This window comes from Larimichthys crocea, chromosome VIII, assembly GCF_000972845.2.
Source record: "Larimichthys crocea isolate SSNF chromosome VIII, L_crocea_2.0, whole genome shotgun sequence".
NCBI classification, from domain to species: Eukaryota; Metazoa; Chordata; class Actinopteri; family Sciaenidae; genus Larimichthys; species Larimichthys crocea.
In genome coordinates, this window is record NC_040018.1 from 22,128,772 (window position 1) to 22,272,950 (window position 144,179).

The window sequence follows — 144,179 nt, forward strand, 5'->3', positions numbered from 1 at the left end:
CCAGATTCTCTATCCAATGACCCCAGTAAAGAAGCACAAATTATTTAGCAAGCTGCCACATCAGTGCTTGGTGTGAGGACATGAAGCATGGGCTCTCACTGAGGTATCATAGGAGGCATGTGACCCTCCGCTCAGGATGCATGCCATATGACACATGGCCTTGTGGGTATTGATGGCTGTATCAGGGTACAAGGGTACGGTTTCTCTCACCAGTCACCCATCCAGGGTGAACGTATCGGCCGGGCCTGATAAGACGGGTAAAATTTATGCTCTTGTTATCAACAATGAATGATTCAGATAGAACAAAATGTGTGTCCTTATAAAGAACACACATTTTGGACAGATGGCCTGCCATGTTTGAAGCGACAGCAACTCCTGAATGACTGACTGCACAAGATCAGATCCTCGATAATGTTTAATGTTAAATAGCACTTCATAAGCAAGTGTGGCTAAAACTAAGCCCCGCATTGAACTGTTATCTAAATATATACGTTTTATGTATAATAATGGAACATGTTGATGTATTTCTGCAACAGTGTCACCAAGACAAAGTCCTGAACTTGGTGACATACAGTAAAATGAGACAGCCACGTCTGACAGCATGATTGTCACCCTGTTATTTTTGCTGCTCTTAAAAAAGCTATATACTTTCCACAGCCACTCAAAATGTGTTATGATTTCAGAGCGTGCCAAAGAGAGAGAGAGAGAGAGAGAGAGAGAGAGAGAGAGAGCACAAGGGAGAGGGGACAGACTGTTTGCATGCACATATGCAGGTGTATGTGTGTTTGTAGACTATGCATGTGATAGAGAGTTAGCCTTGATCTTGTTAGTGGTGATTGGGGTCTCTGTGAGACCTCACACACTGGGCTGTGGGTGTAATTGCCCCTGGCAGGCCGTCCTGTAACCATGTGGAGACTTAGGGAAGAGGAATGGGGAGGAGAGTGCGGGGCCTTTGTTTGTGGCAGCCGCCACATGTCTGCCTGTGTGGCAGTGCCGAGCTCCTGGGTGTGGAGGCTTGGCTTCAGGGAGATGATTGTTATAGCACTGGTGTTGGCTTTAAAAATGCCTTTTTAATGGGAATGCATTTCACAGGCAAGAGCAACGAGGTCTGGGAAGCCGACATCACAGTGGCAGGGTACAGAAGTTCAGCATGTGCTTGCGTCTGGAAACAGTTCATCAGTGGAAACAGCCTGCCATCTGCTGCTGGACTCCAGAATAACAGAAAGTCTTTCCAGACCTGTGTTTATCAGAGGTTTGCGCTTCTGAAGTAAATATTTTATGATAGACATATGCAATTTCTGCTTCTGAAAGAGTTTTTTATAATAAAAAAAACTTTAAATGACAACATGTAAAATTATCCTAAACTCAAACTTACATTATACACACACACAGGACCACCTTTCATAATTATTTTGTTTTGTGGATTTTTATATCTGAACTTCAAATAACTGGGTCAAATCAACCTTGCTTTGCTCTTTTCCATCATTTCTCCCTGACACTGTCTTTCCACACACTAATTCTGCATGTAAACAAACATGATGCATATGTCATCGGTCGTGTAACTGTGGTTGTAAAGTAGCTTAATTAAAGATCCATTCAATACATGACCTTTTCCACTTACCTCAAGCACTTTCAGCGCTTTTCCTTAATGAACAAATGAATTATGCAGTAACCTAGGCTCAGCCAACAAAAGGCATTTGCTGCCTAATGTGTTTGCCTAAATAGCAGTGAAGAGCAGGCCTACCTTTTAAGTGGATAAGGTACCTCTGTTCAGCTTGCGGTAAGTGTCTAGTTTAATTTAATTCAATAATCCTGATAAATGAAATAAATCCCTTTTGGGACATCCATTCCTTGAGTAGTGAGATAATATAAAATGAGGTTCACAGAGAAAAAATTAGAACATTATGGTTGATTGAGCTTTAACAAAAAAGCAGAAATATTAATACAGAGATCTTCTTTATGTTTATAATTTTGCAATAATGAATGAAGGCATCCATGTGGAAAACAATCAGAGCTCGAAATGGATGACAGTGATTGTGAGGCTTAGTGAATGAATGCATTAGCATTTTCACACACTCCCAATGCAAATTGTTTCACTTAAACTTTTTAAATACCATTTTGTGTTCTGACTTAATTTTAATAAGTTTGCTGATAAGGAAGCATAAGCATGGACTTGAAAGGCAGATCGTGAGTCTCTGCAACACATTTATTCACTATTTGATTCATGAGAGGAAAGGGGAAAATTGAAAAGAATGAAAGAACATGATCTTCTCTGAGAAATAATACATTTTGTGCTGAATTGAGATTATTTAAATATAATAAAAATATCCATATCAAACATTAATTTGAATTCAATATAGATGCTTGTATAATTGAATGCACTACTTTGCACAAATTAAAACAGGCCTTTCTGGAGGCTGGCGCTTCTTATATTGAAAATGTTTTGCAATTTTGCTTGGGCAGAAATCCATTTAATAAACATGTTTTGTGCTATACGCATTTATTATATTAATTATATTATATTATAACTGTTTGTGTATAACTCAGCAAAACGATTGGGTGGTGGGGGGGTTAGCATAGACCCAAGCACATAAATATGATACATACTTTTTACTTTTTACTTTAATAAGAAACAATTACCTGTATTTGTATATAACAAATGCAGGGGAATTTAAGTAATAGCTTAAATGGATTTAAAGCTGCAGCATCACCAAATGTTTTGATCATTTTGTAAATGTCAAGAAGATTTTAATTATTATTTTGTGTTCTAGTCTCAGAGAACCTGTCAGTGATCTCACTCTAAATAATGGACCTACTGTAAGTCTGATTCTGCTGTATTTCTGCTGTACCTGTGTATTACCACAGTGAACTGTTTTTATTTAACCCCTCTTCCCCCTCCCATCCCTGACTTATCACTTGTTTCCGGCAACTGCAGCCTCTTGTAAGTCAAATTGATTGAGTCGTCCTTGAACATCTGTTGTTCAGCCAAGCCTCAAAGGTAATCCCGCTAATGGCCCTCTAAGCTATCCACATAAACACACACATAAATAAAAATGTTTCCAAAGAGATTTGGTCATTGACTTGCTGCTAATCAATTCTGCAGCTGCATCTGTTGATGAAGGTTTGCGAAGTACAGAGCAAGATATATGTAGCGATCAATGCCTGGCACTACACTGGCTGGGCAATGAGTGACAGTCACAGCTCCACCGGGAGTCAACATTTACACACAGATGGACCGGGCCCGTCGGATGTCTTGGCAAAAAGGCTGCTGGGTACACACATACACACACACAACAGTTAAACACTGACCAGCAGAATGTTGTCCATCAACGATACAAGAGGGAAAATTATGGAGTCAGTAAAGTAAAGAAGTGGCATTCCATAATTTGAGCTGCTCTGGCACAGACTGATATGACCGCTGTTGGATGAATGCCACTTCAGAAACCCAGTGTTTCAAGGTTTTGGGGGGAAAAAAAGGAAAAAGGAGCTTTTCAAATAGCTGGCCAGGTATATTTTTTATATTTTGACTTAAAATCTTTGTGTTATTGGAGCTTTCTTACTGTATCCACACAATGTACACCATTAGTTTAACAAGGGGAGTAATGATAATTACCAAAACGGAGGCTGAGGTCACACATACAGTACAATTAGGGCATCAAAATGCTGCACTGTTAATTATCACAGCCCCATACTGCATTTGGCTTATTATTCTTATACTGTGTTGTCATTTGAAGTATGATAATTACACCATTGCTGTTTTATTTGATCACAATTCTTCTGTCCATTTAGATTAAAGTAGCCCACATGGCATGCCATTCTACTTTTGAGTGATGACAAACACAAAAGGACCGAGACATACCTGCTGTTTCCTCAACATGATACTCGTGGGGAGACAGTCGGAAATTTCTTCCAACACCTGGGCATACAGCAAAAAAAAATATCTGCATATGACAGACCAGGCTGGGCTTTTTTTGGATCATTCCTGCTTGCCAAGCAATATTCATAAATTTAATTTCCAATCTGCTCTCCTTTTATTAGTTTGGGTGTTATTAAATGAGATTGCTTCATCTTATTATATTTCCAGGGCCTGCGAATGTGGCTACGAGCTGATATTCAAATTCAATAACATGGCCTGTACTTAGTGCATGGCACTAATAAATGCCAGTGTATGATGCATATGAAGACAGGGCTCAGCATGGAAGTCGCAGCAGGCAATAATAATGCTGTGAATGTCCTTCAGAGGTGAGACATGCCTCTCTGCACCCCTGTACTCTGCTGTTCATATGCCTGAAGAAGCCCAGGTGACCTACATACAGAGATAGGCAGGATGGGAGTGCTGAAGAGAGGAGAGGCGACTGTTTATATTTTCATGTATTTTATTAACCAAACTAGACAAATCCCTGAAGAATGTAGACACTAGCTTTGAAACTGTACGTCAGAGAGAGAGAGTATGTAAATCCCAACAATGTGACTGACCTTTAACCTCTCCATTGGGTGCTGTTGGATCCATGTTTGAACTGACACCTGTACTATTTGGTGTTGGAGAAGGTAAACAAATGACCAAGGAGCTATAGTGTGTGGCGGAGGCTTGGTTGCAGTGTCTCACCTCTTGGCCTCTGCAGGGTTAAAACTTGACGCCTCTCCTTTTTTCCTATTTTATCGCTGTAACCTGACAACTGCTCTTTCAAAGATCGCAGCTTAGGAAGCTTAGCTGCAGGAGCGAGTGACCTTTACTTTTATTATGAATATTTCCATTTCATTGTTATTATAGAATGAAATCTATGCATATGATCAGCACACTGGATTTCTTTTTCATTAGTTGTGTAAAATGCCACTCAGTGAATGGAGGGGCAGCCGGGGCTGCCTGCCAGATTACCCCAACCTCCCCTCCCCTCCCCCACTGGAGGGATCTGACAATTGGAATTAATATGCGTGGAGCTTTCCCTCTCCATTTGTTGGCTGAGGTTTTCCAGGCAACTTTATCAGGGGTAACATTATCGAGAGCTTTGCCGAGAGCTTCTTCATCATGCTCACATCCGAGTCTGCCCAACACTTGTCACTGTCAATCACAAGGTGATAATACACAGATGATTCTCTCATTTGGTTTAATAAAATCTCCAGGCTTATTTGAACTGCAGTCATTACAGCAAATAATTGCTGCATTGAGGTTTTAGCCAGGCCATAGCCTCAGGGATAAGGAAATACTATTGCTATATGAAGGATCTGGCTGTGTTTTTTTTTTCTTCTTTACCTTTACTCCCCAGTTGTTCATATTTCTACAATGAATATTACATTTGAATCTAGATTTGGCTTTCTTTATTCAAACTAACATTATTATTACATATTATCTGGACATGGAGTCATCTTTTTTCACTTTTTTATGTCTGCGCTGTCAAGACAGGTTTCACTAGGGACTGCCAATTGTAATTCTTTACTGTCATTTAAACCAAATTGTGGATCTGAATCAGTGGACCTAAAATTCTCTGAAGAAATGGACTGACAGAAGGGAACATATTTCATCTTAGATTTGAATTTGGATGCCAGCTAAAGTGTGTAGCTGGAAAATGCTGCCTGAAACCACAATATAAATCTTTCAGACGGGAACAATCGGGCAATAAAATATCTAATTACATCATTGATATACATGAGAAATATAAAAAGCATCTAATGTGGATATGATGCTTCCAATTCAAATGCATGCACTAGTTTTCCTGTAGTGTAGGTCACTGCAATATGTGTCTTAGAGTGAGATTTTTCCATTTTTAGTAATATTTTAATTTAAATAAAAGTGAATGCTCCAAAAGGGTAAAAAAACACACATTAAAATGTAAAGTTTAACTTCAATTGTAATACATTTTCCAGTATAAAAAGGAAATCCACCTCCAACGGGTCACATATTCAATTAGTTAATCCAATCTCCACACTTTAATTACATTCATTAGTATATTTGTTTGACCAAACAAGGTCACAATAGTTGATTAGATAAAGAATCAATGGCAAGACAAAAAACTCATTACGAAAGCAGCGGTGTGGATATTTGCACCCTTGTTTGTGTCAGACAGTTTATCTCAATGTCGATGAAGGCAAAGCAGGCATAAACTTATTTGTTTTGAGGTGCTCTTTGATTTGTATGTGTCAAAAGAGTGATGGTGACCTTGCATTGTTGGCTGCCCCAATAAAGAAGCAGGACACTAATTACCTTTGTCAGTGAAGTGTACTTGGGACAATATACAATCAGATAATAATAATGGAGTCAATAATTTGTATTTACTCTGAAACTTGGACAATGTAATTTCTCCCAATTAATGCAACCACCCATGCATTAAATTAGTTTTTTTTTTCTCTCCCAGAAAAATAATTAGGGGTAATTGTTAGGAAATCAATCAATCAGCAGAATGAACTGCCAATGAAGCGTGCTCAAAACTAAAGAAACGTGTGACACAGATGGCTTGGATGAGTTTTACCCTCAGGGGACTTTTGCTGTGCAGTACACTGAAACATTAGAATTAAGGCCATAATAAAGTATGTTTATCAATGTGCTCTGGAGCACTTTCTTGAGACTCTTTGTTAACGTCTGTGAAAACTGAACGGACAATGTTCAAAGTCACAGAAAAACACATTGAACAGAGTAGACTGACTTTGCAGTCCTCCATGTAAGAAAGCTCTTTTCAACCTTTGGAGAGCACACGATCGGAAAGAAAAATGCTACATTATTCATATTACTGTACAATGATATTAATATTTATGTCGAATAAAATTAATTGATTTGTTCAATATAATTTTTAAATTCATAAAGTTTCTCTCTATAAAGTTCCATACAAGAACGTTAACATTTCATAATACGTGTGACAGGTTTAACGTTATACATTTTAATCTGTGGCCCTACTAACAATATTCAACATTCAACGAAGCCTATACAAATTATAAAAAAAAGGTGAAATATTAACATTAACCATCATGACGAAACAGCTGGGTAGAGATTTTTTTTATATATAACTTTTTGCATGGGAGTTAATTAAACATGGCAATGTGACCATTTTCACAGCAGATATCTTTACATGTTATGGTAGGAACAGCACAACAAGTGCATTCAATTTAGATAGATAGATAGATAGATAGATAGATAGATAGATAGATAGATAGATAGATAGATAGATAGATAGATAGATATACTTTATTTATCCCAAGTTGGGAAATTACAGTCTAGCCAATCTCAGTCAATAATGACAATTACTGGATGTCGATATGTTGTATGTGTGAATAAAGAAAAAAAGAAAGAAAGAAAGAAAGAAAGAAAGAAAGAAAGAAAGAAAGAAAGTCCTCCTCTACTTTCCATACTGTCATAGTTTAAGCAACAACTAAATTAAACCCGACCATCGTTAATGAGATTAACTTCACCGGTTATAAGTCAAAACGTATGCTGTATTTCTTGTATAATTATCTTTCAGCCATGTTCCTGTTCACAACTTTTCTTTCCTAAACAGAAACAGAGCGAGCAGCTGTATTTACCGTGTGACTGACAACAAGCGATGATGCCATGATCAGCTGTTTTTTGTTTTTTTCCCACTCAGTCCGGTACGCTTTCCTTTCCACGTGACGGCGAAGAGCCAGCAAATGAACTACGAGGACCTTTAATCCTGTGGACCAATGGGAACCCGTGCTCATTCACAAAAAACGCCTCCCCCTCATTAAGTTAGATTGAACTCCGGTTTCGGTGTCTGTCAAATTATTTAGCTGGCTAACGTTAGCCAGTTAGCTGGGATGACACCCAAAGCGATGGCGAGCAGCTGAGCCGTCTCTGCAAAATAAAAAAATAAAATAACAGACGACCCACGTTATAAGAGCTGTGTTAACAGGGACGTGTACAGCTCTCAGCAAACACGGTGAGTCACGGCACCGAGCTCTCCGACACGGACAGCTGAAACTAAAGAAATACTTCTGGAGCAACGCCAAAGGTAGCCTTTAAATGCTAATGCTATCGATAATCCTACTTGACTTAAAGTGTGCCAAGGGAAGCGGGTGAGACCGCGTCAGTGTGTGGACATTAACATAACCCAGTCTAGGAGTGTTTAGTCAGAGTTGTAGCTGTCAGGTAATCACAGTTTTTACTGTGCTAAACGTTTGCTAACGCAGCGTTAGCACTGTAACCCTCAGGTAGTGGCTCTAACCTGATCTCCTCTCAGAAATGCCACTTTATTAATAGCGGATTGCATCAAAGTTGAAACCTGGTCTCTGAGGTGCTGTTGCCGTCCTGCAGCAGCCTGCGTTAGTAACACAACAGCCTCATTATTGTACGTCAACAATAATACAACTGTTAGCAGTCAGCTTAGCGCGAAGCTAAGCCAAACAATCCCTCATTTTAGCTCACTCCACTCACCTTTTTTCACTCCACACTTTAATTATTGTCAAGTTGCAACCATATAAAGCTATCAGAGTTAGCTAGACGCTGTTTGTGTGTGCAAACATTTGTTCATCATGTGTGTTTTTTCTCTTTTAACGACAGCGGCGGATGGACCCAACAACATTTGTCGTGGGACCTACATAAAAAAGGAAAAAAATAAATAAAGAAAGAAAGAAAGAGGGACACAAATCTGAACCTCTGAATGAGTAATGAACCTAAACCCCTTTTGGAGCATGTCTGCCAATACAAGTCGTAAGGTAAAGTCAAACACAAAGTGAAATGTGCTCAGCAGAACTAAAACACCACATACAACATCAAACTTTATATAGATCGTACAATGACTGAACACTTGCATTGGATGATAGTTTGTGAATATGTGGAAGTCCTCCTCTGAATTCTGCACGACACAGTAGTCACAGTGTGTCTCTTACAGAGTTGAACATTAGACTCTCCTCTTTACAACCCAGTAATGGTGCATGTGATAAACCTACACATCAGGCGGAATATATATATATAGATATATATATATATATATATATATATATATATATATAACACAGCACACACACATACACACATACTTTAAAAACATGAAAGTTCTGCGTCATACCTTATGTGACACAAGTTATTTTATGTCCATATGTTGATATTAAGTTGGCTTTATTGTCAGACCTTCAAAGGATCAAAATGTTATGGCATCGTATGTAAAGGAGTGCTGATAAAAGATGGGAGAATAAACCGACTCGTCTCTTGGAGTTGTGACTTTATCTCCCAGTGAATCAGAATACAGTGTTGGTGTCACAACACTGTGTAAACGTGAAGGTGACGTGTCAATGCTTAGCCACAGCTTTGTCAAGTTTTAGACAACAATAATGGGATATTTGAGAAAGCTTACTAATTTGTCTGCTCTGTTTTGTTCTCTTCTGTCCAGCCTTTATTTGTTAGAGGGCTTAAATCCTGCATGTATTCCCACCTGTATTCATTTTCCAAGGAATCTTGGTAAACTGGAATTGCTAATACTCCAGGGTGTGGTCTCCTACTAAATCCACTTCTTAAACTGGCTACTTTCTTTAAATCAACTTAAACTCTGTAACTCATTGCACAGTGTAAATGTTGTTGACTAGAATGAACAAAGTCTTTGTTTACAAAAGTTGTAAATGTGTCAGTGTTTTAGTACATATGGCCCGGAAGGTGAGGTAAGTTGTAGCATGCTGGTGCAACCTTGGTGAGGTAGAGAGGAAGCAAACAGTGTACCTTGAGAATGGGTGTGAGTTCATTTTGTCCTGCTTAGTCAGAGGAATGTTCCAAAAACATCATTCTTCAGTCAAATCTGACTTCAATGAATGTTCAGGCTAGATGTGTGTTGCATTTCCACACTACTCACTGCGAGCATTTCTAGCATACTTGAATTAGTCATCATTCCTGCTGCTGTGTGCTTGACGTGCACAGTCACACTGTACTGTGACGACTCTTCTGAACAACATCAGTAAGTTGGGATGATAGCTGATAGCTGAAAGTACTTGCTCTTGTCTAGGTTCTGCTTCTTGATAAAGCTGCAAACCAGACAGGCAGTGTAACCTGAGTGGTCTACTCTTGGCTTTGCATAGTGGCTCAAACAGTAGCCTTCTCCCATCTGGCTCTCAAGGCTTTCAGTCCACCTGCTTTTTCACATTGAGATTTGTTATGTTTCTCATACTAAACAGCAGAGATCTGACGAGGAACAGAGTGGGCACGGGGATCAGAGATCCAGCCCTGCCCGGCTGCCCTTTGGCAAAAAGCAGCTTCCACCCATTCCGAAGAATGCAACCCCCATTACCAAGCCTGCATCAACGGGCACCCCAGTCCAATCAGCCAATGGCACGCATGCCTCCTATGGCCCCTTTTATTTGGAGTACTCTCTGCTGGCTGAATTGTGAGTATTGGTTTAGTATCAGAATTAAAAGGTTTGTCTTTATTCCCTTGGCACTTGTTGCATTACATTTTTCTATATTTATACTTGTTACTTTTTAAATGTTACACCTGCTTTTAAATACACAGGCATAGTTTGTATTAAATCAGGTTCAAAGTATCCCTTTTTGATTTGCTACCTAAAATGAGTTTTTTCCCATTTGTATTGATCTAACTTCTCACCATGTGATCTGCAGCACTCTCGTGATTAAGCAGAAACTCCCTGGAATTTATGTCCAACCATCCTACAAATCGGCACTAAGTAAGGAACCCCTTTTTGAAGTTCATGCATGTTTCATACACTACACATCTTCTTTAATGCTCAACATCTGCTTTGCAAAAAGAAAGATGTAGAACTAAAACAAATACTTACTTTATGTAGGATGTTTTGTACTGTTTTATCATTATGTCCTGCAGAAAATATAACTCTGCTGTGTAGCCTCTGCAGTATAAAACATAACTCCGTGCATTTACACTGCTTGGTTCATCATGGCTCTTTCCTGTGTTGATGGAAGCAAGACTCTAAAATGCCACATGTCTCCCATCTTTAGTGTGGTTTGGCGTCATATTCATCAGACATGGCTTGTACCAGGATGGAGTCTTCAAATTCACGGTGTATATTCCAGATAACTATCCAGATGGAGAGTGTCCTGTAAGTGTAGTGTCCTGGTTTTTATTTTGTGCTCTTTACAAAAAACAAATGTTGGAGTGTATTTTTTGTGTGCATCCATTAACATTCTATTTCTGCCTATAGTCAGTTTTTTCCCAGGTCAGCAAAGGTTTAAAAAAACAAAAGCATATCATGAAATACCTTTCTTTTGGAAATGTGTCTATAATCATATTAAAACAGTTAAACTACACTTTTTCTTCAAGATAAGTTCACTATTATGGATAATATAAAATTAGGATTCTTAAGACTAACAATTGATCTTGAAACAACAGAACAGTAATTAAATTAAATTTAGTGGCGCAAATTGTTGAAACAACCCATCAACCAACTCTTCCCTATGCTTCATTTCAGAAATTAGTATTTGACATCCCAGTCTTCCATCCTCTTGTTGACCCTGTGTCTGGAGAGCTTGATGTCAGAAGAGCTTTCACCAAATGGAGGTATGCAGTCTGCTTTTTTTGCTGATGTAATTTACATTTTCTTTTTAGACTTGAAGGAAATAAAATATATTTTAAAACTTGAGTCTTCGTAGTTTTGTACACGATCTGGTGATTTCATTCACCAATGTTCTTGAAAATGGTTAAATGATTTTGTCAACTCTTGTGCTGTTGTAGACGGAATCACAACCATATCTGGCAAGTCCTGATGTACGCTCGTACAATTTTCTACAAGATCAATACCACGGAACCACTCAATCCAGAGGCTGCTGTGCTGTAAGTGTCTGAATTGGTTTTATTCTAAAGGAAGAGATGAACCATAAAACGGTGACACTCTCTAATGCTGTGTGATATTGCCATTAAATATCACCTCTTTTTGTGTACAGTATGATTGCATTTTTAAATGCCTCTTCAAAGTTGTTTGTTTTTTACAATTGATACATAAACATAAAAACCCATACTTGATTTTTCTCAAATCTAAGACATCTATGCAGACCAAGGGTTTTTTTTATCCTTTCATCATTTTTGGGCAAATTCCCTGATAACCTTTGTCAAGATAATCCATCCTGATCATGTTAAAATTTACGGTTTTAACTTCGAAAAAACGAGGCAGTGAGTTATGGCTATTTGACATCAGGCTACAGATACCAATCTCTTTTTTTCTTTTGCAGTAGGGCAAAGTCTTGACCCACCCTGCTGTGCCTCTGATTGCCTGACCCTGATTTCCAACAAGTACTAGCCAATCAGAGGCAGAGAAGGGTGGGTTATGACTTTCCCCCCTGGTGGATAAATTTTTGTATCTATAGATGAGCGTGCTGTGTTGTATAGATTGTTTTTTCTTTTTTATATTGCAGAGCCATATGCATATGTGTCTCTGGCTTTAGTCATAACCCATGTGTCATAACGCAAACTGTCTTTCAGATATGAAAAGGACGTGCATTTGTTCAAAAGCAAAGTGGTGGATAGTGTAAAGCTATGCAACAGTCATCTTTTTGACCAGCCCAAGATAGATGATCCCTACGCAATAAGGTTGGTGGACTGTCCCCACTTTCAACATTCCTCAGCCCTCACCGCTACAAGAGAACACCCTGTAATCCTATGTGTGAGCTGAAAGGGAAAAACAGTTGATGCTTTCTTTTACACTCTTTCCTCTCATTCATTTGATAGTTTTTCTCCATGGAATCCAGCTGTTCATGAAGAGGCAAAAGAGCGAATGTTCACATACAAAGTAAGTACATAAACACTCAAATACAAATTTTGCATCTTCTTATTAACATGAATTATATGCGAGCAGCAGAGTGCAGTCTGTAGTAATTCTCCTCCTAGACTTAAACCCCAAAGCACTTTGGGCGACCTGTTCCTGTTATGCAACTGGTAATTCGCCTTTGTTGCTTTAGAGACGACCTGAGGATCACCATAAGGGAACGCATGTGTCAGGGTTGTCTTGGGTGAAGCCTGGATCAACACAGCCCTTCAGTAAAGAAGACGGTCCTCCCCAGAGCTGAACCTGCAGTGTCGCTGCAGGAGCCACTAGAGGGAGGCACATGCATCTAATGCCACACCACTGGCTTGCCTCAGCTGTTTATGTGAACTGGATCCTTGAAACAGTTGGGAGAACTTTATATTCAATCTCCATGTAATTGCTCAGCTTTAAAAGCTTTGTAGGCATCTCCACAAATGGCTTTAGAATAAGGAGAGTTTGTATCATATGTAAGTTGACAATGACAAATGGATGTCTCTGCAACATCATTTAGGCTGTGTTGCAATCAAAGAGCTTTCTCATTTAGATTTTTCGGGTCCATGCACATGTTGGGCTAGGTGATAGAACAATCTGTCCCAAAAGGAGCTGAAAAGTGTGAGCAAAGCAGTTTGCATTCATACAGTAAGTATAGTCGGCTACATGATCTATACCACTTGTTGAAATTGGCTCAGGACTGTTCATTTGTCAAGACTTGGAATGTTGTTAGTCACAGCTGTGTGATCAAAATGTCATAATTTCCACCCCTATCATCACCCAATTTGATTGACATGATATGTTTTATATTTGTTTGTTATTGGATAATGATTTCTTTTTAATTCCACTGTAGAAACAATTGTCTTACATAGTTCCTATAAATATATAAAGCAGAGCAGACAAGTGTGGTTTTAAACGAGATGCTAAATAAGTAAGCTCATGTATTTTATTCTGTCTGATTTTAAATAATTTTGGATGTTTTATGTAAAATTGGTTATTAAAGTTTGATGTGTAAATATTGGATGCTGTGCTAAGCTTTGACTTTAGCAGAGAGTGGTCTGCTTGGATTTTATAAGTGATTGTTTTGGTTTTATTAGCTTTTCTTTTGCAAATGTTACTTCACAAGTCAAAGAAGTTGGTGCAGGATTCCTACATAGGTCTGATGGAAAGTCAGAAATTTATTTTGATAAGGTTTAGTTCTTAAATAGTTATGGAGGAGCACAAAATTTCATTAATTTAGCTACAAGAACACTTTTTTTCTGTCTTGCCAGACAAATGTCACTTTGTTTGTGACGTCTTCATCTGTAGAGGGCTCTGGCTTAATTTAGAGAAATATTGCCTAGCAGCTTTCAATATGCAAATATCCTCAAAAGGTTTAGTTTTTTTTTTTGTTTGTTTATTTGTTTTTCAATGTGTGGAAACTCCAGAATGAAGTGACTATATTAGAATAGCAGTGGTGCTGAAACATTACAGCTGCTGTAAAAGGCAATGACAACAAAATCTCACTGTACTTCACGCTGCCATTTTGGCTGCTGGTGTCTTCAAACTTGAGTTTTAATGTGTTCTATATCAACCCATTTCTGCTCCAGTTTACGAGAGACATTGCTGCGTATATGACATGAGATACACATGCTTTTGTCTGAAATCAATAAAATGATCAAAAACTAAGTTGAAAATGTATTTTTGCACTTGGGGAGGGGGGTTTACTTGGTGCAAAGATTTTATATAGACCCTTTTCAGTGAAAATGATTTACTTTAGGTTTGTACCAAGTCAGATGCTGCTTATTTACAATCGACTTGGGCTTGTTCTGATCATTATAAGGGACCAAAAAGAAGTAACTTATTTTCAAGGTACAAATAATAGTATAGGACATAGCGTCTAGTTTTACTCATCATTTATAAACTAGTAGTTGTTACTACTGTCGCATACAATTATGATTAGACAGACTTTAATGATCCTACACTGGGGAAATTCACTTTTCCACAAGGTGGATAAGAAATGACTCATAAATGAAGTACATATGGAATAAATGAAGTACATATGGAATAAAGCTCCTTCTTACATGGTGGGAGTAGCAGTCTATTGCTAAAGGAGCTGCTTAAGGCCTCCACAGTTGTTTATGTTAGCTTTACTAACATCCAACACTATATATATTCAACATTTACCTATACTAAGGACAAGTGTGCATATCCTACAATAAACTAATTAATCTGTCTGTTGAGGAGTCATTGCAAAAATCTGGCCAAAACATAACATTAAAATGTAGTTTTAATATCTATTATACACGTGCATTAGGAGACTAGAATAAATTGTATACATTAAAGATGAACATACTATTAACGTCGCATTATGCCTCGTCCAAATTGGAATACCTTCATTTAAAGCAATATGTCTCCCAGTCAGCCACCAGAGGTCGATATGTACCCACGGTGGAGAGAGCAGCTCTCCCACTCCTGTCATGTTTGCATTGAGGGGAGACTCCGGTGCATGTGCGAAAGTAAAACCTCTCCGGATTGGCTCTGGCTTGTACGCGGCCATCTTATGCACTCTGTCAACATAAGGACTTTACACATTAATTAATGATTTCTTCTGGCGCTTTCTGGTGATAGCTGGTGGCGCCGGCGCACCAAAAGCGCTCATACTGGGGGAACCGGATTTTAATGTTTTACGGGAAAGTGAAACTGTGGCAAATTGTCGGTGGTCCAATCAGAGAGCAGATGACTAATATGCAAATCAGGTGTTATCGCAGTCACGTCAGCAGCAGCGGTAGAGCCGCTGCGCCGTGGTCGCCAGCAGGAGTACAACTAACAACACAGTCACAACTTCGCCGATAACACTCTCCCTACGTTGACGCCTGGAGTTGCACTTTTTTGGTTCGTTTCAGGTAAGAAATAAGACTTATTTTGAAGGTGTTTCGAGAGGTGTTTCGGACTCGAGGCGTTCTGTTTCATTCAGGCAAGGAGCTGTCAAATATCTGACAGTCAGTCAGTGGGGCTCGCCTCAGCTGTCTGATGACACACCGCCTTGCTGAGTGTGTGTCTTCCCCGGCAGATATAAGACTGGTGACTTGCCAAACTTGTCCGCGCTAGTTTCCCGTAAGTTCGCGTATATATAAAAAAAAACAAAAGCAAGTGTCGCCGCACTTTCCTCGCAGTTTGCACAGGTTAATGATAATGCGCTTGGCTTTTTAAAAAAGTAGTCTTCCGCGGGGTTGTTGGACATGGTGGTCCTGAACTGACAGCGACCAGTCGGGCTCAGTCAGCACCGGACCTGTATGTGGACGCGGTAAATGTAAGCAGTACTGATATGTTAAAAAAAAAAAAAGAAAAAGAAAAGAAAACTCGTTCGAGAATAAGAAACTAGTTGTATTATCATGGACACCATCACTGTGTCGACCTCTCCATCCATCTCTGGCCTCCTCCTCCTCCTCTTCCTCAGTGAGGAAGCGTCACGACACCTCCTTGAAACCCTGTGGCTCCCAAAGTGGAGGCTTGGCTAGGAGCACGTGCTAACCCGTCTCAACAACGCGGCTAACATTTAAAAAAATATAAAGTCCTTACGCGCGTGCATTTATTTATTTATTTATTTGATATCTCCACTTGGCGAGCAGTTTGCGTTTAAAGTAGCGCAACACATTGCAGCCTCGTTGGCTTATCAAACACCGAGCTCAGACTGAAGCCATTGCTGTGTGTTGGAGATGAAGAGGATGCTGCCTGACTTTAGAGGTGAGCCCGACGGCTATTCAAAGAAAAACACGACTCCTTGTCACAGAAAAGAAAAACATCGAAAAGTGCTTCGTGGTATTATTTGTTAGAATTAAAACATTTAAACTTCGGTCACAGCAACATTTTTTTTATATATATATATTTTTTTAATTCACTTTACGCATCTAATATTGTCTCAGTTCATAGTTTGATGCCGCTTGATTTTGAGGTGCGTATGACATCAGTCACAGGACTCCATGGCCACCTCAGGACAAGTTAGGTACACACTTCTTGTTGATATTTGGCACGAGCTGCACGTGTCTGGATGGTGCGCACGACGTCACGGTTATGAAGGAAACAGCTGGAAGACGTCAGAGGCTTGGGTGCTGGTCTGAGCCTCAGGGACAGATTTGGAGGGGGGGTTGGGGTGTTAAAAGGTTAGCAGTGACTTGTCGAGCAGGCTCAGGACTGTGCTGCGTTGACTCATGGAACAAGGGAAAGATGATACAAACACGTGTTGTTTTGATGTTGTCATCTACTTCAGTTTCCTTATGGTACATACTGCTTTACATCCAGTTCACTGTAAATCCAGCTTGTATGGAATGCTTACTCTACCTCAGCTTCCAACATGGGTGCGGCTGTATCTCAGGCCTGCTTTGATTGTCACCATCGTGAGGATACGATTCTTTAAAATAATATATAATAGATATAAATTAGTTGAATCACATACATGTTTGTGTCCATACATTGTCTTTAACCCAATAGTGTCAAACCAAATGATTAGTGTGCATTGAATCTCTGTCATCTGGAACGAACCTTACCTAAAAATCCCTTTACGATGTTTAAAGATGTTGTTAGTATTACTTGAATATGACTAGAAAAAGTTGCAGTTAAGTAATATTACTTAAATTGTTGAGTTGTGGCACATCCTCCTTCCTTATTATTATCAAGTAGTGTTGTCTCTTCTTTTTTTTTAGGCAGTGATTTAAATGCCTTCTGTTTTGGTTGTTGACAGAGTGTGTAATAAATCTGCCATCAGTATATTGCCTACAAATATAGGCATCCAAAGAAGCTTAAAACATTTACAAGTAGTGTCATTTCAAGACGGTCACATGATTCCCCAATAAACTGGATAGTAAGGTAAGCACTGGAGTGAACCTGTAGTTGGAAGCACACCCCAAACTGAAAACAGGAATAACTTCTTGAACATGAACAGATTTTTATTGATACCTGTTGCTCGGTTGGTGGAGAGAGAGATATTTTCCACCTCTGTTTGCAGCCCTTCTTACCGCATGTCATCCTCTTCTGTCCCTGCTTTCCTGTCTGTCTTTGACTGTCCTGTCAAAGACATAAAATGCCCAAAGAAATAATTAAAATAAATGAATACACTGAATTACTTAACCAAATTATGAATGCAGTGCTGGAAATAAAACTTGAGTATGAACTGCACTCCGAACCATATGTTTAATAGCATGGCCTCTGTCCTCAACAGAATTTCTGGTGTAAAGAAAATACACTCTATTATGTCTCAAATATCTAATAACACCCTGGCTTACCCAGGTGCTTATCAGATAAACGATATGATACTTGAACAACCACAGGGGTGACAAATTATGAGTACTCCAATTATTGACTAAAGATCATGAATTTTTTCTCATAGACTTCATAAACAACAGGACTAACAAGCTGCGTATCAGCCACAGAACAGATGGCACAGTGATGCAGTGGTTATCAGAAGATTGTGACCTGCTGGCCGGCTCTGGCTTCTTTGTGTGCAGTTTGAATGTTCTCCTTGGGCCTGCGTGGGTTTTCTTCAGGTGCTTCAGTTTCCTCTCACAGTCCAAGCACATGCAGGTTAGGTTTATTGGTGACTCAAGAATTGCACGTAGGCGTGAATGCAAGCACGAATTATTGTTGGCAGCCTGTCCAGGGTTTACCCCGCCTCTCACTCATTGACATCTGGGAAAAGCTCCAGCCCCATGAACCAATAGATACAGATATATTCACGTAGGTGTCTTAGTTTATTACGGGTCAAACAGGCCACCTAGGCAAATTTACCTTTTAACACCTCAGTGCAAATGTCGAGAAGTTGACAAATGACATTTTAGTGTAACAACTTATCTTATGTTTGTCAAATAAGAGAATCCTGTATTTATGTGCATTTTCAAATTCACAAATAAGTTGTGCCTGGTGATGTCTATTGGGATTTAAGGATATTTAGCCACTGAAACACCCTTTGAACTCAAATTCTCTTCAGCCGTAGTTCTGAACAGAAAGCCAGTGACCAATATCCAGTGGATTTAAAAGAATGGCATACAGAAAACAGTAAAATATTGTATGTCTGTGCTTATTTGTGCTTTTGTGTGACTGTCTGCATAACAAGTCAGCATATAATGATTGACCTGGGTAAGCTACTGTGATCTTCCGCTGGTCTGTGGTTGCAGACTCTCTCTCTCTCTCTCTCTCTCTCTCTCTCTCTCTCTCTCTGTGTGTCAAAGGACCTCATCTGCCTGTGTCCCTAGCTGTTGAAATTCTATCAGCTGTCTGCACCTCCCACACATTCTGCAGTAGCAGGGCAGGCAGCTTCATTGGTTGTGGAGGTGGGGGGTTGAGGTGTCAGAGTGTGTGTGTGTGTGTGTGAAAGGGGAAGGGGTACAGGAAGAGGCACCTGCTGATGGCTGGCGGTTGGTTTGCACCAGCTGGTTGTGCTGCACACATGAAAGGCAGTGCTGATAGCTAATTGACAGTACCAAATTCCTCCCAGATCCTTCCGACCTTGCACTACCTGCCTTTAAAAGCTTTTTTTAATGCTGCGTGCGTATTCATGTAATTCTACTAGCCTACAAGCATATACCACTGATGAGGACATGGATGATAGAAACAGATGCAGTATGAAATATATACTTGATAAGTTGTCATGCCATATCAGAAAGAAAATTACTTGTGTGTGCTCAAGTTCTGATTATTTTAATGAAAATCTTTGTTGATTGTTTGCAGACTGTGATCTGATGTTTATCCAAACCATAGATTTATACAAACACACACTTTTCATCTTTTCATATTAAGGCTGTATTTTAATATTTCTCTCCCTTTGTGTTTTCGACAGGGATATAATGGACATGCTGTAGGTCTGTAGACCTTGAGGCTCATTGGGATCTGCCTGGATCCACTGGATTTCAGTTCCAGTTACCCTCCGGGATCTGCCATGGACTTCTTTAATGACCCCAACCTCTTTGTTGGAGGTTTGGAAGGGCTGGATGATGATGGCTTCCCTCCAGCACCATCACTTGTGGATGAGCTAAACCTCAGTGCTGACTTTGAGCCCCTTCAAGTGGAGCCTATAGGCCCAGGCAAGCACCAAGACATGATACTGTCGGTTTCTACCCAACAAACAATGCCTACTTACAGTGAGCAGATGGGTCACTACATTGGCATTAAGGCACAGAATCCTGTCGGGCAGGCATTTTCTGGTCCTGGGGGCACAGGTAGTGGAAGTGGTGGCATGATTGCAGAGCAACATGGTCAGTACCACAACGCTGCCCTGAGCCAAGTACCTCAATCCAATGGGCTGTTTTGTAACAGTAGCAGTCCAATGTGGGGTAACCAAGACCAAAATGGTAGTATGTACCACCCCTTAACTCAACAGCAACAACAGCTTTGTCATCAGCAGCCACAACTGCACAACCAGCAACTTCATGTCAGACAACAACAAACACAACAGCAACAACACCACCCATGTCATCAACAACAACAGGAGCAGCAGCAGCACAGAATGCGGCAGCAGCTGCAACAGCAGCAAAGTCATCAGCAGCAGCTGTTAAACCAGTGCCAGCACCAACAAATTAACACACAGACTATGTCCCTGCAGCAACAGCAGCATCACAACTTTTCCTTTCACCAGGGTGGTCAGTCTCAGAGCCAGCAGCAGGTTCACCATACTCAGCAGCAGGTGCAGCACCAACTAACTGTTGGAGGGCCAAGGTTCCTTTCAAGGGCTCTGCCGAGTAAGTCTTATTTGGATCAAAATGCCTCTCTGAGTGGGACTTGCTTACAACCGCAGCAGCAGCAGGGTAGCTACCAGTTGACCAGAGGAGGTCAAGCCTTCTCTGGATCAGGACCAGAAGACCCTAACCTGTCTTTCTCCATACATTCGTCATCTATGGTTCACTCCCTGCCCACGTGCTCAGTCAATTCTGGCACCACTTACCAACCGGCTCAGTACCCTGCTTACCCTGGAGAGCCAGAAATACCCAGTCTCAGTCAGCAGTCTTTGTCCACGGTCTCAGTGTCTAGGCCCAACACCACCCCTGCACCCCTCTCTTCTACAGTGCCTGAGCTCTCAGGGACAGTATGTCAGTTTCCATCCACAGCTGTTATGAATCAGCAGCACAGTAGGGCCCCGGTTAGCCAGGCAGAGCAATGTGCTTTCCGGACTCTACGTTGTTCTGGAGAAACCCAGGGAAACTGCAAGTCATCTGAGATGTTTGGCGACTCAATGAGCTGCTACACCAGCATGGCCAGCCAACTGCCCTCTGAGCAGCCTCAAAGCTGCGGGGCTATAAACACTAATGGATATCAAGCATTGGGAGACAATCTCCTGGCATCAGAAGTTCAGGATGGAGACCTGGATGGCCTGGGGCCCCCGGACCTCCTTCCTGACCTGTTGCCCCAGCTGGAGGCGGCTCTCAGCCAACAGGATGAATCCAACCGTTCCTGGACTGATTCCAACCCGGAGAGGGGACATGAGCAAAGGAAACAACCACCTGTTGTATACAAGGAAGAGAAGGTAATGTAATGTAATGTAAACTTTTCATTTTTGCTTCTTAAAAAATATAATGTGAAAGATATTTTAGCTGCACTGTAGCAGAATTCAATATTCTCTTTGTCCTAGTCTGATTTATATCCATAGAGCCTATGCACTGTCTTTGCAATGTAGGTTAATGAGGGGATTTGGAGGAGGGTGAAGGTTGATAAATTGAAATGATTTGAAGAAATTAGATTTTATATTTGCATTATTTTAATGGAGCACATTTCTTTGCTGACATTAAGTATTTTCATGTGCTCTTCCCGGTGTAGCATGGTACAGAATCTAGCCACTGGTGTAATGTTTAACCAACTATCCCAGACAGAACATGTGCTTGTCTAGTAGGAAACCTGCAATCAGTGGTGGAGTGGGGGAAGGTGGAGAGGCGGTACCTAGGGCCATCTGAAACCTTCTGAAAATGATAATGGTCTGTCCAGGCTGTCCTGTCTATCTGCCTTGTGCACCGACAGCAGGTCAGGCCTGATTAGGCTAAGAGTGGCAGGAGTGTCTTCAGGACTTAGCTGTAAGCATACTTAGGGCTATATCAAGATGTGGGTCAGGGCAAGCCAGAGGCACTTGCACACTGCCTAGCTGGAGTGTGGGGGAGGTTGCACGCTGTTGTGGTAGCTGCCACAGTTTCTGTGTGTCTGTCTGTGTGTGAGTGCGAGTGCATGTGCACATGTGAGAGAGCGGCGGGAAGAAAAGAGTGTGGCGGAGGAGAGTGGTTAGCACTTGAAGGAGGGGGAGGGGGTTTAGGAGATGGAGAGAGCAATAGCTCATGGAAAAAGGAGAGCTTAGGAAAGAGACAGAGAGGAAGAGCACGAGAGAGAGAGAGAGAGGGAGAGAAAGAGAGAGACAGAGAGAGAGAGAAGCGGAGGGGGAGGTTGGGAGAATGCATTAGCTGGCTGTAACAGGCTTCAGGCGGTTCCTGGACCTCAGTTGGCTAGTAACTTAGCAGCATCCACACAGCCTCCTGGCCCACAAGTGACACATGACCAGCAGCAAAAACAACAGATGTTTGATCATGGTCTGCCCACGTAAAAAAAAAAAAGGACATTTGAACAACACATCTCTGTGTTTCTTTTTTGATATTATTTGTTAGATTTAAGCATTTCTGTTATTACAGAAACAACATATGCTGTTCCAAAAATTAAACGTGTTTTGTTGAGAGCAGATTTTACATAAGAGCACTTCTGTTTTTTTTATGGCCCACGTACCGACACGGCTGACGGTCTTTCTTAAGGCCACAGACAACACAGAAGTGTTATTTGATGTTATCTTACCAACCCCACCTTTTCACACTACACACACACTAGTGTAGTAAACGCATGAATGATAACCCTTTTACAGTAACAGTTATTTTAAAATCAAATGACTCATTTATATCTCTCTGAACAAGGTCCTCTTAGTAGCAGCATATCCATTGTGTCCCCTCACTCCTGAAACCAAACCTGTACCTATGCGCCAAAACACAACCTGTGTGTTGAGTACTGCCTCGACTGTCCCCCGACAGGCAGCAGGCGACAACTAAACTGGTGGTCTGCCTTACCAGAGCTCATCCACAGAGGCCATTTGGCCATCTGCAAAGGTCCTTGATTGAAACGGGGCCATGAACCACAGCCATACGAGCGAGCCTCTCCCTGTCTGTGTCAACATTCAGACCCATGTTGATGCTTACAGGCTGACTGTGCTATTCATGTGCACTGATGTGTGAAGAGCCTGCTGATAGTGTATTTGCTGAACAGGCAAGGCATCAGTGGATAGCTGTCCACTCTTCACTCCCCTGCAGTGAATGTGGCTAATTAGGATTTCCAATGGTTGTAATGGTCAGCTGCAGCTATGATGAGCACACAGGGTTCAGGATTGGAAAGTTGTCCCAGGTTGCCATATTCAAAGGTTCTCATGAGTAAACATAATGTCTCAGACCCTTTTGCAATGGATGAAAAATCAAATGAACAGTGTGTGTAGAACTCTAGACTGCCCCGTGAATCAACTCAGCTGCATTTATGGACGGATAGGGTCTTTCTCTGAGGAGGTAGTTCAAGCTTACAGGCAACAAGCACTCCAGTGAGATCTGTCTGTGCTGGATGCCAGTTTGTAACATGTACTCATGTGAGTAAGCAGCGAGTCTAAGGCAGCGTGTAGTCAGGAACTCAAGACTGACGTCTTTGCGTGTGAAAGTGGCAAAGTGACAAAATAATTGTGAGGATGTAATCACCAACAGTGCGGGCAATGTCGTAAATCAGTGATTGGCAATGTTATTTCCTTAACGCAATCAGTTCAATCAGAAAATCAGTCTAGCAGCAACCTTTTTTTCTGTGACGACGAGGCGACAATGACAAGTTAAAAATTCATCGATAATAAAAACTGTGAAAAAATGTATGCTTTGTTTTGGTTGACGAGACTAAGTGGTGGGCTATCTTATGTTGAAAAAATACATGAGATTTTCCCCCAGTAAGTAAGAAAAAGGGTGTTTTCAAGAGTCACCCATCCCATTTCAAGAACAAATTGCTGCGTATCCGTTAATGAACCCCTCCTGACCAGCAAACTATCAACTTTATGCATTATAGTAGCACAATTGTCAGGATTGAGTGCCACAGCACTCTCTGATCGTGCTGCTGGGAGCAACTTGGGAGCTGTCCTGAGCGCTCTGTTTTCTTTTCTCCCCTGCCCGGAGAACTGCAGTAGTGGGAAGATTTAGGCTAAATGAATAGACAAATTGTTCCAAATGTGTGTCTTCATTAAAGATGTCTTTATTTCTCTCTTTCACACACAGACACACGCACACAAACACTTGAAGAGAAAACAGTCTATGTGTTGCTGTTGACTAGAATAAAATTATGAAGAACCATGAACTATGAAAATGACTAAAATATAACTCGGAGGTTTGTCTTAGCACTAAATCTAAAATAGCTGTCAAAACCAATACAGATGAGTGAGACTGTTTTGTGGCACTATAATTGATTGATTGGTAAACGGCTAATTTGTAATTTTTTTTTCAACTTTAGACATCCAGTTGTAGTTGTATTTTTAATTTGTGTCCTTCTCATTCCTTATTTTGTATTCTTGATCACAATCCTGATACGTCTTATTTTTATTTGATAGAGCTTTACTGTATATGGGTACAAATTAAACTAAGCCCCAAAGGCAAAAGGGAAACTGGTTTTGGAGGTTTGCGGGGAAACAGCAGCATATTTAATAGGCTTCTTCCCAGCATGAGCATGAGTCATACTCTTTGGTACCAAAGGAGACATCATTTCAACTCAAAACTACGTTTCTGTGCACAGAAGTTCCTGGGAGGACTAAATTAAGAGCTATATATCAGATAAAGTGGACACTTCTTTTTGTGCAGCTGCTCTACAGTTACATTTCTTAATCACCTCCTACTATATTTTTGAAAGAAAATTGGCAGACTGACAGTTTTGGTGATTTGATGCTGCAGATAAATTAATATATTGTAACAGAGACCATACCTGGAAAAATGAACAATTGCATGAAATTAGCACATGCCATCTGCCAAATAAAGGGTAAATGTTAGCTCTGGCAGGTAAAAAAATTTCAGGCCACCTGCTGGTGGCAGGCTTTTCTTACATCAATAAATATAATTTTTAAAAAAGCAATTCTTAGCAGTTGTCGGGGATTAATGACATATTCCACATTTCTATTGTCAGGTATTACTGACTCGAGTTTGTACAATTCTGAAGTGACAAAAATTTGTGGCTAGTAGAAAAATTCAGCAAGAGAAAAACTTAATTTCAGACTCTGGTTGTCAGTTTTTTTTAAATTTCACTTTCTCTTGTAGAGTAATTCTTTTCTGATCTGATATTATTAATCTGTAATCTAAATATGCCTATATTACAATAATTATATTATAACTGAGTCAGCTTCTCAGATGTAAATATTTTCCAGTTTCTTTAGTCCTCTATGACTGTAAGCAAAATATCCTCGGGTTGCTGACCAAAAGAAAATATCACTTTGGGCTTTTGGACACTGTGATCAACATTTTTCACCATTTTCTGACAAAATAACTAATGTGTTCTTCATGATTTTCATCAGATCACATTCAGATATAAGGGTGCAAAGGCTCCCTTGCTGAACAGAACAGAAACAGAGATGGAGGTGGAGACTGATGGATAATGAAGGTCTGGGCTGCTATACCCACTACAGTGACACTGAGCAGGTGCCTCCTCCCTGCCTGCCTGCCTTGCTGGTTTAGATTTATTATCTGTCTGGGTATCACAGCTCACTCCTCTCTCCCCTTTCCTTGGCCTCCGAGCTGTGTTGTGAGCAAGCAATGTAGGATATGTGCGTGCGCTTGCAAGCGGTGTTGGCGCGCACATGTGTGATATGCTAGCTTTGTTGCTTGTGACCTCTCTGACGCTTATATAACTCGCTAGCCGTCCAGCAGACTGGGCAGGCAATGCCATAATCAGCCCTGAAACCTGACACCATGCATCACCCCGGCCCTCACCCCACCACCCACATGCGCCACACGCACAATTTTGCACACTCACGCATACACCCCTGGGAAACCTGCTGCTTCAATAGCCACATGGTGATAGGCTGTCTCATTCACGTACTTTCTCTGATCACCACCCCCAACATCCATGCACAACCCACCCTCTCTCCCTCTCCCTCCCTCTCTCTCTCTCTCTCTCTCTCTCTCTCCCCCCCAGCTTGCTCGCTCTGTCAAGTGTTTTGACTGTTTGCATCCGGCCTCAGCCTGTTTGGAGGCCTGCCAGATAAGGGCGGGGGCGGGGGATAGCTAGGGGTCAGAGGTAAACAGGAAGTCAGGCGGTCCTTGCTGTGGGCGGAAGGGGAGGGCTCATTGGGGGAGTCAGGGGGGAGGAGCTGGGAGAGAAGAGGGAGGAGGGAGTTGTACTTGGACTGAGTGTGTCAGGAGCATGTGGGAACGCTGCCAGCCCAAAGTGCACAGTAGGTCTGAATTTAAAGTATGCTCTTTTATTCCGCTTTTCTTTCTTTCCTTCTCTCTTCGCCTCTTTCTGCAGGGATTAAATGGCTTTGAATATTTTTCAGGGGTTGATGGGTGGGTGAATGTTTGCTCAGCGGTCAAATGTGGAGGGGTGTGTGTCTGTGTGTCTCTGTGCATGCGTGTGTGTGTGTGTGTGTGTGTGTGTAATTCAATTTTAGGTTGTGACGTGAGGCATCCTACGTGAACTTGTGATTAACCTTTGACTGGAGGCGAGTGGAAAGGAAGCTGAAAGGGTAGACTATCTGTGTCTCTGGGTATAGAAAGACTGAAAACTGTCTAGAGGAAGACAGCATGAAAACCACTTGTAAGTCTGCCTCTGTTGCAACAGAGGAAATTAGAAAAGGCATGAATGGGTGATGACCTCTTTGCCCTTGTGTTTACAGCTGAAACAATGATTGCCGACTTGTGGTAGGAGGAAGAGTTTTACTTGACATCTTAATGTTAAGCAAAGCTTGAAAAAAGCCAGAGTAAAGCTAGTAAAAGTTAGCAACTGCAAAAAGTATGTCCCTCTGTTCCACTTGAAACTGTACATGGTTTTTCTTTACCATAGTTTGACTTTGACAAAACTTAATGTCAGTCACATTGTCCACAGAGGCGGCAGTTGGCTCACTAGTTACTGATTTGTAAGTTCACCAGCAAACAGGTTTGTGTCAGTAGGAAGTTATTCGCTAGTTGCCATGGCTAGTCGCCTGTGTTGGAAGTTGGGACTTTGTTTATTGAGTGATATGCTTGTATTTTCTGTTGACAGGGCAATTGACTAACTTACTTCTCTGTTATCTTAACTTGAAGAAAATAAATTGTTTAAACTGGAATGTCATCACACTCATCTGTCACTCACTGTTAAGTGAGTCAAGCTGCAGTACCATCAGACAAAGCTACATTTAAGTAAATAAAGGCAAAAAAAATATTGGTTGTCAGGGTTCATGACAATCCTGAGAATCCATGACACGGGCGTCATACTGCTTTCATTTGAATGCATAGCCTGTCTTGGTATTCCTGTTAACGTGCAGGTTTCCAGTGTAGTCTCTGTTACCTCGAACAGGTTCAGTGTGCTTCCACTTTGCTGAATGCTACATGTTTAAGTCTTGGACGATTGTTTGTAATGTCAAATTTATCGAGTTACTTTACAGTTGCACACAACCACACTTTGCAATGTCAATATGGTGCAGTATCTGAATCACAGAAGCAGGTAAAATGTGTGACAAAATAGCATTATAATAAAATACTGTACTGTGCACAAAGAGATGCCTTGGCCTACAAACTTGTTCTCCAGATGTAAGAAAACATGTTTGTAGGCCAAGGCATCTCTCAGTGGTCACCAAATGCTTGTATTTTAGCCAACGTTTTCTATGAAAAATATGTATTTTATTGAACTTTCCAGTCCAGTAGCTTTTGTTTTTGTTTTTTCTGTAGGAAAAGTTTCTAAAATGTCACTTAAAACAAATAGCTGCACTTTGTTGCAGTTTTGCATAAAACAAGCCGTTCTCTTCTCCTTCTCTTGCAGTTAATCACATGATCTGTTAATGACTTAAGTGCTTATTTACTCAAATTAAGTAATGATTTCTCATTGTGAGAAACTGACTGTTTATTTCTGCTCCTGTTTTGAAAAATAAAGAAAAGTTAATGTTTATGAAAGCAAAGTTGCTTTTCTAAACAAGGTTAACTTTTCTTTATTTTTAATCGAGATGTCACTTGCTGATCTCTGCCTGCTCTGTCTCACAGCCTGGCAGTCACAATGATTGTTGAGCTGATTTGAATTATGAATATTTACGGTCAAAACTGGATGAAATGCAGCAACTAAACAATCCAGTTCACCTCTGACAGCTTGTTCTCTCAGTTCTCTGCAGTTGTAGACTACGGTGTTCATATCTCTTTATTTGTGTACATAAGCAAACTTCCACTTGATGTTGTAACTCGTGGCACAGACTTATGTTTCATCAGTACATGTTTGTTCATTCTGTGCATATATTTGGCACAAGTGTTCTATACATGCAGCACTCGACAATCTCGGCTCCATTCCATTGTGTTCATGTGGATTTTTGATACACGGTAGCCACAAAAATGCAGGGAAAAATACAAAAGGTCTCATCTCGAGCCAGTGTTAAGTTATATATTAAGCTACATGGTATCAAGTGTGATACCACTGCCGTATAATGCTTGCAATGTACCACACCAACGTCGTGTGATCAAGTTAATACATACATTTAAATAACAGGATACTTTACAGCTCACCTGCAAAAACTGGGGAAGTGGAAAAATTGTTAATCCTGCTATTGATTTCAATATTTGAAATTAAAAACTCATTTAGATTTTTGATATAAAATCCATCTTGTGACACCCCTATTAACTATGAATATTTTTCTTATTATTTCATAAAATTCAGTTCCATTTGTGTAAATGGGGTAGAAGTAGCGATCTCGTTCATTATGATCTCTGGTGGAAAAAGGCCTGGTGTGCCTGGTCTCTACAAAGAGTCACTGCATGGACACCTGCCTCACACTGAGCAGGAGGTGGAAATCATAGCAGGGGGAAAAAAAAAATCCTTACTTCATCATATCCTGAAGGCTGCAGGTCGGCTATGCACCCACTCTCTCACTTGTGTGCAGATACGTAGTTGCCTCTGTGTGTGTTCCTTTTTACGCAGGCCTTGCCTTGGCCCTGCTCTCGCTTTGCACTGCTTCAATAATGAAGGAGTTGTAAAGGTCTGGCAGTAAGCCCCTTGCTGAATTCCCTTCCACTTCATCCCTCCCTCTTTCCTCCCCTCGCTCCCTGTCTCTGTCTGGCTCCCTCTCTTTCGCATCCTAAGGGACCTCCTCTCAGCTCCACTCTTCAGTTTGCACCAGTGTTCCTATTAATGAATGGCATCAACTGGCTTGCTCGTTTTGCACAGTTCAGCTTCACTTTACTGCCCGTCGGCTGACCTGCTGTGCCGTCTCATCTCTTCAAAGAGCTCTGGGTAGTTACTCAGAATAACCACAGTTTAAAAACCATCATTTTGTTTTGCGACACTGCTGTGAAGTACACCAAAACCTTGAGCTGTTCAATATGTGAAACACATTTCATTTCTCTGGAGTACATTAATCATAGCGCACCTGTGGAACTGTCACTTCTTTGGAGGCCACCTGTGCATCTCTTAAGTCCATGTTACTGGGAGAACGGTTTCATGAAATTGGTAGTGTTTAAATATGTTATTTTTTACATTAGTTGTATTTCTAAACAAGGGGTAGTTTAATATGTAATTCAGTTTTATGTGCAACATTGATCTGTTGTTTCTCCTGGTTATGATAACACTTCAATAAAATAGTTTCTGAGATGTGAGTTCCTGGTTCATCTTTGACCGACTGTATGCGCTGTCGTTTTGTGCTCACGGTTTCACAGTTTGCCTGTGCAATGGTGCTGTGCTAGTCTGGTCACTTCTGGTTTGACATCCAAATTTGGTGGTTTAGATAATATGGCTAAACTTAGAACCTGTTTGATCATCTGGTCTGTAAGGTTTTCAAGACTTTTTGAAAAATGTCGCTGATGTTCTGTAGCAATTTATCAAATGTGTTTGAGGACAGTATGTGATGGCTAAACAGATTACCTTGCCACTATCTTGACTACCCCTGAACAGATTCACATGTACTGTAATATTTTGGTTAACATGAAAATGACCTGCATTCAGAGTGGTGGACTGTGTTCGAGTTGTAAATTATCCCCAATGGCACTGCTTGTATGTAAAAACTGGGAGTCAGCTACTAATGATGTAGGATGTGCTCTCCATGCTTTCATTTTGGCTCACACTCACTTGTGCTTGCACACGTTCCTCGCCCTTAAAATATCATCTCAGATCTTGCTGAGCGACTGCCCTCTAAGCTGACACTTAAAGATGCAAGAAGGGCAGATGCCCTAGTTAGAATCACCGCCGGCTCTTCTCAGTCATTGGGCCTGATTGACACAGAGCCAGGCTTGGGCTTTACTCTGTATTCTGCACAACCGTCAAACCCAGGTCACAGCTGTTTTTTGATGGGGGTAAGTGTGAAAATGAGCATCAAAAGGAAGCCAAATTAAACCCAAGCAACAAAGCAGAGACTAAGATAGATTAATAATGATATCAGTATCACAGCTTGTCATATAATATTGTGGACTAACTTTCCTACTTGTCTTTTTTGTATTTTTCCGGTGTCACTCAAATGCACAAGAACATTCTGGTATTTTCACTTGACTGATACAGACAGTCACCTCACATAAAGGTGGTGGCAGATGTCCACTCTCTTTACCATTTGTTCCTACGCTCTCTCTCTTTCTCTCTCTCCCCTCACTGTCACCCCCTAGTGTTCAATTCTGTCCTGGCCAGTTGACAAGGTACAACATACTGTACCTTCACATAGATCTGTCTGTGCCCATGAACCTTTTCATTAGCCTTTTTTTAGCACTGGGAATGGTTGTCCATGTTGAACTTGATTACATAAGAGAGTCAATTATCTGACTGCACAATAGCCAACTAATAGGCTGTCTTTGTTAATGCGTGTTGGATTGGAGTTGCTCGGGATTGCAGCAGGGCTGTAGTGCCGAGACCTGTCCCTGCTATAACTGAACCATTTAGTTAATTGTATCCAGTTTGCTAATGAGTGTGTTTGAATGGAAGGAGGGATCTAAACAAGGTGTTTGCATGTGTACATGTTTACTGTATGTCTTTGTGATCGTGGTCCTTTGACTGTTAGGTGTGTGTGTTTACTAAAAAACTTTCAGACAGACGTGCACAACCACTCGCACTGCTACAAGTGTCGTATTTTCTGAGGTCAATAAAGTTCTCAGACTTGAACTACTTCTTACATTTTGGGTTTACGACATGTTTAATCTTGACAATGAAGCAACATCGTTGCTTGTCTACAGCTGTGCAACAAAACATGTTTTTTATGTTTTTATATCTTTTATTTTCATCGGCATGTGTAGTATTTTACATATATGTCCATCACCTTCCATCTTTGTGATTCCAAGCCTCGTGCAGATTTGAGAACTCTGTACGCTGTACTTTTGGGGCTCTTATCCTTATACTCTCTCAGTACTGTTGGGCATGAATCTTGCATAGGTGAGTTGAGTTTATGTTGTGGACAACAGTCCGTAGCATAACTTGCTACGCTATGGTTTTCTGGTCTGTATCAGACTTTTCATACCCAAACCATATCCATGTGACAGAAGTTGCCCCTCTTTTAGGTAGGCGCTCCTCGTTTTGTTTTGGCTGGTCGCTGTCCTCCATGTTTGCTTGTTTTTGCACCCTGCATCCGAGTCATCAGATTGCACAGCCCTACTTGTATTATACAGCAAGTTTTGAGCTTATAAATTCAAATAAGCTGAAATTGGAAGCCATCTTATTGATAATTATTTTGTTTGAACTGTAGCCAGAAAAACACATGTGTTCCTTGATCAGTCGGAAAGTCTGTGTGAGAGGGTGAAGGTGAACCTCAAAAATTGCTGACCAGGTGCATTTGAGCATGGCAACAGGGCAGTCGACTTCCAGCTGCCTCTCATTGTTCCACAAGAGGATGGTGGGGAGCAGTCAGGTGCAGTGGTTTGTTGTGTGAATTTAAAGCCACACATTTCTCAGAATCCAACACATCCTCAGGTAACTGACCACAATAAATACATTTTAACTTTGTACATTTTGAGCTTGTATTATTCTGTTTCTTCCTGGGCAGTTCTTTTAACAGGCTCAGTAAGGCTGTTGGTCACAGCGGAGGAGGCTTGACTGAAGTAATAATGCTCTGTTAGACTTTTAGCAGCTTCTCTAGAGGGCAACATGCTCGGCACAGCTACCGTTACTCTTGGCACTGGATAAAGGATCATTAATGCATGGTGCTGTATTTAATTGGTTGAGGAAGCATTGCTGTGCATCATGTCTCCTTTCATTTATCAACGCTGCCACTTTTTCACACTCCAATGTGGCTGCAAACTGGCCTGTGGCCGTAGGCCTAATTAGTTGGGTATAATCTTTTTTTTTTCCCCACACCTAGACTTAAACAGTGCAAACTATGTTTCATTAACAAAGTCATAGATATGAAATCTGGTAATGGTAATGAGGCATCTGTGATATTTTATTTTGTTTCTGTGAGAAACACTAAAGGCCAAGCCTATTCTTAGTAAACAACACTGAGAATTGAAGTGTGAAAAGTAAGGGAAGGGTTCAGCCAACATTGGAGGTGAAGGTGATGATTGTTTCAACACACATTGTTTCTTGTTTTGTTTTTTGTTGTTTATATCATCTACAGTATGTTGTTTAAAGGTAAAGTTTCAGGAGAGAGCAGCTTCATTCAAAAGGAATCACTTACCTGTTGATCACAGATGTTTCGCAGAGGACTGCAGGGACTGCATGCATGCAAACTGATCCCAGAATGCAGCATTTACAGTATGTGCAGTCTTACAGATAGAGAACAATGACTTTGCCAGTCTGCTGTTAATTTGTGAGTGCTACGCTGTGTTGCCCTGAGTTGGATGTCACACCACCACAAATCAGTTTTGAACCCGTGGGAAGCACTGTTATCTGATGGAAGTACACTCAGTTTTAATAAAAATCCAATAGTGCTGCATTATTGTGTTAGCTAGGGCTGTTTTTATTTTCCCATTATATATATATTGATCCCTCAGAGGAAATTGAGTCATTGTAGGACATCTAAGTCTATTAATTTATTAGTTAAATGACAGAAAATCAATTGTTGACATTTTAATTATTACTTTTGCAAACATCTATTTCATAAAACCTTTTGGATCATTGGCAATTGACCTTCTGCAGAAAAGTGAGAGGTGTTTGAATTTGAACAAAAATGTTATCAGCTAAAAAGCAAAATTATTAAATAGAAGTTTTGACACAAAATTAAAAGTCAACGATGCTTTCAATAGCGAACAGTAAAGCTGAGGGTCAGCTATTGAAGAGTGTATCCATGATCTTCTTTGAATGTGATGGCTGCTTGCTCAAGGACACTACAGAATGGTTATTCACCGGTACCGGTAGGAAATGAGAGTGGCGGCACAGTAATACAGTCCCTTTTGTAATGAGAAAGTAATGGAGTGTTCAGAGACAAACACCTGTGCCCCCACAGCCACTCTACCTCTCTACCTCTCTGTCTCTGTCCAAACACACACGCACGCACACACACACACACACACACACACACACACACACACACACACACGCACACGCGCTTCTTTTCACCAGCTCTGCTTCTCCCCTCCCCTTCCTCTTCCTCTTCTCTCCCTCATCGGTCCTTAAAGGAAGCCACTCCCCCTTCATACAGAGCTGCCAGCCTTGTTTGCATATTAACCGTTTAGTTGCCAAGGAGCTGTGGCTTTGAGCCATGTGACCGTTGAAGCATGTATGTGTTTGCTGACTGTTATTCTCTTTTGCTCTTTCTTTATTTAACATGTATGTGTGACGCTCAGAAACTTTCCCGTGAAGGAATTTTTTTTTTTTTTCACAGCCGTGTATACAAATTAGGTGCTATTCTGACTCTCTCTGTGTCACTTCTTGCCTTTTTTATCCATCAAGTAGTCTGTTAGCTATTGCAATTTGTTATGAGTATAGATAGCACTTTGGTAAATGGTGTTTCATTAAGCACAGCTCATATTTTCATGGTCAACACAGTAATGACTGACGCAGTCAAAATGAAAACAAAACTATTTTTTAACTCATTTGAAATTGGGCCACAGCCCTGCAATAATTTCAACACCCATTGCACCGAGTGTGTGTGTGTGTGTGCGTGTGTGTGTGGTAGTCAAAGCACAGGCTCTGTACCCCAGTGGGCAGTGGATTTGTTTAGCTTAGGGAGGACACTGTTGCTCAGCTCTCAGTAAGCATGTGGCGCACTATAAAGTCCAAACTCCAAGGCCTGGCCTGGAAGGTGGATCCTGCACACATTTGGAAAGGACAGTTATTGTAAAGCACACGTAGCAGTCATCTCTCATCTCTGTAGGAGATATGACACTGTAAAATGTAAAACTACATAAACCACAGAGATGAAGTGAGAGAATTCCACTGTCATGCCTGTGTGTTGGCAGCAGTCATCCCATTGATCCTATAACCTTCTCTACTTAAGCACATTTTGAATAAGGCTGTCCACACCATTCAAGTTGGTAAGTTGCACATAACTTTATTAAGTACATCTGTTCAACATGCAATGTAAAGCCATATTGCGTTGTAGCCTCCACATGCTCGCCCACATATTTCACACCATATTTGAATAAACTTGCAAGTAATGTCGTTTGCTTTGAGCTAAGAGGGGTCAGAAAGAAACAATATGATAAAACACAAAAAATAACGGCGTTCCTTGGAGATATTTGCTTATTAAGATTTGTCTTTTTTTAGAAGTTGTGGAAGACCCTGGGTGACGTCTTGTATTTGTATTACTGATCTCTTTAAGGCAACAGTCTGTAGTCAGCTTCACCTACCAGGAGATATGTATTGACATATTGCATTAGTGTAATATTTTGGATCTCAAATTCATCCCAAATGAACTCACATATGCCAATATTTGCAGCTGTATGAAAAGTGAACAGGGTGTTGGCAGGGAATGAAGCCTGTGCAGCATATTTTACACAGTAAATAAAGATTTAAAAGCTGATCGGCTATCTGTCAGTAACTCAGGCCTGACCTGGTAGTGCTGTTCACTGTACCTGGCTTCAGGCCAACTGTGTGTCTCCACATAATTCCCAATACCATGTGCCAGCCAGTGCACATGGCCCCCTGCATCATGCTGTTAGGAGTCCCCTGAAAGGCCGGCTCGCTCCTCCAAAATCTCTTCTGGCACACAGGAAGAGCTGCATATCTTGGACACAGCCCAGTTTCCCTTGTTGGAATTTTTTTTTTCCAAAAGTCATTGCAGGGTCACCAGGCCTCAACCTTACAAGTGCTTGAATTCACCCCTAGAGACTGAACACTGTGTCTGATATATAATGAGGGGGTAGAGAGTCTGCTATTCATTGCTGCAAGTTTGTGTATCATTTGTGACATTTTGGGAATTAGTTTTTGTTTGTCCATCTGGATGCTCTGGATGATGTTGTTGATGCTGTATGATGAGCTGTTCCTTGAATAAATCAGCACGTCATTTGCAGTAACCGACACGGGGATAAAAAAAGCTACGATGTTGACGGTCTGTGGTGTGGGTGAAATCCAGTACTTTGGGGGTTAAGTTGTGAAAGTTAATGTAATAACTGCTAGCACCATCTGCTGGCCTACTTCCTTACAAAGAGAGAGAGAGGGAGAGAGCGAGTGAGTGAGGGAGAGAGAGGGGGGGAAGGAGAGAGAGAGAGAAAAACGAGTCTGGGTTTTAACGACATCTCTAATATTCATGCTGATGCATTTTGCTGCTTTGTGCTTTCATTTTCCGCCGCTCTGCCTGCCAGAGTCTCGAGCTCACCACACACGCCCCAGCCAGGGAGAGGGGAGGGCAGCGAGGGAGAACGAGGAAAAAGACAAGTGGTGGAAAGGAGGAAAAAACAACTGGCCAAACAAGCAAACTAACACAAAAGCCTTTTTTTGTGTGGTAATAAAAGGAATAACCTACCTTATCCTGGCTGGTGAAGAAGACAAGGAGAGGCGCAAAGGGAGAAACAGCAGAACGGAAAGAGCCAGAAAGAGCAAGAAAGAGAGAGAAATAAGAGGGAAAAGGCTCACAGAGGTACAGAGAGCGCACACGAAAGGCAGGCGGAAAGAGGAATCAATGAGAGGGGAGGAGAGAGGAGGCAGGGGAAGGCAACTCTGACACACACATACAGAGAGAGTGAGGGAGACTTGGGTGAAGCCGGACGACGGCGAAGCAGCACGCAGCAGCAGAATGAGAGCTTCCTGGACTGCCACGCACCTCCTCTACCGCCCACAGTGCTGCTCCCTCATCACCCTGTGAAGAGACAAACGAGGGTGAGAGAGAGAGCAAGAGAGAGAGAGTGAGAGAGTGAGAGAGAGAGAGAGACTCCCATGCGCTCCTCTTGAGCCCTGCCCGCTGGGGGAGGAGGAGACGAACGGCTCCAGCGCTCTCATACTGCCTGAAGAGAAGAGCTGACCGGGGAGGAGGAGGGGAGGCAAACGAGGAGAGGGAGAGAGAGAGAGAGAGAGAGAGAGAGAGAGAGGGAGGGGAGGGGGGGGACGCACACGGCTCTAGGAAGAGTGAGAGAAAACGACTGTTGAAAGGGGAAAGAGTGAGTGTGTTTGTAAGAGAAAGCGTGAGCGGGCAACGGAGAGAGAAAAACCCGGCGAAAGGGCAAGGCTTTTGTTAGCCGGTTTGGAGAGGGGGAGGAAAGAGGAAGAAAAAAAAAAACACACCATGTCTACAGTGAAGAGGCCAAGAGGAAGGGTAAGTGAGCTGCTCTGAGAGCTGGGAGGCAGGAGGGACGGGGGGTGGGGGGGAGGAGGAGGAGGAGGAGGAGGGGCCGGCAGGAACTGAACAACCTCCTCTGCTACTGGCTCATGCTGCACTGCCGCCATCTTGAACTCATTGCTGCTTTATTTTCCTCCCCTCCATACTCATTTGCTTTACTGTGCTAGACCTTATCAAGGCACGCTGCTTTTACAGTCTTTCTGTTCCCCACCCCCACTGCCTGTTCATTCCCTATGTAACCCTTTTCTCTTTTGAATTCCTCTCTCCAGGCTGCCCCGTGCTGTACTTTATGTACAGCGTATGATGTGTGTGTGTGTGCGTGTGTGTGTGCGTGCGTGTCTTCCATGTGTTGAACCTGTCAGTCACCAGAGAGCTCACTACATGTGGAAATGAGGGGGTGAGAGCGAGGGAAAGCTGGCCGGCCCAATTGGAGCTTACTCTACCTTTTCATGGGCTGTAATGATCCTCACCGTTTTTGTGGGACTACGTGCTGTTAGAGAGATTGAAATCACTGCAGTGCTGGCAGGCTGTAATTTCAGTTATTTATAGATGTATTACACAGCTGCAGCGCTCTCAGTTTTGGTGCATTTTATCTTTTCTCTTCCTCTCGCTCCCTCTCTGATAGAAACCTGTTTTCATATATTTTTTTTTTCTTCCTCTTGCTGCTTCTTTCATGTTCTTCCGCTCTTAGGCATTACTTTCAACCCCTCCCCCTCTTTCTTTCTTTCTTTCTTTCTTTCTTTCTTTTTTTTTTTTTTTTTTTTTACCATTAACTTGAATGAGAACATTCCAGCATGATCCAGTAAATTTCTTGCTAATAGCCTCAGCAGTGTTGCACACGTGAAAATCATAATGCAGCTCTTGTGTGTGTATGTGTGTGTGAGAGAGTGTGTGTGTGTGTGTGTGTGTGTTTGTTTTTTTTCCCCCCCTACCTACCAAATGAATCGCTAGTTATTCAACTCCCTCCCCCCACTTTGTTGGCGAGGTTGAAGCTAATTCTCTTTATTTAGCTGGCAGTGTGGAAAAAAAAGTAACGAGCCGCGCCTGGGCCATATAGGCATACGCAACACATTTTTAGATTAGGTCATCCATTTATGGGTTCCCTCTCTACTGGGCTCAAGGCCCACCACAAGGCGCTTGTGTAGGCATAACCGCAGTCACACCATCTATTATTCACATATTATCATGTATCAGCCACGCTGGATTATTTATGTCTGCGTGGCTCACTGTAACCTGCTACACAGAGCCAGTGTTTACCTTACCTTTTGCGTAGCTTAGAAATAAAATAATTTAATTTGTATCAGGCTCAAAGAGTTTTCATGTCACATGGTTTCAGAGTCCTCTCTCCACCTGATCTAAATAAATTCCTCAGGGGAAACACCGGCCTTTCTCATGCTAAAGGTTTCTTGGTAGAGTTACATAGGAGGCTGAGAGTGAAAGTGAGCATCATGCAGAGTGAAACAGGTCCAGCCCCCACCCTCAGCATCTGAGCTGGGGACAGCAACAAGCTCTGCTGTCTGAGAGATTTACACAGCCTTCAGAAGGTCCTGTTTTTCTGAATGAGTGATAGTTGTAGTGGTTTTATCGTAGTGTCAGAGTTGTAACTCTGTATATTGTAACTGCATAAAGCGGTTGTAGTGTATTTGTTTTTCTTCCATGCCACTGTTTAATATTTGATTGTCACATTCACCCTTGGCTTATTGTACAGCGAAATGCCATTTCAGTGTGCTGGCACCATGTTCTGCAAAGGAAAACCTTGCCTGTATTAGTCACCTATTATTGGAGCTGCACGGCTCTGTAATGGCCTCATATGTTCATAGCAGCCATAATAACAGCCTTGTTATGTATGGATTTTTATTCTGATACCAATGCTTTATACACAGAAAAAGACCCACCTTAAAGGTTGGATGCATAATGCCAAAATAGCTTATTTTTATGCCACAACATATGTGCAGAAATTCATAAATATTTGGCAAAATCTATACTCAAATGCTCAAATAAACTGAATGTAGCCCGACCTTTTGGTTTTGTTTGTCGTATTTTGTGAGAGACTCTGCTAAAGCTCGTCTTTATACAACACTCAGCTCTGTTTTAAATGTCAAGGGTCAACTTTATAGGTCTTTGTCTCACTCGTTCTTTCATTGACGTATTGGTATTTCATTATTTCATTCACTGAGTTTGGGTTTGTGTCATCGCTGTCTGTTTACAAGACATAGCATTCTTATTCTAATTACCAATTATCTGTCCCTATATATTTTTTTTCCCTCTTTCCTCAGCCTCGAAAGAACGCTAATGGTCCTGGAAGCCAGGTACGGGTCCTCAGTCCCCCAATGAAGAGCAGCTCATCATCCTCCTCCTCTTCCTCGTCGTCTTCATCCTCATCCAGCTCCTCATCAGAGAAGAGGACGCCGCGGAGAACGCACCATCAGATGGAGTCAATTATACAGGATAAGCAGGAGAAGGCCAATAGGATAATATCAGAGGCTATTGCTAAGGCCCGGCAGCGCGGAGAGAAGAATATCCCCAGAGTTATGAGCCCTGAGAGCTTCCCCAGCTCCTCTTCGCAGCACAAGACCCACCGTGACCGCGAGCACAAAGGAAACGGCAAGGCCCGGCTCAAAGACAAGAGCTGTAGGAAGGCCTGTATCATACCCTCCTCCAAGCCCAAGCAGAAGTCCAAAATCGGGTATGTAGCCACAGCTGTTAATACTGCTATGTAAACCATTGAAATGCACGTTGCTGAAATAATAAAGTAAATGAGTAAGTAGAACTTTGATCAGGACCTTTTTATCCAAAGCAATGTGTTTATTTTAACAAGCCTAAACCACTGCAGCATTTAATGAGCCAAACAAACAAATGATATATGCTGCTGCAGTAAACCCCCTGTCATTGTACGACCATGCCAAGATTTATGCATGTTCGACCCAGAGATAGGGCTGCAACAAACAATTATATTCATAACCAATAAAACTATTGATCATTTTCTTTCACTCTTTTTATATTTTATTTAATAGCATGGCAATAGAAGGTAATAGCGTAGAACGAGCAGATGGACACAAAATGCAAGTATTAAATTTACAATGCTATTCATATGAGTGTGAATGGGGGGAAAGCAGTTCATTTATTTTCTGAATATCAAATAATCAACAATTTCACAAGTATTCTGCAGATTTCCCCTTGTATAAGGGAAAGGCAAATTCTCTTAGAGTCTCTTCACTTCATCCTGCATCAATGCTTTTTCTAGTTAATATGCATATCCTAGGGCAACCTGATAAATGTAGTACTGGCAGAATCAGATACGAAGATGTGCAATGTTAACACAGTGATTTCTTTCATTTGGGGGGGATTTAGAGGGCAAAAACCAATAAAACAAATAATACCCTGATCCCATTAAGCCAGAGGGATTTAAAAGAGAAAAGATTTTTTTTTGCATATGATGTGTGATGTTGGTGTTTTTAAATGTTTATTTTATGAGGCCATGTATGCAGCTTTTCTTTTATTTCTGAAGCTACCGAATCACAACTTGCACGTCATCTCTTTCCACATGATGGTAGTGCTATTAAAAAAAATCTGTCTTGTTGAGAGTCAACGTTGGACTCTGTTGGGTTTCAGCTGCTAATCAAAACTCTGTTACCTGGTAATTAAAACACTATTGTTTAGGAGATGCTCATATTAAACACTGCACACATTTCAGGTTTTTTTTGGTTTGGATTTTTGCCTTTGCCTCCGCTGACTTAACCTTGAGTCCTGGTTGATATTGCTGGTACGTTGTTTTCCTAGTGTGCATTTTCTGCCTGCAGTTGCCAAGATGGAGGCTCAAAGTTCAACAGAATTTACTGCATGCCATAACAATAAACCAGGCTCAGTCATCAGCATAGTCATGGGAGGAGCAAACAAATGCTGCATTTACATGTGAGACAGTGCTGCTGAGTATGTTCAGGCAAGTAGTGCTGATGTATAGATACCACGATTCGCCTCCCATCCCCCTGTTTAACTGCTATAAGCAGCAGTGTATAAGCCACACCCAACACAAGCTATTGAAATATCAGCTGGCGCAGATGTGAGGGCCGAGGCAGGGAGCTGAAGGAAAAAGGGGGAATGTTTAGACTCGGTAATGTCAGATTGTGCTGCTAAATAAAAACAAGCGTTGTTAGTTTAAACCATGATTGAGAAGGCCTGTGTTTTTTAGACTTAGCGTGAGTGACTGACAATGGTCAATAATAATATCTGGCTGGCAGCTGTGTTGATTAATAACGAGATGAGCTAGACAGAGGGAGAAAAGCTTTAGGAGATAATGGATTTCCCTTGGTGTGTGTGTGTGTGTGTGTGTGTGATGATGAGAAAGTTGTGGTAGTGCTGATGTTTGGGAGAATATTGAGATGATGATGATGATGATGATGATGATGATGATGATGATGATGATGATGAACCAGTCTTTGCGTTACAGTCCCACTAAGTTTAGTTGAATGTACTCGCCTGGTGATGCTGAGCTAGTCGATTAACTAAAAGATTGTTGATCCGGTGACATCACTGAACATGCTCCGTTTTGATCATTAAAAAAAAAACTGTTTGATCATATTAACTTTGAGATGAAACAGGCAGATCAGGAAGCTTAATGCTATCACGGTTAGTCAAATCTTTTTTTTCCTTTCTTAACCACCTTGCAGTCATCGAGATGCAGCTGATTAAAGAGCATTTTAACAAGTGCAAATACTTAGTTAGTCTTGAAAGAAACAAGGAATTGGTCGACATTGTCATGGTCATTCAAATGTGTCACTGATTAGACTGATCCTTGTTGTTACAAGTTAATGAGCTGTGTAACCTATTTTTATTCAGTGTAACCATACTTGGCCTACATGCAGAAAAGAGCATCAGATAAGGCTATGTGCAACACTGCCAGTTATGGAGCCTCAGTCAACCTTTTTAGAGCATTCATTACTTCATACATTCCAGCCATTTTGAAACGTCAGACTCATACAGTCTGGTCAGATGACAAACTGGCACAATCTTTTACAAAATGTTGTAAAGGCAATAGCTTTGTGTTTTATTATCTAAATCAGTTGTAGTTTAAGTTTCACAACAAAGCCACATCCTTTCAGGATGTGGAGTTAGTAGTAATACTACGATGCTGCGTTTCTTTATATCTCTTACAGGCATAGTGTAAAATCTAAAGAATTAATTTAAACTTGTAGCACATTGTGTGATTTATGCTGTACTGCATTGTATTGTTGTTGGTGTATATAGTACATACACATGCACAGTTGTAGATACTCCTTCTTAAAGTGATGTAAATTTAGAATAGGTCTTGCATGTAGTGAGATTGGTAAAGATCACTTAGCAAGGCTTTTAAAGCTCAATTACTACTGCTCATAAAGCTGCACTAGTCTACAGAAAACAGGGCAGGTCACCATTATCTTGGCTGAGCCCCAGACCTGTCAGAAATGTGACAATTAAATATGCTTGAAAAAGAATCAGGATAAATCTGAATGTGACCCTGTAGTCTGTCTTTCCCAATGAAATCTGAATGTTGTGATGCTGCAACCTGTGGTTACATATGTTTAATGCAGAGTCCGTTGGGATGTGGCCAGTCGTAGGGCCCACACCAAGTCCCTCTCCGTTTTTTGTTTTAATTGAGAAAAGAAGTTCAGATGTACGGGCCCTTGGTGCAAATGTGGCAATTATGTATAGCTCTGTCTGTACATGTGACGAGGCTTGTAGGAGTGTGTGAATATTTCATCTGAGGTGTGAAGATTCATATCTGGCAAATGCTCATGCTAATGGAGCTTCCACTTCTCTACTAATTGAAGTGGCACAATAAAGATCTGAAAACATGGAGCAGAGTCGTCTAAAGAGCTGTACTTAATGATCAAGATTGAGGCCTCCGTAATCATCGTAAACATAAACATAAATTTGACTCTTTGACCACGTTGATGCAGAAAACCAGGAGTTTAATATTTACTGCTCCTTTCATCATAAATGATTAAACATAAAAGCAGTGCGATGATAAACCTTCTTAAACTGTGTTTCTTAAAGGACAGTTTACAGAGGAATGCAGGTCTAGGCCTTGTATCATAAGTCAGAGAATGATCAGTCACACACTCATGGCATTGTCATGTAAACATGAGAACTAAAACATAAATACTACTGTGTTGGCCTGAACACCAGATGACCTGGTTTTTCAACGGCTGCTTTTAGATGGATTTAAGGCAAACTTTAAATAAAACAAAGTAGGCAGATATGCTGTTTTTTAACATCATTCTTACTTTTTAAATAAGATTACACCTAATGCATACAAAGCAAATAACTCCTGTAGGTGAAACTGTGCTCACTAGACACCTTTGAGGCACACAGACCATACATTATTATGGCATCTTACACTGGTAGAGACTGCTTGTGAACACGACAGACAGTTTCTTCTAGCTGTAATATAACACTGAGTTGTAACAGGTATAACAAGTACCAGTGCTGCGGCAGCTCACTCCAGTCAAGAGGGCAAATCTGCCGTTGTGAATTTGTAAAGATTATAAGCCTGTCAAGCTGAATGTCCAAAAAGATTTGAACCAATGTACATCCATTAAGGCTGTGAGTGAGCTGCAGCGTTTTATGTTTCAAACTCTACCTCGGACTGCGCCTCCATGTTCCCTCTCATCATTAACTGACGTATTGGGCTGAAACCACCAGATTACAGTGAGGACTGGCGTGTTTGCTCGTCTGCTTCGATGCTGTTGGAATGTGTTTCTGTACAGCTACAGTGAGAGATAGTTGTTCTGTTGCTAATGTGAAGTGATGGAGACAGCCTGCGTACATGATGACGGGAAGCTCTGGGGAGAGATTCATACCGGAGGAGAGTCCTGTTCATATGCATGCACCACCCAGGATCTCCCCATAAAATATTAATGCATCTCGGCTGCAGAGGTACTAACCTTCCGCTAAAGTCATTACTTCAGCCTCCGCTCTGCTCGTCGTGTGTGCAGGCCTGTGTTGAAAATGCTGGAGGTTGAGTGCGTCTGTTTGGTGTTCATTGTATGCTCACTCTTCCATTGCATCAGGCCCTTCTTTAAGCAGGGAATGGGGCCTGTGATAAGACTATTATCCTAATTGTCTGTGTACTTAAGGGTCTGTTTCCCTGAGACCACTGTGCTGTCATTACTACCTTGGTTTCTACTAGAATCATCAGTTCAGTTTAATCGCTAGTACGTGCTTTTCGGATTACTTTGTTAGTTTACTCTGTCAAGCACTTGGCAAGCAAGGTAAGGGTCATATCATCATATGGACATCATCAGACTGTCTGACTGATGAGAAACATAAATGAAAGCAGCTGATTTAAAATATGGATGCACCAGCCGCTGTGACAGGTGGAGTAACAACATGACACGTATTCAAGAAAAGACGTGTTGTGTATTTGTCAGTGATATTTTTCTTGGCTATTAAAGTGCTCCAATATCAAAAAGTCCTCCACATAAGATATTTCACTAAAGTCCCAACTCACATTTAAGTTAAACTGCTTTTAAATGTGAATTTAATGGCTCATAATATTCTTCATCATTAAATTGACTTTAATCTGTATTGAACCTTTATCAAAGCTTAAACATAAGATTGTAAGATCCAGTAGCCTTCAGACAAATCAAAACATATGAACAAGGAAGCTTCTGCTCATTGTTGCCAAAAGGGGAAATAACCCTGGGGAATAGCTCAACATCTGTTAAGAAAATAATGCAGGTGCCTCTCCTGCAACTTGTGATTCACTCGTTTATAGTATTTTGTCTCCAAAATGCCTTTATATATCCTCTCATGCATAAAAAAAGTTATAATTATATGTGAAATTCATTATATAGTAGATTATTGTACTGTTTGGAAGCTGTTTGAGATCCACACTAAACCACAGGCCTTGTTCACAGCAGACATTTTAACTTGACATAGCAGGAGAGACACAGGTGTTACTCATAACATTAATGATGGCTCCGGTCTATTCCAGCTTAAGAGTTAAGCTTTTTCATACCACAATGACTTTTCCATTTTCCATTTAAAGGCCTCTTTTTATCGAAAGAGAGTCTGAAGTTTAATCATGTTGGTTATGTGTCATTTTTTGTGATTTAAAGCATATACGGGGAGGACAAATTAGTTTTCAGTTGAGATGGCCTTGAAAAATGTTAGTGTTCTTCTCATTTATTATAACAACTGAAACAAAAACATTGGTAGATTTGAAACCTGCTTTATAGATACACACTGTGTATCAAACAGAAATCTACCCCTGAGTTAGGCAAGGGTTATTTAACAGATCAGGCTTGACTGATCACAGCTCTCTCTGAGGGTTTTTTAGGCAGCGTACCTGCTGAAAAATAACCTCATATAATCACGAGATGAAAGCGCTGTGCCGCCCATTCCCTTTTTTGTTTTACCATCCCCCCCTCCTCCTTTACATTTTTTTCCCCCCTAATATAAATTTGGTTCTCCAGCATGCTCAAAGCCGTGCATCCAATGTTTCCCTTTTAGCAGGCATGCTCTAAATATGCTGATACTACAAAGCAGGAGGGTAGCAGGAAAATATCAAACAAAATGGTGCTCATGAGATCAATTACATGATAGAAAATGGAGGTTTAAGTCTAGCATATATGCAGCAGCGTATAGCTGTTCATATTTCAGCGTTTGCCTGCTAGCCGTCTAATCCCTTTTCCCCTCACTTTTTCATTAGGAAGAGCTAAAGCTGTTTTTTAATTGAGCGTTTTCCTAGTTAATCCCTTGCAGGGCGCGCATGTGTGTATGTTCACATATTTTTTTTTTGTGGGCTTGTGTGATATATATAGATATTATATATATATATATATATTTATAATATATATATATATATATTATATATATATAAAAATGTTTATGGGTTAGGGTGTTGCATGTTTTGTGTACTGTGTGTTCTTTTTGTTCATGCAAATGTACACGTTCTTGTGAGTGTGTGTGTCCAAGTGTTTGTCTGTGTGTGTCCATCTTTATTTGTTAATAAAGCAGATATCCCCTGTGTAGCCATGTGCACTATGCTGATACAGTATTTGTCCTTGAGAGGGGGGCTTGATGGTGCTGTTACTACTGTTTCCGGTTTTGTGCTGTGTGGCACTGAGATTATAGCCCTCCATTCATAAGAAGGGGGATTTCCTAACAAGAACCAGCACTACTGTCTCAGTAAACCCCTCAGGATGAGAAACACACACGCGCGCACACACACACACAGACACACACTCTCTCTCACAGCAGTTTTGTCGATGACTCAGTCACACACAATCAGAATTTCTGAGGTAGATGCACTTAAACGCGATGAAGGTCTCTCTGAATTGCTGAAGCACCACATTGCAGTCTTGGCCTGCAAAGCGCTATCATATCTTGATTCTATTAAAATCAAACCCTCACACACACACACACACACACACACACACACACACACCCCAGTGGCAGCATGCCAAGTAGGGCAGGACAACACTGGGGGGACAAGGGATGGAGGTTATTTGGCACAATAGGAGGATGGGAGCCAAGCAAGCCTTGAACAGCAAGTAGGCTATCACTCTTAGGAAAAAGCTAGTGGTAGCCTATCATCAGGGATCACTCTATAATGTCAGATCTAATCTGTAGTCTAATTAGAGATGCAAGATTATGTCTGTAGGATGGCCTCTTTTAATCCTGGTGGGGAGGCAAATAAATCACTTTCCTTTCCATCAGCAGTAAACATTGCCAGGACAATCCAGGTGGATGTGCATATGAAGGCACAACTGTGAAACAAGGTGGTCTGGAAGTGGTCAGCTCCTCATGGGATAAAGACATCAGAAGCAGTGAGAACTGAAATCTGATATTTATTGCGTTATCTATTACTATGGAAATTATATTAATGCAGTAAGATATTAATTTTGTGTCTGCATCATGACAATTTTACAGAGCAAATAATGAAAATAATCACATCTAAAATATTTAACTAACAATGATTGCATTAGTCTCTTCTATTATCGGCTATACTAATTTACAAATGTTAATGATAACGACTCACAATAGCATTTCATTTTCAAAAGAGCGTGATTACGACGTGTATCGTGCGTTTATCATACGTTATCCACACCAACCATGCAGCCACTGTTCATGTAAACACCACAAAGCAGGAGAATCATTTTTAGCTGCCACTTCTCCTATAACATCACCTGCCTGCCCTTCATCCTCCACCCCATCAATCTCTTTAAAAAAATAAAAAAAAATTATCGGCCACATCACAATTATTGGGCATTCTCTAGAAAGTTCAGACACTAGCTGCTGTGACATTTTGCGAGGCAATGTAGCGGTATAGCCTACCAGTGTGATGACTAAAGCCAGCTAGACAACGAGGTCAACCATGTGAAATCAAAGACAAGACTACGAGACAAGCTAATTATTATGCACAGTTCACCTCTAACTTGACCAGGGGTCTACCACAGGTGGTCTACATGTGGTTATTGATAGTGTTGTGTATGAATTACTTGATGTGTTGCGGTAGATTGCCTTTAACAACGGATGGCCTTTCCAATATTTCCATCATTGTTAAAAAAAAATTCAATTCATGATGGAGAATATTAAGTTAACCTGATTGAAATGCTTGCTTTATTTCTGGTATCTAAATAATCAAACAGAAATCTAGTGCAGCTTCCATCTCATACTCATAATGTTATTTACTTTACCTTTATTTACTGTTTTATCATAGAAAAGCAAACATTTCACTTTGATGATGATTTTTCTTTTTCTTTTCTTTTTTTTGTTTAAGACACATAATAATATAATCCAAGCAAGAGTCAACACGAAGTCACACTCAGCCTATATAAATATCTAAATGACACCTACACACAATGGCACGAAGTAGGGCTGTGCTTTCACTATTACTAGTGTAAGAGCGCCTTGATTCCTAATTCCTAATAGTTCATTAATCAGATCACCGACACACATCTGGAGGATAGTGCCAATAATTCAGCTGAATAACCTAAACTGTGTATTTTACACGTTTACATTCTTTAAATGAGAAAAAGATCCGTATGCAGCGTTTCTTTTTCTAACAGTGTCTCTGCATTGCTTTCTCGAATGAAAACGGATTAACTGATTACATTTCTATTCTTTTTGTATTCTTTTAATTCAACAAAAATTACACTGGCAATTACATTGGCAGTTGTTAAAAAGCTGCCTGCCAAATGCTTTGGCATTTACTAATGCCTTGGTGTACCCAAGAACAATTTTTTTTTTTATTGTGTTAAAGCAGACTTGCATGAAATATCCAGCCTGTTGAGTGTACTGGGTAAATGAAATGTTCAGTCACATTAAAATGCCCACTTGTGTATTTCTATGTTTATTTCTGAATGTGTTGCAGTAAGTCCAGGATCAGCCCTGAGTATATTGTACTAAAGTCAACATAGTTTTTAGCTGACCAGCAGGTCTGTCTTGTCTGCGTGGTTTGACAGGCTTTCTACTATTTTGCCAGAGGATAGGAAATAAAAGAGGAGAGACCTTCTGTAAGTGAACTGTTTTCAAATAAATGAAGCCGACCTGTTGACATCAGACTCAAGCCTGTTTTGTTTCATTTTCAGTTTATCATTCTGCAGCATAGAAAATGCTGTGAAGCAAACCTGTGCAGTTATTTTGTCAATTTCTCAGTTTTCTCTCTCGTGTTTGTTGGTGTGTTTGACACCTTCAGAAGCTTGTATGGCAAACCCCTAAGCCATCCGTCTTTCATAATTCATGGTCAGCAGATGTGGTTTCTATGGAATTTTGTCCAATTCTTCACATCGGAGAGACTGTAGCCCTTAAGAATAGATCAGGCTGTTTTCAGACTTTTTTTTTTTCAGTAAGTGGGTGATTTCAAAGCCTGTGTTTCCTCTGTGTCATTTGAGTTAATATAGTTCAGCTTATGGGGAGGCTGTCCAGTCGAAGGGAGCATGAGCATTAGCACTGGTGTTAATAAACCCCTGGGTGGTCTTGTGTATCTGCCAGAGCAGGGTGGAACAGCCTATAACCCTCACTAAGATGTGGCTTATGCTTTGTGTGTGTGTGTCTCCCTCTTTCTGTCTGTATGTATGCACAATATATACTTATCATATTGAGTTCTGACTATGCCATGTTGCTCTTGTAAATGCTATGCTTACATACAGTATATGGCAGCACCGAGGAAGAGCTTCACCGTCAGTGTTCTTTGTCTGTAGTGGCTCAACTGATGATTTCACAGCCCTCAAGTATCTTATTTCACAGTTCAGGTTTTCCCATATGGGGATCAGAGAGATGCTTTAGCCCTGTTATATGCTGTTAGCTGCTGAGCTGCTGCCTGGTAATATGACACTGTTATTCCGCAAGGCTCGTATCCCAGCCAGCTTTTTTTATTTGGTAGAGGAACAACATTGTGTTTTGTCCCGTTCGGCTGCTTTATAATTGTTTTTCCATTCTTCTGAGAGTCACAGCTGGTTAATTTTTCTTTTATTGTGTCACTCTGACTTGGCACATTTTTCTTAGCCATTTAGTGTCAGTGGGCATGCATTGGTGTTGTTTTTCACAGGAAGTGACGTCACCATGAACATTGCCGCCCAGATTGCCAAATACACTCCAAAGGGCGCGTTGCATGGCAACCATAAAGTGTCATTGTCAAGAGGATTTGTGAAATGTAATATCATCCAGAGGGGGCAGGGAAAGAATGGACAGTGCTGTCTTCCACTCTCTGTTATTTCAATAGGTGTGTGTTTGTCTTTTTGCTTTTTATGGAAGTTGCGATGCAGTGAAGCACCTGTTGCCCAGGTGTTGCTGTAAACATAGTAACTGGTCAAGTTAGTTTTGTTTAACAGGTTCAACTGCCTGAACTATTTTTTAAGGAAATTTATCACCAAACTTGTGTATTTATGTTCAACCACAGAATCCTGTAGAAAATAAATACAAACATACAGGCCTGTCCAGCTTTTTATATTCTGTACTATATACATATGACATTTTTCACATGGATTAGGGTTTAGGCCATTGACACAGGCTAAGAAATTGTCAGTCTCTATTGCTGAATTGAATAGGAAGCCAGTCAAAAGAAGTTGGATTAAAGCTAAAACCAGGATGCTGCACCTGAGCGCACTTTATATGAAATCACTTAGACCTACATCTAATACATGAACTGTTTTATTTAAAAAAAAAAAAAAAAAAAAAAGATAAAACAGGCAGCATTTCCTTCGAAGCAGTTGACTTGTTGAAGAAGCTAATGCTGTCTGAACAGGTTGTCCTGCTGTCCCTTGCATGACTTACACGTTGGCCTGCAGGCTGACCTTCTGTCCCGCGGGCCCTGTTGGTGTCCAAAGAACTGACTTGCTGTCTAACGGAATGACTTGTTGACTAACAGGAGAGGATGTTGGCTAGCATGGGAATTTTAGCTCATACTCACTATGAGTGTCTGATATAATTTCATATGAATACGCCCCACCGGGACAGCCTTCTCACCTGAGACATACCTGCTCATGCAGCTGTCTGAGTAGGTGTGTGTGTGTGTGTGTGTGTGTGTGTGTGTGTGTGTGTGTGGGGTACCGAGGATGTTTGCCTTTGTGGGAAGGCTGTGTGGATTTGCTATGTACGTATGCAAGGGCATTGTAGGGTGAGAGAGGGAAGACGCTGTCTTGTGTCAGTATGATGGCGGTTTTATTTTATTTTTCCCATTAACATCACACCAAGCTAGAGATTTGGCGCCTGTGGCTTCCAAGAGATAATACATGTGGAGAGGCGCAAGATAGGAAGTGTCTGCATATGTGCTGAGAGAATATATGGGGAAAGGTCAGAGAAATAATATGTGACTGTGTGTGAAAGAGAGAGGAGCGAGTTAGAAGATGAAGTGCTGGCGAAAAGTATCACGTCTATTCACTGTGCAGTCTGCTCCTATCTGGGCTCCTGATATGATCACATACCAGCAGTCTGTCTTGGTACTGCAGTTGTACATTAGGCCATGGTGAGAATTTCAACACTTGCAAAGTAGCGATGGGAGCTGAAAGTGAAACTATTTGCCAAATTATGATTAAACGATGCTCGTCTGAAAGACATGGCAAAATAATTCCTTTCTCAATGAATCATGGCTGTCATCTTGCATTGTAGGCATGTTAGTACACGTAAGCATTTCCTGCTATACGTCAGCGGGTCCCCAAACTGCTGTTTTTATGTATGTATGTATGTTGGAGTTAAAAAATTGCACGCTGACAGCTGATAGATTTTTATAGCATACATGCTACTGCTAAAGAGACATTATTGTTTACGGACTGCAGTGCAGCAGATGCAAATCTCTTATTTCACTCTGGCAAGTAAATGGTTTTGGATGTCTATTTTATTAAATTTTTTCTACAAGATGTATTTGTCGGCCATGGTCTGAGTGTAAGCCTCTTTTAAACATCTGTATAATAGCCTCATCCTTTTTTTTTTCTCTAAATAATCCATTTAAGACAGTCCCTCAGCCAAGCAGGTCCTTATCCACCCACTAAAAAGCAGTTAAAATGTCTGAATGTGGATTGAGTGCAAAATTAACTGAATATGTTCTGTGTTTATTCTGAAATAAAAGCCAATTCTCTTAAGCCTAATGGTTTTTTACTGTGAAGAGCTGTGAAAGAGTTTGCATTGAAAGAATACGCTAGCATTCAAAAGATGTGTTGTCTCTTTCGTTTTCTCTCTTGTTCTTGAAGGATAGGTTCACGTTTTCTTAGATAGTACTTACATGCCCATATATGTACAGCAAAAGGGTTATCGGTAGCTGTGTTTGTTCCCCTCGCCCTTACTGGCCACAGAGAGATCTCATTCTTTTTCTATTTTCAGTGTAAGTGATGGGGACAGTTTTGCATAAGAATTCATACTGAAACTGCTACAAAGCTTCAGCTGTCTGAGTTCAAATCAAAAGGTTTTACTGTTAGTTTAGTACAAAACACCCTTTCTGTGTTTCCATGCTTCACCCGATCTGTGCATGTAGAATTGCTTAAAAATGTGCCCGTGCCATATGACGCAGGCTCAAGTTCACCTGATATCTTTACGAATGTCAGATTTAATTTAGAACTTTTCATTTGAACACTGATGCCATGTGTGTGATTTATAAACACCGGAGTTAAATATACCTAAATTTTGATCATAGGTGTAATTTGATTTCATTTTTTTTCTTTTGTCCAATTCTTTAAGGCTGTCCTTTTCTTTGCGCTGCACCTGCGAGGCATTTGTAAACACAAAATGCTCCTATTAACAACAATGCAGTAAACATTACTGTATTCATTAGGAGCAGGTTTTCATGACTCTGACCTTTATCTCATCCTATTCATGTTTTTTTTCCTCCCACAGGAAAATTGTAATCAAGATCGGGAAGAAGAAAAAACGAAAGCCGGAGTCTTCAGAGGAGGAGTCGGATGACGACCCTCCCCCTCGACACACTTCTAAAGATGTGGACTCTGTAAGTACCAGCATATATATACACACACACACACACACACACACACACACACACACACACACACACAAATAAACACAAACAGACATATAAACCTCCAATCCAAGTCAGTATTATTAGGTATAATGCTTGGGAGCACACAGAGTGTATTTTATTTCACTGTATCAAGTTGATATATTCATCCTTAACTGTTAGACAACACTTAGGTTCTAGGTGGGGATTTGCCTTCATTTGATATTTCCCAACTTTATTCCGATGTGGTGGTGTTATTACCTGTGGTGTCACACCTCTGCTAAAAGAAAACAAATTACATTTTTCTGTTGCCATTCTGGTACAAGACACTGACTGAAGTGGTGGCCTTGGATTGACTGTTCACACTGCTGCTGGCGCCTAGAGGAAGGCTTTGCAGCTTTAGTTCGAGCCTGGCAGGATCGACTCTCTGGTTCACATGGAGGTCATGCAGTGGGTGGTTATCTCAAGTACACATTCTTATCTGTGTTGATGATGTCCCCATCACATAACACAACAATGGCACCTTCACATGCACACGCATACAATGAAATTTAACAGTTTTTCATTTGAGGAAATGTTGCAGCCGGTGAATTTTACATCCACACTTTAACTGCAAAATGAAATTTAGCACATTGGTTTATTTTTTCAAATATAAATGATAGCCACTTTTGTATTTCCCACTAAACACGAGGAAAATGAACGATTGCTCAACTCAAGTTGTTTTTAAAGCGTCTAAATGTACAACAAAAATACCAAAAAAGGTGAATTGATACAAGTAAATGCAAGTAAAATATGAGTGTCTAGACTGTCATTTATGTTGTTTAAAATGGTTTGCAAAATGCTATTAATTTATCATTTAATCTGGTATTCATTGTCATTGTAGAACTGTTCGAAGGTTAGATTTGAATATACACTGACATAACTGACAAGCTAAAAAATAGGGTTAAAATCGAGCAAAAAGCTTGTGTTCGTCTACAGTGTGACATGAATAATTGCTGTCTGGTATTGATCAACAACCTTGCCAAAGCCCACCAGCAATACTGTGGCTGCTTTCTATGTGATCAATAATGACAACTAAAGTGACATGTAAGCGTATCTCTTATTTTAACACAGTCCTGTGTTCGTAGCTCGTTTGCTCACTGCAGTCATGACAGATATGTGCTATGTTACGAGTGACACGTCTGAATGAGAGGGGATGACAAGTGACTCCGTCTCCTCCTTTCGCCCCACCACCTCTCTCACTCCTTTGAGCATCCTATCCGGACTATTGCCTATGATATAATTACGGTTGTTAAATTGTGCCCCTGGCCTTAATTAAAATAGTCTGTTGATGACTCATTTAGGATGATCCTGTGAAAGAAGTCAGGATAGCATGGCTGACAGCTAGAATATAAGCATGGCCACCTCAGGGCTTTAGCCCTATTGTCAAGGCATGTGACAGGTTTGCCTTTCTAGCTTCTGGTCAGCTTGGGCTTGGGGATGTGACGGTATATCTGCATGGGGATATTGTACTCCACACCTAATTAACTTTGGCTCAGTGGCATTTATTGCTAATTAACTACATATTATCATTAGGAGGGGCTCGTGTATTGATGCGGGATACAGCAGCCCACACATATGATAATTATAAAGGCTTGACAGGAAGGAATAGAAAGAAGCTGAATATTTAAAGCTCTCTTGTGAGTGGGGAGATTCTGACTTACAGGGCATAAAGTTTTACTGAAATTCTTCCTTGGTTTATTGAAATGTAGCTCATTTATGGCTTATGTTTTTACGTGGCCTTCAGGAGGATGGAGAATCCATATTATACTCAGTATACAATATTCAGTATACGTTAGTTTAAATGTTTTTGTGATTCATGTTTGTCACCTATTCTCCACCAAGAAGTGTACACTCAATATAGTAGGTCCGTGGATAGAGTGATATTGGAAAAAATATATTAGAATATGGACAGGATATTAACCCAATGTCATTTTCTAAACATATGAACAGTTCGAGTTTTATGTTGTGTCAGAATTATAGATGGTACCAAAAAAGGTAAAGTCTGAGATTTAAGAGATTACATGAGTAAAAGGTCGAACAATAGTAATAACCACAGTATGTGGGCATAGTTGCTATTACTTTGATTTACATGAACTGCAAATGTGAGATGGCAATATAATTTAGCTTAGTTAGGCAAGAAGGAGCCTTGATCTAGTGGCTGGATACGGTGTGCATTTAGTGGTTTTTGGCTGGACTGCACTAAAGCAGAGCCAGCCCTATAAATACAAAAGTCCTTTACTGAGTGAGTGAGTGATGAAGTGACACCATCGGTCACGGCGAGTGTTGGAGATTCCCAATTGGACGTTGCTCTTTTTAAAATGAACAGGCACGGGCAGTCCTCATTTACGTCCTCGGGAGTCCACAATTTACCACATAGAGAATACATGGTCCAGCCATATACTAGATTTCAACCTAATCTTATTCAGTGATGTTTACTGCTGAAGTCTGGTCATTTCAGTGATACAAAGGAGTTTTTAAGCTATTAGGTAATGAAAAATCAAGAGATGTCAGTAATTTTTTAATAACTGCTGGTGTGGTTTCATTTTTGAGTTCAGTTTTGAAATTGATGCATGAAAAAAATCAGGTCAGTCTAATATTTTTGCAAATGTTCTTCTTCCACCATGTGTTGCTTTTCCAGAAGAGGCGATCTAATCGCCAGGTGAAGAGGAAGAAATACGCCGAAGAGCTGGAGGCCAGGATGTCAGATGATGAAGTCAAGGTTATTGTCAAAGCCAAGAAAGCCAACACTGCAGCATCCAAGCAGCCTGCCCTACAACTCTTTGTAGTAAGTAGCTCTGTCTACACACACTTGTATCATAGTTAGAAATCTGAATTCATTCATTTTAGAAAAGCAAACAATGAAGCTATTGTTTCGTTTTTTGTTTTTTTGTGGCAGTGATGCGCATAAATATTGTCGAGAAGAACTTATTTATACAATGAAAGCACATTTTGTTCTGTAGCAGAACAACAGTGCTAAATGTTCAGTGAAGTGTAGCACAGCTTGTTGTTCTCACCAACACATTGTGACGTACAAGCCAGGACCCCTGCAGTATGTCTGTACGAAGAGGGAAGATACATATTCAATGGCTATTTTTTAATAATTCAGATGCAACAGAAGAGAAAATAGGAGCACCACATTATGACAACGGCTCAAAAACATGTTTCTACAAATGTTCAAAGGTTCCACTCTGGTTTCTGTTGTCCAAGTCACAGGTAGAGGCAGTATTGAAAATAGTATCTTCAGATGAGTTTTATTTATAAAATACAAAATCACAAATTTGCCCGAGGGCTTTACAGTCCGTACAACCGCCTCTAATCTTCGGTCTTCTGTTCTGATCATGAAGAACTCTGTGTGTGAACGTGCAGCTTTGACTTTTATTTTTTTATTATCGCACTGTAGTAACACACTGTGTGCTTTTTATGTTATAAAGTGTCCTGGAGCTTATGCAAATGTTTGTTGTGGAAGAACATGAAGTAACACTTGACATTAAATGTTTCACGTCCACTGTATTCACAGGAGAATCCCAGTGAAGAGGACGCTGCTGTTGTTGACAAAATCATGTCCTCTCGTATCGTCAAAAAGGAGGTAATGATTTGTTTTTTTTTCCTACTTTTTAGTGATTGTATATGCTCTGGTATTGTCACAATAGTGAGATCTGAATTATTTATCACCACAAATTATGTTTAATTAAATAAATAAAGTAAATCAATTTTACTAAATAACATTACTTTATGATATTGCATGTTATTTTTCCTCGGTTAAAGTTTGTCTGTAATCCTACATCATTCTGTTTTTCTCTACAGATCTCTCCTGGAGTGGTGATCGAAGTGGAGGAGTTTTTTGTAAAATACAAAAACTAGTAAGTTCATTGTTTAGTTGTTGCCTCGCCAGAATAATGTGTGCATTATGCTTATAATCATCATATAGATATCGCACATTACTGTTGCACTTTCTAAATTATAACAAACTTCAAAAAGAAAAGTAGAAGACAGATGTCCTGTAGCCTCTGTGAAAGGAAGAATAAGAACTAAACGAGTGATTTAATTTCTCTTTTATGCACTCAGGGACATTGCAAATTTCAGAGAAATAATTTCTTCACACTTGTCAGATAATCTGTCTTCATCCTTTATGTTTTTAGCTTAATGATGAATAATGAATGTCGCACCTGAATTTTATTTATTTAATTTTTTTTTGATAAACCGAATATGACCGTGGAGATCAGTGACTTTCTGAATAGCATTTCAGTAAAAGACCACATCTGCAGTCTGTGATCACACCTGGCTCTGCCTCAGCGGTTACCCCAGATGCTATTTAGAAGGTGTTTTTCAGGGTTTCTCACCATAGTCTTTATGTGTGTGTGTGTGTGTGTGTGTGTGTGTGTGTGTGTGTGTGTGTGTGTGTGTGTGTGTGTGTGTGTGTGCGGGTGTCAGCTCCTACCTACACTGTGAGTGGGCCGTAGAGCAGCAGCTGGAGAAGGACAAGAGGATTCAGCAGAAGATCAAACGTTTCAAGATGAAACAAGCACAGAGGGCGCTCTTCTTTGCAGATGTAAGGCTGTGTGTTGTTTTTGTCTTTGTCTGTGGACACACTGTCTTTATGTGTACGCACGTTTTGGCATTGTGTTATGAGCAGGTTTCCTTTTTCACAATTTGGTGTCTGTTCGGATATGTGTGTGCTTAGCGTACACGCGTATAGATATTGCGTGTGTAGATATTTAATTTACTTTTGTGTTAAGTTTACGCCGAAGAGCACATCTGTGTGCATACATTTGAATCTCTTTTCCCGCTCAGTGAATACAGCAGTGATTCTTATCTCAGATTCCAGATGGTGAGTGGGCACTCAGGTTTGTTCACTGTTTCTCTCTTTTGTTGTTCTTTCTGCCTCTCTTAGATGGAAGAGGAGCCCTTTAACCCTGACTATGTAGAGGTAGACAGAGTGCTGGAGGTGTCATATTGTGAGGACAAAGATACAGGAGAGGTAAAGTGAATCCTCTTTCATTTGTTAATCATATCCGTGAGCAGCATGTGTGTCTATGTGCCTAAATGTGTTTTTACTCTATCTTTTTTGTGTGGTTTTTGTTCCTTTCAGTATATTCTCCACTCCAGTGATGTCTTTGTATCTCAGAAGTGCCCAAGGCCATCCTAATGGGCTTGCTCGCAGCCTCTGTTAATATTATAAAAGCAGAGCTTGGCCTCACTCTAGTCTTTTGCAGTGCTAATTCTTCTCTTTCTGCTGCAGGAGGTGGTGTACTACCTGGTGAAGTGGTGCTCTCTGCCTTATGAGGACAGCACCTGGGAACTAAAGGACGACGTAGATCAGAGCAAGATTGAAGAGTTTGAGCAGCTGCGGGCAGTCAAGCCAGACTCACGCAGGGTGGTGAGCCATGCCTACCGACATTCCTCACTTATCACCAGTCTTATATATAAATTGTTTGCCTTTGGTGCTGTTAGTGCTAATAAGACAGTTCCTCGTTTTTTTCTATTCTGTTTGTTTTGTGTAATGGTGCAGATTTGTTGTAGTGGAATCGTTGGTGAGAATGTGTTAACACTGCACCCACCAAACATACTGTACGGTAAAATTAATTGGCATCATTAGCCACACATTAAACCTGTGTATAACAAATCCACACTCACACAGTGGACTGAGCAAATTTAGGACACTCAAAAAAAAAAAAAAAGGCGACCTGCTACTGCTTCAAGTGCTGTGAATGATATTTCTGCTGTAAAAAGTACAAAATATGACGATATTTATGACACGTTTTTTATCAGAAGAGCTTTCTTAGCTAACATCTAACTAGCTACAGCCTATTATAAAACAAATAGGCTTAAAGAGAGCCTTGTTTTCAACTGTAACTATTGGTAACCTGAGTAACCGTACTACACACACACATCAGACGTAAAGATTTATTTTCAGATTATCTTTTCTCTTGCCATATTCACCTTCTGGTCCACCAGGAAATTGTATACTTTGCACAGCTGTGTTGTTTCAACTGTAGGTCCACCTGTTTCCCTGTAATGCACCAATTGACATTGACAGACAAGTTCCACCTCACACACCTATTTCTGTATTTCCATACTTGGCTTACTTTCATCTGCACTTGCTGGCTTGCTTCATTTCATTAGGCTCACTTGCTTGTCTATCACTGCAGTTATAATGTATAAACTGTTTGCATTCCTTTAGAAATATTTTAATCTAAATGGTAAATGTAGAGTTAATTTCAAAACACTAAAATCTGTCACCTAGGAGCGTCCCCCGGCCAATCTGTGGAAGAAGAGGGAGCAGTCGAGGGAGTACAGGAATGGCAACAGCCTCAGGGACTACCAGCTAGAGGGGGTTAACTGGCTCCTCTTCAACTGGTATAACAGGTCAGTTTTAAATCTACATATATAAATATGCATATTTTGTAATCCTGCACACACCTATAGCCCGTTCACTCACTGGTGTAAATTGGTCATCATGTTATCTGTCCTATATTTGAAACCCTCATTCTTGACCAGGGATTTTCGTGGGTGTGATGAATTTTGGCAACATTTTGGTCATGAGAACAGAACCATGCACATTACACAATACATAGAGCTCTGGGTGGCTGTAGGTTATTGTAAATCTTCTACAACTGAACAAAACAAGACTGAACTTATATTGAACCTACATAATAATTGCTATCCTATCCTCAGACAGAATCACCATACCATAATACAAAAACGGGAAATAATGGAATAAATATTTTAATCACAATGGCAAAGATTATAATGCGTTTTAAGCAAATGCCTTGGGATATCTACTGCATAGATAAGCTAGCCTCAATAGCTTCAGCAGTCTTCTCTAATAGAAAGTCAGATCCTAGATTTAGCATATATCTTACTACTCAAGCAAAATGGTGTCTCTTTGTATACTGTATTTACTTATAAAGCTTCAGTAGTCCCCATGCTGATAAAATACTACAGTATACATATTTATTGATTCGGATTTGTTGCGTAGGCATTTTGTGTTTCAAGAAGAGTCCTCTGGTGCATTGAGCCTGCAGATAATGAATAATGAATCACTTTTTCCTATGTGTGTGTTTGTGTGTGTGTGTACCACACTGTGATTTGACTGTTTTCACGTTATTTGGTTGGGCCTGTGAAGAGACTCAAATTTTCTGTCAAGGTGCACTCTGCTGCAACAACGATTGCTTTTCTTCGCCCACGATCACAAAAGAAGCTCCGCACAGTACATCCGGAGTACACAGTGTCAGTGTGCTTGCATTAACCCTGGGAATTGGCTTTATGTGTGAGCATGCAGGATTTTGTGTATGCCTACGCAGAGAGATTCATCAAAAGTAGAGAGCTGCTTAAGAGGCCAGTGGGAATATCTGCACGTTGCAATTAGCATCAAGACATAATACCCCCACCCACTGGACAGCTGAATAAATGGTTTTCGGAGTGCACCACGCAGCAGAGGCAGTTGCATTTGCCATTATGCTGTATCTCATCTCTTTGGTCTGTTATTACTGCTGATGATGTCGTTTTCTCCTCTATTGTTCATGGTTTATTCTTTTAGTATCATGGGATTTTGGCATTTTTCTTGTCTCCTCTATTTCCTTTTTTCCAGGCCTCTCCTTCCTATTTTATTTTTTTCATCTTCGTCACCTTCCATTTTATCCCAAAACACCTTTTTCTGAACCTGCACAACAATTGTGACATGCAACAGAAATGATGCAAGATCACGATCTATAGACACACCATTTTGTCTTTGTGATATGGAGACATAATACCTCATGCAGCAATATCCCCACACATATTGTATGCAGTGCACACACCGGGGTATATAATCTTTACATTTTCACACAGGTGCCATTGATTTTTATAAATCGCTCATCAAATTTAACCTTCATTTTTTTCTGCTGTTGTTTTTTTTTTAATTAATTAATTTTTTTTACCCCAATTATATTTTCACTTTTTCTCTTCTAACCCTTGTTATCTGCACCTGGCAGACGAAACTGCATCCTGGCAGACGAGATGGGCCTGGGAAAGACCATCCAGTCCATCACATTTCTAGAAGAGATCTATCGTGTGGGCATTAAAGGGCCATTCCTCATCATTGCCCCGCTCTCCACCATTGCCAACTGGGAGCGCGAATTCCGTACTTGGACCCATCTCAATGTCATCGTCTACCATGGCAGCATGGTCAGCAGGCAGATGCTCCAACAGTATGAGATGTATTTCAGGGATGCACAGGTGAGACGCCAAGAAGAAGAGAGAACTTTTAAGTGGAACTTTAAATTTTTACCTGACATTTTTGTGATTAGGGAGTTGAAAATAAAATAAATTTACAGCATATAAACATAAGCACATAATACATAATCACAGGACCTCCAAGCTGTTACACAGTGGAAGTGTGGCACATACATGTTATATATCTTTGTATATAAGCCTCAAGACACATGCCTCTATATAACCTGTGAATTTCTATAATGTATTTTCTACGATAAAGTATACAGCCCTGCTTGTATCTTCAGAGAATGCAGTTTAATTTTTACATACATACATTTCTTGTCATATGAAAACATCTTTTATACATTTTAGGTTATAGATGTTTGTTGTGGGTAGTATTTCTTACAAAAGAACACTGTTTTCTTCTTGGCCATGCTGGGCAAGAATCAGTCATGAATACACACCCAAGCATCAGGCTTGTCTCACATACTTAACACAAATGTAATCGGGAGGCCTTGTAGTTCTTCCTGACGTACTGTACCTAATATTCCCCTTTTTATAGACGGCCGAGCATAAAACAACATCACAGCGCTTACCTTCAGACTGTAAAGCAGTGATTCACTTCGATTAAAATAATCACTGTGCTTTTCAGAAAACAGCAGCATTATGAAGTCCTGTGAGTAATCTAATGATACATGCGAAAACAGGATACAACAATAGGAGTCGGATATTGAAAAGCCAGGCAGAACATGATTACCATGTGTAACATAAAGCCTAGATACACTGGGACTCTGGAAGTAATGCAGCAAACTCACTTATAATGTTTCAGAGGCACCTGTGAAAAAGAATAAAGTAGACAGAAGTTGAATTATAGTGAATATCTCGGGCAAAAGTTTTCTCTAAAAGAAAAAGGCTGTGTTGAACAAATGGCAGAAAATGTATTTTTTGTGACTTGTGTCAGTCATGTAGAAATGTTCTACAAAACCTCTATAACATCTCTACACACAAAGAGCATTTTTATCAATAGATAGTTCATTGTGCTAACATAGCATATAACGAGATTCAAGGAATGGTTCGTGCCCAACAGTAAGTGGGCTGCTAGGTAGTTAGTGAGCCTTGGGCAGAGGCTTTCTGTGGTTGGCAGGCCATGTGATGTGTCACAACAGGCAGTTAGAAGCTCTTAGTTTTCAGACGAACCGTAGGAGGAATTAAAGCGAGTGAGAGCAGAACAGAGCGGAGCCGCCACCAGGCTGTCTCCCAGGCAGCCTGTGATGTCATAGCAGCCCCCAAGGGGAGCTCTCTGTCAGCGCTGCTCAGGCATATCAGAGAGAGAGAGAGGCTCCACTACAGCAGTCTGTTGGCTGGGCTGGCTGTGGGAGGGGGCTACTGGATAACTAAGTATCCCTTGAGGACTGTTGTCAAGGCAATAGATACAAATGGAGAGGCAGGCTGAAGCAAAGCCTCCCCTGACAGACAAACAAACAAATAAACAAAACAACATAAAGACTCACCAGCGGGCGTGCACTCATGTCTTGGTTATACTGCAGACATTTTCCCAACCAAGAGGTGTGACTTTTAGATTGTCGGTGAAATCTAAATATAAAATAAGCCATATGTTTGCTGTCAGCAGCATCAGGCTGAAAACTGGAGAAACATGTGCTTGAAATATGATTGTGGTCACAGTATTTATTTTCTCTGTAGTCTATATTCAAAAAAGCCCTTTAGAAAACAGTTCAGACACAATTTATTTAGCATAAAAACACAAACGTGATCTCCTTTTATTATTATTATTATTATTATTGTATTGTTTTAAAAATGCTTTATAAACTTACGATTTGACGAAGCGTGTCTCACATCTCTGCCCTGTCTCTCTACAGGGTCGTGTGTTGCGAGGTACCTACAAGTTCCAGGCAGTTATCACCACATTTGAGATGATCCTGGGAGGTTGTCCCGAACTCAACGCCATAGAGTGGCGCTGCGTTATCATCGATGAGGCCCATCGCCTCAAGAACAAGAACTGCAAGCTGCTAGAAGGCTTCAAGCTCATGAACCTGGTACATATACCATCAACTTAATAACAAGTCATTTCAAATGTGTGCATTGTTAAAGACTAGCAACATTGTGTTGATAGTTTACAGTAGAGCCTGAAATAAAATTGTTACACAGCACTGTTAATAAAGCTATAATTTTAAACATTTTATGCAGGAGTTCCTTTGACAAATGAGGCTCATTATAAACGCTTATGCCTCTTGTTCTCTTCCAGGAGCACAAGGTCCTGCTGACAGGTACTCCTCTGCAGAACACAGTGGAGGAGCTCTTCAGCCTGCTCCACTTCCTGGAACCGGCACGCTTCCCCTCAGAAAACACCTTCATGCAGGAGTTTGGAGACCTCAAGACTGAAGAGCAGGTGAGCCTGCGGCACACATGGAGAACATGTGCTGATATTTTTATGCTTTGTGTATATTCTGAACTGATAATACAACACATGAGTGAGCATATCTTTTAAAAAATGTCAGAAATCACTAGTCTTGTGAATTATGTGTTGTTAGCTCCACAACACAGATCACTGCTCGGATATAACGATCCTCTTGGTACAGATGGAACCCTGGAACTAGGGCTTTTTCTAACTAGGCCACTGTGACATTTTGTGTATACACACACACACACACTCACACATACACAAAACATATGGTGGATAATGATACCAGATAATGGGCTATTATGCTACTCATTGTTCAGCCATGTATTGACACAATTGAAAAAGGCTTTTTACCTCTTCGTTCTGCATATTGCTGTTTGGCATTTCATTTTTAGGCAGGAGCAGTAAAGAGATGCTCGAGGAAAGACCATTAAAAGCACAGTGTGGTAAAATATTTGAAACGGCTAGTACTCAGCATGTGGTACTAAATCTAAAAGCTCTTTGTGCCAGTGGGAATATGAAATCCTTTTCATAGTAGAACTTGCCGGTGCTGTTAAGAGGTACTTTTTCAACACATCTAATACTAGTCTACTGTATGTGTTATAATAAAAAAATAACGCTGGTTGGGGAAAGCTGGCCCACTCCTGAGGGTCTAGTAGTAACTAAGCTGTGATATTGCACCGTTATTATGAACTCCTCATTTGGGAATTTTGGTTCTACATTACATTAAAAAAAAGACATCTACAGCCAGATATTAATAACATACAGGACATGACCTCATAAATAATACAGATTGATTTTGTTCAGTGTTTGGTGAGGCAGATTATATGTGTACGCCGGTGATAATTGTTAGCTGTTGTGACATTTCTTGACTGTAAAAATACAAATGCAGCCGCTGTTGAGTTAGGCGCTTGAGTTTGGAACTTGGCCGACTAGCCGACATTTGCATCATCATTTACATAATGTATGTTGGGTACTTTTAGTGGCTCTTTAGTGGATGTGCGTCATCCATTACCGTCATGAGACATTACATTTCTAGAGTCAGTTTGTAAACTGGAAAGAATATTTTATGGTTGAATAGAATAAATAAATTTCAACCTTTATAGAATAGAATATAAAAGTTATAATATGTGTGACACAGCTGTCTCAGATTTAATCAGAACCAGTACAAACACAGCATGTGTAACCTCATACCTGTGTATACAATATCCCACAACAGTTACTGTGATGTGATATCTATAACCCTCTTTTTATGTCTGGGCCCACAGGTACAGAAGCTTCAAGGTATCCTGAAGCCCATGATGCTGCGTCGGCTAAAGGAGGACGTGGAGAAAAAGCTGGCTCCTAAAGAGGAAACCATCATTGAGGTTGAGCTTACCAACATTCAAAAGAAATACTACCGTGCCATCCTAGAGAAGAACTTCTCTTTCCTGGCTAAAGGAGCTGGACAGGCAAATATGCCCAACCTCGTCAACACCATGATGGAGCTGAGAAAGTGCTGCAACCACCCCTATCTCATCAAAGGTAGGATGGTACCTGTTTAAGCTTAAATATAGGTTCATTTAGTTAAATACAGTTGTAATGTATAGTTGTGATCTTGGCAGGCAAAGGAGCAGAAGGTCTGCAATTCCACAGTTTCCTGTTTAGTCTTCAGCACGCTCATTTTAGAAGATTTAGGTGCTCACTATAATTTTATACCTCAAGTGATTGTTACACGAGCCTCTGCAAACTGGTAATGTTGCCTTAAGAAAGCCATGAAAATCTCATCATATTTAGTAGATATTGCACGTGCACTGAATCTATCTAGTGTTTTGTTTTTGTTCCCTTTTTAATGAACCCACAGCATCACAGTTACACATCGTAATTGTTTCTTTTTTTCAGCCTATACTCTACTCTAAATTATACTATATGCTTGTGTACTGTAAAAAAATACAAGCAAAGACCCGATCATCCTGACTGTACGTTGGACATTATGGGATATCTTGTGGAAAGAAAAACATGAAAAGAATGAACGACAACGTTGCTGATGAATTTATGTCTTTGCCATGTCAGGAGCGGAAGAGAAGATCCTAGAGGACTTCAGGGAGGTGTATAGCCCCACTGCCATAGACTTTCACCTGCAGGCCATGGTACAGTCTGCCGGAAAGTTGGTCCTTATTGACAAGCTGCTGCCCAAGATGAAGGCCGGGGGGCACAGGGTGCTCATCTTCTCCCAAATGGTGCGCTGTTTGGACATCTTGGAAGACTACCTCATTCAGAGAAGGTAATGAGATGAGGAAGGATTTGTTATTCAGTCAACATACATTAACAGTATACAGTATACTGGGAACACTCAGTGTTGTGATCTGACTCGTATGTGTGCCAGTGATTACGAACCGCATGTCAGTATTTCTATAGTGATGTGTTTTAGTGTCAATACATGACGGGCAATTGCCAGTAAGAGTAGTTTAATTGTCACGTATAATAATGCAGCCTTGTTGCCCTGTTTGCCTCTGCTTCTGTACCACGCAATGATGTTCCCTGTCAGGACTCTTTCAGTGATGCAGGAGAGTAGTAGTAGTAATTGCCAGTGAGAGTAGTTGGCAGTAGCAGCAGCAGCAGCAGCAGCATTAGTGTTTGCAGGTATGGAGTCTGCTGTTTTATCACAACAAATGAGTCAAAACAAAACATACACCCATCCGTCCATTTATCCTGTTTAGGTCATAAGGGGCTGTAACATATTCCGGCATGCACTAGACAATAGGTAGTGTACACAAATGATGTACATGGCAAAACAGATGTAAATAACATCATGTCATTTTACCAAAATTAAAATAAATAAATCTTTCCTTCATCATTCTATAACAAGTATATAGTGTGTATATATAACATCTCAGCTCCACCATATGATTTCAGTGTTAAAGTTCACAGGATTTCAGGTGTTAATGTATATAGGCACAATCTGCCTCTTTCCTGTTGCTGTGCAAAATGTGTCATTTTTAAACCTGTAATGGGAATGAGGGAGTCCACAGGGCAGAGAGCAGCTGATAAAGGTGATTGACAAATATTTGGACTTGTATCACATTCATAAATCTACTATATGCACGATCTAACGTTCTGCCAAAGTACAACATTGCTTTGAGAATGAAAATAGAAGCTCTCACCTTGGCACTCTCTGTGAGTGTCATGTTCTGTCTGTGTCAGCAGTGTCTTCAGTCCCATAAAAAGGGGAAAATGGAGTGAGTGGTCAGAAACACTTAGGAAGAAGATCATGGGGGAATTTTTAGAACTGGTCATTAGGTTTAGAATTTAATAGCATTTAGGAATTAATAATTACAGATAAGGTTTTGAGTTTCTGCTTCTGTCTGCTCTTCTGCTCTCCTTTTCCATTTCACTTTTCTTTTTTGGCTGAGCCTCCTTTTATCCTTTTGTTGCTCTCATGCCTCTGTTTCAGCCTCTCTCTCTCGCTTTCTTTTGGCTTCCCACCAACAGCTGGAGCAAACCCTTAACTATTGTAAACATGTGAGATGGTGTGCAGCACAGACCTCAGACAGGGTTCAGCAGCAGGTTATAGGAGCCCGCAGGGCTCCACCACATTAGAAGCAGGAGTTTCTGTGAGGCTTCTCCTGACTGGAAGTGGATTCCCATGGGGAGGGCAGGGGGTTGGCTTGTGGGAGGGGATGGGAATGGACACAAAGATGAAAGAGTGTAACCACTCCTTGCAGAAACAGTTTTATCTTTGAGGATACTGTTTCCCAAGTGTAGAAGGGAAGCAAAATAAAAGTAGTTTTGCATAAATATGAAGGACCAATCCAGCTTACTTCACTAAATGTCCTCAGAGAAACACAAACATGACCAAAATCTAGAAGTTAAATGTCTAAATAAACTTTTACCTCAAGCTCAAGGCAAGTATCTTATATTTACATACATTGTTTTTGTGTTGCAGGTACTTGTACGAGCGGATAGATGGACGTGTTCGTGGGAACCTCCGGCAGGCAGCTATCGACCGCTTCAGTAAGCCCGACTCGGAACGCTTTGTTTTCCTTCTGTGTACGAGAGCTGGTGGCCTGGGGATCAACCTCACAGCAGCAGACACCTGCATCATCTTTGACTCTGACTGGAACCCACAAAACGACCTGCAGGTACATGACAACCACACACACACACACTTGCTTAGCAGCAGATGAAGCATGCTGCTGCAGATTTGTAGCATTAATGTTTAGGCATTAAATCATTTTGGCAGTCTCGTGTGACATCTGTTCATGTAAACACCTGCCAACAAGTCTCCTCACCATGGAAAGTGCTTTACACTGTGTTTAATCAAGAACAAGCACACATTTCACTTAACTTTTAAAGTTATCATCATTTAAGATGAGGTGACAAACTAGAGATATGAGTACTAAAGCTCGTATTTTTACATTTAGTGCACTTTACTCATTTTTCTTTTTGCCCTTCACAGGCCCAGGCTCGCTGCCATCGGATCGGTCAGAACAAGGCAGTGAAGGTGTACCGTCTGATCACCAGGAACTCGTACGAGCGAGAAATGTTTGATCGTGCCAGCCTCAAGCTGGGCCTGGACAAAGCAGTGTTGCAGAGCATGAGTGGCCGAGATAACAGCCTTGGAGGAGGCGCCGGGGGAGGGGTAAGTTTGAGAATTATCCAAATGGTCTGGAATAGAAATGGGGAATTAAATCATTTAGTCTTGTAAATCATGTCCAGTTCCATTTCAAAGAGGGGTGTTTATTTTCAGACAGTGCTTCTGATGACTACCATCAGTTTCACAAGCTGACCTTGGCTGGACATGAAATCTTTCAGTTCAACAATCTAATCATCAGATCATTTTCAGAAATTAGCAGGAAACGGCAAATACTTTGTGTGGCACTGGGATAATTATAGAGCAGTGTCCGCACAATTTTTAAATTGTGATATAAACAAAACATTTATTTTATTTTTTTTATTTATTAGTTCAGCATATCCATCCTGTTCTCCTATTCAGTTTAAGTCACATAAAGGTCCAGTATGAAAGATTTAGTGGCATCTGGCTGTGTAGGAAAATCTATAGTGGCTAACTATCTAGACCAGTGTCTGTTCATTCTGAGCCACCATAGAAACATGATGCTTCAACATGAAGGACTGAGCAGCATCTGTAGATATTAAAGATATAAAAACCTAAAGATTCATATTTTCAGGTGGTTACATACTAATGAAAACATAGTTGTATAATAATTCCATTCAATATTCCATAAATAGAGCCCTCTAAACATTACACACTGGGCGTTTAAGTAGACACAAATCTTAAAATCCAGGTAATTTAAGGAAGTATTTACTTGACAGTTAACTAATCAGACAAGCAGATAAACCTGTTTTTCATACTCACTAACTGAAACTTTCCTGGTGTCATCGTGTGAGAATGAGTGCAGGCATTAAAAAAAAAATAAAAATCAAAAGATTTATTCCAATTGTCTTTCCAACAATAACAAAAGTCGACACTTTCTAATAAAATCAGTCCTGGATGACATCAAAGGAAAACAGATGGCAGACAACAAGAAGATGCCAAGCAAAGAAAAAAGTACTGTTCACAAACCCAAAAACTTGGAGCTCACTCTTAAAATTTCCACTTGAAGTGTAACCGATCCTATTAGAGTCTAATCTCTTTGTGAGGGAGTGTGTCAACAGCATGTGATGTGTGTAGGTGGATGTTAATCTGCAGTTGGTGTCCTCTGAGAATTATCTTAAGGATAAGGAAGTTGACTCCACAACTGACTCTGACTTATATATATGCATACATATGTATAATAAACAACTGCTGGGTTTAGATAAAAGGCTGCTGATGTAATAATGTGTTTTTGACTGTGACTTCTTCTTTTTTTATATATTGTGAAGTTGTCTTTGTGTTGTGCATTATTAAATCTTGCAGTCAGTCCATTTTCTAAACTGTTTAGTAGCAACTTATTTATATTTGTTGTATGTAATTTATTGACCCTAAATTTACATTTTACCTCTCAGGCAGTGCAGCAGCAGCTGTCTAAGAAGGAGATTGAAGATCTGTTGCGACGTGGTGCTTATGGGGCTATCATGGACGAGGAGGATGAAGGGGCCAAATTCTGTGAGGAGGACATTGACCAGATCCTCCAGCGCAGGACGAAGACCATTACCATTGAGTCTGAGGGACGAGGATCCACCTTTGCTAAGGTAAATACATGTACTCTAATTGCTGATATTTGGTTTTTAACTATAGTTATGGATGGATATAATTCTGATGTCTGCTTTCAGGCTAGTTTTGTGGCGTCCGGAAACCGCACAGATATCTCTCTGGATGACCCCAACTTCTGGGACAAATGGGCCAAAAAGGCTGACATCGATATGGAAATGGTCAACGGCAGAGTATGTACTACACCACGAATAAAACAATAATTCGTAGAGTTGCAGTCTATATAGCTTTTATCTGTTTTACTTGGAAAGTTCTGTGCTGAAATTTTGTTTTGTCCTCCATTCCCTCTTTACAGAACAGCTTGGTGATCGACACTCCTCGTGTCAGAAAGCAGACAAGGCCGTTCAGTGCCACCAAGGATGAGTTGGCGGAGCTTTCAGAGGGCGAAAGCGACAACGATGAGTCCAAACCTAAGCTCAGACGCAACCACGACCGCCTCAACAGCTATGGACGCACAGAGTGTTTCAGAGTAGAGAAGAACCTGCTTGTTTATGGGTGAGAGGACTCAAATAATAGAACTAAACTGGTGTTTTTAAACAGGATCCTAAACGTTTATTTGACAAGTGCTTCATACTTAAGTTTGGCTTTTCCCTCTTGCTGTCCAGATGGGGTCGCTGGAAGGATATTCTCAACCATGGGCGTTTTAAGAAGCAGCTAACAGAGTGGGATGTGGAGTCCATCTGCAGGGCTCTGCTGTCTTATTGCCTTGTTCATTACCGTGGAGATGACAAAATCAAAAGCTTCATGTGGGACCTGATCGCACCGACTGAGGACGGACGCACCAAGGAGCTCCAGAATCACCTGGGTAAGTCTCAGGACTTCCAGTCTATATTTAAGTGGCCTTATTACATCAGATAGTAGCACAGGAAGAGGTTAGACTATGGGGGATTTAGGAAATTATTGCAGTTCCTCTACCACACCTGTGACTCTCAACCTCCTCTTGTTCAACTAGGTCTGTCTGCACCAGTCCCACGAGGACGAAAGGGTAAGAAGATGAAGACCCAGTCCAGCTCTTTTGATATCCACAAAGCTGAGTGGCTTAGGAAGCACAACCCAGAGCACATGCTTCAGGACGACGGCTACAAGAAACACCTCAAACACCACTGCAACAAGTAGGTTTCCCTGTCCCTGTAGCTGACACCTTATTCCAGTGTAGTTTATATAAATTATAAGAGGGGTGTTATATAAGAAACCAGTCACTTCTAAAGTTCTAAGCAGCTGTTTATAAGCATTCAGTAATAGTAACCATGAGACAAATAATACATATTTATGACCATCTAAAACAGTGCTATTAGATGAAAGAGACAATTGTAATGTTTTTCAGCATTTAACTTTCGTGGAGTGCACTTGGTGACTAATAGTCTATTTTATAGTCTCATCGTCTAGTTGTTTTATCTCTTGTGGGTGAGCGTGTGTGTGTCTGTGTTTAAACCTTTTGTGCTATTATAGCAACTGGCAGGTGGTCATTATTCTCTTCTAGCACAGATTGTATCAGTTTATTTTTAATAGAATGAAGCCTAAGTGTATGGAAATACAATCTGCACATGGCTCAAATTTGAACTGTGGCACCATCAAGCCACAGTAATTATGAGTCGCTAAAACGTCTATCGGAGCTGACATTCGTCTGATTCATTAGCGGACGTGCATCACATCAGGACCGGCTGACTGATATGATTCTTAACGAGACTTCAGCCGCAGCTAATGGCCGTCATAGATCTCTTTTTATTTACAGACAACGGGAAAAAGATGGCTGCTATCAAAACACGGCCCTCTGAGATATAAAGCGAAATAGACGGCTGCTTCTTTTTAAAAGGGGGACTTGTGTGCATAGGGCTTTGGACGCGTAGCGCTGAAGCTTCCATAGAAAGTTCTCCATTGTTTCCTGGTCCAGTTGTGCTGAATCTAGGGATTGTCTGATGTGTGACACGCCGGGCAAATGGGGACACGCAGTCAGCAGCGTTTGCTGACTTCTGCGTTTTCAGCCCGTGGACCTGGAATGTGACTGTTGGGGTGAGGAGTGGGTGGAAGCGGGGGTGGGGGCGTTCGATGGCTTCCTCAACAGTACTGTAAATGTAGCACGGAGGTACAGAAATGAGAACTATAGGAAGTAGTGGGGAAATGATTCTGAGCGTTTCCAACAGGTTCTTGTTTTAGACAGTTTGCCTGTGCTTTTTCTTGTGTTATATTATTTACTGCACACAGTGACCACTAAATCTGCTTTGGCATGTAGGATGCAGTGTTGAAAGTGTATAAAATGGTTAAAAAGTGTTTTGAATCAGAATTATATCAGTGACCATGTATCTCCGTTACGCTGGTTTGTGAAGGATTTTCTGTGAACAGACCATGAGGGATTCTTTACATGCCACTCATCTCACGCATGCTTGGCTTCCTTGCTTCTCAAAGACTGTGCGTGTTTCTGTGTGCTTCTGTGCAGCCTCTCTAAGTGAGCCACATCTCTTGCACGCACTAAAACACACACACACACACACACACACACACACACACACACACACGCATACAAACACACACCAGACTAACAAAGGCTTATAAGGAGAGTGATGAAGGGTTGTGCTGACAGGCACAGGAAGCAGCAGCTGCTCCTGGGCGGGTGCAGTCACACAGGAGGGTAGAGGGTGGAGGAGGGAGAGGGAGGAAGTTCAAGAGTTTGATTTACCAGAGCTACAAGTCCAGACTGGTCACCACAGACATCTATCACCCTGACAGAGAGACAGACAGACCTCAGGGCCCTGCATTTTTCCTGTTCCTGTCAGTGAATAGAGCAAGGATTTTGGGCTCATTTATAACAATATTTAGCTGAACTGCAGCGTAAGAAAGATTGAATGCCCGGTATGATATATTTCATAGCGGCAGTCCACATTTCTTTCAGTGCTGTTGAAAGAGGAGCAGCGCTGTAGAGAAGCTCTGGCAGAAGAGGCCACAGGTCTACATCAATTGATGGATTAATATAGAAGTCTTTGTGAAAATCTGATTTTTAAAAGTGATGAAATAACACCACTAAGTAACCTGTGACACCACCTACCTCTTTGAAAGTTATATCATACCTCAAGAATAAGAACTAAAAGACTGCAGATACATTGTTCAGATAACAAGAGTCTGGCTACAGGCGCTACACAGTTGTGCTTACATGCTAATGTGAGATTGAGTTAAATATTTACAGGCGCTTGGCAAGTTAATTATTTTTCTTGTCTAATTTGCATTAATCCAGTTAAAAAGTGTCTTCATTCAGAAAAGCCGGATGTGCCAATTTGGATGTTTCCTAAATTTCCCTGCTCATTTGACAATGTCAAAGGACTGTATCCTCTGAGGTGTAACCATTCTGTAAATAAAAATTGTAAGACAGCTAATGACTCCATAGCCATACTCCACAGAGAATCTTCCTCTCACGCCAGAAATCCTTAAAACCCTCCGTATCACATTTTGTCCAACAGCAACAACATTACTCAATGGAATTTAAAAACATTTCGTGTTCAGACAAAATGATTACACAGAGCAGCTTTTTTTTTTAACAAGAAGCAAATCTCAAGGCATACCAGACATTACAGCCTGGCACACCAGCGCACTACAGTTCCCACCACTTCACTTGTCTCTCAAAGCCTGCTGGCTGTGATGTGTGATCATGCATCACAGAGCTAATGTCTCCCCTGTGAGTCAGCCTCTCTCTACCTTGTCAGCCTAAGCTTCCCAGCCTTCATCTACTGCCAGAGCACGACCACATGACGACTGGAGGGAGACTGTCGGCTGTTCCTTCAGTCCTCAAGAGCTGTAGCTGTGGAGCTGCTCACGACTCACTGCGAGGTCTATCAGTAATGTCGACTTCGGTGTAACAATCATTCACCGAGTTAATTGATCGGGCTTTGTGGTGTACACTGGTCTGAATCATGAAGTGTGTGTGTCCTGCTCTGTACAGCTAATGATTTAAAGCTGAATACACATACACAATAAAGAATACAGCTGTATGGATTGCACATAAATTCATTAGAGTTTATGCTGTCGCTGCAGCGTACGGCACGGGAACATTTAGGGTTGCAGCTGGATTGTCACACATTTCACTCATTTGCATTGTGTTCCAACCAGTTGCTGTCGGTGTGTATGTGTGTGTGTGTGTTGGTTCTGCTCACTCAGCGTTTGTGCATGGTCAGCGCTTTGTTGTGACCAGTGGGTTTTCTCTGTGCAGGGTGCTGCTCAGGGTCAGAATGCTCTACTACCTGAAACAAGAGGTGATAGGAAGCCAGGCCCAGAAAGTGCTGGACGGCGTGGACTCAAGGTGAGCTACTCAGACGTTACCTTACCTCACATGACGCTTCCTTTTGTTCTGCTTGAGACTCTTGAAACACAATCACTTTATTCAACGAATATAATACATTTCCCACAACACAGTAGATGTGCCTTACACACTGACACAGTACAGTGCAATTAATGACCTGCTCATATAGTGGAATAGTATGATTTACACAGATGGATTAAGCAGCTTTAATGCAACATTATTGGCAACGGTAGTTTCCATATCAAGGTGAAATAGCTGCCTCAGACATTTTTCTCCTTGAGTGGCGAGTGTGGTCATTAGCATATGGTATCAACCTGTTGAAGGAAGAAACGACTCATCAGCCAAATGAATTAGAAGGTTGCAGAGCTCCACCTCCTGGTGAAAGATGGGCAGTTTGTTTTCTGTTTCCGACCGTACAGCACTGTTGAAAATGGTTAACAAGGACATCATCATTGAAACTTAAGGGAGGCTTTTACTGTTTCATAATTGTCATTTTGTTGTTTCACAATAAAAGCTTTCATGGGGAGCATTTAGAAGTGATTGTATTAACAGCAAATTGATACGGTAAAAAGGAGAGCAGATTAGAAAACAAGGTTAGCCAGTATGTTAAAAAAACAGAGGAGGTTTTCAATATCTTCCTTTTTCAAATAAAAGGATACACATCTGCAGAGCTCTGGGTCCTGAGAACCAGAGCTTCCTGCCATGATTATTTTGCATAGATTAGCTTTGTTCTCACGGTGTGTTGCAATAGAGGAACTGTTTCTTAACACAAACTGAAGTCAAAGATGGATATCAGTAAATTAAGTAAGATTCCTCACATAATATCTGTCTCTGCCTTAACCTCCTCCTCTTCTTCCTCCTTCTCTTTAGTGAGATAAAGATCTGGGTGCCAGATCCTGACCACTCTGAGCTGCCAGCTTTGTGGTGGGATGCCATCTCTGACAAGTGTCTGCTGCTCGGTGTATTTAAGCATGGTAAGAAACTCAGCTTCTGTGACATTTGTTTTATTTAAAAAGGAAATCCAAATGATAAAACACATGCTTCAAATGTAAGTAAAAGTAAAAGTTAAACTCGACTAGTCTCAACCGCATTTTCAAAGCATCTGTGGTCACTTTACAAAAAGGCAGAATGGTCAGTACCTGACACAAAACATTAACAAACTGCTATGCAGCAGTCCTAGTGTCAAATGTTCTTCTACGACTTCGAACTGATCGTTTTGGATTCACTATTTTAGTGTCTGTGTTTTCCATTGATATCAGGTGCTTGTGGAAAATCATCCAGCTTGAGTATATTACCTGATCCCTATCTAGGAGTTTCCACGTTATTATTTACTAACTTTGGTATTTGCTTGCCCTGCTGTGCGCTCTCAGGTTATGAGAAGTACAACACTATCCGTGCAGACCCTACCCTGTGCTTCATAGAGCGTGTGGGACGACCAGATGAGAAGGCCATCGCTGCCGAACAGAGAGGCAATGATTTCATGGATGGGTGGGTACAAACACGAGTCCTGAGCCTAAAAAACATTATGTGGCCTTTGTTATGTGTCAGCTACGTTGTCAACTGCAAAAATGACAAACTGTGTCTTTGTGTGTGTGTGTGTGTGTGTGTAGTGATGTAGATGATCCCGAGTACAAGCCGGCTCCAGCCCTGATTAAGGACGATATGGAGGTAAGGGCAACAATGACCTGATGAAGTGCATGTTGCCCTCTTTATAAGGCATTTGTCCTGACATAAACACACACTGTCCTCTCATGCAGGATGACGCCTCTTCCCCTGGAGACTTGGTTGTCACTGACAACGCCGGAGGTGCGTATTAGATGTTTGTAATCCACAGCAAATTATTATTATCAAGATTATAAATACAAGCGTCCCACAGGCGTCAGAAATCTGTAAAAGTAGCCAAATTTTAAGCTAGGATGAAACAGACACATGTACAACATGCTTTCGATAATTTCATGACAAAACAAAATTGGAAAATAATGCCACTGATTTTTGGAATTTGAATGTTCTTTGTACTGTATGTCGCTCTGATTCAGATGCAGTCGCTGTGACAGAAGGTGAAACTATCTACTGGCCCTCGTCCTCTGTGCTGACAGCCAGACTGAGACGTCTGATCACAGCCTCTCAGCGCTTCACCAAGAGCCGGCAGATCCTCCAAATCCACCAGACTCAGTCTCAGTCCCAGCAGACCATGGTACTGTCTGCTCCACTCTGCCCGCTACCCCCCACACTCAACGACACTCTCAACCCCAAGATGGCTGCTAAGATTGAACGGCAACAAAGGTCTGAACACAGGGCGGATCATTCTGTGGTTGCAAAATAAAAATGGTTCTTTGTGGTTCTGTCAGAAAGGATATCAAACGTGTACATTTTTCACTTTCCTCAGATGGACGAGGCGAGAAGAGGCTGACTTCTACCGCGTGGTCTCCACCTTTGGTGTTGTTTTTGACCCAAACCTCAGCCGGTTCGACTGGACCAAGTTCAGGGCTATGGCTCGGTTGCACAAAAAGACAGACGAGAGTCTGCAGAAATACCTGTGTGCTTTTACCGCCATGTGCCGAAGGGTGTGTCGTCTACCACCCAAAGAGGGAGGTCAGTCTATTTGCTTATTCACGCATGAGAATATCCAGACAAACTGTATTTATTTGTATACACTTGACGTGAAGAGGTCTTTCAAGATGATGTTAATAACATTTCATGTAGTGTTGTACGTGCTGCACTCCTGCACTGGCTGTGAATGGTTTTATTCTGGTGAGAGGTCGGTAGCACCTTAATAAACAAGCTGCCTCAGCAGTGCTGAGGTAGAGGGGCAGATAAGGTTAATAATTTGTGGAAAGACAAACAGTGTGATGTTTAAACTCAGGGCACAAACAGGTCTCTGGGTTGTAGCTGCAGAGCGGTCTTTATTTCCTCTCACACACCTTGTCTCACACCTGCTTCTTCGTCTTTCTTCTAGACTCTGCGGTGGACCCGTCTCTGAACATCCAGCCCATCACAGAGGAGCGAGCGTCTCGCACCCTGTACAGAGTAGAGTTGCTTCGCCAGGTGAGAGAACAAGTCCTTCGCCATTCGTTACTCTACGAGCGCCTGCCGCTGTGCCAGATGAGCTCTGACTTACCCGTCTGGTGGGAAGCTGGCACCCATGACCGTGACCTTCTAATTGGCGCTGCCAAGCACGGTGTGAGCCGTACAGATTACCACATTCTGAGAGACCCTGAGCTCAGCTTCATGGCTGCCCAACGCAACTACAGCCAAACAAAAACCGCACAGCAGCAGTCGCGTACCTCCACCCCGCTTCTTCACACTCAGTGCCAGGCCGCTAGCTCAGTGCTGACGGGTTCTCCGCTACCTACACCCACCCAGAGAGACTCGGAGCACTATGGGGTTGTACCCAAAGTGGAACTGGCCTCGGAGGGGGAGGAAGGCAGGGAGAAGCTCGGGGAGAGTTGGAGTCCTCCCCGAGCACCAGCCACTCCCACAGGTCTCGAGGAGAAGCCCGTCCCTGAGATAAAAGACAGTGAGAGGCAGATGGTGGCAGCACGAACCAAACCTCTCACGCCCAACTCCTCTGAGAGGAAACCCAAGAAGGCCAGTAAGAGGGGCCGCAGGGAGACTAGGCGTGGCTCAGAGTCTGATTCTGACGGCTCCTCATCAAGCTCTTCGTCTCGCTCCTCTTCCTCTTCTTCGTCATCCTCTTCTTCATCGTCACATTCCGGGTCCAGCTCCTCCTCCTCTTCGTCGTCTTGTTCTTCAGGCTCTTCGTCGTCATCGTCCTCCTCCTCATCTTCTTCCGATGACAGTGAAAGTGAAGGAGAGGAAGGGAAGAAGAAAGGTGAGTGACATTAACAAAAAGCTGTTTATTTAATATTTGTCTGCAGGCGTGTTTCTGACTTTGTGTCCTGTCCCATTCACAGTGCCTGCGGCAACAAGTGTAAAGGGCTTTGATGAGGACAGCGTGGCATCTCTGAGCACTACACAGGATGAAACACAAGACACGCATGTGGCCGAGAACGGCATCACCAACAACTCCTCACATCCTTTTCAGGGAGGAGGGTACATGCTCGCTGCATCCTACTGGCCAAAGGTGAACCACTGTGCAAATACTGTTGCTAATATGTAATAACAAGCCATTTGAAACATAACTAAACCAAATGGAGTATTCAGCTGAAACAAGAACCTTTGATCATTAAATACATATTAAGTAATAAGTATTTTTTCGCTTGGTGATGAGTTTTAATGATGCAAGTCAATATGAAAACCTCAAACTGATAGAATAGTTTGAGTGTGCTGCTGACTGTCCTGTTGTTTATTTAGGATCGTGTGATCATCAACCGCCTGGACAGCATCTGCCAGGCAGTGCTAAAGGGCAAATGGCCCGGGACACGTCGGGTCTACGAGCCTGGAGGCGCGGTGGCCTCCTTCTACACCACCAAGCTACTGGACAACGCTAACAGCCTGTGCGAGGACCCCTCTGCCTCGCCACAGGGGTCAAAGGTGACCAAGCATGTTGCAGAAAACAAGGAGTTCTCAGTAAAACTCAACGATGTATGTTGATTTCTCCCTTCTTCCCCTCCTCCCTCCGCTTCGCCCTAATCGTAGGACCCCTACCACTTCTGCTGCCATGACCAGTGCTAGCTGCCGTGCTCAGCATGTTTCTCTGGTTTTCTTCCTTCTTTCCTTTGGGTATGATTAGTGGTTTTTGACTGCCTGGCAGGAGGAGAAATTAATTTAATAGCAGCCTTCCTCTCTTTTCCCACACACTCAATTTGAATCGGGCTCTGAGGCTGTGATTACATGAGCAAAAATCACTCAGTCATGAGAATATAATAAGGTTCAGTTTGAAGCCTCTCCACACTGAAGAGGTCTTGCTTATAATCTGATTGAAACTTTCGCTGTAGGTGTTCTGATATGCTTCTAGGCAATGTGGCTATTAACTTGGCAGGCTTCATACTTTCATTTTTTTCCTTGCTTTCGTTGCTTTTTGATCTATTTCCATATTGTATGGTTTTTACCATGGCAGATACCTGCTGCTTGTCTTGATAAAGTCTTGATATGCTGACAGCAGCTACCTCGTTGGCATGGCTTTCCACCACTGTCCAAACTATGAATAGGCTTTACCCGCTGCCCTACTAGCCACTACCCACTGTGTGTCCATGTGTCCCAGTGCTACTAACAAAAAAATACAATATAAATGAGAAATATTTGCTCTTATTGTAAGAAATCCATATAAGTGAGATAATACCTGTTACATAAATTAAGATAAAGCTGGCTGAAAATAAATTTCAATATAAAATCTCAGTAAATATCACACATAAATGTACTTTATGATCCTTCAAATCATTCAAACAATTTGTCAAGAAAGAAAAAAATAAGCAAAGGTTTCTCCTTGTTTATAACTCTTTGTTTTCCTTGTGACTATACACATCCTGAGACATCTTTGACACTTTCTTTGTCTCTTCGTAGCAGGAGGGAGGTCTGAAGTTGACCTTCCAAAAACAAGGTCTACCTCTGAAGAGGCCCCTGGAGTCAGAGGAAGCCCCCCAGGCTCAGCAACAGTACCTGGCTCGGCTTCACGAGCTGCAGAGCGCCTCGGACACAGGCCTGGCTGACATCACTAAACCTCAGTGCAGCTTCCAAACTGGTGTGTTGATTCAAAACAGAGCAAATACCCGAAGAACTGCATGTACAGAATGTGTCAAAATGAGGCCATCCTGTGTTAACTTACCTCAGCCACTAGATGGCAGCAAAGTGCAGTATTGGTGATGCATAGACTGCACAGACACATCATCGTCTGTGGCCCTGCTGGCTTTGTTTACACATGTTATAGAAAATATGTGTTTTCAGTCTGAAGGATGTCGCCTCGAAAAAACAAAACAAAACATTTTTTTTAAAATTAGGACAAATGACACAGTAATTCACAGCTAACTGTAAACTGTAACTGTTCCTTTGCAGCACCAGCTCCAGATCTTACTGGTCAGATGAGACTGAACGGAGTAATAGATGGCCAGCCAGTGGTTAAGAAGCGAAGAGGCAGGAGGAAGAATGTTGAGGGGGTTGACCTGCTCTTCATGAACAAGAGTAGAGTCCCTGCTGTTCCTGATCAGGTAAGCAGTCGTCAGGTTTTATGGTGCCACAAATGTTCAGCGGATACGATGAGCTGTAATTTAAATAACGCTATCTTTTGCTCATGTATCTATCTGCAGGTGCCTCCAGGGTGGGGTGGTATTGGCCAGGTGGGCATGGCTGCGGCTCCTGCACTGGGCTACAGCCAAAGCTCCAATCAGGTCCCCGCAGACAACGATAGCAGGGTCCCTGTCATCAACCTCAAAGATGGCACTCGGCTTGCTGGGGATGACGCCCCCAGGAGGAAAGATCTAGAACAGTGGCTAAAAGAGCACCCTGGCTTTGTGGCAGACACAGGAGCCTTTATCCCTGTGAGTCATGTTTGTGCTTTCTCAGATCTGTGTTGATTGTGAAAAAGGTTCCTGTAGTGCTGCAGGAAAAATAACCAAAAAAGATTGTTTTAACTAAAGATTTGGTTATGGTAATGGTGAGTAAACACACAGCTGTAGGTTATCTAAAGGAGAAACATATATGTATGCAGATGTTTAACACAGATACAGAACAAGGCTGACAAATCAAATTCAGCCCCAGCTGCACAGTCTGAAAGCTAGTTTGTGCAGAAAATGGACTCCAGTTTGACATTTTCTTTCAACATGAACCTTTTTACCATTTCGTCTTCAGGGGGTAAATAAGATGCAAATGCAGTTCCACTTCCAGGACGGTCGGCCAAAGCAGAAGAGACATCGCTGTAGGAACCCCAACAAGATTGATGTGAACAGCTTGACAGGAGAGGAAAGGGTCCAGATCATCAACAGGAGAAATGCGCGCAAGGTGTGTTTTTGTGTGTTGTATTGGCCGGGGTCTGAGTTTGTCCTCACACACAACAAAAACAAAGTGTTATTATGATAATCTCTACAGATTAATTAATGGAAAATAATTTCACCATCATAAACTAGGTTGTAGCTCTTATTATATGGACATTTTGTACTAGAAAATCAGACATTGGTAGTACTTCTTTCTTTTTAATGAAGACTTTAAAGGAAGTGATATTTTGTAAAATATGTATCTAGCCTTTATGTTCATGTTGCCTGTAACCTGTCCTGTAGGTTGGTGGAGCCTTTGCACCTCCTCTGAAGGACCTGTGCCGGTTCCTTCAGGAGAACCCGGAGTATGGAGTCCCGCCTGAATGGGCTGATGTTGTCAAACAGTCGGTGAGTCACAAAACTTTGACTGGAACCGTGTCAAGGGTGTTGATATTCAGCCAGTTGGTTCCAGCCAAAACTTGTGTAACCTAATACAGCAGACCAGCAACAAAAGCTCCCATGAGACCTTTGTTTCCAATATTTTGTCCGTCCAATTTATATCCGTGAGGGAAGACTAAACAGTGTCAACAAAAGCTGAACATTATATCCGTCACAAATCTTTATCTGTGCTGTGTAAAACTGCTAAATCCTGTTTATACACATTTTTCAGGGTTACCTCCCAGAGAGCATGTTTGACAGGATCCTGACGGGACCTATCGTTCCTGAGGAGGTGAGCCGGCGTGGACGTCGACCTAAGAATCCCCTGGCCAAGGCAGCGGCAGCAGCGGCAGCAGCACCCAACCCTGCGGCCTCCACAATGGGTCTGAACTCTCTGCTGGCCAATGGCCTCCTCTCTGGAATGGACCTGACCAGCCTGCAGGCCTTCCAGCAAAACCTCCAGAGCTTACAGTCCCTGCAGCTCACCGCAGGCCTGATGGGGCTGCCGTCTGACGCCAGCAACCTGGCTGCAAGTAACTTGGCTGCCATGTTTCCCATGATGCTGTCTGGTATGGCTGGATTGCCCAACCTTCTTGGCATGAGCAGCTTGCTCGGGAAGCCTGCTCAGGAGGGCGCAGGAGGCTCCGAGGAGAAGACAAAGGGAACCGCCAGCGGTGTAGCAGGAGAGCCGTCTGCCTCTAAAACCTCCCCCCACACATCAGACACCAAAGGAGAAAGGACAGAGGGCTCGAACACGACTCCTTCCTCCACTTCCAGCTCTACTTCTTCTGCCACCGCCCCACAAAGTGCTTCAGCTGCGTCTGCAGCCTCCAGTCACCCACTGTCTCTTAACCCCTTGTTACTCTCCAGTATGCTTTACCCAGGGATGCTTCTCACTCCAGGCCTTAACCTTCCTGTGTCTGCCACACAGAGCTCAAACAGTGACACCACCCTTCCTCCTCCGACTGCCCTCTCTCAGTCATCGACACACGAGACAGAGCAGCCAGCGGCAGAAAAGGACGGAGAGGAGGATGATGAGGAGTTAGAAGAGGCTTTGGATGAAGACGAGGAGGAAGAGGAAGAAGATGAGTCAACAGAACAAAAAGAAAACAGTGGTCCTGAAGGTTCGGGGAAAGTTGAGTCATCTTCATCAGAGTCTGGGAGCTCTTCTTCCTCATCAGATGATTCAGACTCCAGTGATGAGGACTGATCCTATGAATATATAATTATAAATTTATTTATGTATCGCCTAGAAATCTATACATATATTCACATATATATGGATTTTCCAGCACTTATGTTGTGATTTCTTTACATGTAAATATAAGAACTAACTAAAATGTTGTGTAATAAAGATTACAAAAACCTAAAAAAACAAAAAACAAACAAAAAAAAAACAGGAAAAAACAGGAAAAACTGACTGAAAAGGAACTGAAATAAAATTTCAGTTTTTTTGTTCACATGGTACAGTTTTGTTTTGAGACATTTTGCATGTCAGACTTTAGTAGATTTCTGAACTCTGTGAACTTGTACCACACAATTATGTACAATTACAACAAAAAAAGGCATTATTGTAATTATGTCAGGATTTAATTTTATTAAAAAAGTGAAACTACATCAACATGCTCGTTGAGCTGTACTATTAATATATTTTGATTGTTGGGGGTTGGGAGAATGACACTTGACAAACTTTGGTTTCTCAGTACTTTTACAGGTTTGTTGACACTTATGCTTTGCAGACCATACGTTGGATATGTCAGCAATAACTTTGGCAGCTAATGAATGTCACTGAAGCTGTAGATTCTCTGTCTGCCATGTTCCACCCCAGTGCACAACTCACACAGCCTCACTTACCTGTCACTTAACCTTCATATCACATTGAAGAGTTCATTTTCTGCATTTACTCCAAAACTGAATCACCCCTCTTTTAAACATGGCTTCGATTTGGAGGAATTCTGTGGATTTTTTATTTTTTGAAAAATCAAAAGCATAAGCTTATATCCTTCAAAATGGATCAATAACTTAATTTTAATGTCTGCTGTAATTTCTTTCATTTTTAGAGGTTCTCGTTTTCATTTGTCACTTGGATATTTACGTTTTTAAAAACTCATTTTCACCATCACCTTACAAACATGTCCCAACATGTCCAAGGTGCACTTTAGCTACTCACAGTAGGCATACACGTTCACTTGCACATCTGTTGATTTTGACTACAGTGTCAGTCTAATAAACTCCTTGAACTGTGTGGGACAGAAAACAACCTTTTACTGTGTGCCAAAAAAACTGCCCTTTCGACCCTCTGAGGTCTCTGTGTAGAGGAGGAATTCAGGATTCTTGATGACATGGATAATATAACTACAACCCCGGCGTATTTGACTGCATCTTACCTCAACTGTGCTAAATGGATTGGCTTCACTGTGCAGACGTACATGTGCATGGGTGTGTTTCCTTGCTGTCCATGTACTTAAATGTCCTTGTCCCTGCTGGAATGTTTGTCAGAGGCCTTTTTTTTTTTTTTTTTTAACTGAGAGCTTCCACTGTGTCAGTCTTGTTTGGCTGGACTGCTCGTCTCACCTGGTCTGGTCAGCTCTACTGCTTCCATAACTTTCCAGTCTGAATGTTGGTAATCTTGTAAGCTATGACAAGCAGAAAACACATTAGAAATGTTTTTGACCTTCAAACGTGTCTCATTAGAGATCTGGAGGAAATTGCAGTCTTTTGGGTTATTTGTGTTGCATGACCACCTGTCTACCAAAGTCTTACAGAACACACTTGGCACAAGCACAAAATAGTTCAGATCCTGGCAAAGATTGTAGTAATTGTCATTGTCTTTGATTGAGTATTAAAATTTTACGGGGCTAGTTTCACAACAGGCTGAATAATAGTGTTGCTGGAAGTTTGCAGATTGGTTGTGTGTGTTTCACTTAGTCTTCGACTCTGTTTCGCTGATGAATGGAGCTTCAGCTAGATGTAGAAGTGCCCTTATCCTGTACCTCACTGTCTCATACTACTACTGTCTGACAAACTGACTGCTCAGATTCGTGCTCTGTGTCCATGCTTGTGCTTTTTTTAGATTTTTTTTTTTATCCATCATCTCTGCACACGTTCATGTTCTGTAACCAGGATACACACATAAACACTGGAGTTAACTCAAGCCGAAGTACCTTTTTGTAATTTTCTCTAGCACAACAGTGCTCGCTCTAGGACTGCTGTTACACAGTGGACTGTTAGACACATGTTAAAAAAAAAAAAAATTATTTCCGAGGTGAGGTTTCTGTTTCGGACCGGGGACGTCAGAGCTCCCCTCCTGTGTTGGATAAACCCACTGAATAAACTCAGTCTGTTTTAGTTCTTAAGTATTGCTGTAGCATCGTCCTCTAGTGGGTGAAACCATGAACAGCCCAGCGGCTGAAGACACGTCTGATTTCTAATGTTGCTTTTGAAGTGGTTTTCTTGTATGCCTGTTATGATATATATATATATATATATATATATATATATATATATTATACAGACCTCGTCATGGGTTTTGCTTGCAATGCAATTGCATTTTTTTTTATATTATTACTAACAGTACAGTATTTTTCTATGTCTGAGCAATGAACTTAAACATGCCACTGTCATTTTGTATATCTGCACCTCTGCTCTCTTTAAACTTGTAGTGCCCTTATGCAAACACCCAGCCATCGCTACTTCTGCTGTAGGTGATTGATCTAATGACTTTGCTACTTTTTGTTGCCCCACAACAATGGGTTGATGGATTGATGACTGTGCTGAGCCTCTTTAGGACATGGTAGACATAAGATTGGACTTTTTGCTTTCATTTTGCTTTTAATTTTCATGTTGTTGTTTTTTTTCTTTTAGGCTGTACTGTACAATGACTCCCAAAGCACTGTTAGTGTTAGGGAAGCAGTGTTGAATCTACGTTAAACACAGACAAGTAAACCATGACCAATATGCAAGAGGAATGACGAAACACACTACTGCTGTACAGGGAGGTTTTCTTTCAGTTTTCAGACGTGTAATCACTGAGATGACAAAACTAGCACCATTGGTTTTGTATTTTTATTTCAAAGCTTGATAATATCCTAAATGTCACCTGGTCAGTTTTTGTATTTTTCTTTTTTTTTTTCATTGGACAGTTGTAATATTTGCAAGTTGTGGTCTGTGTAGTCAAAATAATTCTTTATGTAGTGCAGGAAAACACGTCTTAAGTCATTTGTAATTTATTGGATTACTTTCTATGAAGTTCTATAGAGGAAATTGAGGTTTAATTATTTTTATTAAACATATTCTTCTGACTATCAACTAAGTGTGCCTCTGCCTGTTGCTTTGTCTGGGGGCCTTATTCAAGAAATCACTGGGGTTTTTTTTGGCATTTGTCCTCCTCGTGTGTGCGCTCTCTTAATGCTCCACTGCAATTTCTTTTCCACACTCACTCTAGAAAGCAGATACCAGGTCAGTTAAAAAGCCTTTTTCTCATGAGCATGGATGAAATCTCAGAAAATAAACCGTACTTGCTTCAATTGTGGAAACTAGACATTTATCAGTAGCATTTTTGTCCTTTCCGCCGTACTTTTTTAAAGTTTAGAAGGTTAATTTTCTTCTCAAAGTGCTAGTTACAAGTCAGAAAACAGTACAAACATATATTATAATGCAGCATTCAGTATGCAGGTGCTTTGATCCAGTAAATCTTAAATGTACCTGGAAATATTTCATAATAATATACAGCTTTTTAGACTTTTTTTTTCCCCAAATAGCTTAAAACCACATTATAAATAGTGTTTTGGTCAGACATCAGTTAATAAACAGACCTACTGCTGAACATATTTGTTAAAGCAAAGGGTTAATTTTCCTCTTTACTGTAAGTCCTGCATTCCCACTCTTGGTGGCGCTCAGTAGCCAGTGTAAAAAGTCTCTGAGCAGCTCAGTGCTTATCATAGCAACCAGACACAGATGACAAGTTGGGGCTTGTCTGCTGCTGCTGCTGAGAGGCCAATGATCTGAACTTCCTCAGTTTGCAGAGCAGCAGGTTGACTGCTCTGAACCATGCTGCACTGCCCCACTACTACAAGCCGGACGTAAGAGACATACAGGGGGGGGGGGGTCTTAGATCAGAAGACCCTCCATTTGGGTGTTGAACTCACCAGAAACACAAGAGTGCTCGGCACTGGTAAGTCACTCTGAGCCTGTTTATGACTTTAGTTTTTCTTATAGTATTTCTTATACAAGTCTGAACTTCAATAGGATGACATGACTGACAAACAACAAAGTTTTCAGTGGCACTTCTGCATGAGTTGAGACAGACTGACTCTACAGTAAATAACTGCATGTTTTAAATAGCTCTGTTGCAAGGCAGGCCCTATTGCACTGAACCATGACATTTTTTACTGACAGAAGAAAAAACATGAATTCATAGCTAATGTGAAGTGTTATTTAAATGTTCAGCACGTGTCTGAAAGTGAAAGTAACTTATTTGGATGAAATGTCTGTCAGTGAAGGCCAGTCTGGAGAAAACAGGAAATGGGTGTAACCCAAAGAAATGGGCAACAGATTATGTATCACTCAGTGTCTGTCTATTGATTTCTGGATCATTACGAAGTGTTAGTGACACCAAACAAACGTGGTGTTGGATGGAATTATATAGGAAAGCAGTTTATTTTTCATATAATGCAAAGGTTCTAACAAACAGATGAGTCCTGTGAAATTCAAACACTAAACATGAACTATATTCTGTTTGTATCAGTCCAGTTTGCCACGTTCTTTTGTAGTTTCTCAGTTTCTCAGCGTATATGTTATATAATGTTTTCTGAATTCAGCATGTGAAGTGTTGCGTCTAAGAATAAATTCAAATGTTTTAGTCCATTAACCTGGAAGTGTGTAAAGACAGAGACTAAGTATTCCTCTAAGTGAAAGCAAGTTGGAAATAAGTGATGCCTCTGTAAAGAAGTATATTTCATGTACAGTACGTCTGTGTTTCTTCTCTCTGTGCCTATGCTGGTTCTTAATGTACCAACAATGATAACTGAAACGTAACAGAAAGACGTGGGGATTTTCTCTCTTTCTGCTTTGTCATCTATTCCTTTCTGACTCGTCAGTTAGTCATGAGGTTTTCTGATCTACAATGACAATATATCTTGACATAAGTAACCTCAAATTGTCACTAATATAGACATCTATACAACAAATAAGACTGCACCTGTGGAGCTATAATCCATTGTGTGCAAACTTGAACTTTGCCTGAGGCAGCAGATAAACGAGCTGCAATAATGATAAAGAATTACTGCCATTAGCAACCTCATTTAGGATGGATGATCGCTAGATAACAAGGACCTTATCTTGGAAATGTGTTGATGCTCAAGCAAGGCGGTTGCTCATTCCTGCCTTTGTTTATCTCGACAAAAGGTCAGAACGAAACGGTATCGATCCCTTGAATTTATGCTACTGAGAGTTCTGAATGCAGCACAGTGCGGCTATGCGTCGTCAGTAGAAGAGTCTGAAACAAAGTTTACTGATGGGTTACTAATGAGAGCTGTTAGATGTTTGGACATAACAGGGTCATTCTGAAAGTGTGTTGTTATTTAGAATACCAGCCAAAAGGTCAAGAGAGCTAAAATATCTCAGACAACTTTATTTTTTTAACTTAATCTGCTTAAATGATTGGCTCAAATTGACTACATGAAGAGGGACTATTTGGGAAATTACCACAATAAAAGTTGTTCAGTCTGGCTATATTTGATTTATTTAGATAAGTGATCAGCCCGCACAGACTTACAAGATGCTCTTCTAATTTGATCCTTAGCCACATTCTGTACCATGTGACCTCTCTCAACTTCCTTACAGTCTCTAAGCCCATGGATATGCATATTATGTACACACTCACACACACACACACACACACACACACAGTATAGACTGAGGATAGTAACCCAGAATAATAAACAGCACATGTGGGAATGATTAGAGGAACAGAGTCTCCATTCAGAGGAAGGGAACAAACACACACAGATAAACTGAAATGGTTGAGGTAGAAGGGAGCATTAAAAAAAAAAACAAAAAGCACCAATAGGCCTACAATGGTGTAAAAAAAGTTAAAGGGTACTGCTGGAGATGACGCATGGCCTCTGTGGCCACATCATCCGCGATATGTTTTTCACATCATACAGGCCGGGGGACAAATACTCCTTAAATGGAGCCTGACAAAGAACATACTGTCGAGTTAAGCCTAAAATGATGTTGTTTGCCAAGTCCTCTTATTGCCGATGAAACCTGCACTGCCACAGTAGGCTTTGGTGCTTGTTCAATGATTCTAATCACTGATTAGAGACCTGAGTCTTCTGTGGCCCCTAAAATGTCCCTCTTGTTACATCCTCAACATGACAGTCACCATTCTGCCGTATTTGTGAAGTTACATTAGCACCCAGCAGCACCTCTAAAAGTACTAAATATGTTAAGTTACAGTGAGTAACTTCCCTAAAACCATTACATGGTTTTGTGTTTGTGTTCACAATGTAAATCTTTAAGATCTCAAGAAGTTGGTAGGGGAATTTTTTTTAGCTTTGGAAATCACTAGCCATCTTTTTCTTTATGCTAAACAGAACTAAGCTACTAACTGTCTCCTCAACGTAACTTTTACATTTACAGTCCAGACGAGAGCGGTATCAGTTTTGTTATCTAACTCTTGGAAATTAAGCAAATACGTGTACTTCCCATCAACGTCAAACTGCTGCCAGAAGTTCCTTACGAAACCAAAGGGTGACATCAGAGACACCACTTCACCACTTGTCTGTGGTTTTGGTGTAAGTTTCTCTACTGGTGTGACTAATATCAAGCAATACATGGATGTGTATATTTATTAAACACTATAAAAAATCAAAAATATTTGACCATGTTTACACATTGTATCTACTCAGTGGTTGATTGGCTTAATTTGGTCACTTGTTGCACTACACTGCAAGGTTTAGGGTTTAGTTTTGTCTCTGTGTTTGTAATATTCTTTTCCTTCTTTAGGTGCCAATTCCTGCTCTCACACTCATCTGCTGAGTGTGGAGGTGACCATGGCAACCGAGCCTGAGGGTAACCTGGGAAAGCGGAGGTTTGGCCCCAGTGATCGCCTCAAAGCTATGTTCAGGTCTGCACTACGGTCTTGCATTTATACAGTGGCCATTGTGTTTGCATTGAACCTCAGAACTATGACTTTATCTGTGCAGGTTTTGTACGGACGCAGTCATAGTCGCAATAAAAACAACAATATTTCATCGATGTCACACAAAGAGCACACCCTGTAATATCACTACTCATAACTCTTACATGCATTGTAGGTTTTTGACACTTAACATCTGGTGTATGGGAAACTGAATATAGTTTGCACTGAGACAAAGAATTGATTTATAATACGTAAACATTAGGAGGTTTCTGTACACTCATTAACAGACTTAAAACGTTGAGTGTTCTTTGATTTAATTCTCAAGTGCTTTCTAACCAACAACACCTACTCATTCAGTTACTACACTAACTACAATTCTTGATTTCAGGGCCTGCTCCAGAGATCCAACAGAGGCCATTGAAGCCAGACTGAGATCTATGCTACAGACATTTCTGCAACACCGCAGAGACAATGCAGCAAATGAGTCCAACGGTATACTGCCATATGCAATGAGGACAGAGGAGTGTGATAGTTGTTCAACAGGACAGACAGATTTTTTATTAATCAAATGTTTTAATATTCACTTTAAACCCCCCTACATGATTAGAAAGCTTGCATGTTTTTAATGATAGGTTTCATATTCTGGAGTAAAGCCCTTGTTGTTGATACATGTGACATATAATCCATGTGATACTGTTCACAGAGTTGGCAGCGAAGTGCTGCTGTGAAGCTGGGATCTGGTATTACAGGATCCTGGAGAACCATGCAAGTGAAGAGAGGAACAGACTGGGCATCAGTGATATCTCAGTGAGTGTACTGCCCTCTTGTGGACACACCTGCAACTGCTGCTTGGCAAATACCTTTTCTGCACACTAGAGGCACTGTGTGAACAGTCAATACACGCTTATGTCCTTAAGTCTTTTAAAAATCGAGGCTGTCTAAAAAATAAAGCACTCATGTTTGCCGTAGGCCATCTTGGAGAATGATCTTTTCCAGCGCTGTCTGGTGGCCTGTTGTCTAGAAATGTCCATATCCTGGAATCGTCTACAATGTGACTTCCCTTCACTCCTTCAGATCATCAAACTGGCACCATATCACTTCTGGAAGGTTTGTTTCCAAGCTTGTTGGCAATCAAATCTGTCGATCAAACACTTGTCAGCTCCAAATAATTTCCAGAAAATATTACTAAGCACCACAGCAGAAAATATGGTTACATTCTTGCCTCATGGGAACCTTAACAACACACTCTTTTTTTCCAGACAGTTTCCCATCTGGTCTGAGATCTGAACCAAAAACAACATCCCTGCTACTTCTAACTCTGTGAATACCCCTGTTTTCAATTTTGTTTCCTGGCAGGTAATTGAGCTAGAGTTGCGGGCTGATGTGGGCCTGCCTCATGCTGTGGTCACACACCTCGCCCAAGTGGAAGATAAAGTTCTAGAGAGCATGGCATGGACCAGTGACTCACCGTTATGGGAAGAAATCAGAGACAACGAAGGCCATCTGCCTACCTGCCAACAGGTGGGCAATAAAACACATAAAAACAATCTCACCAAGTTAGCTCAGATTAATATTCAGTTTTCTTCCAAGGCGACACTGACAAAAGAGTAAAAGAGTAATTTTAATCATATTAAGAGGTATGATTCAAATTCTTTCCACTGACTGAATGACCTCCAGATGTTTGGATGGATCACATTTTTAACTTTAATGAGGCCTTGGTGTTATACGCAGGTGATTCCTCCTACACAGCTTGAAGACCTAACGAGAACAGATTTACAAGCTGATGAAAACCTACCAGAAGGTACAAATACAGTGCATTGAATCTCCTTTTTATTTAAATACATATCTCAATTGCTAATTGACGTCAGTATTTAATTAATTGACTGGTCTGTTCTGTTTTTGCCAGTGAGTCGCAGTTTGGGACGTGAACAGTCTGGCAGCACTGATCGACAACGCTCCCCATCAGCTGTGAACAGGCCCCGGAGAAGAAACTCCCTCCATATTTTTGCCCGCAAGGTGAGTTGGTCTACTGTAGCACAAAATTCTCCTAGAGTGTAGAATTATATTCTCGTCTGTGGCTCCAAACAGTTGTCATCACAGTCGATATTTGGCTTAGACGGAGCTTCCAGAACAGATTCAAGCCACCAAGCACAACTATAGTGTTTACGTTGCTAAGAGGTCCTGGCTGATATAATATGTATCATACCTCTGTATGTATTCCACATGGGGAATGTAATCATTTCTCAGGGGAAATTGTTGGGAATAAATGGAGCTGCTATGTTTAGTGTGGTCATGTTTTCTCCTGCACGCCTCAGGTTTACAGATTGATGGCCATGCGTCTGAGGGAGCTGTGTTCCACGCTGCACATTTCTGATGAGCTGAGGTCGAAGATCTGGACCTGTTTTGAGTACTCTCTGGTCAACTGCACTGGCCTCATGATAGACCGTCACTTGGACCAACTGGTCATGTGTGCTATCTACATTATAGCTAAGGTGGGTTTTGATGCATCTGAGAAATGTCTCATGTATCTTAGGTCAAGAAGATTTTGTAGAAGTTTTTTTTTTCTTTCAGAGAAGGCAGACCATTTGACTAAGTTCATATTTCGGCTTGTGCAATAACAGTTAGATGTTTGTGACAATGGGTTGGAAATACACGTTACTAACTCAACATTCTCACCTGCCAGAATAAGAAGCACAGTATATCACCAGTTACTTCATTTTTATTCATTCTACAGTCTCATTTGGAGGGGAACAACAACTTTGTATTTTTAAACATATTTCATTTTTAGGTATAAATGGGCATCGTATGTCTCCACTCTCACCACTCGCGGACTAACCTGCTGATAAATTAATTGATCCAAATGTTTGCTTAGAAATCATTACCAAGTAAACAATCAATGATTAAATTTACAGATTACCAATGTCGAGATACCCTTCAAACACATAATGAACTGCTACAAGTCTCGGCCACTTGCCAGCAAAAGTGTAAGTTTTTGTTTTTTTTAGATGATTTCTGCCATAATTTAAAATGATTTGTTTCTAAATGTGGATCATTTAAATAGAAGTGTGACATTTCCTCTTCTCAGGTCTGCAAAAATGTGCTGATTTCCGGAAGAGACACCGAAAATTCTCCCACCGGAAACAACAGTAGCAGTAAGAAAACCCTGAGTAAAACAAATGTTTAAAAATACACTCACTCATCTTGCATGCGAGAAATAGCATGAACTAGAACTTCCTGTCATTACACTGAGATAAATCAGTGTGTGAGGTTGATATGGAACAAGGGACAAAGTATGGTGGAATAAACAGCTGATTTACATAGACACAACTCAACGTAGATAAAGTATGTAAATGTGTTCATGAACTTATTTTCTTCATACTCTTTCTACATACATATAATTGTGCCTGTTTGTTCAGCCTTTTAATTACATATTAATATTTTTTTTAATATGCAAAGTAGCTACAACAATGCTGACAATGCAAACGTCCCATTTCACAGGAAGATGAGGTGATTAAAGAAACTCCATGTTTAAACCTCAGATTCATTAAGATCATGAGCATCAAGATAGAGAATTCCCTGGTACACAAGCTGGATTTTGTTCCCTTTAACTGAACCCCTTCAGACTGCCTATCCAGGGTTAGCCATTAAGTCAAGTATTACTCTCTGTAGCTGGAGAGATACATTATAGCAATGCCTCTATCAAGGTACCACAATAACTCACAATATATATTACCTACATTATATCAGTAATGTAAGTAGAGACAATTTACTTCTACAGTGTGAAGTGGCCATTTATTACGTTGTTGATTACAGATAATGGATACCACAGTGACGGTATCCTGACCCCCAACACACCATCAACACATTATCCAGGACCTTGGCAGGAGGAGCGGGGCAATCTTATTTACTTTTACAACCAGGTCTACACAACAAAGATGGAGGGCTTTGCCAAGAAGTTTGCACCAACCCCTGGAGTAAGTGAACCATGTCTCCGAAGTCCACATTTGTGGATGTAAAAATGTTGAAATATACTCTAACAAAATGGGATTTTCTAACATATACTGTATCACTGCTGTAGGGAGAAACTCCTCCATCGTCTCCATACCCCCGACAGTTTAGAGGATCTTCTCGCAGACGCAGGCTGTCCAGCAGCCACTCCATCTTCATTTCACCGTACAACACAGAAAGCACTTCCCGCCATACATCTGGACTCTGCTACTACTTTAACTCAAGCCCCCCAGAGGTGCATATAATGTTGGATACCTGTCTAGTGATCAAACTATTATCCTAAAATTATATTAGTTTGTGTAGACTGAAAATATGTGACATACATTTTCATGTAAACAAAGTAAACTTGAATTATTGGTTACATCACAACATTGAGTGGTTAACTCTCAGTTAAATATTGCTACAAATATCCCTCCTGTTTCCACAGCGTCTGCGTGAGATCAATATCATGGTCAAGACGGGCAGGTCACCCATCAGGCGATCACTGGTATCACTGGACGGAGATGATGAGGAGGAAAATGATGGTCCTTCAGCAAAAAGACTCCACTTGGATGATCAGTCAGCCTGGCAGAGGCGACTAAGGAATGTGGAGAATGACCGCATGACAATAAGGGACCGGGACCAACCATCTCCAGTTACAAAGCCTAACCAGTACTAAAGCAGAGAGGAGCACGTAGTCTCTCTCCTGTTTCTTCTGAGAGTGTAACAACAATGTCAGGTTGTTAGAGAGAGGAAAAAAAAGCACAGAGCAGCTTTGTCTTCCTTTACAGCTATCCTATAAGAATTCCTTGGGGTCAAATTATTTGTCAGCTCAAAGTGTTGTCTGCAGTCTAAGCTAAAATTAAACCTTTTTTGCTCTTTTGTTCTGCACTTTTTCTGACACCTGCTGTCCTTGAATAGGGAACTTGGCCTTCAGCTCAATGGCCAATGGTAGAAGACTATTGTCGTCCTGGGCAGCTCCCTGGTGAAAGAGTATGATGTCGTATGAATCTGAAGTAGGCCATGGCTGGAAAGTGCTCAGTTGACTTTCATTGGATAAATAAAGGTTAGACTGAGAGAGGATGTTACTGTACTGTTACTGAACTGCAGTTAAAACTGTGAGGCAAGCTTATCTTCCCCTTACAGCGCTCATGGGGACAAGCATGTGTCAAGCTCAACCAGTGTCTATAGCCTTCATGAATACTTGATTGTAATTGACTTGATTTGTATTAAGTGAGGGGTGATGCTAAGTGTTCAGTGCAAGCCACTCTAAAGCAGTTTTTAATGTTTTTTTTCCTTTTACCTTGTAATGATGCTTTCTTGGCTTATCTTCTAAAATCGTTACATATAATCAAGTCGAACCTGTTGTTAAGAGTGAAACATGATTCTATGTTTCATCACAAGAATGAAAGGAAAAATACAGAATTTATATTTTAAGCAGCATGAAACTTCAATTGTACTTACGTGGACAAATGTAAGAAATTTTGCATGTTTGCAGTTACATCTAAATATAACTTTAAGATGCGTGCATACATCACGGGTAGTTTGGAAGCCAATCATGGTACAGTATTCAACATGCACAAATACGATATGTAAACTTGAAATCTCTGGTGAGTACAGACTGACAAATCACTTTATCTTTTGCTAAAGGGTTTAAATTTTGAAAATGTTTTGTGTTTTTCTTAAACTGTGATAAAAAAATAAAAGTCATTTTATCATTCAATTATTTTCTAAAGAACAGTGTTTTCATCTCATGAAATGGTTTTTTAAATTTGATAATCAAAATACCTTCCATGTATTCTTCCAACAGTCACTTTAACTGCAAATATTCATTAAACAATAAACATTTATTTGAAAAAAATTCTCATATTACTGTTTTTATAACATTCTTATTCATTAAACGTCCCATATATGAGATTCTGAAGCAGTTAACGTATTTATTTTATGTTTAAATATTTTTTTCAAAAGGTGAACAGGTTGTAACTTGACTTTAACAATGAGCTGGGGTTGGCTGGCTGTGCCGCGTGGGTCTGGTGTTGGTTGCTTCATTGTGTTGGCTAATGGTGTGATTTGGAAACAGAAAGTGTATCATGGAACCAATGATCCAAATAAAATATGGGAACATTACAGATAGTCACATTACTCTGTAAATGATTTGAATTTTTCAGTGTGCATTTCAGCATTCAGTCGTGTGTATGGCCGATGCCCAGGATGATGCTCGCTCGCACCCATGGTTTGCAAGGACGATCAGGGTTTTCTGAACCTTTACATTATGCTACATTATGTTCTCTATTATGAGGTTATCATACGAGCAGAGACGGTGTGGATTTTCCTCTTTCACGTCTGAGAAAACTGGTTTCTGCTCAGCGTTTTGGCTTCACTCTGCTCTGCTTCCTTTTAAGAAAGTTAATAAGAAGCGACCAGGAAACAGTGGCGTATCCAGGACATTTTTACCGGGGTGGCCAGGATGGGGACACAAAGCTAGTGTGGGGTGGCCATGGCATAGTGGAGTTTAATGCCATGTACGCAGCCGACCACAGTTCAAATCCAAGTCCTTTTCTGCATGGCACATACCCTCTGTCTCCCATAATTTCCTGTCTCATAAGTGTTAAATAAAGGTGTCTATTCTGGTAAAAAAAAACAAAAAAAAAAACAAGTCATTATTTAAATTTCATTTCCCATTATCACAGTCCTCACGTATATCTGGTTATTTAGTAAAATGTGTTCAGGATAGGGTACACATTTTCTAAGAGCCATTTCCTTGTAGTGGATTAAAGTCCTCATCTCTTCACAAATTAGATTAGATTAGATTAGAAAAATCTCAACTGCTCTTAACTCATCCTATAGAATAACATTATCAGCCATCAGCTCATCATCTGTGTCACCTGTATTGTTACCTGTTTGCTTTACTAATTGAAACGACATCTTGTGGCTATATTAAAACACAGCAATCCAGGCAACAGAACAAACCAAAACTTTTTTGATTTGTTCTTTGCCAGATGTGTTTTTAATTAATGACAAGATGGCATTTAAATTAGTAAAGTACACATGATGCTGACTGAATAATAGGATTCTATAGGATGCCTTGTGATCTTTGAAAATGTGCAAAAAGTGGTTTTCAGCCCAGACAGTATTCATGTTCCTGATGAAGATATACACTGAAACATTGGCTTTGATTCAGCATGAATGTATTCATTTAAATCAATGCTTAAAAACAATATAATATTAAAACAATGCATTTTCATAAAGTAACTTATGAAAAATGTGCATAAACAATTGTAACATAAACCAAATAAAAAAAATATGAACTCCAAACAAAGTACATACTGCAATGTTATGTAAAACAAAACTCTCATGAACATGCTTAGCAGGTGGAGTTCCAGACACTGCGGGATCCTCCTCCGGGTGTGGCTGGTCAGCTGTGGGAATACACAGATATCTGAGAAATATATATATATATAAATGTGTGTGTGTGTGTGTATTATTATTTTATTATTGTTCTTCTGTCTTTTACAACTGTTTGAACTAATGATGTTTCAGACGGTCATAATTGTATAACTGAAAACACATTCAGCTTTAATGTGAGCCTACATGGAAAATTCAAACTATCCCAGCATGACTTACCATCATGTGCAGGGGGAGCTGACTGCCCTTGCCCTTCATCACTACTGCTGTACCTACTTAGGACTAGATAAAGTTTTCCTACACATTAAGAGGGAACTACGATATAAATAAACATTACATTACCATACCTCCGACGGATTTCACCGGTTTATCCAGTAGTTGAAGCTCCTTCCACGGACCTCTTCAGCAGCTGCAGCAGTAACGTTGTGCGTTTCATCGGTCACCTGACACTTGACCTGTCTGGCCATTGGCCAAACGTACGCTGAACAGAGATCAGCTGTCACAGCCTCAGTATGACCATTACTGTGATACTTCAAAATGTAAATCTGGCTCTGAATCAGTTGATCGGCTGTCATCATTGATTGATAGCATTTCTCTTGTTTCTCGTGTTGACGAACTTGACCAACTACCTATCAGATCTGGGGTGGCCGCAGGGGTGGCCAATGAGACGAACCAGGCCACCCCCCAAAATCGCCACTGCCAGGAAACCTGTTTTTACTTGGCAGAGCACTTCTACTCAGGGGACTCACTAATAGAATTTATATTATGAGCTGTAATTCTCTTTTCATTGCTTTCATTTTTCTGTCTCACACTCCACCTTCTTCTTCAAAGCTATGTATCCACCAAACCAATGATCTACAGTTTGTGTTTCTCCTTTACTCTATGCTAAAACCCAGTAGATCTGCAAATAAAAATCTGCTCTGGCATTAGCTGACTGGTGATTCATAAAATTCTCTGACTGAACGCAAGCAGAAACACCCATCAAGATCGTAACCATGGCTGCCCTGTGATTGACACACAATCCCTTTCAGTGTTTATCAGTAACCATGTTTTGGCACGCTACTGAGTTAATTCTCAACCAATGTTGCTTAGGAGGTAAAAAGGCAGTACGGCCAGCAGACAAAGGCTTGTAAAAGGAGGACAACACACAGCCAGGTGCCCAAACCCAACAGGAAGTCTTAAAGTTGCCATAGAGAACAAAAACACCTGAACCCACAACACTTCAACAGGTTTAAAGGTTACGACCGGTGTTTTAACACTCCATACGCCTCTGGACTCCCATCTGCTGAAGAGCATATTGTAGACTCTTAGATTCTGCCAAATCATGGGTTGCAACACAAGCAGGGGGGCCACAGTGGTGGACCCGTCTGAAAAGCCAGATGAGAGGCCAAAGACAGCCACTTCTACCAAGGAAGCGTCTATGGAGGAAATCAATGGACCGACAGACAAAAGCAAGGATGAAAAGAACAAAAAGAATTCCATGTGAGGGTCATCTTCAACGTCAACTCTTCTTAAAGTAAGAAATATGATATATTACCTGAAAACTATCAAATATTCACAATCTACTTGAAAAAAACTATTTTCCTATTAAACTTATCAGCTGACTGTGCTTTCATTGTTTTCAATTCTACCAATGGAACGATATAACGCCTCACCATAAAGCAAGCAATTTATGACCATCGCATTGGGGTCACTTTGATACAATCACCTCTATAACTTGACCGCAGTGTCTCTCTGAAGCTATTTGACATGACAAATGGGCTCTGTGGTGACTGAGATGGACTCTGTGTGTCTGTGTCGCTGTGTGTACAGATTGGCCTGTCCAGGGTGAAGGAGGGCCTGTCAGCAGGAGGAGGCAACGCTGCACTACTGTCCATCAACCTCGGTGTCATCCGGGCTAGCCGCACACACAAATTAACACACTCTTCTGAAGAAATCCTGCTCTCATGTTCATATTCCAGAAACTATTTTGTGATAAATATACTTATTCAATCACTGTTGCGTTGTTGTGTACCTATTCTTTTTTAGCGTTGCTTTAGATCTTTGCACAGCCCCCCCTGGCGGCGTACTTTGCATCGCCTTTGTTTGTTTTCACAGCCGTTATATGTTCATTGTCTTCTCCTCCTCCTCTGAAGCTCTCCCTCTCTCTCTTTCACACACACACACACACCTCTGGTCAGGGCTGATAGTTACAACACACTCTTTCAAATGCTTCCAATTCTGCTGCAGGCTAAAGCAGCAACCCTTTAAGATAGTCAGCTTATGTTTCAGCTGTGGATACCTTGCAGCTCTACAGCTAGATAGCACGCTCTGCATATCAGAAGGCTGTTACTGCTCAGAGACAACGAGTGTGTCATACAGCAAATCATGAAATGCTGCCAAGAAGTGTGTTACAAAGATGTCCAAGCACTTCCCAGTCTTTGCCACCAGGGGGCATGGACGAACACCAAAGTAATTCTCCCTGCCGCCACCAGGGAGCAGAAGTGATCTTTGTAGATTGCTATGAGACATCTGAGGCTGGCTCCATTTGCTGAAGACATTTAATCTGAAATATAGGTTGTAAGTTTATTACCAGCTAGTGAATGGAGCTGGAATGGAATAGCCATTTCACAAAGCCATATCAAAAATACCCATCTCAGAGGCAGTGGGAAATTACATGAAAATATTACCATTATACAAATGGAAAGTGTGATTGAATAATGTGCTGGAGAAGATAAATGAAAAGCACTTTGTTGGAAAACGTGGTACTAAATAGGTTTTTAATTTCAGTAGTGGGATAAAAGAAGCGCATTTTTACCCCATTTCACTGCCAATTGATTAGTGGTTCCACATCTGCAGATAGAGAGAGGGCCTTATCGTCTCATTATCAGTTAATTAATATGCATGCACACATGCCAATTATCTTTCCTCTGCCATTTAGCAGAAATGAGACATTGATGTTTTAATGGTGCCAGAATGGATAACTCCTCTATTGCTTTAAAGACAAGGCAGGCACATTGATTGACATAGCCGGGAAATGTTAAGAGAGACAATTGAATTAAGAGCAACCTGAGACACTTGATTATTATATTAATACTTCTCAGCGGCCTAGCTGTTTGCTGTCCTTTTCCAGGGGTTGTAATCTTGTGATCTAGCAGACTTTTTTTTTTTTTACTTTCATGAAAGATACAAAAAGGGCAAGACTTATGGTGCGGTATAAGCATGTATATATCTACCAATGAGAATCCATTATGGAAACATTTTATTTGAAGGACATGCAGAATAGCAAGCTATTACATTTTTCCACTGTGCCATGACTATTAAAAGACCCAAGGCCACACCAAGTGAAGCAAACCCAAGATGAAAGTTACATTAATCATTATTCGGTTTACTGTACTGTGCGCGCTGAATTTATGTTTGTGAGTCACAGCCCAGTGTTATGTGCCAGTGAAATAGACAATGTTATGGAAGGAAGCACTATTGACATTTTTCATTTCTGCATAAATGGTCATGGTTGCACATTACGCCCAAGGCTGTTTTTTTTTATTCTTTTTATTTTATCATTGGTCTTTGAGCTCAAAGCCACGATACTATAATGTTGGAGTGATTCTGTATGATCAAAAAAGAAAAAAAAAAAAGAAAAAAAAGAAAAGAAAAATAGCGCTCTCCCGGCTAAATCCAAACCTTGAACGTATGACGTTTCCACACATAAAATATAACAGAGGACAAAATCATGCCACTGGAGGCAGCTGCTCACAGGATTGTGCCAAAAAAAAAAAAAAAGAGGGCAAACAGAAAATGAGAAGGGTAACTAAAAAAAACTCTCCGGGGTGTAATCTCCTTATTCAGTAATGGACCATTTATATGATATGTATAATGGGCTGCCACAAATATTCACAAGTAGTGGTCTTATTTTCAGCCAGCCTCTCTTTAAAGATGTGTTCTTCACAGGGTATCTTTTGTGAATATATGATCAGAGGCACGACAGCCCCGGTCTTTAATCTTACACTGGCCTTGAAGAATGTCACTGATTCCTACCACCCTACCCCACCCTCCCCGTCCTCTACTCCCCCACCTCCCCACAACCACCACTGCAGGCTACAGAGACCAGCCTATTCACACTGCGGCGCAGCAACGCAGCTCTGGTTGTTTAGAGGGGTATGGGTTTCTTTATTTGGAGTTTCATAAAAAAAAAAAAAAAAAAATTTCATCAGATATTCACACAAAGCTATGTGATCGTGAAGTGTCACTAAGGTCTTTGGAGTGCTGGTTCATAAACAGTTGATTGAACGCAAATTGTAAAGGCTGTAGCAATGAACTACCCCTCTTTTAATTGTTATTTATTTATTTATTTTTGACCTCTCTAGAAAAGAAATGTTTCAGTGTCAGAGTAATTTGTGCACAGACATCGCTCGATGATGTGCAGGTCTGGTCACTTTAGATGTAGTCATAATAAATTGTTTTCCTCTTTATGTCTGAAACAGAACAATTTTAAAGGACATGTATGTTCAGTAGTTTGACCTTTAGTTTCCCCTTCAGTCATGAAACAGAAAGAGAGTGTAAGCAAATCTCAGCAGAGCCCAATAGCACAATAACAGTGGTATATTGATCATTGCAAAGCCATATCATCATCATCATCACTAAGTACACTGATGATAGAGGACACCCATTTGGAGAAATACTCTCCTGCCCCTGCATTTCAGCAAATATCTGACCAGTTTTACAATATCACATACAGCACAAAGACTCTTCCATGGCAGTTTTATAAAAATTGACTGCTGTTGAAGTAGCAGCACTAATGAGATCAGTTCTCCACCCACACAGCACCCAGATTAGCTGGTCAGTGCTAAATCAAATACGTTGTTGTTGAAAAGTTATGTTTACAAACCAGCTTCCAGATGCAAAAATCAGCTGGTGATAACATAATAACTTAATAACCTGGATCATCTTAAAGTTTTTTAATCAAGCTGCACCACATAGTAAACTAGCTAAGCTATTAGAGTCATAAACTAGTTGTAGTTATTTTAGTTTTGATGTCTTTTAATCTGATATTTATGACAGATGTGGTCCACTCATGTCCACCCCACATGAGAAAACAAGAACAGAGACTCCATGAGAGAGACTTAGAGACCAGAGACTTATGACAGCAACTGAAACATAAGCTTCATATTCAGTAGTAGATTTTATGAGTACCAGACTGCAAGTTTCACATTCAATTTAAACCATTTATATTTCGTGTTTCACTGTCTCCCTCTGCCGAGGAAGAAGAAGTTGTCATGTTATCTGAAGAGAAAAGGGATGTTATGTAGTTCATTAGACTCTCTTTTTAGTGGACAGTAAACAGTAACTCCACAAAGTTTTTTTGGTGGATCTATTTTTGTGATTTGAAGAGCTGCTTAATGGAGCACACATCCAAAAAGGTAATCTCCTTGAACTATGTGGAAAATGTCCCTGGAGCAAAGCTGCTCACAATCCATCTACCCACTGCTTCCAAAAGGATTCACTCAAAGTCGACCGCAAATGAATACAAGGACTGAAATATCTTACCATTAAGTTTTTTGTCAAATGTCATAGCAATGAAAAGTCTGTAGGACACTGCAAATAGATTATGAACGAGTGGAAAACCCTATAAAGTCCTGAAGGCAAATAAGATTTAGCTGAAGATAAAGGTCAGGGCGCTGGAGGAGAGATACAGGGAGGCATGTGGACAAGGATGACTTGATTATCTTGGATGGGAGCACAAAGAGACATGTCCTTTTGCAACAGGGTTAGAAGAAATACCATCTTCTAATAACAGGAGCAAAAGTGCTAGCTATAAATGTTTAAATTCATATAAGTAAGTCAGTTCCTAAAAGAAAATCCTGAATTACGTATTCTGATACCGTAAACCTAAGGGCGTATAGGAACCTAAACAAATGTTTTTTTGGTTTTTTTTGTAATTTATAGTTAAATTAAATTAAATACTTCACCACATTATTTTTAAAATAACATCAACTAAATATTATTTGTCATCCCATTAACCACTAACCACTATTCATCTATAAATTAAAAGAAGGATGAAGAGTCCATGTTCGTCAGTGTCTAATCTGTTCCAAATCAGAGGTCAGTTTGGGACCTGCACAGTCGTTCCTGTTTGTATAACTCATTGCAGTGAATACTGGAGCTTAGCGGCTTAGCTGAAATCCTGCTGTATGGTCGTGTACACAAATGTGGATGTGTGTGCATGGTGTGTACAAGTAGAGTAACGCTTTTCAAAGGAAATGGTTAAAAATAGGAAATTGTACTCTAAATGTCATTCATTCAGCTCGGATGTCGAGGTGACCTTCAGTAGAATCAGCTCATCCCATTGTGAACGTGGCCGAGTGGGCTCTGTAAAATATCAAATTTGATAAGAGAAAAAGTCTGTGTGGTAGACACTGTATGGTCAGTCTGAGTTCAGATGTGACTGTGTTATCTACATGGAAGGATACTATGGTGCATTATGTGCTGTCGCCTATTAGATAACCTCAGTGAATACAGTGATAATCACTACATACAGTAGTTAAATTATGATAGGGTGGAATGTTTAAAGTACACTGGAGCTCACTTAGCTCAAAACCAAAGCACCACCAAAGCAAAGTGTAGTACAAGTATAAATTGATCCCTCGGTTGGCCAATCATCAGAAACACAAGAATTAAAGTGTAAGGAATGAATTTCACAGTTTCTCTTTTTTCATGTACGTCCATCTAACTAGTCTTACTTTTGAAAGCCAAGCAGCATATACTATCAGCCAACTATATCATTAGCTACTATAGTTTGTGGGGTTACAGTTTCTGTTAGAGACACTCCTGTTCAAGTCTGACACATCCATCTCATACATGCAGGGCCGGTTTTTGCTATGGGCAATGTGGGCGAACGCCCAGGGCGCAATCTATGTGAGGGCGCACAAGTGCCCTGAAAAAAAAAAAGTTTTCTATACTTCTCATTTCCACGTCAAGTTAGTGGAGTGGGCCCTCTCATTGTCACGTTAACTTCCTAAAGTCATACGGGTTGTGTGTGTGTCAGAAGAGGCAAGGTGGAGGGGGCCGAGGGATAGACTGATCCCAGGCGGCAGGCCACACAACACAAACTGCTTCACATAAATTGTATTTCATTCATAGAAGTAACGTAGACCCATATACCTACATGTAATTAATTGGGTTATGTGAAAAATAAAAAAAATAAAATAAAAAAATCTGTTTAGTCATCTACGTGACCTCACGTGACTCCGGTTTATTGACGGGCAAACCGACGGTGTTGGCAAAGGTATAGTGGTTAATGATGTTGTGTTTTCATCATGGACCAAAGTAAAAAACCAAAGAAGCATCAGGTGCCCAGTTTAGAAAACGAAGAAGAGGAGAAATGGGCCAACGATAAAGGTCTGCAGATTTCTGTGAGTGACGTCAGTGACAGCAGCAATAGGCTGTTTATGAGCCTCTTGCCAATATGTTGCTATTAGCCACAGAAGATGACTGGATTTGGTCGTATTTAGTTTTGCTGAACTAGCAACTATTAGAATTGACATCATGTCATGCAACTAATTTCACCCATAGGCAACCTAGTCTGGTTTGTGTTTGTAACACAACAAGTGCAAATTCACACAGACGTCCTGACTGTGGAATGTTTTATTACTGTACACTATATGCTAACTTAAACAACTTCTAATATACAGTGACATGGCATTTTGTAAGCTACATGTGATAGAGCTGTTTAAATAATTTATAGTATGTTATGCTTAGTTTATATGATGTTAACAAATGTTATTAAAATGTGCATTATGGTCATTTTAATTGGGTAGCTGATGCATTTGTGATGTGAGTGTGATCTAACTTAAACATTGTATAATTTAAGGTGCACTTCTGAAATATTCTGGAGCGATTTACATCAGTGTTTATATTCTGTATTTAATTTATTGATCTTGTGTTTTGTGTGTTCTTGTTACCTTTTATATACATATACATATATACTTTTATATACATGTGAGCCAAGATGCTACTATAACAACTTGAGATTGAAGATAATAATACTTGAGTTCAGTTCAGCACTGAAGAAGCCTCTTGGATGAGGTCTTCAGGGATCTACAAACAAGTCCACTTGCCCCAAACTTAACCTTTTTTGGATGACTGAGAACCTTCGCGTAAGGCTAACCTCTGTTTAATAAGCTATGTTTTTTCTATAATAATATAATAATATAATATGTTGTTTTTTAGTACAAATACCTAATTCAGAATTTCCAGTGGTAAATCTGTCACAGTTATTGCTGTAAACTCCATAGGTGATGTTCTCGAATGAAAACACAGAGAGGCAGCAACACTGGCTAAGTGGAGCGAGGTTTAGCGAGGGGTCAAAAGCTTCCTGTTGATTGTTTCTGATGCATCGAGATCGTCCTTTAACCGTCGACCCCTGTGCTCTGACTCTCGTCTGTCGCCATCTTACTGAAATGTTTTTGACGTGAAATCCTACCAAGGAGAAGAGGAGCAAGAGAAAAGACCTTTCAGGATATATAGGGATTGACGTATCACATGTATGCCAGGTGTCAAAGGGAACACGAAGCAAAGTTAAGTTTGCTCAACATTTAACATCGCTAGAAACTAATCCATTAGGATAAGAAAGGCTAATTATGACAATAATTTTCCCAGACAGTTCGCAGGATCCTTGGTGTTCACCATGACAACAGGCCTAATACCGTTGAACATTACTAAACCATCTGCAGAAGGGTTGCTTAACGCACATCAAATAACAGTAATAGACTGCTAATGGCGTTTTTTGCCTGCTGTGTCATCGTGTCATAGTACTGCATGCCTCGAGGGAAAATCTGTTTTATTGCTCTAAGTTACAACTCTCATGGACAAAATATTAAGATTATTTTCTTTTATTTGTTTACCTTACTGTGTCTCTAAATTTGTTTATTTGAATTTTGATTTGAATCATTGCGACTAGAGCAAAAAAAAAAAAAAAAAAAAAAAGGCTTTATACTAAATGGATGCCTTTTAACCAGCATGTTTGTTTGTCTGCAGATTGTTAATAACAAGCTCTGCTCTCTCCCTGATTGGGCCATGAGGAATGTGACCTCATCTCTGGGAAAAATAATTAGGCCGGCCGTCCAGAGCATACTGAGAAACCCCCTCTGTCTCTCCCAGAAGCAACACTGCACAAAGACAGTCCTCTGTTCTTGATGCTACCCCCGCCTTTATATTTATGTCTGGGCTCTGGCTAAATAATCTTAATGTGGGTGCTAAATAGAACCAAGTTTGTGGCTTGTAAAAGGGCAGCTGCAATTAGAGTAAGATTAGCCAGACTGAATGCAAAGGCTGATTACAGGTTTCACAAATATAAAGGCTACATGTCAGGTTTGATCTGTTTTCAGCTCATAAAAATGTGTCTCTTTGTTGCAGCATGCTATTAGTGTCCAGTCATAAAGAAATACTACAAGCTGCAGAACGACTGGTATAAAGTATAAAACTAGGGTCAAAGAGAGGGAGAACATTTGTATTTGATCATGCGCAAAACAAAAGATCGCTTTGAATTCACAATATATGAGCTTCTAGATAGTATCATGAGCAAAGATTTCCATTATTACACTGCAGATATCATTACTGGGTAATAATGAGATCTGCCACTGTTGTTTTTTCATATGGTGCCATTATGTCACATGATTACTGCCTACATTGTGTCTCCTTTTAGGCCCATTTAAGTTATCACATATTCATTTGAAAAAGATCTGCATGCCCCTTGAGAACAGACCATTACAAGAACATCTTTGACGCTTAGCGTGTAAACACAGGTAAAGGTTTCTGTTTCGACAAACGTTTGGCACACATGAACGGTATATATTTCATGTCGCCTGCTTTCATCTTGTGCTCATTTCATGAGATATACATCTCTGCTTTTTTTTTTTTTGCATATAAGCCAGATGAATCCTAATGCTCATTTGGAGGCTGCGTTAGTCTTTTAATTAGCTGGAAAGCATTTAGCCAAACTACTCTCATCCTTTACCATCCTTCAATCTCTACACGCAAGCCTGTAGTGAATGGTAATTGCCAAGGTCTTCAAAGCTTTTCCTCTGTGACGTTGTGTGCTTGTGTGTGTGTATAGGCTGTCAGTTTGCATGTACATCCATGTCTATGTGTATAACTGTATGTATAGTAGCCCTTGTTAAAATGTTTGTTTCCACTGTAGCACCATTTTTTCTACCATATGAACAAAGAAAATTGTCAGGTTTCGATATACAGTGGTGACTGAGAACATAATCACTTCAGTGTTTAATGGTTTTAATGACTAGCTTAATGATTTAATCGGGCGTCTGTGCGGACTTGGCTGTCTGTGTGGATTTGTGTATGAAAAGTGTTCGTCACTGTGTTCTCTCTTTCTGGATGTCCACCAATTGTTCACCCCAGTGACTGTTAAATCTTTGTGTGTTTACATGCATATATGTGCCTGCGTGCAGAAAGTCCTCCTCTGTATGCGTGTCTATATGTAGCATCTGTTCATTGTTGGCTGAGTGGTCCGGTGTGTGTCGGCGCTCAGGTGCAGCTGCTCTTGTCTCCTGTTGCTGTGATCTCTGAGCTGAGAGGCATTATTAGCAGCCTGCAGCTCTCATAGCCTTTTCCACCCTAATTACATACCCATCATTAAAATGCTAATTCATACTGTTAAAGGGGCAATTAAAAGGGTAATTAAAAAGGCTTTGTTCCACCAGTCTACCTGCGTGAACAGTCTGACCATTGCTGGTCCTCTTTTGATCTTTACTATTTCCATAATGCCCGAGGTCTAATCCCCTTATCCAGGTTCAACTGGGTGTGACTGGCTACTGGTGGAGGCTAACAGATTACAAAATACAAAGAAATGATCTGAATACAGTTAAAGACATAAAAAAAAAACTGACTAATGGCAAAATCATGCAGTGAGATGTTTCTTTCAAGCAAGATTTAAAGTAACCTTCGTCATACTCAGAAAGGTCAGTGAATGGATGGTACAATCTCTTCTTCTTTTTATATTGTGTTCTTTGACTTTTTCCTGTAATTAAGAGCAAACAATATATTGAGTGACATTACAACCTATTTCGTACTGAAATTAAATCACATTTTTAAAGCTAAACTAAACGTGCAAACAAAGATCAAAACAACAAAGCAATAACTTTTGTTTTTACATCCTTCTGTAAAGAGCATCAAATCATTTCTGGTATGTGGGCTTATAATAAAACAAGATGATGAGTCACATAGAAAATCATTTCATCCATCTGTACGGATTTAAACTCAAATACACACCATGTAAACACAGTTGTTTTTTGGCAAGACTTACCGACTGTGGTGCACACTAATGTAAGTAATTATTTCCGTTTTAAACAGAATGAAATCAGACAGACAATGCTAGTTTTTTTTTTTTTTTTAGACATATAGGGTTATCCTCATCCTACATTATACTCTGCATGTTTTCATGTCAAACACAATGGGCCCTGGTGAATAAGTAGTGTGGTGTTTATCTATTATATAGCAGTTCACTGCAGATACAGCCAGTGTTAATGAAAGTTAGCACAGATGGAACCCTCTAAAAATGAGAAATGATGGATTCGCTCCAGCTTGCTGATGCTGCGGGCCCTATTTGGTTTCAGGGCTGGTGAAGTGTCAGTGGTTTAATTTTATAGTGCGTAGTTTTCCCTGATTTCCCCCCGGAACGGAGCGCTGCTGGAGAATGCGGAACATCTGCCGCCACTCAGAAAGCGATACATATAAAAACCATCATTCCTATCAGTGCTAGTTGCAGCCGAGTCAAGGAAGAGAGCCAAGCGCACATTAGAATAGCTGCCTTTTTTTTCCTGTCTCATGTTGGCTCCTGGGGATTGGCAGTCAGAAACCTATTAAATTATCCTGTGTTGCTACAACATTTGTAGCATTTCAAATATGAGCCCCTAGGCAACGCTGGCTAAAGGTACAGTATCAAACACCATGAAGAAAGCCCACAAACTCTGTTATTATTGAATATGAGATAAAGTATTACTATTATCTCACATGAATGTTTTATACAACATTAAAGCAAGCACTCCATCTTTGTGGGAGCTTAAAATGTTTAAAAATTATGTCACAGGGTGAATGCTTCATTGCTAAACGTACCCTCCATCTTAATATTATAAACAGGGATCAAAATAACTTTATTTGCCAAGAAAAAGAAATGGAAAAGTATTTATCTCGAAAGCCTGATTCAGCCTGTTTCTTACTGCTCTCTGAAAACCATTTGGAATATTTAATATTTCCAAAGCAGATCATTATTCCTTGAAAAAGAATAACTTTATAATCAGCTGTTTAAAAAAAGGAAGTTTGGCATTCTCTTTGCTTCAAATGTATTTTTAATCATGATCTCAAAAGTTAATAAAATGGCTTTATTTCGAATAGTTAGTTGCCTTTTGCAGATATTAAAGATCAATCTAACCAGCAACGGCAGCAAATGCTTGAAGATATATTAAATATGAAGTCTGATATGGTCAAGAAAAGCACAACAAACATAATCTGTGTGGCATTATGCTCCCTCCTAAATGTGATTTGCCAATGCAAAACACTTGCATTCAAACATAATTTGTAGGCGATAACATTGCAGACAGTTTTTCATAATCATGTACAGTCCTTGACAAAATGCACTTGAGGACGCAAGTTTATAAAAGCACAACTCAAAAATAAGATAGTAACACTTTCCATTTTGATTCCATAAACAACTTTAATCATGTCTTTTCTGTTGTTGTGCAGCTTTATTGCATCATGATTGCATTTCTTGATAGTACTGGCTGCTTCTCTATTTGTTATTTATCCGGTGTGTGTTTTTCACCGAGGGTATGTAGTTCCACTCCGGAGTAGAATTGAAGTCATTTAGTCTGTCATGTCTGCTTTCATTTCTTGAAAATCAGACCGAGGAGCCTGCAAGTCATTAGATGAGAATGAAGCAACAGACTGTGAAATGTAATGTATACAGAGAGAGGAAAACAAACAATGACCTTCACAAGGAAAACAGAATGAAAATGAGGGTTAGCATGGCTGTGGAACATCTTGTGGAGTAATAAACCCTTATCTATCCCCAGGGAATTAGTACCAAAACATCAAGTGGTGGTACTGTTACTTACAACAATGCAAAATGGGCCATGAACTTGTATTTCTACACATTAATATTATTCTTTGCTCCATGTAGAGCCCACGTTAGCCAAGATATGTTGCCTAAAATAAAGAAATCACTGCCATTTGTTTTTTGATCTGCTTTGACTGATCCAAACCCAGAGTCCAAGAGACTCAATATCAAGTTTATCTGAGTGCTTCCAGCACAGAGCAAGTCTACATGTCTACACAGCACAATAGATTGTCTGGCAGTGCTTTACATTAGTTTAGGCAAGTAAAAATTCCTTGGTTATGCCCCACTGAAAGAAATCGACATTGACTGATGATTTCATTGCTCTAACAGAGATAGATCCACAATGTGTTTAGCTTAGCAAAGACTGTTTCTTCCAAAAACCCTAAAACAACAATGTGTAGAAACTGGTATTTGATCAAAAACTAGGGATTCGCCAATTTTGCTAACAACCAAACATCTGCCAAGTGCAAATACACAAGATGTAACAGCCAGCTAATACTGCTTATTAGTTCAGCAGCAAGAAGCCCAGCTCAGCGTCTGTCTTTCAGTTTTTTTTTATTTTACAAAGCGCTCATCAGTGACTAAAAGTCAGTCCTAGATTTACTTTGTCACATCGCCTCTGCCATGATGTGACTGCTTGCCCAGCTCCGGTTCTGGCATGACATTGGCTCTACTCCCCATCACTTTTTCTCAGCACCCAAAGCCTGAAAACTTCCTCTTCCTGGTGGTTGAAAACACCTGCGGTACAAACATTAACACTCCCCTGATGCTTTGAGCTCAGAGTCAGGGCAGTTTATTTACTGTCCATCAGGAAATCAGTTGTGAGTTGAGGCAAAGCAGCTGGAGGATATCAGAAGGAAACCAGAAATCATTTTCTCCATAAAATATAATCCAGTCTCACCAAAATCTGTAAAATAGTTGGTGGTGTGTGACATACTTCTTGCTAGAGAAAGATATTTAGATATTTCACTCAGATTTAGTCAAGACCAAAGTTGGAGCTAAAAGAGGTTGAAAACTGTACTTGCATCCACCAGGTGGCCATAAGGAATAAATAAATTCACATCATAATGTCAGTGTTGTGTTCAGTTTGTTTCTGCTGCCACAGAATGGCCAAAAATAAAGTTTTGTTGTAATGATGAAGGTAAAAAAAGAGAAAGAAATTACACACTATACTGTACACTGGGTTGTTTGTTGCTTCCTTAGAGGCAGTTTCATTCTTTCAATAATGAATTTTCATATTTATAGCATATTTTGTATATTAGTGGAAACTGGGTTGCAAGACTAAAGTAGAAATTAATTAAACTCCAAAGATTTCTTCATGTTTTTAATAGTTGATGGTATACCGGCATCTCTATGTTAATAAACAAAGTAACACAAACGCAAAGTAAATAACCAATGTGCTTCTTTCTGCCAAGAGAGCAGCAGCCTCTGGGAAATGTTTACATGAATAAAACTCCAATCTTTCTCTTTCTTGTTTTTTTTTTTTTTTACTCACTTTGTTTTTCAGTAACCTTTATATCTCCCTCTAAGCATGGCCATGAGTTTGTCTGCTTGTCTTGATCATTAATTTAATCTTTTTTTCAGCCAAGTATGTTGTTTTTCTCGTACAGCTGGACCTCAGGCCTTACTAATACTTTGCTAAATACTGTGCTCTGTGGAATCTGGGGATATTTGAGACAAGGTTGCCATACTTGACATTGCCTCCCCCCCTGTCTCTGGTTTGTGGTTCTGGACAAATGTAATCTGGACCAAATTGTCCCCACTTGTTAAAAAAAATAGGCTGGATTGGAGGCCCAGAGATGTGTTTGCAAATGTCAAATTGGTCATGGTGCAGATTGGGAGAGGAAAAGACAAAACAAATAGACAGCTGGTTCCAATTATGGTTTTACTAGGCGCTGATGGGCCAGTAATTACAGGATTAGAGACGTGTAACTGCACACAGCTTTGGGTGCTGCTCTCCAAGTTTGGAGAGGCAGAGAGACTAGTGCAGGCTGGAGCCAGAACAGCTCAAACAGTGATGTTTGCACATTACAGCAGCAAAAGCCCTGTACGTCACTCATTGTGTCCATTGGCCAGAGATCTGCTGAGGCTGCGGCTGTGACATTTGAGGCTTCTGTCTGTGTGGGTTCATTCCACGCTGAAAAAAGATCATTTTAGGCCTTAAAGTCTTCCCCCTTCACGGCCAATAAAGTTAAGACCTTGAAAATGTTTTTAGAGCAACTTCACTGTTTAAGAAATTTGTTGAATTAAGTGATAATAAGCAGAAACAGAGAAACATGAGCATCCCACTAAGAATTGAATCAGTTTGATTACATTCTGAAACAGGGATTATATAAATGATAAAAATACTTTTAAGAACACTCCTAAACACTATGTCTGAATACTGAAGTCTGGGTCAGGTGTAAATGGTAAAATAAAACACTGAACTGTGCACATTTTTTGTTTAAACCAAAAACAGAAATGTAAAACTTTTTTGTTGTTGTTGTTGTTGCTGTTGTCAGATTCAGAAAACTAAAACCTAAGTTCATTTTTTCTTTCTAACTGAAGGAAGACAGACAGGTTAGACGGAAGTAAATATATCGAAGTAAAAGCCAGAACTGACTCGTACTTTGCCAAACACTGTGGTTTGTGAAGTCGTGGGATATTTGAGAAGAGGTTGCCATAATAGAACGTCTTCTATGGCTTGTGGTTCTAGACAAATGCATTTGTTAAAAAAAATAGGCTATATTGGAGGTCCAGAGAGAGTGTTTGCAAATGCAAATAGATGGATAAATACTGATTATGGATAATTACCTCATACAACCCCACTTCAGATTACCAAAACCATTGCAAACACTGTGTGTCATGATTTAAAATCAAAAGTCAAATCATATCTTGGATTTGGAGAATCATGACATCCCTACTTGTCATACTTTAATTTCTTTGACCATGAGGGAAAGACTCAACTCCCTGAATAGCAGAGACCGATAACACAGAACATGTCAAAGCTTCGTCCCATTAAATCACCAAGTAAGCAAAATCAGAGCTGTGGCGACAGTGAGGGCCTCATAATGCAGTCTGGGAGCTCTAAAACTGACACAAGTTTTTCCCTGAGGTCCTAATGGTTGAGAAGGATGGCCAGAGATGTGGACATGGCAACCTGAGGTGTCTTAATAAATTGTAGACAGAGGGGACTGAGATGTCTGTAGGGGTCCTCTGTTCTAATGGGGGCTGGAGAGATGCAGATGTGTGTCAACAGTGGTAGCTCTGGACCTGTTTGTCTGTCTAGTGTCATGTAAAGGTAACAATAGCAGATGCGAGACATGGGTGGAGGAGCCCTATGATCAGTGATTTGAAATGTTTAATAAATCATCTAAATCTGGCATTTGCTGGTTTCAAGCATGAGGATCTTATGCTTTTCTTTGTCATCTATGATTAAATATTAAATGTCTATTGAAGTTATTTTTGTGTTCTGGGAAACTGTGGTGGGCATTTTTCTGGCATTTCAGAGTCAAAACGATACAGTCAATCATTGATTTCACCTTTATTAATAATAAAAATAAAAATAACTAATCAGCCATATTAACATGAACATGTGTATCTACATAGTGTGTTTAACATTTCAGTGTGTAGGAATGTATTCATGATTGCATGTGTGGTCTAGTACTCACACAGGCACAGGTGACAGTGAGGACACAAACAGATTTCAAGCCTTCTCAAGGCCCCAGGCTGAGCCTTGTGGCCCCCGGGACCATGCTCTACGTTGTCCCCCTGGATCATGTCAGGGAGAGTCCTGCTGAGTGCCATGGCTCAGCCTCCCGCCAAAGGGAGAGCTGTTGGGGAGCATATGTTGGATGTGACACATGTGTGGCCATGCATTTATACAAACAGCAACCCCCTACCTCCCTAACCACATGCACAAACATACACACATACTCTCTCTTTAAACCACCTGGAAATAACCACTAACACACATACTTGCATGCATGCACACCAACATTAAATACACTGTTAACAACCTATACATACACACATAGTCCCACTCCCATCTCCATCTCCAGTTAAACAAATGGCAGCCTCCCCAGCAACACATATTCTTCCAACCCCCTTCACTGCAGCGGCAACAATACCATAGCAACCAGCTGGATTACATCCAGCATAATATGTATTAGATTTGATGGAGTCAAAGTGCTGGCCACAATCTAATTAAAGCTAATGTGTTTATATTTGTGTTGTGTGCTGCTGATTGCAGTCTCTGTGGACTGGAGTAGGGCTAACGCTGACATGGCGAGGCCGGTGTTTTGACTGCTCTCAGACATTCCCTGTAATTGAGGCCACTGAGTTAGCTTGCTCTGATTGGTTGGCTTTTGGTTCTTCTTCTTGTATAACAGCCATTGTGTAAATATAAATGCCTGTGTCCACCAGGCACGTTTTTGATCCAGTACTTGACGTGCATATGTTGGAGCTGACATGGAGTCATTTTATCCAGGACTGGTGTGTCCACCAGACCAGAGCCGTGTAGTAACTTCAGCTGTCCTTTATTCACTTCTGGTTTAGTTATTTTCTGGGCACGCTTCTGTCAATAAAGTGTTTTGATCAGTGGTACAGTATAAATACAGTACAAATAAATCTATATAGTATTTACAAGGTCAACATAGAAAATTGATGAAAAGTGATCACTTTATTAAATATGTCTGATTCAGCTTCTTAAACGTCAGAATTTGTCGTCTTAAGCTGGGCAGGCTGTCTACCGTGAGAGAACCTGCAACATTGTAAAGATCAACGGACCAGTCATGATGTGGCTGCTCACAAGACCGACCACCCGGTCTGTTTTGTCAAATAATAAATCCAATTAAATGTATTAAAACAAAATGGCTGCATCCTCAACAATTGAAATGTGAAAAGAGAGAAAAGTGTCATTTGCGCAATTAAACTATGAAGGGAAAGTAAGAAGGAACAAACGAATATCATGCAGCTACAGATGCCTGAAACATGAGGACAATATCACCTGTCTATTCTGTGCTCAGTTTTAGCGGCAGTAGTCTGAAGACTACAGTTTTAGTCACACCATGTAAAATACTACAACGATAATCTTAAAACAAGCTCACGTAACAGATCTTTTGGTAGCAGTCATGAAGGAAATTGGACTGTGAAAGTGCTCAAACTCCAAAACAGCAGACTAAAATTACGGAACTGCCAGAAAACCATCCAATCCAACTGTCCATGAGCCTGATCAGTGATCATTCATGCAATTAATCTGGTGTTGTGACCCTGACACAACGACAACCAATCAGGCAGAAATTCGTCCCAATCTGGAAATCAGTCGTGGCTGGGGTTTAGAATCAGGCTGTCCGTACAGTGTCTGATTTTCACTTTTTTCTGTAGCCACAAATAAATTCATCAAGTCATTTTCTCATTGTTTTAGTAGTTCTGTGTCCTAATTAAAGCCAGTATTTGAAATTCCACACTATATCTTATAACCAAATTCATAAATAAATAATATTATGTTATTCATGCTTCATACAAAATGTAAAAAAGACGCATCTGATTTATTAAGATGTTTGAATGTGTTTTTCAAACCACAATGGATTTTTGCACCAGTTCATATTTTAGAAAAATGCACATCATCTTAAGAGACGTATATCATCTCTAAAGTGTAAACATGATAACTCATGCTGTGACACCCTGAGATTTTCATATCATGATGAAGAGAGTCAATCTGCAGCAGAGTGCAGCAATGGATAGAGTCACACACTCCTCTCAGCCTTGTAAAGTACAGAGTGCCCGGCTCTCGCAAGGTAACCATCTTTCTTGGCCGGCCGTCTCATTCACTTGTAAAACATAGCTATACTTTATAGGCTTGTTACTGCCACAGGGTTACTCTTTTATTTATTAGCCTGTCCACAGTGAATGGATGTGTTTCTGTCTGTGATGTGAACCTCTTGAAGTGAGTCTGATTCCTGTGTTGCTTCTATCAGGGTTGGACATGAATGCTAATGCTATCAGACAACCAGTCCCCTGCCTGTGGGTGGATAAGACTTGTGTATGTGTGTGCGTGTGTGTTTGTGTGTCTATATATTTGTGTGTGTGTGTTTGCATCCATGTAAGAGAGATGTGATTAAGACACCAAGTCTGGCATGTAAATTGTTCCCTTATGCATCCCTGCCTGTTAAATAGTCACATAACAGATCTAAAAAAGCAACACAGGGTTTTTTATATTTGACCCACGGCTGATATTCCATCTTATCTGTTCAAACTGTTTCACTGATTAAACTGTTTGAATATTACATTTTAGCGACATCTTTCCAGATGGTTTCTTTGGGGGAGTATTGGGCACTGCCTGCCACATGAGGTGACTTGATGCATCTTGGACCACTGAGCCTCAGTGCACTGAACTCTGAGATAAATGATAAAAGGGAGCTAATCTTCAATGGCATGCCATCATAGCTCATTTCCATAGCAGTCTCTCTCACTGTAGCAGAATCAAATCTGAGCTGACACAGAACAGTTGTTTCCACTTGATATGCCCCTCTGCCCACTGCACCATAATGGCCGCCCTGCAATAAGGATATATAGTTTTTGATTGCCAGTGAATATCCTGCAGCGAATCAACGTTTTTCCCTTCTGACGGTGAGCGCGGAGCCCATTCTGCTTCTCGCAGCTGAGTTCATCTCGATTTGGACAGGAGAGGCAGAGGATGGAGGGGAGAAGAAAAGAGAAGAGATTTTAGTGCACTCTCTGTTCTCCGCGATAATGAATGCTTTGTCAGGGAGAATCCATCAACGGTCACTGTGGGGGGAGGAAATGTCAGGGAAAGTTATGGTTTGTTGGCTTTTAACCCACGTGGCCCAGCCCCGCAAAGTAATTGAAGTACAGAAAATGTCATGTTGTTGCACTTCATCTATTTGTATAGCTGTCTCACAGGATAAATAGAAATATTGCTGTGGCAACACGACGAACAACAAGCATAGTGTCTGTTTAGATCTACAAAGTGTGGGTGGAAGGTTGATGTACCGTACAATACACCACATCACACATCCCCAATGTTGCAAAAAGAGAATCTCTATCGATTCTTGTTCTTCTACTGTTTGTGTGCTTGTTATGTTCTTGTGCCTCTTTCAGAAATAGCATCTTCTTTTGTCAATTTGATATTCTGGAGCCCTGAGTCAAAAATCAGGGCACAATGATTGCAGCTTTTTCGAAAGCAGTCGGGTATCTGTGTGATATGGACAGGAAAGGGATGAGTAGTTCACAAGGCATGAAAGAAGGAGATCTGTGTATGCTGTCTGCACGCACCCTCTACAAGGTGTTCCTCTGTGACAAAGGACAGAAATTATGCTAAAACACATCAGCGTGACAATTATAGGCTCCTTACTCAATTTCAGAAAATATTTAATTGCAGGCACCTGTAAAATTTAAATCTATCCGACCGAATGCTATTATAAATCAGAATTTAACATACCTAAAATAAAAATAATCAATTCTATAAAAATCTTACCAAGCATTTAGCTCAAAGTTAGTTACAGTGTGCCTTTGAAAGGACCACTATTACTTTAATTTCAGGTAGCAGGTGGGTATCTTATTTTAGAATATACTAGCTTTAAATATGTCTGGGTCTTTAAAGCGTTGCCAGTTTAATTATATTCACCTTGATCTTAAGCCTTAACAGTATACCATCCATGTCTAACTAAAATCCACTGGAAGTTGGGGCAGATACATTGCAGCCGTTTCTAATTGGATAGAGCCTGTCTGTCTGTGTTGTTTAGTGATCCATGGATGGACCCTTTCCTCCAGTTAGAGGTAGCTGGGCTTGAATGACACCTCCACGTTAGTGAAAGGTGCACAACCTCGAGCTGATCAGCCTCTTTAACTGTTGAAGCATGGCTCCCTGTGTAGCCTTCCCCACCTCCAGTCTGCCTCATTCCAATTCTGAGGCCAGAAATAACTGTCAGTGTTGGCCCAACTAGGTTCCTGGAATCCAGGCTCTCTGTCCATCGCCGAGGGGGCCAACATTCTTTATGTGAGTAATGGGAGAATGTGTGAGGCTTTATCTCCCATCCATCCAAAGTATTGTTTGACTACCCTGCCCTGACAATGTAAACGCTCAGAGTCAGAGTTCACCAAGGTCATGTGTGGTATTTATTGACCCAGAGAAAAGAGCAGAAAAGGGGAATATAGAGGGAATATTTTTGCTGTGTGTTTTAAATTGAGGGAAACTGAAACAAACATAGCAGTTTGCAAACAACTCCTTTTCCCTTGGAAACGGCCTGTTAGAGACATCACATGATCATAGTACTGAGCAGCTGATGTGTTTTGATTCTGGCACTGTATGTTGAGCAGTGCACAATGATTTGATTCAAATGTTATGATTGGAAGGATGGAAAAAAAAAAAAATCTGCAATCTTCAGTAATTGTTCCCCGGAATGAAATTGATTCACACCCAACCGAGCATGAAATAACATTGGCAGATGACACTGCTGTTACTGTGCCTGAAACACAACACGATTCTAATAGGAATAATCAGCACCTTCTTGCAGAGCAGAGCAGAGCAAAGCAGGGCAGACACACACATATCCGCACACACACATCCATACCTTTAGGCGATTAGCTGATGCAAACTGTTTTACCTGGTAGGGTTGTTATGGTATGAATGAATCCCCGGAGCTTAAAGAAAATGTTTAATTTTAAGTCTTTGTCCTGAAAATGAGTCACAGCTCTTGATATGACACAGCAGGTGTCTGAAGATAGCTGCTTCCTGCTTTTATATAACATTTGTTATCAAAGCAATTCCATTTAAGTAAACCCATTTAAGTAATGCAAATGCACTGCAGTATTATTGTAGCATGACTGAGTTACCAAATGGTAACAATTGGGGAGACACAAACATCCAATAGATCCACATTTTTCCAAGTCTGTCTCAAAACTAAATTTACATCCCTACATTAACACGGAAACAGTTACTGATTGCTGTAATCATTCTTTCCTTCCACAGTGACATAATTTCAATGTAAGAGATGGTAACAAGATCCACAGTCTTCATTCTGTGCATTTATGCATTATAAACTTTAGCCAAAGCCAATATGAATCTTTGGCAGTCTTAGTTAACCAAATCAAGTGGATATCTTCTGATTCTTTGTCTCTTCTGAATCTTTTTATTTCCAAATCCCCAGCGTTCCTTGCTGAGCTGCAAAGTAACACAAAGAGGGAGTTTTGTAATAAAAACCAATATTGTAAAGTATATATTTGATTTGGCTAACTCAGACCATCCAAAACTCATATTAGCTTTGGCTAAAGTTTCAAATGTTTTTTTTGCACAAAAGAAAAAAATGTGGATTTTGTCCAATATCTCATTAGAATAAACTTATAGTCAGTAGGAACAATTACAGTGACCAAACACTGTGTCAATGTACCTGGATGGTTGTGTGAGTAGTGTTTTAAGACAGACAGAAAAAATATGAACCTATCCTTTCAAACTTTTGAACATGCATTCGAAAATGGACTTAAATAATGACATCAAGTCTCTTATGGTAAACTGAACTGCCACCCTACACATCAAGCAGAAAGAGAGAGAGTATGGGCATTCCATCTGAATTACTATTGAGTTACTATTCCACCCAATATTTGGTTTCATTTACATTTTGAGATGTTTCTTTACATGGCACTTGTTTATTTTACATCTCAGCTTGAGCTCATAAACTATGAGCGTCTTCCCATAGTCTTCACATTTCGCGGTCAGTGTGTCCTCAGTTTGGAATCCAGCACAGAAGCAGAGCTACACACTGCTGTGGTCGGGGTAAGAAGAAAAACACATAAAAAAGGCTAACCTCAAAAATAAATAAATAAATAAATAATCAAACTATCACTTCAGGTCAATATAAAAAAGGTACTTAGTAGAGCTCTAACATGTGCAATCTGTCATAAGATGTCCCAGGAGGACTAGGCACAAAAATGCTTCAACTGCTACACTCTATTGTACTTTGTCTATATTCTACAGTCAGTCTGAGCAGCCACAGCACATACTTTTCCCCCAATTTGTACTGAATAATAATAGTAATTTATTTGCAAGTGGACAAGTGGTTTAGAAAATGGATGGATGAATGGATGGGTAATAGCCTAAAGCGCTGACACGTTAAAGCTATGAGCACTACTCATACTAATGCACATCATGAATACTTAGAGCATTTCCAGTTTTATCCATGAATTTCAACTTTTCTGACTTATGGTTATTGCATTTAGAAATTATGCTGCAGACTTTGGCCTAGGGCGGTGGGTACTTACATGGGTTCAGAAAACACTCCCCACACTGCTGCACCACACTGTTAGCCCAGTGGCTCTCAGGAGTCTCAGGGCTGATCAGTAAACACACTGACCTGATTCTGATGCTCTGCCTCCAGCTATTCAGTCCAGAATTGTTGAGCACAGAGCTCCTCTCATGAACCAACAGACACTACATGGTCTTGGTATTTAGCCCAGGCCACTCCCCCTCCATTTTTCTTAACCAACTGCCACGGCAAAGATAAATGTTTGTTTTTTTTTCTTTTTAGAATGAGCGACTGCAAGTTGGTGTATATTAAACAAGCAGAGATTACTATACCACTTCAGTAAAAATCAATAGCCTCAATTGGCTTTGCTTGAGAAAGAAAGAATGGTGAGCCAGGTTTGAAAACAAATAGACCCACAGGGAGACATCCATTAGGCTCCATGGTTCTGCTCTGACTAACCTAAGGTGACTGCTACCCTGATGTGAACATTTTCTTTGGAATATTATTTTAATTGCATTTATGCTTTATTCAGTTGGAGAGTAGAGACACAGCGAAAAAAAAGACAGAATCTGACCTCCAACAAAGATATAAGCTGGATTCCAACCGCTGACAGGTTTTATTAATACTTCCAGGCCAATTCAATGAAACACTGGGTGCGTACCTCTGCCATTTCTGTACACACAACATATTAAGACAGTAATAAAAGTAAGATAGGACCCATATCAACACCAAAACCTTATTATTAAATCTAGTGTACGATACTGTAAACACAAGTACTCGAATGTAACACCTACTTTAAACAACTTATTATCTTATCTCCAACATATCCTGGAGGTTGCACTTTATATATCTATAGAATTATATAAATAGCAAAACCATGTTATTGTTTATACAACAAAATAGGTAATCTGTCAGTCTTCTAAACCAAACCATATCTCTGACAATTATTTTCATTATTGATTAATCTGCCAATCCAGATTAATTGATTAATCTTTTGGTCTATAATATGTCAGAAAAGTGAAAAATGTCTTTCCCACTTTCTCATAGTCCACGGTGATGTCTTAAAATGTCTTGTTTCGTCAGTACAAAACAAAACATTTCGTTTATGATATGCAAAACTAAAAACAGCATTTTCTGCCAATTTTGCATGAACAATTACATGATTTATTGATTATCAAATTATTATTATTTTTTGATTGAGCAATCAATAATTGAATCATCTCTACATAAATAAGCTCTAACCCATATGACCTTTCCAAAACCAGTGTTTTCTTAGTCTGACACTTGTTAAGGTCCAGCATAACACATGGATTAAGGAACAACAAGATTGGGGATAGGGAAGGATTATACCATATTTATGATGCTTAATCATTTAGACATTCACAAGCAACTAAGTCAACAATATCGTGACATTACAACAGCGAAGAAAAGGCCAAATTCATCGCTTCATGTTGAAGGGTGACCAAATTAGCCCTCCAACTTAATGTATGCCAACTATGTTAATAAGAGATCGGAAGTTTCCATCATTTGCTGCCAATATCATATACTAGATATAATATTAAGTTGCTTTGGGTAATGAATTACTAGGCAGAAAATATGTAATCTCAGAGCCTGAAAGCAGGAACTCTCTTCCTCTGGTCAGCCGTACCCTTTGCAGCCATCTTCACTAAGCGGACAGGACAACATGACATAGTGGAGTGAATTTACCCCTAGAGAGCAGTGCGAAAGTGAGGCGTGCTCATGTTTCAGCTACTTACAGTATGGGGACCAAAATGTATCGTCTGCTCGAAGAATCTCAGTAGACTTGGGGGTCTCCGACCGATGATTTTAACAATCGACTATTAACACACACACACTTGAATAAACTAAAATCAGCTATAAAGTTTGTTTGTATCAAATTAGTGACTTGTCTATTAAATGTCACAATCCTTGCTAGTCAGCACTAATATGAGATGCTTAAACTAATTATTAATACTTTAATCATGTACAGTATCGTTTAACTGTTGCATCTAAGATACTAGATGCTGGCTGATAAAATCATAGCCCAAAGTCACAGACTCCACTTTCTTCTCTATATTGCAGTCGTGATAAAAGTGCTTGTGACAGTAGTATATTGTACTTAATGCCCTACATAGAGGAAAGAACTATAAAAAGGAACCCTGGTCTACCCCTCGAACTATACAGAGTCAGAAGATGCACTTACATTCAGTGAGATTAATGATTTAAGATTATCTTTTCCATCTATCTCATATTGACTTAGTTAATGTGCACATAGTGAGATACACCGTATCACCCTGTCGTCAGAATAGGCTCAGTCCCATGAGAAATCGGTACAGAGTCTCCATTGTCTCTCCTGGAAATTAGCAAGGGAGGGAATTAAAGAACAAGGTTAATTAAGAAAGAGCTTAAATCACAGCTGCTAATCACTGCAACTTACACACTGAGAGCAGTATCTACAGACATTTTTGTTGAGAGCGTGGAACGGAGATGCAGTTCCACCCCAAAGTGCTGGAAACAATAGGTGTGAGGCTCATTAAACTGCTGACAGTGCCTTAATTCTCTCTCTCTAACCAGCTACGCGCGCAAATGATGTGAGGGAGATGGTTTCTCCTCAAACTTACTCTTCATAGTTTAATTAGAGGTCGCGGTGTATGATGATTATGCATCGGCGCAGTTGTGTTGAGCAGGGTGAGTGCATTGGAGATTGACGACGGTGCATAAGCACGATTAGGCAGATATCCTATCAGGATGCATGCAATAGTGTCATAATGTTATCATTATTATTATTATTGCGTGTGCTTTTTTTCTCTGCTAACTCCCTGACCTCTTGTTTTGAGACCTGGAGTTGATATGATGTGTTTATAATAGGCAAAATGGCCTTTGGAGGTACAATGAAAGCAAGTCATGTGGGATTAAAACAAAGTTTGTCTATTGGTCCAAGTATTATAATGCTATTAATTAAACTGTCTTTTAAAATATATAACATTGACATATTTATTATCATTATTGGATGCTGCTTGAATGTGTGTCTACTGACATTGATTTTGTGTTTTTAAATGGCACCTGACTGTTCTCTAGGCTAAGCAAATTGCACCTCACCTCATCTGTACTTTGTTGTTGCCAGGTTTGCAACGTGCTGTGGGCATACGCAGGTGGGAAGTAAGGAATGCTTGGGAACGAAATCCTGCAGCTTCATTCCCCTCCGTTGTCAAGACTGGCAGGGTCGGCCTGTACCAGCTGCTCAAGAAAACCCCCAGTGTGGGAAAGTCTCTCCTCGGCTAATGGAAGACAAACACCTCGGAGAGCGGTAGAGATAGCATGAAAACGATTAAAGCGTGACCCAGATTCTGTTGTGTCTCTGGCCTTTCACTGCAGTTGACAAATACAGGAGGGGACCTTGCTAATGAAAACACTGAAGAAACACTGGATGCTAATGAAGACAAACAGCCTTGTCCCAAGGTGCAGCTGGCACAGGCTTTGATATGATGGGAGATAGACGGTGCTTGTCAATAGACCTATGTTGTTATCAAGAAAATAATCACTTATTTGAACTTATTCTATCATATACTCAGAAATAACAGAGGTTGAAGTGAACAAAGATGCTTTTTGTATTATGAACGTGATGAAAACATTATTCACTTCATGAACTTTTTTGTGGTTGCCGTTTACTTTTCTCAGATAGGCTTTAAATTATCTTGTACTTACTGAGGCTATTTCTTTTAAAGGCTTTTATGGCATTTCTACATATTCATTAGTGACAAGCCTTAAAATTATATTATTCAAATAACACTTGCTCATGTAGATATGAAAATCATCGTTTGTTTTGTGGCATAACCTGTTTGCCCCACTGTTATGTTGGGGTCCATCTGATCCTATTTATTTCTTCAGCATTGCAGCTTAGTGCGTGCAGAGCTTTGTCCTTCATGGCTTTGGTCTCCGTCAGTATGTATTTGTCTTTACAGAGATACATAGCGAACAGAAATCTTTTTCCTAAATCTTTGCTTTAATCTCCGAGCTTTTGTTCCAGCTAAGCTCTCAGCAGTCGAACACTCCTAAGTGACCTGTAGTTGAGAGCTAATAGACCAATAAGGCAGTGCTTATTGCATTTTGCGCACACCCTTGTGCAACTCACTTTTTCACTGTCGTGAGAGGAGGAACAACGAGAGAATCAAATATATATTTTAAAAAAAGCAAAAGCCCCTTGATGTCTGCTAGTGTTGTAGCGGTGTGTGATGGGACTCTAGGGAGAGATGCTCACATCCCAGTGGGGGGAAGTCAACACATGCCTTTAGTTGCAAACCTGCCCCTGTACTCTGGTGGGTTAACATCAATGCAGGCCATGGATAATATATGGTTGATTAGGTTTCTGCTTATGGACAGTTGAGCCTTAAGCCCTGCTGTACTGAATTGTACAATGTAGCATGTAGCATTTAGCATCAAAACACAGATAAGTAATCCTCACTTCTTTATCTTCATCCCCATGCAATCCCCCCTGCCCTCTGGGGACCTTCTTTCTTTTAAATACTCATCTACTCCCTTTGATTTATCATATATATATGTACTGTATACCCATATCATGATCTTTGTCTTGTCACAGGAATACTATAAAAGACATTTGACTCTCAAAGAGAAAAAAAATACTTACTTACATTGCAAATGCATGTAATGTTAGTGATCCTGGAGTTAAAGCCTGCTGGACTGACTGTAAATTCTCCTAGAAAACTGTGTAAGCTAAATACCAAAGATGTGGAGGTAAATTAGATTCATTCCTGGTATGTGCACATACCAGTACACTGGCAGAGGAATCCCAGTCATGAGGGATTCATTTAGCAAATATTTCAGCAGCCTAGCAAAGAATCTAGGAGCCCATTCCACAGTGTTTCTAACAGCCCCTGATGCCATACGTGCCTGGAATGAACAATAGTGTACTTCTGTGTGTGACCAGTAGAGGGCACTGACATAATACAGGACCCTGCCAATCTGTTATGCCTGGCTGGCCCACAGAGATGTTTGCAGTAATTTAGTTCCACTGCCAATATATAAATAGGAATTCTGCTGTTAGCACAAAAGAGCGGGGGGGAAAAACATACCGCCGAATGAATGTGAATTGCTCCCCTGCTCCCATTTCTACATCAAAGTAATCAAGGAAAACAAGCTTTTTTAATCGAAAGTATGCAATTAGAATAAAGCAGAACTGTCCTGGCTGTGCACACTGCCAGAATGAAGAGATTAAATGGGTAAGGAGAGAGGGGAAGAACAATCAGTGTAGCAGCAGCTATCGGACTGCAGTCAGAACAGATCATGTAACACCTTTCATTTCTGTCCTGTACTGTTAGGCCAAAGACTGACTCAATTCCAGAAGATTCAAGGGCAGAGGAAACGCCAATCATTAGAGACAACAGAGAGATCAGTATGTAGAAACAGCAGCTAATAAGAACATGTGTTTTTGACATACTTACAAAGCACAAGACAGTGCTGTTACCACTGCACTTCTATTAAAAAGTGAGAATAAATGTTACAAGGAAGTGTGAGAGAGAGGATGGTAAATAGTCTGTTATGATATACTGTAGTACCAATTTGTTTCTGGAGTCATAATGTATTGAACAACCTCTATCCTCTCACACACACACACACACACACACACACACAAACTCGACACCGCTATCTATAGGCATACCCCATGCTGTCCTATCCTAAGCAGTGTCAAAACAATGATAAACATTTGGCCGCTATAGGAGCGCTCTGGAAACCAGCCAAGCTGAATGGGCTGTTTTGTTTCACTGAACAATAGCTCTGCTAAAAGTACTTAACAGCTGTGCTATGCTCTGGGTTCCCCACAGACCCACAACAGTACAACATACTAGGAAGTGTTTCTTTGTGCAGTTGTTCATTTCTTTATCCAACTGGAAGCTACAGTGTGTTGAAAGACTTTCAAAATGCAGTATTCACTCGTCTGAATGAAGCGAACAATTGCCTTTTTAAGCATGCGCTGCAACTTTTGTGTCAAGACTATCAATTAGCTGCTGAAATGATTACCCCTTCTAAGATATTAGAATAGTCAAAATAATCACGGTGAATGTTTTTCAAAGTTAGATTGGACATATTTTAGAATCGTGTCCTTTATTTTTCTGAAAATAATGGATGCTTATTTATTAGTTTCATTTCCTTTGAGTCTATGTCCCTGTGTCGGCCTTATGGCACTCACATTTCTTTTCACGTGTGCCCACAGTGAAAGAGAGAAGTGCACCACTGTACAATATCTACACGTGTTGTAGCCTTCTCTTTCTGTAACTGAATGTGAATGTTTCAATCTTCCTTTCTCCTCAATGTTTCTCACCTTTATTTGTAGAAATGTTACGAACAGATGTAATATTGTAACCAGATGAAATAGTCTGTGATAGGATGACACCGTGGATAGCTGTGCACAGTGACTTCAGGTAGACCAGTCACTAAGGCATCACTGTGTACAGGTCAACTTCACTCTCCACAGGAATGGACCTAACAGCTGTCATTTTAGATCGATTTTTCCCTGAAGCCCAGTGTAATAAACACTTGAGAGAGCCTCTGGTTCGGTGATGTGTGAGTGTAATGAGGCTCTGTCACATGACTGACAAGTAATGTTCCTGCTTGTTCTTCTTTTCTGATTCAGATGATCCCTGTGGAAACCATGTCCATCTTCTGTGCTGCCTACAAGTCATTACTATTAAAGTCCTCTCTCCATAGTCAAACAGGAGTACACTCTTAGAATGAGAAAAATATTACATTCAAAAGGTAATACCAGTGTTTATTTCTTTATTTAAAGGTCCAGTGTTTATTTATTTAGGGGGCTCTATTTACAGAACATGGCAGAAATGGAATATAATATGCATAACTATGTTTTTATTCATATAATTATTAGTCACCTAAAAATAGGTTAGTCCGCCATATTGAGCTACAATATTTCTACAGTAGCCCAGAACAGACAAACTAGCACTGACATTTGTGTTTTTGGCTCATTTGCGGTCACCATAGTTTCTTCTTCGCCGGGCAAGTGGAGGGGTTGTATTAGATCTAGATGCCATTAAATCCTACACTGGTCCTCTAATGCCATTAATTTTCTGTACAGTGCTTAAAGATACTTCCGCTGACGTGGAAAACCTAGCCTAGGCTAGATAATTTATCATGGTAAATATGATGTCTTTACTTGGCTACTTGTCTGTTTGTTGTCTTTTCTTTGTGGCTGGGTTTTGTGTTTTCATCTCAGTGGGCACATTACTTTATGCTGTGCTTACTGTCAATCACCTGACAAACTGAGGGGAAAATAATACCTCAAAGAATAATAGTAATAATACTTCAACATGTCGTCCTGCAAACTTGTCACATTCATGTCTACTTATAGACTTTGTTAAGGCGAGACAGCGCTTAATTTTCAGGTGTGGTTTCACACTATGAAGATTTTCTTACCATGTAACAAAAGATGAACAAATGTGGCATGCATCACTAAATCTTTATGGGACATAGAAAAAAAGACGTGCAAATAGACTGCGACACTAGATGACATCACTATTCTCTTTTACAGCAATGCAAAGGCTGCAGCGGTGGTGTTCATCATCTTCAGTCATACAGTTGCTCACACATATCTTGTGTTTCCACTCATACACAAACACCACCCATCTGTCATATCTGTTTATGAGTCTAGTACTTGGTCCATGGTTGTGGGATTCATTTTTTTAGCCCCACTTCCACCCCACTATATATGGCTTAAGTCCTCCCACAGTTGCTCCCCTCATCTAAAGGGAGCTTTAACAAGCAGCTACACTACTTAATTGATTTGACTCACTTAATTAGCTTTATGGCTCTGTATATATAAAACATTACAGCATGGGCTGCTTTGAAAACCTCCATGTACCCCGTTTTTAAAAAGCTAGAGGAAAGTCAAATGTTATAATTTGTAAGTATCCATCCGTCAGTGTTGGTGGTCTTAGCATCAACTCATGAAATGTTATCATTTCCTTGTCATGACTTCATGACATGATGTTTCTTTTATGCTCCTTTTTGTTTCACAGTTTGTAATTTCTAGGTCATGTTTAACATTTCTGAATATACTACTACTGTATCTATCTCGGACATTGCAATTAATGCCTTCAAGTACATTCATTACTTTGTTAGACCTGAGAGAACAGCGATGTGCTGACAGAGCCGTAGTGCTGAGTGTTGCTATAAAAGGAATATTTTGTTTCACTATGCCAGACAAGTATTGAGCTGTGCTCAAGAGAAACTGTGGTGATCAGTGTCCTCTTGCAGCGCAAAATGCAACAACACTTGGATGCTGTAGGGACATCCAAGTGCAAGTCAGTTAAAATGGATCTGGATGTATGCATATACATATACACATTATGTTTATGATTATTGAATATACACTATATTTTATATACCACATGCATATCATATATATATATATATATATATTATATATATATATATATATATATATATATTTATTATATATTACATACATACATACACATTATACTATTATATACATACTCTTCTCTCTCTCTCTCTATATATATATATATATATATATATATATATTTATATATATATATATATTATAGAGAGAGAGAGAGAGAGAGAGAGAGAGAGAGAGAAAGAGAGAGAGAGAGAGAGAGAGAGACAGAGCATAACCACCCTGTATGTTCTCCAACCTCAACTCCTGCTCCCCCTTTATCGTATGCACCAATCGTCCCTTTCACTCCCACAGCAGGGAGACCTCATTAAGGCAGGTTAAGGCAACCCACTAATGGTTCCTCTCAGTGCTAATAACACGAGGTCACCTAATATTACACACTGCTTTGTTCCATTCATCCAGCTATTTATCATGTATTATTAACAGCCAGGTATCATGAAATCACTGCTATAATCATAATGATGTTCCCATGGCCTAGGTTAAGACAGGCAACACTCAACGTGTTAGCAGGTGACTTATTATGGGGTGACTTATTATGGGCAGGAGAGTAAGCGCTACCTCCACTTGATGAATATTTCACTGCCAACTGAGTTACATGCAATAACAAATCAGTGTCAAGCTGTGTTGGACTCTTTTTTTGAATGTGTTGTGTGCAGAATGAACTACATTGCAGCGTGAGTAACATGCATCTGTTTTTGAATTAAACATTGTCCCATATATGTAATAAGAAAAGAGATATGCATGTACTTCTTGCATAATTCCAGATATCCAGCCAGACAATGTTCTTCACGTGACTTGTAATGAATGCAGCAAGCGAAATCATTTTAAATTTATACATTCAACATTATGAACAATTGTATATACACACATTGAGAACGAAACACCTGTGATGATAGATGTATTTATGCAGGGGTCTAGTTGCATCCCAAGCCAATTCAGTTTATACTATTAATCTTTATTTCTAAACCATGTGTGCTATATGTAGTTTGAATAAAGAATGGTTTGTCTTAAATGTGCTGGTTTCAGTATTCCTATTCCCCAATCTTTCAAATATTCAAAGACCAAGGGCCAATACTTTTCAGCATCTGTTTAGAATATGAAGCATGCTGTTAAATCACATGCAGACCCCTTTCTAGACTTTGGGTATCTTGCCTCGGTCATTGTAATGGGTAACGTTGCATTGCCAAGCAGGCAAGCTGATGTGATTTAGCATAATTTGAATAATGCCATTCATGGAAATGTGCAAGGGTGATGAAATTTTAATGGAGCTTGGGATAACACAACTGCTTCTCAATTACAATAGCTTTCTCCAAGACTCTGAGACCTCAATTGTAACATGGCTTATTTCATTACTGTACTATCAATGTTTTTTATTAGACTTACTTAATTACTATGGATATCTCTATTGTTGCAGAGTAAGAAAAATCTGCAAGGCCTCTTTTTCCCCTCACTGGGAGCTAGTTCTGCAAGCTCACCCTGTTTGCTTATATTGGGTACTGAGGGATGCTGTTATACTGCTGTGAGGAAAACCTGGAAATAATTTCAGCCATTGACGTTCACATGAATGAGCTGTATGAAAAGTATGCATAGTGAGAAATTTACATCATAGAGGTGGGGTTATAGGGAACAGTTTCCACAATATATAAATAATACCTATCATGAATTAGACCAGGCCCACAACACAGGGCACATAAAAAAAGCTGCTCTCATGTTTACATCAATCAATGCAACAAATTACAGGATATATTCAAAATATATATGTTAGCCTCACCCATTCACAAAACATGTTCAATCACCATCAACCACGTTTTAAGGATTTATATCTTTGAATAAAAGTGTAGAACTTGCAGACCACGCCTACGCCATCTATTGCAGATGTGGGATTATGGTTGTATTACATAACAGGGTACTTTCAGCCAAGAAGTTTTATTGGTCTAAAACATTTTCCAGCAGTGCAGATGATACCCATAAAGCAGAACAAGCTGTACTTTATTACGATACTGTCTCTTGTCGTAACCAGGGATGCAGTTAATGATATTTCCTATTTTTGCTTTTAGGATGTTATGGGTGTATTACACTCGCTGCCTTACTCATACACTGGACAGGTTTGGAAGACATCCCTCGACACACTAACACCAAACTAACGTCAAAATGTTTCTGGAGGGTAATAATGCAAAGCAGTACATTTAAATGAACATTGTATTTTAGTTTAGTGACTAATAGGGTTGGGTATTTCAAATAAAATTCATTCTTTTCCAGATTTATGGCCCCAAACTTCTTGCATAGTGACACACTTAATTTTTCCCTGGAGCCAAACCAAACCAAAGTTGGGCGTGCACTGGTTTCAACTACTTTAGCCTGGCTTGTAGGTAGTAACTAGCATAAGGAATTGTAGCAGGGATTCATAAACAGTAATTTATTTCCTCTGTAGTAGCAAACCCAATACTCAACCATGCAAGCTGAGGATCTGGCTCCTATGATAGCGCTGTAGCAAATACTAAACTGCCCTTGCGCAAACAGGAATAAATAACATGTTACTAACAGGTACTGGACATTTACATTGGAGATTTTAAGACAATAGTCACATAAACTATTCGGTTTTGTAAAATTTAATGATTATTCAAAACTTCAAAAACCATGAGCCATCCCTGCTTCCTGATGCTATCAATAATTACCAGATTTCATTCATTCACAACTCATGTTTGACTCGGTAACTTCCAAACGTTGCCTGTGGGTGTGTGAAAGTGAAAATGTGCTGTTAAATGTTTGGTATCTAGTTCATCCTTACTTTCACCCAATCATCTGTCCAATCAGTGGACGCAGGCCACAAGGCCTCATTTTACCATTCACCCTCACTTCCACAGAGATTACAACACCAATTAAACGGCTGTTTCCTGACATTCTCGCATCAAAAGCTGCAAAGCGGTTGGTTTTATTTTTCACATCAAAGGGTATTATTCCTTTGTTTCTCCCTTTAAATCAACATCTGCCCTTAGGATGTGTGCGTTTTCTCTCTAATTTTCCCTTTTCTAGTGAGAGACAAAATCTTCTCTGAATCTAACCATAATGGAAATGGCAATGCAGACCAAAGACAACAAGGAGAGTGTTCCTGGTAGCACTCCAGAGATATCAAATTGTTTGTCATTCCTTCATCTCTCATTTTTCCCCCTTTTGTGTACCATTGCTTATTATTTCCAACACAATGTGTGAGAAGTGCTGAACCGAAAAGCAGCACCCAGTAGTTTATATGGGGAGCACATCACTACGCAGCTCTGTAGCCATGTATTGGAAGTGAAGGTTTAAAAATGTATGATTCATGTGCATTATGTATAATAATGTTTTAAATATAAGATCTTCTTTGCTCCGTGGAGACTTTTGTCTGTATAGTCCTGGTTTATCTAGTGTGATTGATCTCAGCTGCGTTTTGCATTAAAATGCCTTGTAGAAAAAATAAGGAGAGGAGAAATAATCCAAATTCGACACAAAATAAGTGTGTGATCACTGGATGGTTATGAATTGTGAGTACACAAACTCTGCGGACTTCCTGTCACATCTACAAGATAATTGCTGATAAGTTTGGATATAACTGCTGCTCTCTGTGTGTAAAAGACACTTACACTGTGATCAAAACTATGCATCAAGATATCAAAACAACTCAGTTACACATGACCTATTCATATTGTATAATAACAAGGGTTTCTACGAGACTGGAGGACTGTAAAGCTCACGCAGCCATCCCTTCATTGGCTTCGGTGTTGCCTTTTATTTGAAAGCAAACATGTCTTGCTAAAGGGATGTGCACAGTATTTGATTGATCTTCTTGTTTATGTGTGTAGGCATGTGTGAACATGGACATACAGTATGTGTGTATACTGTATTTCTAGTAGGTCCTCATGAGGAATGAGTCCTCACAACTAAAGAAAAATGAGAGAAATCCATCCGGAGGGACATTTTGCTGCATCTCCTTAAGGATTAACCTGTGAGATTCATTCTTGTTTCTTGATTTTGGGTGAAAACTGTTTGTGATAAATCATCTTTACCACATTTCCTTTGCTGCCAATTCCTATGAAACTCTCTCCAATTTGAGCCTACTCCAGATGTTGAAGGGAAAATAAACAGCTATTATATTTGTACTAAAAACTGGATGGCAGATTGGACCACATAAGTACAAAGGAAACTCAAACTACTCTAGTTTCTTTAGCTTAATGAAAATGGTCATGCCTTAAAACGAAAAAAGAAAGCTTTTTAACAACCTATTGTTAAGCTGTGGCTAGTGGTGTTCCTGACATTCCTCCCTCCCCTGGTCTCCATGAAGTTGGTAAGTAAAAGGCTTTCATAATCAGTAGGAATGACAGTCAAAACTACAAAAAAAAAAAACACACACACACACACACACACACACACACACACACACACACACACAAAGGAGATAAAAAAAACAAAAAACTTTTCCTTTATAGTAAAACAGCTTGAGGGCTAAGTGCCAATAGCCTTTGAAGCTCAGTGTCCATCTTATTAAGGTCCTATTGGAAAACCTTATCAAAAGGTACTTTGCAAAAAGTGTTGAAGCAATTACCCACAATTCAGAGTCTTTTTCAAAAGTGCTACATTATGCCAGATGCAGCTTCTGTTTTTTAAATGATTTTTCACAAGAGAAAAGAGTAACAAAACAAAGCAGAGCACACTGCATCCACTGATATATCACAATTTAAAGGTAATGACTGCTTTTCTGAAAGTGTTAAATCTCCACATCAGAGCTGTCAAAAAATCCGCCTCATTTAAATAAACCCTCCACCTGTAGTCTTGAAATCCATTGCACTGGTGTATTCATTAAAGCCTCAATTTGTAATTGCTGCACCACCCCTCACCCCACAGTCCACATGGTTCTCATTTCAATTCCAAACACATGCTTCGCCTGTCCATCCATCAACCACACCTTCTGTAAGAGTGTAATGCTATTTTCTATAACAGCAATGAATGTAAGCAGCAGAAGTATTGTCATTATTTTACTGAATTGAATATACACATACAGTATATCACATAAAAAAAATACAAAATCAGAATAAATCATCATATTGAAACTCAATACCATTGGGGAGCTAAGCATACTATTGTAGCCCTATAAAGACTGGTCATTTGAAGCTATTTAAAGGTGCAGTGTGTAAGATTTGGGGACTTTATTTTCAGAATAAGGCAAACATGGAATATAATATTGTACTATGTTTTCATGCATGTATAATCACCTTAAAATAAAAATCTTTTTCTTTTTGTTACTCAAAAATTATCCTTTTATATCTACAGTGGGAGTGGGTCCTCTTTTATGGAGGCCACCATATTAAAAACATTGTGTTTCTATGGTAGCCCAGAACAGAAAAACTAAATAGTGACTCAGGGTCCTTAAAGTGTTGTTTCTCCTTTACACTATGAAGGCAAGGGTGAAGTGAGGAGATTGCATTACAGCGCTTAGTCCACCAGATGCAAATAAATTCTACACACTGGGCCTGTAAACAAACAACGAAATGCTGTGATTTTCAGGAATTATCCACTTTTTTTTAAGTCAAAGAGTAAATCCCATTTTCAGTCCATCTCAGCAGCATCTGTTGCAGTGATCAAACATGCCTCCACCATACAGCAGCCAGATTCATTCCATTTACCTAACATGGCTGGAGTGTAAAACTCTAGGTTAAATGAAGAGGCTGTACAGGCGGTACCATCCATCCTTGACACCCAACTAGTAGAGGGTGTCACTGTTGACAGCTCCCATATACATGACAGAATGATGAGCCAGTGGTGCAGAGGTGAAAAACTAAGCAGAGCATATGCTGTGTTGCTATATGACCTCTGGGATGAAAATACTTCATCACAAAGAACATGATTTTTCTTTTCTTTCTGTGTCAGCTACATGCCTAAAATGTAGTGCATGAAAAAACGTGTATTCAGGTCTCTCAATTTTATTTCAATCAATCTAAAATGTAATGAGAATGTGGTTTAACGCCTTAATGTTAATACATCAGCTTCGTATCAAAAGATACAGACAGAATATGTAATATTTGGATGTCTAGTTTTCTGTGGACAAAGCACATGATGTTTAGGAGATAGTTTCAAGAGGCAATAGAGGTTTTCTAGTGTATCCAGTCCTAGAATGCTAATTAATTAGGCAGCCATCCAGTGTACATTAACAAATGCACAAATTAATTGGATCCAAAGGTCATTACACTCCTATCCATGTACAAAATATGCAGAAGACCAACATGCATTCATACTGAATGGACTCGGCTTAGGAACCGTAGGGTGGCCAGTTCAAGTCCAGTATGGACCAAAGTGTGGAAGGTGGACTGGTAGCTGGAGAGCTGCCAGATCATCCTCCTGAGCTGCTGAGGTGCCCTTGAGCAACGCTCAGCATGTAAAAAAAACTTAATAATAATTTCCTTCTCAAGGGATCACTAAAGTATCTATTCTGAATGATAGTGATACTGGTATAAAACAGAATCTAACAAACCCATCCAAACAACTGCTAACATTTACCCACTAGATTCCATCAAAAGGAGAGCATGTTTTTCTTATTTTTCATCACAAACCTCTACCTTCCTCTTAATTTTCATAAAAGACCTGACCTTTATGGAAACAGCTTCAAAACTGAACTTCAATTTCAAAATATACATATTAATAGCAATCTTAAGGTCAAAAACGGATAATGTTTCAGCAGAAAACCTGCAGTGAAGTTAAAGTGAAACTCTTGGGGCATTTGTGGTCTCAAGGTTTTAGCTAATGGAAGTCAAAGGTTAGAGAATGTTGTTCTTTCCTGAATTTGAATACGAATATTAAACTGGACTGTTGTACACTTTTGCTTTTTATAGTGTGCGTTATGTCAGAGCAGGCTGCTATAACCAAAACATAAAGTCAACATGTTCATAAAATAACAAGCATAATTGGCAGCATATGCTGAGAAATTAGATGGGAGCTCATGCATTTCTTGCACATTAAGCTTGCATGCTTCATCATGTGATTTACATCACTGTATCATGAATTATTCTTAAAACAATTAACAATAACATAGTGCCATCTGACGATGCAAAATGATATGAGTAACTAACTGAGGAACAGATTTCTCATATGCAATTAGTATGCTCATGGGCAGTGCAATCTTAATTTGTGAACATAAATAGGAAATTGATATCAAGGCAAAGGAGCCACGGCTGTGTAATTAATATCAACGAGTAAGCTCTGATATTTGTTACAACGAGTAACAAATATCAGAGCTGAACATTCAATAAATGCTCACTGAAGAGACGGTCACAGTGCAGTCGTTTTTGCTATGGATATGTTATCTTAAACATTTTTATATTGGTGTTGCAGCAATGCTTTTCATTTTATGTATGGAATTCATAACATATTTAAAAAAAAATGTATCTCTCATTTAACTGTCATTGATAACGTGTCTTTTTGTAAGTCATGAGATGAAAATTAGAGCTTCAGAGGTCCTTGATGTAAATTATCCAAGTCTCTGAAGGCAAACCATTCAGTGAATGGGGCCCTTTATGGAAACAGCATTCATTATGTTCCTCCTCTCATTTATTCAGGGTTTTCCTTTAATTTGTCAACCGTCTGTGTATGTTTTAGGGTTGGCTAGTCATTTTAATGTCAAGGTTTTTGAAATACCGAAGTTCGATAGATCATTACAGACATTTATACATTTCTTAGAAATGAGTAAGAACAGACATCCCAGCTACATGGACCAGAGGTTTGAATTAGCTTCAGTTGTCTTCCTTTAACTACAGTTTCTTTTCAGTAATCTTTTGGCCTGAATTGTTAGTTGTTTCCACACACATTTGAATTCAGATTGCGTTATTGGGCTTCTTTCTACCGCTTTGGCAATTAATGCATAGTATATCTCTAAATCTATCAGATTTGAAATTCCTATGAAGTATTTTATGTAGCACCATATCAGAGATTTTTTTTTTTGAAAGGCAACAACATTCCACTCAAATTAAACTGATAAGATAAAGCAAATAACATCAATAATTAACAGAAATCTGATGATTTGTCTGCTTTTTTATAAACGTTTAATCATGGATCCAAAGCAATCTGTGTACTCAGAGTTGCCAATTATAGATAAAGACAGATTAAATCATTTACAATGATGAAAATCTTTATTGCAGTATTACAAAATGATGTCAATAACACTTTTTTTTTTTGCTGCAGCTAAACTAATCATATCAGTTAGTAGCAACTGGAAATACTTCTGCAGCTAACAGCCCTAAAAAAGGTGTGCTCTAGGGATCTTGAGGGGTTGAGTCTTGTTCAGTGCCCCCCCCCCCTTTCTCAAATGGTGTGGCGTCCCTACTGGGAGCACAAAGCCTTACCAATGGGAGGCTGCTAGGTCCTTGAAGGTACACAACCATCAGGAGACAAACACTGCCAATTAGCAGAGGGCCCCTACTCATCAACCATGCGTTCACATATGATTAACAGAGCACATTCACTGCATCGGGTCCAGTCAAACACAAAACCTTTCCCTTGGGCACTTGGTTTCAGTCTCATATCCTTATCTACGTCAATTAAAAAGGCTTTATTATGATGCTAACTGTGAGGCCACTCTGAGGAGTGTTGTGGAAAGGGGAAGGGGGGACTGGTTACTGTATTGCACCTTTGTTTCCTTCCATTAGAGATCTCAAATCATGCGCTTGGTTTGGCCTTCTTGAACACATTCTGAAGAGGGCAGGAGCTGAGAACTGACCAGTTTTTAATGGCTGTATACTTCTTTTGCTTGTCTTGAGTGGCTTGTGGATGGTGTGTGGATGAATAAAAGTCTTGTCCTGCCCAAAGTTGTGGCATTGTACTGCTGGTGGCACAGCTGCCTCTCTCAGGAAACATCACCTGGCAAGCATGTCAACACAGGATCCTCCCTTTACCTACTTTTTTAGAAAACTATATTTTTTAATTAATAATTTACCATTATTGCGAGTTTTTTTTCCTAGAACGTTTACCTATTTTTAAGTGCAGCATTATGCTCCTTTTATTAGGAGTTCCAAAACCAAGACCAAAATCACAACACAAATATCCCCAGTCTCCAGTCACAAGTTTTTGGGAAAGTTTTGATAGTGCACATCATTGTCTCTGTATCTATGCTAGTCAGCTAATCAGATGAAGTGTTGCTGGTCCACTGTATGGGAGAGTTTTGTGGTTAGTTAAAGTGAAAATAGACCAAGATTAGTGTCCAACTGTGGTCGCCATTGTTCTGAAGTTGGGTTTGTCTTTGGAAAAACTCTGAACATGACAACTGCATCATTCCAATGTGTTTATTAGCAGAATGAGATAGAAAACAGGCAGGAAGGTGAGACCTTCAGTTCAAACAGCCCTTCCACTGCAGATTCAGACCAAAATAATACCTAATGATATTGGAGTGTTTATCTCGGTGGATACATGGCCGGACTCAGTCTAGAAAATAACGTTACAGGACTTGAGCAGATGGTTACTATACTTCTGCCTTACTCAGTCCATTGTGCAGCTCTGTAAAGGAGCACAGGTTCAGGTGTACCATGGGTGTGTAGAACATTTATGTTGAGTGGGAGTCTATTGTTAACCACAGCTGACAAAATCTATCATTTACATATAATTTATTAGAATACACACCTGAATGAAAGACCTCTGATCTGCGCTTAATAGAGCTTAAAATTTTGTATCTTAATTTTGTTGTGAGGATAACATAGCTGTCTATTAAGGTAAATTATGACACAGCTTAATGGTTGATGCATACTCTCATTTCTGTTCTCTTTACAGTCACAAGGAAAATGGATTTCATTCATGGTACAGGCCTATGTTCTTAAAGTTAATTACCAAATGGTTTTAAAAATGAAAAGTGGTAACCACTCATGGTAGTTTTATCTGTGTTGTTGCTTGCTTACATTGTTTTCATATTTTTAGACCAAAATTGTGTTTCACTGTTGTCATGCTAGACAAAAACATAAAAGGTTAAATAATTTTGATAAGCATTTTTCTCAGCAAAACAATGGCACATTTCATGGTCATGCTTCTTCACATCTTCTTAGCCATAGTAAATCAATTCTTAAGCCATTAAGCTGTGGTCATAATTATCCATTTGTGTGGAAGTGAGAGATGATGTTGTGGGGGTGGGCACTCAAAGACAGTCTTGTAGTTCATAAAGAGCAATTAGCCCAATCTGACTCTGGCTAATTAAAGAAGAAGAATGATGACAAGAGAGGAAACATGAGATTATTCTGTATGGGGGTGTGAAGAGAACACAAATGCTGAAAACCAGACGACAGTACAAAAGTATTTAATTAATATATTGTGATGAAAGATTTAGGGATGCCCTTTGTTGTTGTTTATTTGTTGTTGTTAATTCTTTGAAAAACATTACTAATAATTAAACATAGGATTAAGTTTTTACAGAACAGAAGGCATTATCTGTAACCCATTTCTGCACAGACTCTAGGTTCTTTGTTTCCAATGGACTTGTGACTTCTTAGTAAGTAATTCACTAAGACAAACTGAAAGCTGCTACTAGATTTTCTTCTTAGGCTGCAACTAGATCCAACATGATGTAGTTATTACAAGACAAGACATATCAAGTTGTGGTTACATAATAAGTGGTGTCATCAGCTTATTGACTTATGATTATGTTTACTTCGTATGTGCGCTGGGATCCTCTGAAGGTACATACGGGCAGCACAATGGCAGGTGACAGTTTGTCACATATCTTATTTTTAATGATCCTGATGCCTGCAGCACAATGATGCAAATCTATCGTCACACAATCAGCTCTGTGGTTCACTTGACCCTGTTGTTTTGTATTAAAGGTGTTCCTACTGCATTGCACTAATCTGATGAAATGCGTTAAATATTGTTTGTACACTTTTCAAAGGTAGTGGCTTTATTGCAGGCGAAGCCAACAGAAGGCATGGCATAAGAGTGCTGACAGGAATATTAAGTGAGGCAGCCTGAGCAATATAGAATATAAATGAGGTTATTTTACACTGCAGAGCTCTGCAAACCGACGCACAGACTTCTCTCTTTGTAATAAATCATTCCCATTCAGACAGCCTCTACTCTTAGGGCATTGTTTAATACTATCTGCAATAGAGGAGAGAAATAAATTGGTTTACATTGCAAAAAAAAGGTGCTGCGGTTGGAATGCATGATATGATGATGAAAGATAGAATATACTTGACTTATTGATGATAATGAACTTGCAGATAGGAGAAAGTTGCATGGAGGGTGTCATGTGGGAGCAATATTAAGAGACGGACCTGGAGAGAAATCCCAAGTAAGCAGTAAATGTAGCAGAGTAAGATTTTCTGAAATAGCATTTTAGTCCCTACCCACCCCTTTCAATAGAACGACATAAAAATGCAATTTATGTCTATACGCCATCCCACAATACTGCTTGTGCCACGGTGAGATAAATATTTTGTCAGAGATGCCAAGAGCTAAAGATGGAGTCACAATTACTACTCTCAAGAAACACTTCTTGCTTCTTTTCATGTTGTGGATATTGTGGCAGAAACAACCTTCATTGGATCCCTTTTTCTCTGATTTGTAGATACAGAAAGGACTGTTGTTGTATCATACACGTTGGCTTTAGCACAAAAAAAATCTGGTTATTTACCTCATATTGAGAGCTGTGACTGAGAGGAGTAAACCTTTTACTGTGGCTTGTCTGCAGCAGGGACTAAGATCTACAACGAAGGCAGGGCAACGGGGAAAAAGAAAACAGTGTTTTTGCTCTGCTCCCTGTGCTCATCAGAACACTGAGAACTCAGTGACATTGAGAATTATACCGCCATGTCAAATATGTTGCAGCAATCCCAAAATGAGAGCAATGTGCCAAAACTATTCCCAGTAGAACAGTTATATAACTGAGACAGCTACTAAGCACAAAGATGTGAATGAATTTAAGAACTTTTATTTCCCCCTGGGATTATTAAAGTATTTCTAATTCTGATTCTGATTCTGATATGACAGTTGTTTTATGCATGCAATCTTGCCTTACTGACATGGTACTGTGGATGCTCGATTGTAGAATATGACTTTTGAGACTATTAAACCACTCCGACGAATGTGGCAAGTTAAGATTTTATCTACATTATTAGAGACCTTTTTTTATCCGTGGCCCTGAACCTTCTGAACACGGTACCTCTTCTATCTGGATTTAAGGTGCTTTTTTTGTGACACCAGTAATTCTTTTAGGTGAAGAGATTCACACCATTCTATAGTGGGGAATGAAAGTTGGCTTCAAGTGTGCCTTTCTCCTTTGAATTGGAGCCAGAATCATTAGGATTTACAAAAAAACCCTGCTTCAGGGTTTGGTGGCTCATTATTCTCCTGTTGTTACCTCTTCCTATATCTCCTCATGCACAGTGTTGCCCTCCAACACCTCCATGTTCAGAGATAGGAAGAAGCCGCGGTCTTTTCTGATCAGATACACAATCAGGATACTTGGTTAAAGATTGGACTGTACCCGCTCAGTGAATGAAATATGATTTTGGAGGCCGGGTTACTCGAGCTTGTTTTATTACATCATTATCTCTCATGTGATGCTTAAACATTTGTCATAGTGAATAACATGAAAGGACAGCATATACTCCCTTGGGAGCATCCCATACTATTATTGGAAAGGCTTACTTAGTTGTACACCACATAGTGATGACACAAAAAAATGGTTCATTATATCACGTAAATTCTAACAGCCAAAATTTTGCTTATTCCCATCTGTGCTCCGTCTGTTTGTGTTGGGATTTGAATCACTGAGATCACAAGACTACTTGTTAATTTCTGGTCTTTTGTCATCACCACGACCTGACCTATAATAGCAAAACAGCTAATGCTAGCTTTACCCCATCCTTCCTAAAATGCAGGATAAGGAGTGTGTGAGAGCTGCTGATGACACAGCAAGTCAGATTGTGTGGCTTTTGCTAAACCTGCACAAATAAGACAAAAAGAAACCATGTGATTCTCAAAGCATCCACAAAGGGTGAAATTTAGTCCTAACTATGCTGCCAAGCAAAAAGGGTCTCTGTGTCTTGTTGTATCTACACGTTTTCAAATAATGTAATATGTAAACATTTGGCCCAAAATTGTTCCCTTTCTATGCAAATAAGTTCTGTTGCAAAAACAAGTCCAATTCAAAAACACAGTGTTAATAGCCCCACGCAGTTAGAGTGAAAATTATTACATCTTCAGAGAGTCAGAAAGTGGTAACTGAAGAGTATCATGCCCAGACTCTTCAGTGATTATGGCAGCAGTCATTGTAGCCAAGCGAAGCAACAGCACGTCACAATACATCATGCGCACAGATGGCACAGACAGGAGAATATCTGATATTCACCATGAGGGAATGAGACCGTAAAACATAAAACCTACTGCTGTGAGAAGCAGAGACACTGGTTACATAGTATAACAGTCCAGCAGAGAGCAGAGTAGGAAAGAAAACAGCTCTCATACTTCGACGCGCATGAGGGACAGCGAAACACCACAAATAATCAGTCTGACGAAACGCTCGATACAGAGCGATTCACAGAAAAATCCCGCAGATAGAAACAAACACAGGGAGTTAGTTAAGGATAGTTAAAATTAAATTATAATATGTTCTCTTTGATTTGATTAAACATCTTTACATATGAATGGAACATTATTCTTGCAACTGCATTTATTATTTTTCTGACTCAAACATAGCTTAACCATATTTCACAATATGATACTTCAGTACAAATATTAGTGAAATTTGCTGAGGGACATTTAAAAGATGCAATACAAAATGGACTCAACTGCAAAGCTTTATGGGCATCTTTGCGCTGTTATAACATAAATCCTTTGAAAATTAGCCCTGCTGTGTAGATTCACAAAGACTAACACCGTGTGTACACAAATGGGCAGAAACGCGCATATGCATTCTTTTGGTCAGATTTATAAAGCTGCACCTGTGCCTGATTCTGTTTTAGAAATCCTGGCAATGGGCGCACATACATAAACGTTATTTCCACTTCCACAATGACCCATAAATAGATGCAGAAACGCCCTCAAAGAAATAAAAAAAAGTACAACTGATCACGTCACATCAGTGGTATTCTCGACCAGCATTATGTCATTATGTGCGACAATTATGCATAGCTGTGGCTATTTATAGCGCACATACCACTAATTAATTTGTCAACAATCATCATGGTAATGCTGGTAGAGGATGATCAATAAATAATCTATAGAACAGATTTTACAAAGAGCTTACAAATTAGCTACAGCACAGATATTTTGGCGAATGTATATGAAAAAAATGAAAACATTCATAAAACTAGGTTTATAGCTTAAATAGCCTAACAATTGTGACATTTTACAGAACACTGTGTAGACTGCAAAATAACAACACAGCGAGTGAAATTGGCAGACAAACACAGACAAACAAGCAATGAAAGAAATGCCATAATTGCACTTCTTGTGTAACTGCTATTTATGTTGTATAAAACTGTACAGACTGATGACGCTGAGCTCAGCACACCTGAGCCTGTGATACTGAAATTAAAAATAAACATCAATATATTGAGAAATAAAAGAGCAGTTGCACAAATACTGAGCAACAGAACAATGAGTGTATTGTGAAATCTAATTCTCTACAATATGAAACACCACATCTTGAAAATCTTCCTTTTGAGGGCTGTTTCTCTCAATTTAAAATGCCCTTATAATCAATAAGAAATTGCTCCATTTCTTATGACAGGCAAAGCTTTGGTGCAATATATGGCTATATCATTTGCTAAGGGAGTAAAACTCCTAATTTAGTCTGCAATAAAGCAGCTTAGAGAAACTGATTCTTTCCAGAACATTAATCATAAAAATTTAATGGATATCAAATATTTAATACAGTAGAATGTACAACCTGTATTACTATGGCTTTCTCCAAATCGATCATGTAGAGGAAAATCCATAATTAAAATTATGCTAGCAAGGGCAAATCATTAAGATTTCTATTCGCCTTCATGCTTCAGGAAAATGAAATATACACCCTGCCGGTGATGTATAGGCTATTAGAGGCAGAAATAAATTATTACTGTCTCTTATAAAAATGAGTGCTTGATTATATTAGAAAAATAAAAGTATGTGATAATTCTTGTGTAACTGAATCTCAGATACAGCTCCTGTTCCATTAAAAATAGAGAAATAAACTATATTAAAAATGAATATGTTTATTGTTCATGTCAAAAAGACTTGAAAAAGAAGAAGCAGCTTTTTACTTTTATATCTCATACATCAGAACCAGGTTATAATACTTTGACAGGGTAGTGATTGAAGGCATTTTAATGTGGACGAATAGACAGAGTGGACTTACTCAATATGTTTTAACTGCCAAATACAGCACGTCTAATCTAGCCAAGCATATATGTAGATTTCATGGCAAGACTGAGTGAGGTAACGAAGGTTAAGTTAAAAAGATAGAAATTACGATTTGATTATATATACACACACATGTATATATATTTCACACAAATAAAGCATTGGCTGGTAGTGGCTGCATGAACATACACCTCAGTTTCCCACTAAAATGAGTCAGTTATAAACACCTTGACACCAAATAACTGACACAATAACTAAAAATAAATAGAGTTCGATACACAAAGACTATCTCATCTATTGAGGGGGAATCAGTGTACTGAATCTGTAGTGACTGGGAACCATCATGCTTGGGTTTAGAGTGGTTTCACACAGTCTCAGTTACAACTGCGGCCATTCCCTTTTGGAGGAATTCCTCATACATACCTCCCCCTCCATCTTAGCAGCTCTGGTTCTTCTTTGATCTGCGTATGTTCTCTTGAAAGGCTGAAACACTTCAAACAGAAAGAGCTGTGAGCCAAGCGTGACTTTCATACGAGCAGCTATTTTTTCCTGCCATCTCATCGATTTGATAAAAGCGATCAATACTCTTAAATAATGCATCATATCTTGTTCCTCTGTTTTGGGATCTGAGCATCAGTTGCCTCTTCATGATTTGAGAGGAGAGGTGCTATTCACTTTAATGAGGTTGGACAGTCTTCTCAGAACATATACCACAGTACTGGAGGTATGAATTATAGATTAGGACTACAAAGGGTTCATATAGAAAGCACCTGATCAGATTATCAAACATTTAGGCCTACCATCAAATGCATGTTTGACCATGAACTCAGAGGAGGCCATTATAGAAGTCTTTCTACACCTAATGGCATATCGAGTACAATTCAATTGTACAACAACAGAACTGCACCATGCACTGTATTACGCTGAAGATCAGCTGTTTGGCTCAGAAAGTTGCAAGATCAGATTGAAATCAAACTTCCCATTTCTAAAGATTTTAAACACAGTGAGCGCGTTGTCTGTTCCGCTGTGACTCTGATTTAACTTAATGCTCTGATGATAGATAAGTACCACATACAACCCCACTTAAAAATACCCAAA

The 144,179-nt window shown here is 40.2% G+C and overlaps 3 protein-coding genes across 12 annotated transcripts; all 3 read left to right on the forward strand.

The window, feature by feature from the left end:
• The first annotated feature begins 7,668 nt into the window (after nt 1-7,668).
• aktip (akt interacting protein) lies at nt 7,669-13,787 on the forward strand. 3 transcript variants are annotated; one of them, XM_027281715.1, is made up of 10 exons: nt 7,669-7,955; nt 8,504-8,658; nt 10,108-10,313; nt 10,546-10,610; nt 10,900-11,000; nt 11,370-11,458; nt 11,633-11,731; nt 12,377-12,484; nt 12,623-12,683; nt 12,853-13,787. In XM_027281715.1, the coding sequence occupies exons 2-10, from the start codon at nt 8,611-8,613 to the stop codon at nt 12,958-12,960; spliced, it is 885 nt and encodes a 294-aa protein (XP_027137516.1). In that variant the 5' UTR covers nt 7,669-7,955; nt 8,504-8,610; the 3' UTR covers nt 12,961-13,787. The 3 variants fall into 3 exon arrangements, with proteins under 3 accessions (XP_027137516.1, XP_019129871.1, XP_019129870.1); XM_019274326.2 differs by having other exon boundaries at nt 7,671-7,955; nt 10,105-10,313; XM_019274325.2 differs by having other exon boundaries at nt 7,671-7,883; nt 10,105-10,313.
• A 1,644-nt stretch (nt 13,788-15,431) lies between these two features.
• Nucleotides 15,432-84,708, forward strand: chd9 (chromodomain helicase DNA binding protein 9). Of its 7 annotated transcripts, none has more exons than XM_019274303.2 (39): nt 15,432-15,574; nt 19,501-21,180; nt 38,814-39,223; nt 51,850-51,958; nt 54,648-54,794; nt 55,527-55,595; nt 55,814-55,869; nt 56,441-56,558; nt 56,901-56,987; nt 57,249-57,386; nt 58,254-58,375; nt 59,983-60,226; nt 62,080-62,256; nt 62,466-62,609; nt 63,890-64,145; nt 64,674-64,884; nt 66,547-66,742; nt 67,060-67,242; nt 68,607-68,792; nt 68,874-68,984; nt 69,107-69,306; nt 69,417-69,616; nt 69,764-69,923; nt 73,007-73,096; nt 73,967-74,070; nt 74,467-74,584; nt 74,707-74,764; nt 74,854-74,902; nt 75,133-75,379; nt 75,483-75,688; nt 76,053-76,928; nt 77,011-77,180; nt 77,411-77,641; nt 78,563-78,737; nt 79,049-79,200; nt 79,300-79,530; nt 79,841-79,990; nt 80,266-80,370; nt 80,633-84,708. In XM_019274303.2, the coding sequence occupies exons 2-39, from the start codon at nt 19,600-19,602 to the stop codon at nt 81,608-81,610; spliced, it is 9,045 nt and encodes a 3,014-aa protein (XP_019129848.2). In that variant the 5' UTR covers nt 15,432-15,574; nt 19,501-19,599; the 3' UTR covers nt 81,611-84,708. The 7 variants fall into 7 exon arrangements, with proteins under 7 accessions (XP_019129848.2, XP_027137267.1, XP_019129849.2 ...); XM_027281466.1 differs by having other exon boundaries at nt 15,433-16,415; nt 78,560-78,737; XM_019274304.2 differs by having other exon boundaries at nt 15,433-15,574; nt 77,411-77,590; nt 78,560-78,737.
• A 626-nt stretch (nt 84,709-85,334) lies between these two features.
• Nucleotides 85,335-94,394, forward strand: LOC104918004 (retinoblastoma-like protein 2). 2 transcript variants are annotated; one of them, XM_019274292.2, is made up of 15 exons: nt 85,335-85,573; nt 88,045-88,199; nt 88,411-88,531; nt 88,935-89,038; nt 89,250-89,353; nt 89,516-89,653; nt 89,903-90,067; nt 90,278-90,347; nt 90,453-90,562; nt 90,862-91,038; nt 91,459-91,530; nt 91,632-91,698; nt 92,360-92,520; nt 92,625-92,789; nt 92,982-94,394. In XM_019274292.2, the coding sequence occupies exons 3-15, from the start codon at nt 88,458-88,460 to the stop codon at nt 93,210-93,212; spliced, it is 1,638 nt and encodes a 545-aa protein (XP_019129837.1). In that variant the 5' UTR covers nt 85,335-85,573; nt 88,045-88,199; nt 88,411-88,457; the 3' UTR covers nt 93,213-94,394. The 2 variants fall into 2 exon arrangements, with proteins under 2 accessions (XP_019129837.1, XP_010727913.2); XM_010729611.3 differs by lacking the exon at nt 88,045-88,199.
• The last annotated feature ends 49,785 nt before the right edge of the window (nt 94,395-144,179 follow it).

Coding starts and splice junctions, on each gene's coding strand:
- chd9 (XM_027281466.1), top strand. CDS start 19,600: ATGGACTTCTTTAATGACCCCAACCTCTTTGTTGGAGGTTTGGAAGGG. Junction 56,559..56,900: donor GGGCGCTCTTCTTTGCAGAT/GTAAGGCTGTGT, acceptor TGCCTCTCTTAG/ATGGAAGAGGAGCCCTTTAA. Junction 64,146..64,673: donor CCACCCCTATCTCATCAAAG/GTAGGATGGTAC, acceptor TTGCCATGTCAG/GAGCGGAAGAGAAGATCCTA.
- LOC104918004 (XM_019274292.2), top strand. CDS start 88,458: ATGGCAACCGAGCCTGAGGGTAACCTGGGAAAGCGGAGGTTTGGCCCC. Junction 90,563..90,861: donor TCCATATTTTTGCCCGCAAG/GTGAGTTGGTCT, acceptor TGCACGCCTCAG/GTTTACAGATTGATGGCCAT. Junction 92,790..92,981: donor TTAACTCAAGCCCCCCAGAG/GTGCATATAATG, acceptor CTGTTTCCACAG/CGTCTGCGTGAGATCAATAT.
- aktip (XM_019274326.2), top strand. CDS start 8,611: ATGAACCTAAACCCCTTTTGGAGCATGTCTGCCAATACAAGTCGTAAG. Junction 8,659..10,104: donor CTGCCAATACAAGTCGTAAG/GTAAAGTCAAAC, acceptor CATACTAAACAG/CAGAGATCTGACGAGGAACA. Junction 10,611..10,899: donor ATCCTACAAATCGGCACTAA/GTAAGGAACCCC, acceptor TCCCATCTTTAG/TGTGGTTTGGCGTCATATTC.